A 144,179-nucleotide genomic window follows, 5' to 3' on the forward strand; every position below is an offset into this window, starting at 1 on the left:
ATTTGGGTACCTGGACAGGGCTCATTCCGATAAACGCGCTGTCATTTAGTGCACTTTGCACAGTTTTGCCTCCATTTCCCATGGTTATCCAATCCCTGGATTATTGTGAAATAAGCATTAAGTACCTCGAGACAGAGGGAATAATGTGCACAGTTGAGGCCTCCAGAAACACCAGGATGAATTATCTTGGAATGCTGTGGAAAATTGTATGCTCGACATACATTGGTTCGATTTCACATTCTCTGCCTTGTGCAATGCTTGTTTCCAGGTGCATTGGTTAGACACAAGTGGATTATTGCCCGCAGTTATGCTCTGCATATATGTTGTTATAAATGCAGAATATTGCTGTCTATTAAATATATGTGGAGGCACCAGGCTAGTGGAAAAATGGTTGACAATAACGATAGCAAAACGGAGCTGGTGACATTACTAATTGCTAGAGCTGTTCATCTTAGAGAACTGCCATGGATAGATTGAATAAGCAGGTGTTTTTTTTTTTCTTATAAGTGATAAGGTACAGTGTTAACCTGGCAGAGGTGCTAGAACTGAAGAAGGGTCTTGAGGGGAGATTTTTCCACTCCAGCGCGATTTCAGGACTATGACCATCAAGCAGAATAAGTTAGGATGTCAGATTTCCTTCAGTAAATAACATTAGCAAAACATTAGGTGGTTTTAAAAGCAATCAATGATATTTTCATGGTCACCATCACTGAGGCAAGCTTTATGTTTCCGATTTATTCCTTGAATTTAAATTCCATTAACTTGGACATCTGGGTCACCATTTCAGTAACATTACCGCTACGTCACCATCCGCATCGACACCCCCCACCCCGCCCTTGGAAACTCTAAATATGCCATATTTGGTGTTACTTACGGCACTTTGCTTTGATGTGTTCAAGTTCTAGATATACAATGCAAGTTTAAATTGCAGTAAGTGTTGCATTGTTTAAGCATGTGATTATACATATCTCTGGGAGGAGCCAGATCGTAAAAGAGTGAGATTTCAATGCGTAACTCGTACTGTTCAGGGTACGGAACGAATGCCCCAGGATCTCTATGAATATATTAGCCATTCTTCTCTCAATCCGCATGAAATCAGACTGTCTTATGGCTTACATATTTGCTGACACATATTGTGTGACTTAATTTGCCAATGGACTCAACTTTTCTAGTGCTCTTTCAGCCACTGTCAATCTCATAGCACCCATATTTCTACCATATCCCAGCTCCCATCACATCTCTCTCACTCATTATCACCATGTGCTCATTGGCCTACATTGCTTTCCATTCCAGCCACGGAAGTGAATTTGCTCCTTCTGTTTCAAGTTCCTCTGTGGCGCTTTCACTATAACCTTCTACCAACCTCTAGATCTGGCCTCGGGTGCCCCTCACTTCCTTTGGCCCACCGTTTGGCGCCCTTTACAATGTGCACTCTCTCTGTACGAAACACACTCACAAAATGATAAGGTTTATGTGATGATGAAGATGGCAAAATTGTGTTCCATTTGGCACTTGTTGCATTCCATGTGTTGGAGGGAAGCCTCAGGTGGGCTGTTTGTGTCACCATTTTAATTGGCGTTGGGCTAAGCCTAAGTTAGATCTCAGGTGCTGGTTCTTTTCATGGAGAATGGGGGACCAATACAATGAGCATTGCTTTGCAATCAGTTTGTCCAATCCCTTCAAGCCACAACTGTATGTATTTCAGGTTGCCAAAGACATCCTTTCTTTCTAAAGTATTTCAGGGAATGCCAAGCAGATTGTCCTCCAAAGCTTATTGCTTGCATCAGAGAGGAATTTCCCAGATTCTCCATTGCAACTTGATCGGTTTTATGTTGGTCTCATCACAGCCCAGGGGATCTTTTTTTTTTTATGGAGCAGAGGAGTGGACATGCCATGATAAATACAGCACCGCAACAATATGACCCAGGCTGGATAGACCAGAGCATTCTCACCGCTGTAATTGTTCTTGCGATTGCAAGTGTTTCAGTTCTTGCTGATTTACCCCCATTCTGGCAAAAATCAATCTCGTAACTAACTAAAAGTTTTGGTTTCATGCGAAAGAGAGGAGAATGTACTTTTTGACAGCTCCTTCTGTGAAATGAAAGTAAATGGCAACCATGCATCGTGCGATCTTACCAATCATTTTCATTCGTAACTGTTCCTCTGTAATTATAGGAGCATGCATCAGGGTAGATTCGAAACTAATTTGGCTAGCAGACCTTTCTATTTGAATCTCAGTATGGCAAGCAGCGTCCCTGTACGTTGACGCCTTGTTTTTCTTATGTGTGACCTGCCTACATTTTTAGACACGTTTGCGATTAATTTGCATGATGATTTCATGTCAAGAGTTTCACATTTGGACGAGCAGCAACGAAATAAACTTTAGTGGAATAAAGAGAAACAGATTTGAACAAAAGTGGGATTGTGCATTTAAAAGGGACTGAAATTTATTATGATATAGAATTCATTGCACAAAATTATTTCAAAGGTATACGATGCAGGCTTGTGAGCGACCATTTCTCACTTATGAGGGAATGGATTAATCACACGCCTTTTTTCAATTAAATGGCAGAGGTCGAATGGGCTGAATGTCCTTCTTCATCGTTGCATCTTTCTCCAATACTCCAACTAATGTCATTCATTGGTAGTTTTTCCCATTAGAATTTTTAGGCACTTGCCTTTGAAGAAATATAATTAAAATATTCTGCACAGGGATAGGATGTGGCCAGTCCACGCCCTCGGACTATTTCATCATTCAGTGTGTTTATAGCTAATGCTCATGTCACTTCAACCCATCCGTCTTGGTGGCTTAACAGGATATTTAAATCCCCCCAAAAATGTAGCATTCTATATGTTGTAATTTACAATTTATCTTCCAGTCTCAACTGATTTTTAAAGGGCTGAGTTATAGAACTCAAATACCCCTTGACTGAAGATATGGCTCTTGATACCATCCCTGGGAGTCTTAAATCTAATTGTAAACTTTTCCGAGAGAAACGTATCTCTCCATAACTGCACTCTCAAATCTTCCATCAGAAAGACCCGACCTTATCTTCGGCACCGAGGTAGGACAATGTACATTTCTGTAGCCACTGCTCCCCATTACTGCCTTGGTCAATAAGAGTTGACTCGGACGATTGCGAGTTACACTTGAGCCAAGGCGTCCTGAAGCTCGCTGCCCAGGACCGAGTGTGAAGTGCTCTAAGACGGGTTTTTGCAGAGACTGATAACAATTCCGTTTACTTACCCATCTTTGTGCAGTCCGGGCCTACACCTACCAGTCAAAAAAGTGAAGGGCATTCAAATTAATTAAACATTTGGTAATATGACAGGGAACAGTCATTATATGGAGTGACTAAGTGAAATTGAAATAATGGATTCAGGTGCAATGCATTATTATTTCGTCACCTATACCCTTGTCTTTCCTCAGGATAATCAGTTTATGAATTAGAAACAAGCCATAGTCATTACCAAACCGATGGGAAGCGAAAGTAGCACATAAAATAGTCAGAATGCGTGATACTTGGGAGTAATATACTCGGTGTTAAAAAAAAATGTGAATGTTCATATAGAGATAGTTCTTTCAACATCAACCTCTGAAGGCATTTAAACTATGCATTATTAAACAAAATTTGGCGACTTGCCATCCAAGGTAATATTAGTGATAATGGCTAAATTGTTTGTTAAGTGCATAGTTTTCAATACACACCTAACTGGAAATAAAAAAAAAGTGATTAAGATTCGGAGGTGTTTAGATGGGGCTATTCAAGGGTATCAGGACTAGGCAGCTGAAGGCGCACTCCTCGATGGCACAGTGATTAGGATGAATGATGACCTCCAGAGGGCAGAAATATCACAAAGTTCTGCGGGATGCAGTAGTTTGTAGAGTTATGTAGGGATGCAGAGGTGGCGTGCTTTGAAGACCATGACTATGACAATTTCAAAAGAAAAAGAGAATTTGTTCCCGGCCTGAGTCTAGGCTTTCCAGAATAGTGGCGATGGTTCAGCCAGGCTTGCGGAAGAATTTTATGCTCCAACATCAGGACCGTTTCCCTCTTTGCAAAGAGCATTATGGAGCGTAATGACCCTGCACGCTGTTTGCAAAGTTCTCACGCCAGATTTCCGATAATACGGCAGGCAGGTGTGTCAAGAGGTCGGCAATAGGCCCGCGTTATTTATATGTCAACTTAAAAGTCAATTCAACTAATACAATCCCCATGATATTGTAGTGACACAGCCAAAAGGCAATAATAAGCCTCCAGGGCGCGTAATACAACAGGTGGGGAATCTATTTTTTTAAGTGCAAGGTGCTTTGGGCGGGATTTAGAAGGGCAGCAGAGACCATATACTCAGCTTTGCCTGTCAAAATCTTTTGACTGCAGGGGCTGCTCACTTGAGTGGACAAAGGAACCGTTAGGATATTTCATATGTGCAGCACTCCTCTCCGGTTCAGAGGGCTGTTTTGATGGAATGTTTTCCTGCCCACTACCCAGGCCTGAGAGGTGAAATGTGCCTGAGACAGACGGAGAATGTTTTCCCAGTTAGAGAAACAGCTTCCATTGGGGGGGGGGTGGGGGGAGGAGGTAGGAGGGGTAGAAGGGCACAGGGAGGAGGCGGGGGTGGAGACTCAGGATGCTGAGCTTCTTCATGAAGGGGATCGAGCAGCGGCAGACTCCAAGGGTCAGAGAGAATCCAAAAAACCTCGGCCTGGGTGCAGGCGAATGGTTGCCGCCCCAAGGGAATGCAGGGAGACTTCTAGCTATCTGCAACCGACCTTTCGAGGTCTTTGAGCCAAGTCGTCATCACTACATCAACTTTATTGACATCACTGGCCACCTCATCCAATACAACACAAGTCTGTCTGGGCGTCCTTCTCTTCCCAGCGCTGGGCTTGAGCCGGTGACGTCTATCATATATTGCATGCTGGAGGGCATTATGGGCAGCCTCACTGAATCTGGTGGCAGATTTGTTGATTCTTCAACGTCTCCCCTGTCTCGCTGTGATGGTGAAGATCATATGCATGGCATTAGGTAATAACTGTATAATTCCTCAATGTTAAAAGCAGGGAGATTTGCTGCATTAAAAAAAATAATGCCTACCACGGATGAAGTTTGACATGGTTGGCAAAGATTAATCAAAATTTAAAAGAAAAACTGAAAATGCCATGAAGCACTGAGTAGGCCTGGCGGCCTCAGTGCCGAGAAGAACACAATTAAATTTTCGATTCCATACGTCTCTTATTCAGAGCTTGAGAGGGCTAGGAATATACGGAGTGTTATATTTTGGAAGTAACAGGATTGAGCTGCTGGAGCTAGATACAAACCCAGGAGAGATTTGACAAATATATCATAAGTACAAGACACAGGGAGTGTTCAGATAGTGTTGAAGACTAAGGCAGGTCCCAGAGGTTGCTTAAGGTTCATGTAGCAGAATGTGTTAATGGCACAACAAGGGTCAGCATGCTCTCAAAACAAAATATAAGACTGAACAAGTGGGTGAAGTGGGATGGAGAAAATATCAGCATGGAGGAGAGAGTTCAATGGCAGACATTTTGTGAACTCATGAAGCCGGTGATGTGCTGCTATTCTAGTTTGCTTTTGGTAAGTGAGGCAACAGCACCACATCATCTGATCTGATCCAGTGCAGTTTTCTTCACTAAACATTGAGCTCCACAAGAACAGCAGACCAAGAAATTTGCCCTTCATTTGGCAATCTTCTCCCAAGACCCTTACAGGGCAGTTTTCAACTCGTTCTTAAATTTTGCTTTCAGGGAGCCAATACCCTGCCCTTAATACATTCTGCTGTCTGACATTCATGTCACAATTATCAACTTCCTTTGCCTTTAATAATATCACTACCGGTCCCTTTGTCTTTTATCAGTGACATCACCGTCAAATCCCTCCTGAACCCTCACCTATCCCTGCCCTTCTATTTTACTCCACCTGCTTCAACGCCTGTCTTCAATACTATAAAACCCGTTATATTTCTACTCTCTTTAAATCTGCTTCAACCCCTCCACAGATGCCACCATAATTTTCTGCTTTTATATCAGGTTTCCAGCGTCCAGAGCATTTTTGCTTCATTTTACATCAAAGTTAAATTCACTTTAGGCATGTTACAGTCTTCTGGAATTAACACTGACTTCAAGAACTTCAGGCCATGAGCTCTTTCCTCTTTGCTCACCCCTTTCTTAATTTCCTTTTTTCTATATTCATTTTTCTTTTTTATCCTCTTTTTTATTATTATTCACTTATCCATGGTTTTATCGTCTTTTTCATGCCCCTTCTATCAGATTTTCTATGCTTTTCCCGACCACTGACTCTCCCCTACGCCATCCCCAAAATGGCTATCTGTTAATTGTTCATGTTTAGTTATCTCTTTTTACAGAATGATGACCCTTGTTCTGCTTTTATCACATTCTGCTTTCTTACTTTTGCCACGAACAACAACTTTTTTAACCCTTATGACTGCCTTTAACCTGCCCCTTGTCCTTTAGTTCATGACATCATTGTCTATCTCTTCTTTGTCCCCAACTATCGCTGGCGTTCTATCCACCTTCACCTGCTCCAACCTCAGTAAACAATATAAATTGAATCATATGTTCACTTCTTTTCAGCTCTGATGAAGTGTCATGCGGACTCCAAACTTTAACGCTGTTTCTCTCTCCACAGATTTTGCTAGACCCACTGTGTTTTTCCAGTATTTTCCTTTTTTTGTGTAAGTTGACTTACCTGGCTAGACTCAACGATGCACTAATCTTCACTATGAATACTAAATACAATCGATTCATCATCTGATGGGGCACCTGCCACTGTGACATTCAAGAGGGACCTCTTAACTAGCTCGCCATTGATTTGTTGTCCGTGCCTGCAGCTTCTGAGATTGGATATCTCGCCCTCCAGCACACTTTTGGAGAGGTGACGTTGTGCAAGTCGGCTTTAGCGCTATTAGTCGCAATTAATTCTCATCAAAGTTGCAGTGACTGCACAGTTCCTTTTGCAGAACTCTCTGTCGGCCAGCGATCGCGTCATTCAGCCATTGGTGTCAGTAAGTGATGGGAGTTCGCAGATGTCAGCATAAAAGCAGTCTCCCAGATGGCGTTCGAATCCCCAAGTCAAGAGATATCAAAATCTTCAAAAAGGGTATCTCCAGCATTTGAACTAAAGTCGGGATTATGCCGGACAATTGTATCAAGGTGGAAATTGTCGGCATTTATTATAGGGCAGATGTTTGAATGGGGATTCATGTCCCAATCAATAATGGCACCAATGTTAGGAACCGCACTAGGGCCATCTGCCACTAGCTTGCTTCCAATAATGTCACCATTACCACATCCTTTAGATAATATCACCACCGTCAATACCCCTTTTTCAATTTGTCTGTGACATCTTTGGCAGTCACTTCTTGGCCCCCTCACTGGCTCCCTGTCGAGCTCCCCTATCCCAGCCACTTCTAAAAGCTTATATTTCATCTAATTTCTATAAGTCTGAGTTCTGATGAAGGGTTATACGGACTCGAAACATTAACTGTATCCCTCTCCACAAATGCAGTAAGACCTGTTGAGTTTTTCCAGGTATTTTTGCTTTCAGTACGAATAGATTGGTTCAGCTACATGAAGTTGGTTGCACAGCCTTTTTGGTTACTTGAAAAAGCTTTTGCTTTTGTTTTGTTTGCATGTCAGCCCCACGCTTCTGATCTCTGAGCACCCATGCGGAAGTGGACGTGTTGGAGAAGCAACTCTTCGTGAACTTGCTCCTGTGTCTGGTCAAGTTGGCATCCAATATACCCAGGCAGTGGGCGATAGAGGGCGTTGTCTGGCCTGACTATCTACCCATCTTCTGTAGTTACATTCACTGCCATCTGCTCCTGGAGAGGGAACACACAGTGTCTGCAAGCACTGCCGAGCCCTTCCGTGCTCCTTGGGCACCGTACGGAATGGTGTGCTTTATAGACACCCTTAATCACATTTTGGTTTAATATTTGTAAGCTTTCATTAAAAGTGTTCTTTTGTTTTTGCAGTTTCCCTTTAAGGGGCTGCCTTTTACTTCCTAACGGATTTTGTTAATTCAGTTTAATTGTTTTTTTTTTAACAAAAGAGTTACATACAGTTGGTGGTGCTTGTGTTTGTGTGTGTTTTGGGGAGCTAGACGTTGCTGGGTATGGTGGCAAGGGGTTGAGTGAAGCCATTAGCACGAGAATGTTTTTTTTATTTCCCCTGGGGCAGAAACAAATATTTAACTGGAAGGCATTTCTATGCCTCTGGTAATGGGTATTGGAAACACAGCCAGATAAGGTCAGACTGGTGAAGGGGGTCCTGAGATGCAATGCAGAAGTAGAACTCCACTCCCCTGTGATGGTACTTACATTAAGAACATGAGACCACATGAGCTATGAGAATAAGTCGACCATTCAATTCTCTGAGCCTGCTCTGCCATTCAGTGAGATCGTGGCTGGATTTTTACTTCAACACCAATTTATCACATTATTCCAGTATCCATTCATGCCTTTAATATGTTGAAATATGTCGATCCTAATATTGAAGACACTCAATGACTGAGCCTCTACAATCCACCGTGGTAAACATTTCCAAAGATTAACCGAGCACTGAGTGAAGGTATTCCACCTTATCTCAGTCCTATATGACCTTCCCCTTATTCTGAGACACAGTCCCCTGATTCAAGACCCGCACCCCAAAGCAGCCAGTGGAAACATCCTCCCTGCATCTACGCAGTGAAGCCCTGTTAGAACTTGCTATGATTCTATGGGATCAGCTCTCATTCTTCTAAATTTTAGGGAATAAAAGCTCCATCGATTTAATTTTTAATGTTGTTAACTGCAGTGTGTCTGGAATTTCACAATCAACCCAATTATTTCTTCTTTCCTGGAAGCTGAATTCAACACCCAATATTGCAATGCTTCTTTTCAGAAAGCTTTGAAGAGAAAAACAACTAAGTTATATTAAATACTTGCAATGCAGCATAAGGTTCAACAAGAAAAATTAAGATATCCATCCATTGGTGATCCCTCATCTAATTAATTCAACCTTTTCAAATTTGCTTCATTTCCTGATATAATGATTCAATCATATACCTGAGAAGGAAGCCAGTCAGCCAAATATGGTTGTTCTGGCTCTCTCAAAGAGTTATCCAAACAGGAACCATGCTCTGACTAGGCTAATTCACTTTTTACCTCTTTCCTCTGCTGCCTGTCTGTTACAAATACTGTCTGTTACAAATGAATGTTCAATTACTAGCTTTGGTTAACTTTAATCAGGCCTCTGTAATGGTGATTAGACAAATGTTTTGATTTCTTACTTACCACGATTAGTTACATGGACATTTTTTGCTAATACAAGAATACAGTTGAAACGCCATCCATACCTATGTCACTGTCATTATCTTTATTCATTTCGCTGCACCGTTCCTCTGCTTCGACTTCCCTTTTGAGTTTTCTAAATGTTCCTTCCAATAGCCCACCCAACATTTCATTTTACTTTCATTCCCCTTCAACAGCCCTGGTCATACCGTTCACAAGGTCGTGTATAGGCGCCCTTTTGAAGTGCTGCTGATTACAATAGTGAAGATGCCATTTGAGGGCAAATGGTGGCGACATGTCAACGTCGCTAGATTAGCAATTATAGAAAATCTAGCAAATGCACTAGGAGTCGGATTCAACAACGATCAAAAAGGCTTCTGATTTTAAATTCAATTAATAAAATCTGGAATTGAAAAGAACTGATTGATTTCATTAATTTGTTTTAGGGATGTAATTCTGCTGTGTTTTCCGGGTCTGGCTTAAATGTGACTACAGATGACGAGCAATATCATTGACCCCCTTATTTCACAATAAATGCTGGCCTTGCCCATGGCTCACCAACACCTCATAAAAAAGACCCTCCCTCTTTCCTCGGCGTTGGTGCCAGTGTCTCATGAACCAAAATCCCCTCTTCTCCCGCAGTTCATTGATTAGAGCTTTAATTGTTCCATCCCTTGTCCTTTGGAACAATTGGCTGTTGATGCAGGTGGAAATGCATTTATTTTTACCCTTGAGGTTGTTAATATTAATTTAGATTACAGTTATTCACTCTGCTGCCCCAGACTCTCAGTTCTGTCTGTAAGGTCCTTTACCACATGGCCTAGTAGAGCAGCAGCCTCTGGAATCCCTCACGTTGTTCTGATATGCACTTAGTCCATTATCTTTCTTCTTCTCATGCACAGAGGGAGCCTGTATTTCCCAACTGTGGTGCAAAGGGGAAAAATCGAGTCTGCACTGCCTCTAAACCCTGGGTTACACACCTGTCCGTCTCAATGTCAAACCCTGTTTGCACTGGCCATTAGAAACCAGGGCCAGCACCAAACAGGCGTCAGTTCAGTTAGCAGCTATTTTGATCTAACTGCTGAATACTATCACAGCCAATCACACCCACCCTCTGCCACCCTCCAACAGTCCGCCCCCTCCCTATGCCCCCAACCCTGCAGCTAATATCAACTTTCCTTTAAGAGGAAATTGCTGATCGCCCACCTGTTTGTAGCCACACGCCAGCGAGAATTTCTGATTCTGGCAACACCAACGCCAAGGGGCTTTTGTATAGCTCGCCACATTTTATGGCCCCGCTGACATGACAAGGCCTGACTGTGTCGCAATTGATGTCCATTACTCGCATTTAATTTCCATTGTTGCTATCAATTAAAGATATGATCCAGACACAAAGCCCTTTTTTCATCTTCCACTCAAAATCTAAAGAATCTTACCGAATCAAATTACAGGAGGACCCCACTACTAGAAATTAAAATTAATGTTTTTTTGTGACGCGGAATGATCGATTATGCCCAATTGGCGTGTCAGCATATGAAATATGAAACAAGCCCCTCCCCAACACTGCGTGTTTATATGGGTACTTGCCTTTTATTAAGTTGGCCAGCTTCTCCTCTGTTCATTTTATTAAGAGAGAAAAGAAATGTTCAGCATGGAGATATTTTCGAGGTGGTGAGCTTAGAAACATAGTTGTTGCATAAACAATTCTCAGTTGTTTTAGGACAAATGCATGTGTGCGGAGGTACGGCGATTAAGCAGGGTTATATAGCTACATGTGTTTCAGAGGATTGTACTTATTCCATTCACTAGAAAAACAAAATGTATGTGGATGTGGGGTAAAACATAGGTCTGGAAGTGCGCCTGAGAGGGAGAGAAAGCCACACCTCTTTAATGTTCAATTCCATCGCACTTGTGGAATACTTAACAGCCAATACCATTAGCATTACAAAAGTTCAATTTAATTTAATTGCAAAATTTTAGGATTGCAAACAACCAAATTGAATGTGGCAGAACATATTGTGTCTGCAAGAAAAGGTCAAAATATTCTGAGGCAAGTAAATCACCTTGTGACTGCCAAATCACAGTGCACCATTTTTGGTCACAAATCATGGATGTGAGTGGATGGTCCGCTTGACTGGATATTTACAATGGAAGCAAAACTGACAGTGCTCGACACCACCAAGGCCAAAACAACGCGCTTGACTGTCACCCCAGCACTGACTTCAAGAACTCATTGCCTCCAAATTCGACACACACTGTGTATCATTTGCACGAGGCACGGCAAACAACTCCATAACACCATGTAAGAACACTTTCCGAAGAAGGGCTCTCCAATGTCAAGAGCAACAAGGGAAACAAAGTCATTAAAGTATTATCAGGTAGAATTTCCCCTCCAAGTTATACACAAGGCTGATTTGGAAATATTTCATCGTTACTTCACTGTGGCTGGGACAATCCTGAAATTCCTCCGTAACTGAACAGTAGGTGAACCCACTCCAGAAGATCCCGGGAATCAGCAAAAGAGCCAACAGCCTCCTGGAGTGCCCGTGTTATGTTAAGCGGGTTTCAGGTCTGATCTACGAGGAGCCCAGCATGGTGCTGAAGGATTTTCTGTGGAACTTCATCAGAGATGCAGTCACCTACACCAGGCAGGCCAATAGAAAGACGATCACGGCCATTGAGGTGGTGTACGCACCGAACCGTTAGGGCCACACTCTCTATGTATTTGGTGGATGAACAAATCGACCCAGTTTTAAGAAAATACACCAGAAGACTGCAACTGTTCAAAAAGCCGGCTCCCTACTCGCTTCAAGGTGTTGATTCAGCACAGGCGCCTTGACAGCGACCCCTACATATCATAAACTAATAAAAAATATTGCAGCATCATTAATAACTCTAATAGTTATATAGAGTAATATAATAGAGCACAGAACGGGACAATGCTTTGCAATTTGTTTATGCTTGTGGGCATGCTCAGCAGGAGCTATGTCGCTTGTACTGTTATCTAATTTTGTCAGCAAAACCTTTCTATTTAGTTTTCTTTCCTCTCGTAGTTGCCTAGCTTTCATGTAAATGCATCTATGCTATTCAGCTAGTGCTGCTTCTTGTGGGAGCGAATTCCACATATTGAAATAAGCTAAAGTATTATGAAGCCTCTTAAACAGAGAACTATCTACCTAAATACATAACTACCTGCATGCCTTACTATCTAGCTTTCGACATTTCTCTCTATCTGTCTGTTTATTTGCTTGTCCATCAAATTATCTATCTATATAAATATATTTATGCATTAAATATATCTCTCATATGTTATGTCAGATGTTTCAGCTTTTATCTGACCTGCTGCCCTCAGAGCCTTCTTCAGATTCGCAATTTCTGGAGAGAGAAAAGGAACGTCTTTAGCTGTTATAAAACCCTTGAGTGAAAAACAAAAATATTTGTCCCTTTGCTTTCGTCTTCGACCTCTCACCACGCCATTGGGTGCTGCCATTAAATTTGCTATGCGCTTTAACGTGAGGTACATTTATTGAATGTGGTGGTATGGTAGAGGTCTGTGTGGTTGTGCTACACACGGTGAGTCTCTCCTTAAAAGTGTTATTTTAATATTATTGTGGAACAGCAGAACTATTGACTCTGGAATGTTACTTTCTCCTCTATTCTTCTCTAACGTCCTTTAGCTTGCTTTCTCTCTTCTAAGGTAGTGGATAGCTCTTCACCCTTTTTAAACACTGCTTCATTTCACTGTTTTTTTGTTGAAATTCATATGTCCTTTGTTTAAATCTGCCTCTTTATTGCTCTATCATTATATTGTTACTTTACACTTTGCCCAATATTAGGCACACCATGATCAAAGTTGAAATTTTAATTCCATTCATTGGTTTGTTGACGGGATATCAATTCTAGTCAATGATGTTATCATAAAGGTCCACCTCTGATTTTGACCTAAACCTTTCCTTTCAAGAATTTTAAGCCCAGGCGGAACAATTTCCCTTCATGATGTAACCCACTGAAACCTTTTATAGCAGGAGTGCAGCTCTGCAACAGTGTGAACCATCGCCAGCATAAAGTGTAGCAACTTTGCATTGTATCACCGACATGTTCCTCAAAGTGCTCAGAAATCAGAAATTCAGTGTTTCAATGTATTACCTGCATTCTTTTCACGTATAGCCTCATCTGTTTCTCGGCAGTAGAGAAGGAAAATATATTGGAGATAAATCCAATCCCCAACCATTAATGCAATAGGCTGCGATCTTAGTATTTGCAAAGCATTTCCAATCTCTTGATGACCTACGCTGTGTCCATGATTTAGACAAATGTTCACTCCTTTTGCCCTTGCATTACATTCTCCCTCGCTTGTTGAGACAGCTTAAAAAAGTATATTTTATCTGTCACGGGATGTGGGCGTCACTAGTTTGGCCATCATTTACTGCCAAATCCCTTTGAGAAGCTAGTATGTGCTGCATTCCTCAACCGCTGCTGTCCATATGCTGTTTAAAATTATCAAAGGTGTTCCAGCATTATCACCGGTGAAACTTAAGGAATGGCAAAATAGTTCTATGTCAGGAGGATGTTTGGTTTGAGGGTGGTTTTCCCAGTTGTCTACTACCATTGTCCATCTAGGTGATGGGGTCGAGTGTTTGGAATGAATTGTCAAAGGAGCCTTGATGATTTGCTGTCGTGCATCTAGTAGATGGTGCACACTGCTACCACTGTGCGTCAGTGATGGAGAGAATGAATGTTGAAAGAGATGGACGGGGTGCCAATCAAGCTGATGTGCAAACTTTTGCACATGCTGTTTCATTGAGGCATCTGAAGTGCAGGATTGTGGTTTCTGAATCCCTCCCCAGAGACCACTAATCTGGACTGTCAGAGCAATGCAATGTTATTGAAGTGCAGCACAATCAGAGGGCAGTTCTGTGGTAATTGTGCGATGCTGAAGGGTGAATAGGGAGTGAACACTACACTTTTGGAGTTGCAATATTTTCGATTAAATTTTAATTATAACCACTCAGTTGGGTGAATTTCTGAGTTCCTCAGAAATGCAGTGGCTAATTCTTAAGGGACAATTAACCTCTTAAAATCCATGATTTTCCATTATCACATTTCTTGTTGAGGGGGATTTCTTTGGGCTAATTGGATCCTGGGTCTCCGATTTTAGTCAACCAACCACGCCTTAAAGTCCATTCTTAATTAACACACTCGTATAGATAAGATCACCAACTTCGACACCTATGTCTTCTTTTGTTCTGCCGTCTGTGACATCTTTTGATGATCTGCTTCTATCACTGCTTTTGCCTACAACCACACCACCCCCCTCCACTTCTCTCCCCCCACCCAACACCCGCCCCCCCAACCACCTTTAACCAGCTTATATTTCAACCCTTCGTGGGATTCACCTAGTTCTGTCGAATGGTCATGAGGACTTGAAACATCAATTCTTTTCTTCTCCGCCAATACTGCCAGACCTGCTGAGATTTTGTTTTGGATTTCCAGCATCCGCAGTTTTTGTTTTTATCAAAGTTACTTCTTCAGCTTCAAAGCACTTTGTGATGTCCTTAATTCATGAACAATGCTTTGGAAATGCAGGTATTCCTTTAATTTTTGACTACCCGGCGCTGTTGCAGGTCATGCATTCGACATCAACTTACATTGTATGGTAGGGTCAAAATACCGAGCATCCTGTTAATTCTAAGCTGGAATAGGGATAATGGAATTTTTCCGCACCGTCTTATTTTATAATTCCTTTTTGCTCACCTTCAAACGGGACTTTAGATTCCAGTTCTAAAAACAAGAGTCATGGGGTTATTTAATCTCTGGAGGATGTTCACGTGAAACAGGCCACAGGCAGCACATTTCAATATTCCCGAAACGCAATTGAATGCTTCCATTTACCTTTCACTTTTTCTTTTAATTTTTTTTCTGTTGAGAGGTCAGAGAATATCTAATTATTGCTTTCAGTTGGACATCATGTAGAGGCTGAGTTAGGTGAAGCTGTTTGAAGAAGCATAAGCAAAAAGTATGGATAATTTTGAAACGAGAGGCCAGCAAGCTTCGGTACTTCACATGTTTGGGAGCCAAAACATTTCCGCTTGGCTTTCATTTTTCTTTTTTCCAAACCGTCTCTGAACAGCAACATCTGCCACTAACATTTTCGATTATGTAATTCACAATAACCTTGGCTAGATTGGCCACATAAATGGCATGGCCACTAAAAAGAATTTGCTCTCTCCTCACCGTCCAAGGGCCCAAACACTCCTTTCAAGTGAAGAAGCATTTCACTTGCATTTCCACTAAAGTAGCGCATTGCATTTGCTGCTCCCAATGCAGTCTCCTCTACATTGGAGAGACCAAACGTAAACTGGGAGACCACTTTGCAGAACCCTGCGGTCTGTCCACAAGAAAGTCCCAAACCTCCCTGTCGCTTGCCATTTTAACACTCCAACCTGCTCTCTTGCCAAGATGTCTGTCCTTGGCTTGCTGCATTGTTCCAGTGAGATCCAACGCAAGCTGGAGGAGCAGCACCTCATCTTCCGACTAGTCACTTTACAGGCTTCTGGACTGAATATTGAATTCAACAACTTTAGATATTGAAATCCCTCCTCCATCCCGACGCACTTTCCGTTTCTTCACCCTTCTTTTTTGTTTTTTTTCCAATAACTTATATAGCTTTTTCTTTTGCCACCCATTCCATTATTTTTGAAACTATATCTTTTATGCCCTGTTAGCCTTTCCACTGCACCCCCACTAGAGTTTCCCTTGAGTTTCCCGCCATCTTATTAATTAGCACATTCGTTTACATGATATCACCACCTTCAACACCTCTTTATTCTTCTGTCTGTGACATATTTTGATTATCTGCTCCTATGACTGCTTTCTTGTCCCTACAACCACACCCCCACCACTTCTCTCCCCTCCACCCTCCACCAACCATAAAGCAGCTTATATTTCACCCCTCTCCTAATATTCACTCAGTTCTGTTGAAGTGTCATGTGGAATCGAAATGTCAACTCTTTTCTTCTCCGCCGATGCTTCCAGACCTGTTGACTTTTTTCCAGGTAATACTGTTTTTGTGTTGAAGAGAACTTGCATTCGGGTAAATTGTAGAGAATAATTCATCTGCCTATTAATTCACTACTTCGAAAGCAGAAGTTCGATTGATTACAAAAAAAAACATTCCCGGGATGTGGGCTTCACTGGCTGGGACAACATTTATTTCCCATCCTTAGCTGCCCTTGAGAAGGTGGTAGTGAGCCCCCTTTTTCAGCCACGATGGTCTATCTGGTATAGTTACACCCACAGTGCTTTTATGGAGCGAGTACCATGGTTTTGGCACAGTGGCATGGAAGTAATGGCGATATATTTCCAAGTCAGGATGGTGAGTGATTTGGAGGGGAACTCCCAGGTGATGGTGTACCCATCTATGTGTTGCCGTTGTCCTTCTATTTGGTAGTGCTCGTGGGTTTTGAAGAAGCCTTGGTAATCCCTATAATCTTGGTGAATATTATCCACTTTCCTGGGTGTGTTTGTAGCTCCAGTAACTCATGCACTGTCAGCCAATTGGCCTAATTTCTCGGAAAAGTTCACCTACACTTGTTTATGACGTGTTTTTATTTGGGATGAACAGTGCAGATTATATAAGCGGGTGTGGTTAGAAACTGAGAGTGAAACTTCTCACCAGATGCAATTGCACACAGTGATATTAGAGTTGACAAGGTGTTACATCGGTAATGTTTGTAACTCACAATATCTGTTCTTAACTCAAAATCGTAAATATTCCACCTACCCAAGTCTTTGATCTTTTGTTGCATTGCGTCCCCATCTGGAATTAAAAGGTGAATCCAATCTGCTTGGTATCAACAAGTTAAGAATGTCGCTAAGATTTTCTTTCCTCTCGCTTGTACCTTTAAATGTTTACATTAAAGTGGCATTGACAGCAGAAGAATTTTGAAAATTGCACCGCATATGGTGAAGAGCTTACGGCCAGCTCATGTCATAGCTTAGGGAATGCTAGAGTTACTTCGCACGTGAGAAGTTTTCACAAACTGCACTGTGGTTATTTGTGCTTTCAGTGATCCTAATTGGGGAGTAAGCGTGTCCGAGTCAGGGAGTTCCCTACTTTTTTTGGGAACAAAACTATTGGACCTTTTGTAGCTGCCTGAGTGGCCAGACTGGAACCCGGGTAACGTTTCTCATGCTGTCATGTCAGCCCAGCCACCTAGCCCCCCTTCTACACCCTCTATGATCCTCTGAATTGCAATGTGGTGATCGACAGGACTTCCTTAGCCAAAAATCTCAATTCATCCTCGCATTCTGCATCAGCTGGTGCAAATGGCAGGAGCTTCAGCCATCAAACCATAGCTATCACTGAGCATGACGTGGTGATTTCGAAGGTGGGCAAGATATGTGGCCATTCAGGAAGACTTAAACACCCACAAAACCCTTGCTATGATTTATGCAGAAAGCCCGTGGAACAACAATTTGGTTGCCATGTTGTTAAATGAGTTGAAATTTCAACTTTGAATTACCAATTCAAAGGTGAATATATCTTTAACCTGTAATTCCTCCAGCAGAGAAACATGGAGGGATTGGTGACGTAGTTAGACTGAAATAGCGTGAAACAAACTGATGGAGGAACATAAGTGCAGGAACTGTCCACTCAGCCCATCCCATCGAGCCTGGTCCACTGCTCAGTATGATTATGGATGATCATGCCCTTCTATGCTTTTTTTCCAAAAAATGTCCCCATAGATAATTTTGCCATTGTATTTAGAAATCCCTGTCTCTGCTTCAAACATGCTCAACAAATCTCAGCTTCCACTGTCCTCTGGGGTAGATGATTCTAAGGCTGATGACCTTCTGAGTAAAAAAGACCTCCTCGTCTCGGTCCTATGGGCCCCCACCCCTTTATTTTGAAATTATGTCCCCTGATTTTGGCCTCCGCAACAAACGGAATTACCTTACCTGCGTCCACCTTGTCTAATCATTTAAATATTTACTAGGTTTCAAACGGATCACCTCTCATTCTTCGAAACACTAGGGAATACCGGCTCAGTTTTCCAAAGTGCCTTCATAGGAAAGACCCGCCACCAGGGGAACAAGTCTGCTGAACTCTTGTTGCACTCTCTCTGTGGCAATGACATCGTTCCCAAGGTAACACCCCCAAACTGTGCATGGGAGAGGAGGCACATAAGTTCCATACAATTGATGCAAGACTTTGCAGGTCCGTTTTTCAAAACCCCCTGCTAGGCAGGCTAATATACCATCAGCATTTCCACCTGCCTGCTGCATCTGCATGTCAGCTTTCAGTGACATATTGAAGAGGGCAACCAGGCACCTTTGCATGGCTCACTTTCTAATCTCTCACCATTTAAGCAATACTCTGCACATCTGGTCCATCTTCCCAACTTGATAGCCCCAAACCTTTTTCCACATTAAACTCCACCTGCCATGTTTCAGCCCACTCATCAAGTCTCTCCAACTTCTCTTGAAACCACTTTGCATCTTCCTCACAATAAATATTCCCATCCAACTTTGTGAATCTTGTGAACTTGGAAATGTTACATTTGTTGCCCACATCCACAACATTACTATGTATTGTGAACAGCTGTTGCTCAAGTACGGATTTTTGTGGTAACCTACTAAGCACAGCCTGCCAGCGTGAGAATAATTTGTCTATTCCTACTCTCTGTTTTAAGCCTGTTAAAGCAATTCCTCATTCGTGTCAGTGGGTTACCTTTCAGCCCATGGGCTATCTTTTCACTAATGATGCAATAGATATTATAGAGTGCCTTCTGAAAATCCAAGTCGACTTCAACCACTGACTCCACTTTTTCAATTCTGTTTGTAACATCCTCAAATGAAATACAACATTTTCGGATTTCCCATTCATAAATCCATCTTGACTGTGCCCAAGCAGATCATCATTATGTAATAGCCAATTTATCAAGTCATCTATGCCAGATTCCTGCAATGTCCCTAAACTGATGTAAGTCTAACAGGTCTGTGATTGCCAGTCTTCACCCCCCTCTCTCCTGAAATAGTGAGATGATATTTCCTGTCTTCCAATCTGCAGCAACTGTTCCAGAATCTATAATATTTTAGTAGGTGATCACCAATGAAAACATTATCATCTTAGCTGCGCTTTTCAACACTGTGGGATGTAGAATATCGGGTCCAGGTGCCTTATCAATCTTCAGTCCCATTAATTTGTCCAACAAAATTCTTACTAATACTAATTTACATTAATTAATGATTCTCCCTATTCCCTTGGATTATAATTCTGCGAGAATGATTTTATCTTCCTTAGTAAAGGCACACAAAAAGCACTCATTTGGCTAATTTGCCATTTCTGTATTTCCCATTATAAATTCTCCTCAATCTGTCTTTAATGGACCCGCCTTTGCCTTCGCCGAACTTTTCCTTTTTACATGCTTTTTCTGTCTTGCTTTAATATATTTTGCTCGTTCATATTCTGTTCCGCTTTTCTTAATCATTTTCTTCGTGTTCCCCCGCTTTATTTATAAATTGTTCCAAATCATTAGGTTTACGACCATATCTAACATATTGATAGGCCTTTTCTTCTAATCTTATGGAAGTTAACCCGGAAAAGTGTATGGTGATACATTTTGGAAGGAGTAATTTGAGAAGGAAGTATTCAATGAACAGCATGACAATAGCGAGTTCAGAGGAACAAATGGACCTTGGCGTGCGTGTCCATAGATCTCTGAAGGCAGAGGGGCATGTTAGTGGTGTGGTGAAAAAAGGCACATGGGATACTTTCCTTTATCAACCGAGCCATAGATTACTAAATTATGGAGGTCATTCTGGATCTGAATAGAACCTCAGTGAGGCCACAGCTGGAGTACTGTGTGCAGTTCTTGTTGCCAGATTATAGGAAGGGTGTGATTACACTGGAGGTGGTGCAGTGGAGATTCACCAGGATGGTGCCTGGGATGAAACATTTACGTTATGAAGGGAGGTTGGAGAGACTTGGACAGTTTTCGTTGGAGCAGAGAAGACCTAATCGAGGTTTACAGGATTATGAGGGGCATGGGCAGGGTGCATAGGGAGCAGCTGTTCTCCTTAGTTGAACAGTCATTCACAAGGGGGTTAAGTTCAAGGTGAGGGGCAGGAGGTTGAGGGGGGAATGTGAGGAAACATCTTTTTTACCCAGCGAGTGGTGAAAGTCTGGAATGCACTCCCTGGGATGATGGCGGAGGCGGGTGGCTTCATATCCTTTAAAACAAGACAGGATGAGCACTTGGCACGTCATAACATTGAATGCTAAGTGCCAAGTGCTGGTAAATGGGATTAGGTAGGTCAGGTGTTTCTCACGTGTCGCTGCAGACTCGATGGGCCAAAGGGCCACTTCTGGGCTGTGATTCTGTGATTATTGTAGAACACTTAACTTCATCTTTAGCCTCGGTTAACTGACATCACTTTTTGGATTTTTAGTACCTTGAAGGAACGCATAATGGCAGTAAACTATGTAATAACACTTTAAAGATTAACCTTTGGCCGTGTAGTGTCAAAACCTATGCGCTATTTTCCAAAGCTACTTTAGTCCATCTCGCTCTCATAGTTTCATAACTTCCTTTGTTCAGATATAAGAACTGGCTTCAGATCGAAGGACCTCACTTTGAAACATAATGCAATATTCTACCACATGATGATTTGTCATCCCTAAAGTCCCTTTGCAACAAGGTTATTCATTATCCATTTCTCGTTACATAATACTAGGTTTAAAATATTCAGTTTTCTAGTCGGCTCTTCAACTTACTGGGATGCACAGAAATAATCAGATGGTGTTATAACGTCCGATAGATGGAGACCTTTGGGACAATTTCTTCTCAAGTACGGTGGTTGTTCCGAAGCAATATTTAGTTCAATGCTGAGATTGATTGAGATTTGTTAACAAATATATTAATAAATAAGTGACAATGATTTTGTGTTAGCATCCCACATGATCTCTTGAATAGTTGAACATTTTTGGAAGATTAATGAACTAATCCTGTTTGTATGTTCTAACTTAGCGTCCCATCTGAAATACAACAACTCAGACAGAGGAGCATTCCCTCAGTGTTGTCTTTGCAAGTGTAAACCGAGAATAGGCAAACACATTTCACGAGTGAGACTTTAGCAATGTCCTCCAATTTCACTGTCCGGCCAGCTGCCCATTGAGCCACAAATTAAACCTTCAGTGGGATTAAAATCACAATATGCCAGGTGTGCAATGCATTGAATTGGCCTTTTTGCCTGTCCTCACAGTGTAAAATAGCGGCTTTTTCCAAGAAGATGTATAGCCAGGAGATATATTCTCTAAGCTTTCACGATGCCTCCTCTGCCGTTTAAATATCCCCTGGGGTTCTCTGGGCCTATTGCCAATGTGGTGCTTTGTCTTAATAATGCTGTGGAATTCATATTTGGGGAATGAGTTAACCTTTAATAGTGCTTCAATGGATTTATTCATTGGTTTATCGCTGCTCGCATCTGAATCCACGGGCCGCAATTTCTGGACGATATTGTGCAGAAATCCCTGGAACTTACACACTACACCCTGCATCACGGAATACATGTGAACTACTAATCTGATCATTGGCATTTAACTAGAGCGGAATGCAAATGGCCCGGAGACTTATTTGGAAACAGCAGCACAGTTGGCAATACGATTGCACAATGTTAAATGGTTTAGGGAGAATTCGGAGAGAGAGAGTTGGAGATGCTTCGGGAGGAAAATCCAACGTTTCGGGCCAGGACGGTTGAAAGGATTTGTGGCGAATTTTGGAGCTAATGGAATTGGAGATAGGGAAGTTGCCACAATTTGAGAAATGCAGGCATCTCAGGGGTTTGTCGAGTTCAAATAAATTCAGAAGTATGGAGAGTTAAAGCTTTAGGCTATTTGACAACTATCATCGACAAATTAAAGTGTTTTTTTACTCTAAAGTTGAACCTACTTTGCATCATCAATAAGATGTTGCACGAATTCTGTGGCGAATAACTCAACACTTGATTCTGCAAAGGCTGTCCAGCATCCACAAGGCACAGTTCGGGAGTGTGATGGAGTAGTCTCCATTCCCACAACAATCAAGAAGTTCGAAACCATCCATTGCAAAGGACCTCGCCTGAACATCTTCAATTTTCACACCCTCCACCACTGATGCACCGTGGCAGCGGTGTGTACCAGCTACAAGGTGCATTGCAGGAATTTGCCCAGTCTCCTTCCACAGTCCCTTCCAAATCAATGATATTAACCTAGGAATACGAAGGCAGCAGATGTTTGGAAACAACAACAGATGCAAGCTCCACTCCAAGCCACACATCATCCTGACTTGGAACTGTATACATATTTAGTTCATCATTCATGGGATGTGGGCGTGGCTGCCTCGCAAACAAATTGTATTGCCGATCGCTTATTGCTCTTAAGTATGTGGTGGTGAGCCACTGCCTTGAACCACTGCAGAGCATGTGCGTAACAACACGCAGAGTGCTTTTTGGGAGGGTTTTCCAGGATTTTGTCCCAGTGATAGCAAAGGAACGACCATATAGGTCCAAGCCAGTGTGGTATGTGGCTTGGAGAGGATCTTGTTGGTGGTGGCGTTCCCATGATTCAGCTGCCCTTGTCCTTCTAGGTGGTAAAGTTCGCAGTTTTTCAAGATGCATTCGATATCGCTGGTGGACTAAAGTCTTCGAACTCCCTTCCTAAAAGCACTATGGGTATGCCTACTAGACCTGACCTTCAGCCGTTCAAAAAATTGTCTCACCAACATCTTCTCAAGGGTAATTAAGATGGGAAAGAAATGCTGACCTAGCCATCGACGCCCAGGAAGAAATTGAAAGATCAAATAAGAGATTGATGAGGTCTCATTTGCAAACACCAGATTTTTCAGGTGGGTTCTCAGCTAAAGAAATAACCTCAGAATTTTCAAGCCCAGAGGTCACTAAGACCTAGATAGGAATTTTGAAGCAGAAATGCAGAGACAGGGACGGAGTTATCAAGTGGAAGTTCTAATGCATTTGTCGCCAGACACAAAACCAGTGCTGCAAAACATCTGGTTCAGCTTCATACACTTTCGTTGGCCAACGATGTTAGCAGTATTTAGTGAATAGTGATTGCGAATGTTAGCAAAGAGAGTATGCTGAATTCTGCAGCTGGGGCCCAACTCCCACATTCATGACCTCAACCTGCAGCACCGAGAAATTGGGCCGACTCACCAACTGCAAGGGGGTTTTCCGGTCACTGGCCAATGGTAATTCGGCAGACACTGCTGCCAACCAATACTTGATTTGAGGTTCGCAGAGGAAATGAGAAGTGTGAGGACAAGATGTGACAATGGTTGGTACCATTTTGACGTGCTGCCACCCATCTCCATTTAATTCTCAGGTGAGCAGTGTAATACCAGAATGGCTTGCGAGGGTGGAGGATTGCCTGACATTTAAATGTTGCATCTTTTTTGTGGGCTTGACGGTGACAGCACTGCCACAGGTACAGGCACTGCACTATTGCAAACGCCCCAAAGCATGCTAATGCACTCTGGGCCATTGGCTGCCGGATGACCACTGCCAAATTCACCAGAAACCACCAGGGAGGATCGTCAGCCACCTACCTTACACTTCGCTGATTGCACAGCAAGACCAATATGTAGGCACATACAAAAAAGATTTAGGGATACCAAGGTTGCTTTTCGGGTTCACAGGTGCTGAAAGTGTAAAGGTGGGAAATCATCCCTTTCTTCTTCTGTATCAGAATAGATTAGTCTGTTAACCAAACAACTCCTACCATTCCTGAGCACCATTGAAGCTTCTGGTAGCCGGTCTCTCTAAATGTCTGGATGCGTGTAAGGGTAAGGACATAGAGGCAAGATTAAACCATTCTGTCCCTTGGTCTGCTTCGCTATTCTGCTAGATCATGACCAATCTCCTACCTCAACGCCATTTTGCCCTGCATACCACAATGTCATCGGTATTCAAAAAAAAAACATCTACCTCTGTTCTGAATCTGCTCAATGCCTGAGCCTCCACAACCGTAGGGGGTAGATAATTCAAAAGATTGACCATCCTGTTGGAAGAAATTCATCCACAACTCCGATCTAAATGAACAAATGGTGATAGCTGCCATGGTCACCTTGCTAAGACAAGCTTCATATTCAAGATGTATTAACTAAACTCAGATTCCTGGACCTGCCACGATTGGCGTTGAACCTATGCCCCCACAAAATTCTGCCTGGGCCTTTTGGTTCCTTATCTAGGGGCATTACGAGTAAGCTAGTTAGCTGCCCCTTGACCGCACAAAGCAATTTGTTGAAGGTTCTAAACGTACAAATCATGTGAGCATTTGGCAACAGCGGGATTTGAAACTACACTTCCATGAGACTGGAGAATGGAATGAAAACTTAGATTACACGGCCACACTGCCAGATTTGCCCAAGGACAAAGGAGCAGGAGTAGGCCATTTGGCCTGTCTGGTCTGTTCCGGCATTCAAACAGATCATGGATGATCATCTATTTTCACACAATTGACCCAAACTGCCCCGCATCCCACTGCACCTTTTATTTCCAGCAAAACGTTGATTTCTGTTTTGGCCATGCTCAATGGTTGCGGTTCCACAGCCCCCAGGAGTCGAGAATTCTGAAGATTCTCTGCGCTTTTACTGAAGAGAGTCATCCTCATTTGAGACTGTGTGCTCTGTGTTCTCGAGTCATCAGCGAGGAGAATCATCTCAACTGCATTTTCCCTGCCCAGCCCTATGAGGATATTGTAAGTTTGATCTGGATTACCTTTCATTTTTAGAAACTGTAGAAAGTACTGGCATTGTTTTTTTGTCACTTGCAATGTGCAAATGCGTGGAGAATCGTGCAATGGTAAAGGAAAAAGGCGAAAACGGAGTGCTAAATTGAAGATTACTTGACATGAATCCAATGGTTGGTAAGAGACATCTGAAATGCATGCGTCTCAATACATCTTCAGCCTTACAAGAACACTTTAACACAAGAGGGTGCAGCAGAAATAGGCCATCATATTTAGGCGGGTCTGCCCCACCATTCAATTCTATAATAGCTGATTGTGAGACAACAAAATCCACTTTCCGCACCCACTCTACATATCCTTTGATTTCTTGAGAGACACTAACTGTTTGTCTATCACAGCCTTCGGCATAGTCTGCGTTGGAGGATGTATAAAAATTGTGATAGAGAATTCCAAGGATTCACAACATTTGTGTAAAAATAATATCTCTTCATATCAGTCCTAAAGGGCCAACCATTTATTCCAAGTGTGTGAACACGGCCACCCTGTAATGTTCTCGATCCTCCACCCAGCAGAAACAACGCCTCTTTTCCTAACCCACCAAAATCCTTTAGCATGTTGTATGTTTCAATAGTATCACCTCTCGTTCTTAAGAATGCGAAGGACTATAGGCCCAAGTTACTTTGCCTCCCAGATTATATGAAAGTGTGCGCGAAATGGGGAGTGGGCAGGAAAATGGAGTCGAAGCCCAAGATCAGTTTTGATCGTATTGAATGGGGGAGCACTTTGAAATACCACATAATCCTTTTTCTTTTGCTCTTACAGGATCATACCCTCATCCCAGGGACCACTCGAGTGAATCTTTCCTGCACCGCCTCCGAAAGAACTATATTCATCCTTAAATAATGAGACCAAAAAGTTATGGGATCCTTCAGGTGTGGCCTCCGCAAACCCTTGTAAAATTGGAATAAGGCTTCCTTATTCTTGTGCTCCAAATGCCTTTCTATGAAGTCCAGCATGCCCTTTGCCTTACTGATTGCTTGTTGGACCGGAATGCTAAATTTTAGAGTTTTCTATCCAAGCACAGCTATGTTCTTCTAAACATTACTAATTACAAGCTTCGTGGCTCCTAACAAATCCAAATTATCTACCGTTAGGACAAATCTGCATAATCTTACTCTTCCTACATTATTGCATGCCTGTTATCATCTTGCCTACTAACTTAAGCTGCTTTGATTTCTCCACAACCTCTCTGCATCCTCCTCGCTAAGTACATTTCCACATTGATAGTTAACGCAAATAAACATAGGTAAGCTACTCTCGGTCTCTTTGCCTGAGTCATCCACAGATATTATAAATAGATCATCCTCTGCACTGATCCTTGTGGCACTCCACTTGTTACGGCATTCTAACTTAATAATGTCCCATTTATGCTTATCCTTTGTATCCTGCCCATTAACGAGTCCCGTTACCATGCTAATATAGTACCCCTAATTCCATGAACGCTTAGCCAGTGTGTGAGCCTTTTCCCTAGCATCTTATTGAATGCAATTTAAAAATCCAGAAATAACATACTGACTGATACCACTTAATGTACTTTACTACTTACATCCTCAGAAAAAAAAACTTATTTTCAAAACAATTCCCCTAATTTAAAACCATGTTGAGTTTTCCTGATCACGGTATGATTTTATAATAGCATTTTTAAGACTTCTTTATTAATACATTCCGAAGCTTTCCTAAAACCTTCCATTCTAACTGGCCTGCAGTTCCCCGTTTTCCTACAGCCTCCTCTTTGAATAGCAATAATACATTTGATAGCTTAGAGACTGCTGGTATCATTGCAGAATCTAGGAATTGTGGAACGTCTCTGAAACTATCTGTTTTGAAACACTAGAATGTAGGCTCTAAATCCCTTGGGATTATCCAGATTTTAATCTTCTGCAATACTTTTTCCCCCTCTGATTATATTATATCCTTAATTTCCTCTGTTGTCATTATACGGAAGTTAGCCTACGTTTCTGGTGTACAACATTTGTCTTCAACCACAAAGACAGAGCAGAATTATTCAATCTCCCTGTCATTTCTAAATTTCCCATAATAATTTCTCCTGTTCTTATTTCTCAGGACCCAAGGTTTTCTTTAAATATTTTGTTCTTTTTTAAATTCCCCTAGAAGTTTTTACAATTTGATTTTATATCCCAACCTAAATTGCTCACGTATTCTATTCAGTTCAAAACAAAAAAAAACTGCGGAAGTTGTAAATCCAAAACAAAAACAGAATTACCTGGAAAAACACAGCAGGTCACCCCTTTCTTGGACTCACTCAAGTTCTGTCGAAGGGTCATGAGGACTCGAAATGTCAACTTTTTTCTTCTCCGCCGATGCTGCCAGACCTGCTTAGTTTTTCCAGGTAATTCGGTTTTTGTTTTCTATTTAGTTCACTTGTTTCTAACTTTTCTTTTTTTTTCCCTGTTCTCGAAAGCAGTAACCTTGCACCTTCTACTATGACATGTATAGGTGAAAACTTCTTCCTTGACCTTTGGCTAATGCTAAATCTCTTAGTAAACCAGAAAGTGCCTTCTGTCTTGAGGTTTCAGTTTTCGGTGGAATGTATATTTGTTGATAATTTTCATTTGGCTCTTTAAATGTTTCAACACTGTATTTTACTGCCAAAGTTTTATTCTATTGACCCAATCAACATTAGAAAGTTCTCATGTCAGAGCTTTGTAATTTAATTTCCTTAAATTAAAGGTTATTTGTAATATGAGCATGCCGCTTTCATTTTTCATGGAATCACAGAACCTTTACAGTGCAGCAGGAGACCTTTCGGTCCCATCAACACTGCAATATCTTAGCGGGCACTATCTAGTTCCATTCCCTTGCCTCATCCTCGTACCCTTGCTCATTGTCTATATCAGAGAATAATGCTGAAACGTTTTGAATACCTCAATTGAACCTTCCTCCACCAGACACTCAGAAGTTTGGTCCTAGAATCCAATGACCCACTGGCTGAGAAAAAGAAAATCCTCATATCACTTTCACTCATTTTCGCAATCATTTCCAATCTGTGCCCTCCATCTTCTCAGTCTTCAGCCTGTCCATGCCCCTCAGGATCTTGAACTTATCTATCAAGCCTCCTCTCATCCTTCTTTTCTTCAAATAATACAGTTCCAATCTCTCAATCCAGCCTTATAGCCACAGTTCTTTATCACTTGATTCATTCTTGAATGCCTCGTCTCCAATGTCTTCATATCATTCCTCAATTAAAGCGCCCAGAGCTGGACGTAGCAGTCCCATACTAACATGGGATTCCATGGTTTTGTGATCACTATGTCGAACCAGATCGTTTGTGATGAAATTTCCAATTAACACTACTACGTTACTCAATATTAGATATAAAAAAAAACGTTTCCTGTAGTTGTTTCCATGAGGTACTGCGGTAGGAAACTGTTAGATAAGAATTATACAAATTGATTGTGTTGACAAGCCTTGCCAAATTAATTACTCCACCCTTTAGAAACATTAAATTCAACCACAATGTGCACTAACACTTGGTTATTAGTTTTGATACTGTCTTGCTTAATGACCTGGCCAGCAGTACATCGTCTGCTTGAGGACCAGTGAACTACCAGCTCGCCAGATGTTCTGACTCTTGCTGTTCTGTATTTCTCCCCATTCTGATTCTACTTCATGATCACCTGAGCCAAGATCCTTCCTCACTAATGTCCTTATTCCAGCATTTACTCTGAGGGCGATATAGCCATTCATTCTGTCTTTCGGAAAACAATGTGCACTATGGAATATTTGGTTCCCAATCTGGTCACCGTATAACCGTGCCTCTGAAGTGGTGATTACTATGCATAACCGTTTATCTCTATTTGCGCCAAAAGGTTCATCTACGTTATTCTGGGTGCTTCCTCCATTCAGTTAAACAAACCTTTAATTTATTTTATTTTCCCGCTTACATTTACCTCAACGAAAATTTCGAAGAATAAAATATTTTGCAGCTTTCACACACTGATGACCTCAGGAAGTGTTTTACAGTCAGTTCGTTGTGTTTTTTTCAATCACTTATATAATCTATTACAGACGAGGCATATTGCTATTGCCTATAAAATGCTAAATGTTTCCCTAAGCCGAAGCACCAAAAGACTCATTGTTATATCTAATACTTTGGAAGACTTTCTCCAACCGGCAGCGTGAAAAATGGAAATAATTCAGGCTCAAGGAATTTCCAAAAAAAAAATACCCTTCTCCATGTTTTTCAGTTTCGCTTCTGTGGATGAGAATAGAATTCCATGTGAAGGTCTACAGAATAACTTCCCAAATCTTCTACAAGCATATTCCTCTGTTCCACTCTCCCCTTGTACTTATCTACATTTTATTTCAAGGCATTTACACTGGTCAACTTAAATACTCAATATGGAAATGAGATTCACATTCACAACACAAGGTGGGTGATGGGGAGTATTTTTATTTCCCTATTGAAGATCATGCTAAATTTTGATTCTTTTCTCTCGTAATTTTAGAATATTAAAATAGTTCTTCATTGCAAGGCCTCCTATTCAGCAATATGTCAATATTTTATTTCCAAGAGGATTGGGCCCATTCCTATCAACCCATCTTGCATTCGTCTCAAGTCCGTTCAACAACACAGAATTCACAATTGCATTTTAAAGGGGAAGATGTTGCATGATACTTTGGAGAAGCACAACAAATAGGAAGCCATATTTTAAGTTCTGTGACATCGTGATGAAGTTATCATAAATGAATGTTAGGCCTTGTGTACAAGCAACGTGAATACACCCACTCCCCCGCCCCCTCGTCCCTTTTCTTTCCTTCCTATGACTAGAGATAATTTTTCACCCTCTTATCTGTTGTGGAAAACAATGGAGCAGTCTATAACCTAACAGTGAACTCTTACCTAATTCTTTTAATGCGCTTTGACACTCGCTCAATTCTGGAATGCAGATAAGAATTTGTCAGCTTGAAACTTTAACATCATGCCTTTTTTCTGGATATTAAGCAAATTGTACAAAATGTTGATTCAATTAATAACTGCTTAATTCTTCATGGGGAAACAAAATATGTTTTTGTCACCCACTTCACTCATAGAATGCTCTGAATTATAACGCACATGCAGCCATCATCAGTTCAGTTCCTATATTTACATAAACATCCAAGATGTATCTACCAATTGACCCAGCATCTTGAAAGGTCACCGATGGAAACGACCACAACTTGCATTTAATAATCACTATAGAGACATTTCAGTTGCCCAGCTTATGTCATGAATTGAGCTCCTTAAAATAGCTTTTCATCTAACTCTCTCCGCATATCCTCCATGTCCATTCTTACTCATGCCATTAGTGGTGGTCACCTTTAATTTATTTATCCTGTTTTCTTCCACTATTCCCTTTGGTGATGAATTCTACGTTTTTCCATTACTACGCTGGACGTTTTTCCTGCATTTCCTATTGGCTTCATTATTGCCTAAAAATTATTACCAACCCATATTTCTAATTTTCAATTCTTGTTTCATTCATTTGAATCTCGTTAGCAAATTTGCCAGTTCATCCATATATTTTACACAATATTCAATATAAACATGTGTTTGTGTGTATGTGTGCGCGTGTGTGAGATAGATAGATAGAGAGAGAGAGAGAGCCTTAGCAGTTTCGTGAGTGTAATCCAGACATGAGTGAACTCTGTTCTTAGCAGGTTAAGGAGCTCTGAAAATTTTATAGGAGTATAATAGCATGTGTAATAGAAAAAAATAATCTTTTCCACAATTCATGAATACCTATTTAATGGACTTCCCCCATGCAAACCATCAGCCAATTGTTTATCCATTTGACAGCAATTGCTTTGAATCAGTAAAATTTTGTCTCTCTAGGGCCCAATGCATGGACTTTTCATCGGATGTTGTACAGCTCAGATGCTACAATTTTTCGGAGCATTTGGCCTGTTTAATTCTCAAACACAATGTTTTGCACACTTCCTCTAAAACTCCTTACCTTTTTGATTTTTTTTTCAGTAATGGATTACCCATTTATAAATGATCAGCGAATTAACCTCGTTACAATGGGTTTCGTGCTGAGTGGCAGGGCAAAAGGAATCTATAGATTTGCCTATCATCCTCTCGTCAAGGAATTTAGATAATGGCTAAAGCAATTGAATATCAGATGCAGGGATGCAACGGGCAAGAAAATGAACCTCTCGTTTTCAACTTCATAGTCACGAAATTACATTGTAGAGGGACTTACACCCATTTTTATATCCCAACGATTTATAAATATTGGGAGCAGACCACACTTTACAAACTTGTGCCCACATACAGATGCACCATCGATATCCTGAATATAAACTTCATCAAATTGCAAGCCACTTTCAGCATTTTGGAGAATTGATCTTCATCGTAATTTTATGGAATACCCTATGGATTCTAGGGGTTCCCGTCAATTCCCTGTAACCTGCTAGTTGGCCAATGTTGGCTTCTAGTTAGGCAACCCCTCAATATTAAAATTCGTGTTGGTCACTTCAAATTTCTCATGACCTCGTCACTTCCTCTGTGAAGCCATAACTCTACCTCCTTGCAATGAATTCCTTGACTGATTGATGGTTTCTTATGCGCCTCTCCATCTTCCTCTCCCTCTCACACTCTCATCGGTGGCTATGCGTTCCAATGCCAACATCCTACAGTCTGGAACTTACATCCTTCACATCTACGGCTCCTTTCTCAGATAAAAGGCGTTTTTTGTGAAAACATTTGACCATATCTATAATTTCTGTTTCTGAGTGTCGGTGTGAAATTGTGTTTGGTAATAATCTTCTAAAACACATTGTGCCCTATTTTTGTTTATGCCACCTGCGCCAAATGCAGGCATGGCAAAATTATTGCGCAAATTTGCTAACATTCAGTTCAAGGTTCACATGTCATTAACTTGTAAAACGTTTCTTTTTTTTTAATATTCCCAGCAAATATCATAGAAAACTGACGAAAACCAGAACATAACAAAGCTCGGAAGAAGGCCAGTCAGCCAATCGTGTTTTTGATGGATATTTGAAAGAAACATCGAATGTCCATCACTTCCATGATATTCCCGATATCCATGCAAGAATCAAATCATCAGTCCATGCCCTTTGAAAACTTCAATTATATTTCCTTCCAACAGCGTTTTAGGATGTGCATCCCAGGTCGTAACAGCGGAAACAAATAGTTTTCCTCACCCTCTGGCTCCTTCCCCAAATTTATGCTCTCTTTTTGCAGATGAATCAGCAAAGTGCAAAATCTTTTCAGCCTTTACTGTGTAAAATTCTGAATGAATGAAGACCACAAATTTCCAAATTGACAATTGACCGCTACTGTTCCATGTTCCTCTGCACATCATTGTATTTCAAATTGCTTTGCACTGTTGTATGTTTTTAAATTGTTCCAGGAATTTGAAAAAAAGGCAGATACCTTTCCCTTTGAGTTTCTCTTCTATTGAGGATACAATGCTCAGGTAAGTACCAAAACAGCTACTCAAACAACATTTTACTGTAATTAAAACATCGATCCTTTGTGGGAATATTTATCAGAAAATAGATCACGGCCATTAATCTTTAGAATCAGTTACTGGTAAATTATATATTTTAATTGAATCCACTATCAAAGGAAAGGTAAAGTTTGAATCCTTTCCCTATATATTGTAACACACACATTAGGTGTAGGGGAAAATTAACTGAGCACAGTCGCCCAAACTTGGTTTAAAAGAGATATAAGAAGACCAGAACCGCGTACAATACTCTAGTTTTGGTCTAGCCAAAATATATAGAGGCCAGAATGGTGCACATTCCTCCAGGCGTGGCGCATGCAAGGCATACAGAATCCTAAACTTTACACCTTGTTGTAGGTAGGTAGGGGTTAACGATGATTTATGCCTTCTCAAAATGTGTATGGTGTCCTATGTGTGATGTAATCAAGGCGTATATATAGGAGAAATGTGGCGATCACACTCAGATTATATTATAAATGTGAGGGTGGTGCATGGTATTGTCAATGGCGCGAGAATAAACTAGAAAAAAAAATGTTAAATTAGGATGCGTATTTGAAGAAGAAACAAAATATTTTTGAAGAACACACCATTCGCTTGCAGTTTTATCTTTCCTTCTGCGTGAACAAAAAGACCGACATGGTTACATGTGGTAGAAATTTGCCCCCCTGTGGCACCACAGAGTACGTTGCTGCTGGTCTGCCTGTTACTCACTCCAACTATATTCAACGGAGCTGCATGTGAGGTAGGCGTATAGATCTTGGTCGACACATTTAGGCAACATGTTTTTGTTAATACATATAATCATTTGGTAAAGTTCACATTCACCATCAATTGCTGCAGAAGGCACAATCCAAGTTCTTAGTTTATAATGTTGAAATAATATAAATTATTCAACAACGGAGCTGCCCTAGCCATGAAACATATATAATGGAAAATTCCTACCGTAATGCCTACTCCAATGCGGGAAAAAAAAAATCTTTTAGTGCTACAACGTTTTAGTAGCCAAGTTCCTATCAATGAGGACTGGAATAAAGGGCGAGTACTAGCTACCGAGCAGATCATACTGTTTTCTTTGCACCCAGAGATTAATTGCAACTCATCAGGTATCATAGAGCCAACAGTCCTTGAATAGATTAAATTTACCCTTGATTTTGAGAAAGAATTGTTTCGGGACTGTGGGAGTGCTGGACATCAGTTTGGGTGGATTCAGTCATGAAATGCTGGGAAACGTAACAACTAATTGGGAGTGGGCAGTACCCAATGGATATTGGGCAGCAAATTGACTTTGAAGATGGGATGATGTTTTACAAGGGCTGAGGTTGTCACGTTTTGGACTTTTGGGGGGATGAATGATGGCCATAGATTTTGGGGAGAGGGGATAACAGCTGAAGAGATATAACTATTTTAAATATCCGGTAAAATGAGGCCCAAGAGGGGAAGATGGAGATTAGCATTAACAGGATAGAGGGAAAGGGATTTGGGCTTGAGGAAGAAGAGAAACTCATTGATTTGATGGGGAGAGTTGATTGATAACCTACAGGAAGATAAAGGAAGATAATGACTAGGGTACGGTAACTTTAAACGAAATAAGTTGGTGTCTCTGCCAAAGCCAGCTTTGCTTGTCATAAGTTAATTGCCCATGAAAATGGCGTAGTGACCGCCTCCTTGTCTTAAGTAATTGCAGTAGACAATATTGTGTTGATCTAGCTATGGTGTTGAGAGAAAGGGAGTTGCATCTTTTTCTTTTTTTTCTGAATCAACGGCAGTGAAGGAACACCCAGAAGTAGCTCTAAGTAAGGGTGGTGTATTCCTTGTTGGCAGTTAAATGTGCGTGCATCTCACGCGTCTCTTCCCATCTTTTTTTTCCAGGTGATAGAGGTCGCAGGATTGGAACGTGCAGTCGAAGGGGACTTGATGAGGTGCAGCGGTGCATCTTTTAACTGGTACACGCTGCTTCCACTTTACACCTCTAGTTTATCCAAAGACTGTTTAAGGATTCGTTAAGGTGTTGGATTGGATGACAATCAATAGAGTTGCGTCGCCCTGCATGCTTTCAAGCTACGGTAGTGCTTTTCGAGCTACCCTAATCGAGACAAATGGAGAATATAGCATTTGTCTGCATTGTAGATGGTAAACAACTTTGGGGAGTCAGGCGGTGAGGTACTCACTGTTGAATTCCCAAGCTCAGAGCAGATCTTGTAGTGAAAGTATTTATGTGGCTGGCGGAGCTGAGAATCTGGCCAAGGACAATGGGATGTTAATGGTGTGGAATTTGGCTACAGTAATTCCACTGAGAGTCAAGGGGAAATTTTTGAAGTAATCTTATTTTGAAAGGGGCGTTGTCTGGCACTTATGCAGCAAGATACTCAATCGCCACTTATTAGCGCAGTTGTGCTTGGATACAATTCGGCTGCTTCTGATGGCCCACAGCGCCTCATGGCTGCCCAGGGTTGCCAGGCATATTGCAAAGAGATCCCATTTAATAGGATGACAGCACGATGGAATGTATCCTCCAGGCAAATGCGGTACACGGCCACCACGAGGAGTGTACGGCTGTCAGCCCTACCGATACTGTCACGGACAGATGCATCTGCGACTTGCAGGTTGGTGAGGAAGATCTCGGGGAGATTATTCTTCCTCACTTGATTGGTTACCTCACCACCATGCACGGTCGAGCAAGCCCAGCATAGCAGCTGTGCCCTTGGGTCTCCACCACCTCGTTCAGTCGTGGTACTATCGCTCCAGTCTTGGTAATATTCACTGAAGTCCCACTCTTCTTACATCCTGTGCCAGCCTCATTTTTTTCAAATGGCGTTAAACAGGGCCGAGTAATGATGCATCATCTTATGCGTATATGTGTATGCTTTGGAGGTGGAGGGTGTTGAACAGGATAAGCTGGCCACATTTAGATATGGGATTCTGTAGAATTAAAGATCGTGCAAGCAGTCAAAGTGGTTAAATGAGGGGCACAAATTGCTTATTTGATATTTATTCTTTCAAGCGGTATAGTTGTTGCTGGCAGGGACACTTGGTTTTTTTTTTGTCTGCCCCGAATTGCCTTTTAGAAGGCAGTGGTGAGATCCCTTCTTGATCGCTGAAGCCCATGTGGTGTAGACACACCCACAGCCCTGCAAGGGGCGAAGTTCCAGGATTTTGGCCCAGCGACGGTGAACGAATATTGATGTATTCCAATTCAGCATGGCGTGTAGCTTGGAAGGGAACATTCAGGTGGTGGTGTTTCTGCACCTGCTGTTCTTGTGGTCCTCGGTGGTAGAAGTCCTGGGTATGAAAAGTGTTCCCGAAGGAGATTCGGTGAGCTTCTGCAGTCCATCTAACTTTATCTGCTAAATATGATATGCCTTTTCCCCTTTTTTCGTAGAGCTACGAATCAGATGGGCCTCAAATATTCGATTCTAATATACAGTTCCTGTATCGAATTCCAGAATTTCACAAATCTTTTGCACACAAATATTTCTTCATTCTCGCTACTTGATTTATTGGGTACCGTCTTATAAACATGACCTCATCACCCTTTCCAGATTTTATACAACAAAAAAAACAGTGGTATAACATTTAGCCATTCGAGCATTATCCACTATCTAATGAATAAGAGGCTCAGCTCTGGGCGAACGGCATACCTGTACCGCTGTGCTTAAAAAACATCTTGCAAACTTGTTTCTTGTTTATCTACTGCTTGACATGTCTACACTTTTTGGAAGAGCATTACAAATTTCTAAAACCCTTTGTCTGTGTAGGTCTTTATTGATTTTGATTGCCCACAACAAAGCCAGTAGGAAATAGATGTGGCTTCTTGCTGTGAAGTAAGGATTTTCTAACTCTAAGCTTCAGATTAAATCTATGCCCCTTAGCACAAGACTACTAACCCGCAGAGATAGTTTCAACTGATCCACTCTCCAGCGCGTCCCCTTAATATGTTGAAAAGTTCGATCAACCCCACCCCCACCCCGCCCTCCCCCCAATATTCTAAATTCTAGATAGACTACTTTTCATATTGTACTGTGGTAAGCAAATGGCCATAGTACAGGTAACAGTCCCTAAGACCTAGCCTGCGATTGCACCAAGGCTTCTATGTCCATGCCAAACTGAGTTTCCCTCAAATACTCAGCCCTCAAGGTATTGTCTAATCAGGGCTCTGTAGAACTAAAGGCTGAGTTTTATCCCTTTGTTTTCTTTTCTTTTTGCAACAACCATAAATTTTTAGCTTTCAATTAGCCTATTGGAAACAATTTCTGCATCAACCTTGGAAACATTTTTGCAAACAATATTGACGGCTGTAATTCCCATGTTACATTATTGACCACAATTCTCAGATATATTGTTAAATATGGAACAACGGAACCACAGAAATTTTCTGGCGATAGAAAACGGCCATTCAGACCATCCTGATTGCACCGGCCATGAAAGAAAAAATAAATAAACCAGCAATCCTTTCGAAAAAAATTCAAGCAACCAGTCCATAGCTTTCTCGGTTACAACACTTCTTGTTAAGATTCATAGACCTTTTAAATGAGTTGAGGTTGTCTGCCTCCACCAACCCCAGCATGCAGCGAATTTCAGAAACCCACCACCCTCTGGATGAAGAAGCTTTTCCTCATGCCCACTCTAATCTTTCCGGCAATCACTCTAAATCATTATTCCCTGGTACTTATCCTCCCCGCTAAGGGAAACAGGGTTTCCCTCTCTAATCTATTTTATAATCATAATCTTGTAAATACATCTCAATCAGGTAACTTCTCAGAGATATAAAGCGATTTTGAAGGTGATGGTGATAAACATAGCATTTCACCTACCAGGTAAATATAGAAGAAACAAATTTACCTTTTCGGCTATTTCTTATCAGACATTCAGTGATAGTGTGACGCCAATTATATAAGTCGTACACCCCAATTGTTGGGGGGATGGTATCAAATAGCATGTTCCTGCAGTTACTCACAACAGGCAAAGTGCTGACTGAATCCAGCCAGTGCGAGATCAAAAACTCAAAGCATAATGTCCAACATTATGTGCGATTCTGAACTTGGAGAACACCTGCTCAGCAATCCTGATTTTGCTAAGAATGAAAACCAATAAAATGCCTTCAGTCAGGCTTACAAAGTGACTCACCTAAGCATGCCGGAAACCACATATATCCACACACAATAGATGTTCTTTGCAGACAGAAGGAATGTGCCAACACTTTGGGCCTTTTTCAACTAAACAAATGTTTAGGGAACAGCCATTCCCTGGTTCACTTCTCGGTGCAATAACTTGAGCAATCAGAAGCGGCCATCATGATTAGAATTGGAACTAAACTGGGCATGTAACTGACCCGTGCTGCATTCTACATGGAAACGCCTCCAACAATCATTGTCCACTGTCGAAGAATGAACAGTTTCTTTTCTTAGGGGATAAATCGTTGATCCCTTGTTGCAGTTGATAATTTCAGGCGAGGTGTCCTGCTTACTGCAATACAAGAAGCTTTCAGTGCTGTCTCCTTTTTTCAGGAACACTCACGCTCGGTGCTATCAAACGACTATGACCTCATTCCTTGCCTGCCATGCAACCTAGCTTTCTCTTAATGGTATTAATCCCATCTTGAATATGTTTTTTTTCATGTGCCCTGTACAATATTTTACTATTTACTTTATGTCTGGATAATTTCATCTCCGTGTCCTTCTTTGCTTTCCTAGTTATGTTCTGTTGCACTCATAACCTCTTGGGTTTCAGGCATTTGGCCTCTCTACTGGTATCCAAAAAATACTTGTGTCTCGTTTTCCTTACCATCATGTTTTCTTTTGGTCTTTAACCAACCATTTCCTTTCATTATTGCTTAACTTTTTTCTCTTGTTGAATTCTTAAACATCCAGTTCCAGGGAACGTTAAGCAATGGTGACACACGAGTGTTGAATTCATGGCGACTACGAACTGGATGTAGCCCCATCCACAGGTCCCTGAGCACTTTTTTTGAAGAAGCGTGGGGAATGTCTTCCTGGTGTGCTGGGCCAGTATTTGCGCCCGAAAATACAGACAATAGATTGTCTGCTTAATTTCACGTATTCGATTGTGGGGCCGTTCTCTATGTTTCCTCTCATAGATCAGAGTCAACAGGTCAATAACTAAGGTTCGTTGGCTTTAAGATGGTTCGGAAAAAATGAAGGCCTTGTGGCATGGTAGCAATGTCCCTCCACTATCCTAGGGAAACTGGCTTGAAGTCCCACACCGCTTGTTGATGACCACTTATGTTGCCTCGAAACGTGGAAAAGCTGGTTGATTAACCACCTGTAAGTCCTCACAATGTGACTAATGGCAGAAGAGTTTCCTGGAGAGATATTCTGCAAACCGTAACGACAACAAATGCAAGGCTTTGCCAAGAATGATCATAAGGCAATCCTGAAAAGTCCATGATTGCCATTGCTGTCTTAGAGTACTGCAATTGGAGGAGCAGTCCTCTACATTTTTTTGGAGGTGCTTGGTTGAGAAACATTTTCTACATGCATATCCGTTCTTTATTTGAATTGAGCCCTTCCCTAACACTTCCAATTAATACATCTACTTTCGAAATCGCTGAATGGACACATTCCTTATTAACTTCCATTAATCATTTTCAGTGTTAAATACAGTTTAATGAAGAAACAATCAATTACTCACCTAAATCTTGCAATTTCTTTTTCAGTGCTTCCATTTCTGAAAGAAGCAACACACATTATGTTTGAGCCTATATAGAGGAACATAATAAATAGGCCCTGTAGATGGTTCCTTCCAGCTTCAACATTGAATCTGATCATGTGGGAACTTCATAAATGAATTCCTCTTCCCTGTCCTTTCTGCACATCCCTAAAGTCCTTACATTCCGCCCCACAATCTGTCAACATCAGTCTTACAACACTAAACTATTGAGTATTTTCAACACCCTGCAAAAGATAATTCCATATGCACAATCATCTTAGAAAGAAGACGTCTGCTCAACTCTATTTTGTATGACTGGGCACTTATCCGAGCACATTGTCCTTGTTCTAGACTTTACAATCAGGGGAAACAAACTCCCTGCAGCTAGCGTCTCAAATTCTCAAAGGATTCTATATGTTAGTAAACCTTGGAGTATAGAATATTTAGAGCAGTTTCGGGAGCTCTATTCGACCTGGAGCCACTATATCTGCTTCCTGCAAGTACAACTGTGTTAGTTCTCCACTTTCCACCTGTTTTCTGTAGCCTACATCATCCTCCCCAGTTGCCTGCCAAATTTCCTGCAAGGCAGATGCGAGAAAGAGATAGTACACATAGCACAAGAGGATGGACATGAGGATTCTCTTTTGAATTGAAGAAAGAATGCTCAACTGTGAGTTTTCAGAGTTGTTTAAAATTATGATCCGTGATGCTGGAATGGAAACGGAGACATTGTTTCCTCTTGTGGTAGGTGCATCATTAGAGGTTATCGATACAAGTTGGTCGCCAAGCAATTGAATACCGAATGTGGAAGAATCTTCTTTACTCAACGTGTGATGAGAATGTGGAACTCACAACAGCAGGGACTTAATGAATGGCTGGATAGCGTGATAAAACAAAAACAAGATGGAGAGTTTAATGTAGTGTTACAATGCCAAATTTGGATGATGCAAGTAGCATGGAGCTTACTGTAGAGTCGAAATTCTGGGATGGATTAGGTGGGGCTAATGGCTATTATCTGTGCAATATATGCAATTTAAGACCACCTGTCATTGACAAGTGAATGGTTGGAAGTTTTTATGTATGAACAGCGGCAAATACCAGGTTATCCTTGCTAATTTGCTGTGGATGGAATGTTGTCATGTGTAGTTGTGACGTTGGTTTGGATGTTTGTTGCAAATAATTGGTATTTGGAGTGAAGATCACAAGGACAATTAAGTGAAAGTAGATACACACACAATTTTTTCTGTTCAAACAATGGTGTTTATTTCATCAAAATAAGGAATGAAAATGCCTGCCATTGACTTACACAGAACATACATGATTACAGAGTCTTACAGAAACACAGAGGCGCACACAAAGATACACACACACCCACACTCTCTCTCTCTTTCACTATCCCTTTCTCTATGTATTTCTTTCTGAATTTGGAAGCTAATGGAATACCACCAGTCATATGATCATTCCCTCAACTCTATTCAATTGGACACTGTCTTCACTTCGTCAATGACTTCCTCATTTTCAATCACGACGATGTCTTCGTTAATCTGGATCCACAAGCTTCATTTTCCTCCCCTATTTTTCTATACATTTTGCATGCTTTTCTATTAAGTGTCCAGTTTTCAACATTTTGTCTGCTGCCTTCCACATATAGCCTCTCGAATATTTGTGCTGGAATTTAATCTTTTTCACCAGACTTTGTGCGTTTACATGCACGTATTTGATGCCGTCCTTCTGATTGTTTGTAGTTCATCCTGGTCTGTTGCTTGCTAACACGGCTCTAACTCTTTTTTTAATATTCCTCTTTTGTACTTCTATATGCTAGTACCTTCCCAATCCCTATAACTTTGGTTTGCACCCTCCAACCCCAGTCTACCCCTTTCATACCCTGCTGATGTTGCCAACGTTTTGTGTAATCAAGAGGTGAATTGCCCACTGGAGAATATCCAGACTCTACTGAAAGTACTCCCGTGATACGTACCACGTTGTAGTTTCTGTACATCTTCCTCTGTAATAAAATGAGAGGAAACCAGATAAATTAATTCTCACCAAATGTTGGAAGCATTTTAAAAACAGAAACAAAATTTGCATCTCAGGTCGATGGGCTTTCTTTTCAGAACTGAAAGTGATTAGCAATATAATTAGAGAGATTACCACAGAGGGCACACAGAAGACGCTAGGGCCTGTTACTCAAGTGAAGGGTTTTGAACATATTAAAACAAAAACAGAATTACTTAGAAAAGCTCAGCAGGTCTGACAGCATTGGCGGAGAAGAAAAGAGTTGATGTTTCGAGTCCTCTTGACCCTTCATCAGAACATTGTTCTGTTTCATCTGACATTTCAGTATCATGGCCGCTATTTTGGGAGAAGTAGTGGCACAGTGATAATGGCATTACGCTCGCAATCCAATGGCCAACGCTAGCGAATTACATCCCACGATGGCAGTAGATGGAATTAAACTCCACATTAACCAAAATATATTTGGAATGGAAATGCAGTCTCAGTATGTGTGACCCCGGCAACGATCATCCATTGCAATGATAACAAAAAAGATCTGGTGCACAGCTGAAGTTTTGACTACAGCCAAATGCTAATTGCTGCATAAACAAATCACCAGAAGGAAATTTGCCTTACGGGCCATATTCTGCAAACGAGAAGGAGGTATTTTGATCTCAGCAGCAATGAGTATAGTAATACATATTTGATTTGAAGAAAATAAAAATAAACGTTTTATTTACAACAGCAAAGGAAAACATATGCACACAAGGTTAGAGTTACAGTGTAACTTAATCTTGCAAAACATCCAAAAAGGATTACTTGGTCAGACTCATAGGTAAACAGCTTTCAGGCAACTCTTCCTTTCAGATGATTCCCTATAAAAATCCAGTAATATTATATAAGAAAAGCTGCTGCAACTTTAATAAAGGCACACCACGTGATCTTTAACTCTTTCACTTTGCCGTGGACATCCAATGTTTCAAAACAAAGCTACTCTTTGCAGCCCAAGACTTAGAACCAACGAAACATAGCAAAGTTAAGGCACAAAAGGAGTCCATTTGGCCGACAATGTCTTTGCCAACCCAAGGACACCCAGGTGCCCGTTCTAATCCCAACTTCCTGTACCCGGCCCATAGCCCTGCAGCTTAAAGCACTTCTCTGGCTTTACTGGATGGCTGATTAAAACCTGCATCTTCTCCTAGCTCAGAGCTACAGCCAATAGCTAGATCTGCCAGCCAGCCTCAGCTCCCCACGCTACCTATAATATGGCTCCCCCTTTCGCCTTCAACGCAATTTTCCCCATGCCTCTTTGAGACTCAAAACCTTATAAATATCAAATCCTTCATGTCTCTATTTTGTCTTGCCCTCCGGTCAATAAAATCTAATCTCCCATCTTCTATTTGCCAAAGGAACTCCTGAAAGATGCGAACATGTTTCTTTTTTCCTCTGATACAGCTTTGATACTAAAGCAAACTGTCAGCTTATCTAAAAACGTAAATGTTTGATCAAACCTATTCAATTGTACAACAACACAAACACCTTCATCCTTTGAATGTTTTAGTCTACTCTCTCTCCCAGTACCTGTCTGCCAGTAACATTTGCCCAGCTTAACTAAATCATTTATGCATCCCCACTCCACCCCGCCCAGCCCCAGCCCACCGCCATCCCCCACCCACACACAATATTCCTCATAAAATATTAAAAGAGATAATATCCATTCTGAAACGGTCCTTCAGGCAATTAAATCTGCCATCGTAACACTAACTGGGCCACATGTGACTCCAGGAACATTGCAATATGTTTGAAACTTAATTTCGCCCAGAAATGGACCAGCAAGCCTCTCAGTGCGAGGGATGAGGGATGGCCAACAAATGCTAGCCTTGCCAGCAACACCCATATTCCATGAATTAATATTGAAACAAATTACTGATACTGGTTTCTATTGCATGGATTATTTGAAAGTAAATTCCAAAGTCGCTGTTCTGGGGTTTGATCACATGTTTCCTAGCTATTACTCAAGGATTTGGATTACTGATCAAATAACATAACCAGTCTGCTACATTATAGATTAGGTGTGTGTGACACGTGGAACCCTCCCCTCTATTGATAATCTAATGCTTCAATTTTATTTCCTCTTTCTGTCTGATGTACTTATCCTGCTTTAGTTTAAACACATCTTTGTTATTCGTATTTTTTTTTTACCCAGTAAAGTACCAAATCTTTAGCATTCTCTGTGAAAAAAGATCAAGTCACCCTGAATTCCTACGTGGCATTTGATTCAAATTTACTCGGACTCGATCCCTTTTTATCAATATGAGCACGCCCTCTTCCAAATTAGAAGTCCTATTTTACATTATTCAATGGTCCTGTCCATTACTGATCTAAAATTTCAACAGACTGTTCTGTCTTCCTCCAATGTGCACCAGCAGGCACTTAGTCCTCATGGCCCAGTGCACTCTCCAGGAACCTATTCATCAATCCCTAAGTTCCACTTGTATCAAGGATATCCTGGTCAAAGAAATTATCCGGAAAACATTTAAGATATTTTGAGGTTTCCTTTCCTTTGCACTAACAACATAATAATTGATATTTGGCTAATTAGCGTGCCCTTGATGTCTATATTCTGTAGTTCTTGCACATTTAATGTCTGTTCCCGGCGGTTGTTCGCCTGTATCTCCTGCTGATTGTGTGGAAGTCTTTAGAATAATGCCAGTAGCGTGGCCACATTACTTCTCGCACCAAATTTGTTGTATCTTGACCATCAAATACCTCTGCTCCTTCAATTCGAAAGATCATGTGCGTTAAACCTTTTACACTGAAGTCAGTATGGCTCATTTTTCATTGTCCTTATATTCTCGATTTCTCGTTCCCCACACATTTTCCCGGTGAAATATTTTTTTCTACCAACTATGCCAAGTTCCTCAAGAATATGAATACTCCAATCAGATTTCCTCTCCAAATTTTCTTTTCCAAGACGAATATCAGCCCCTGATCTATGCTATGCACGTGAAGGAAGGCCGAAATCATTTGGAATCACTCTCATAAAATTTGTGCACTCTCACGGAAGCCTTGGAAACAACACTGCCTTTGACGCTGCACAGATATTATATAAATATTCATAGCTTCCTTGTTTTTGTGTGACATGCTTCTACTTATAAAGAGCAGAATCCACGTTTGTCTTCAAAACACATTTCCAACCTAACCTGCCAACGGTACTCGAACCTTACAAGAAGCGGAATAATTGAATAAGTGAGCATATTGACCCTTGTGTATAATTAAGCATTAAGATCCAATTTAATAACCTGCAGTAATATTTGCCCCGGGATAAGTAGGTGCTTGTCTCAATGCCTTCATGTCATGACCCAGCTGTAATGGAATATGAATTGAATCATTTCAAATCTTAAAACCTTCCCTTCTACCATATAACTCAACATAGTTCCTCTTATTGGAAGCACATGAACATATGGCACAAACAGGACGCTCGCTCACCCTTGCCAATCGTAATGCTAATGCTCCACACGAGACACATCCCCACTCATTCCATTTCATCCTTTCATCGCATCCTTCCAATTCATTCTGCCACATGTGCCTTTCCATCTTATACCTAAAGAGGCGTGAACAACAAATATTCCACGTGGAAATTTCTTCCATATTCCCACCATAATCTTGTAAAAACGTTACCTTTTTGATCATATTTTCATCATTTAACACAATATCTTCATATGTGGTGAGGTGGGATAATTGTTTTAAAGTGCTCACAGGAAGCACCTGGGATTTAACGGGCTGCGATCTAATTATAAAACGGTTTAGCTAAATTGTGGAAAAGGGCGAGGTGCAACCCAGAGTTCAGTAATTAATTGGGCGACAGCCAACTTCGATGTAGTGAGATGGCATCCGGCTCAGGTTTGTTGGAATCAATGATTGAGAGGGAAAGCCGCAAAGGAACAATGGCCTGCCTTTAGAAAAAAGAATATGCTCCACGTACAGAGCAGATGCGTTATTACAAACGGCAAAATTAGTTAGGTTAAATAACAGTAACCGTTCCCTGGATGACGAATAAGATAAGGAAGAAGGTGAATTAGACCATGTGTATTCATGGCAGAGCACACAGTCACAGAATTGGAGCGGTGTGGAAGGGGGCTATTCGGCCCACTGCATCTGCAGATGATCTCTGAGTATTTTTACTAGGTGCCAATCCCCCGCCTTTTCCCCTGCACGTTGTTCCTACTTAAATAATCATCAAGTGCCCTCTTGAATGCCTTCGTTGAAAATGCCTCCACCACCCTTCCAGGCAGTGCATTTCAAGCCCTAACTATTCGCTGTATGAAAACATGCTTGCTCAAATGTCGGCTTGATGATGCAAGTGAGGAGTCAAACGAATATCGAATGTTCACAGGGAAAGTAAATCAAAAAGATAAAGGACCAGCTAAGTTACTCTACGAAAATAAAAAGACAAACAACTGAAGAGGGAATGCAAATGTCTCTAACTAGTAAGAGATGACAATAGAGGAATAGGGTCCAATTTGGACCACATAAATTGATTTATGTATGGAGTAAGTGGGCATGAATGACTTACAGAATTACTACTTTGAATCTTTATTTACAAATTAAGAACATTGTGTCAATTTCGGAGCGAAAGAAAAGGTAATCAAATGGTCTAAGCTTTGAAAAAGCAAAGCCATCGGGAAGGCTGGCTTTAGTTCATTTTGATAAGTCAGCATGAGCTGCTCAGATGCATGTGAGAATAGTCGGGGGAATGGAAGGGAAATTATGTAGATATGGGCATGAACTCCCAATCCTGCTTTGATTGTTTGTTATTGTTGGAGCACAAGGGAGAATTTTAAATGTTACACCCCTCTCCAAGAAAAGGCGTTAGAATAAACCCAGCAAATGCAGGTCAGTAATCTAACCTCGATAGTCACAAAATTTAAGCGAACATAGTTCGAGATAAAATTGAGACTCATTTTCATAAATATGTATTCATTAAGTGAAACCGGAACATATCTGTTAAATCTAAATTGGGGTTCAAAAATCTCGTTGCTCCGTTCTGTGAGGTAAAAGAGAGGGTTGACGAAGCTAATGCAGTTAATATGATGTGCATGGGCTTCGACAAAGGCATTTTACAAAGCACTGCAAACAAGAATTATCAGTACACTTTAGACACATGGAAATTAAAAACAAACGAAGAAAGTAACAGCATTCACATGGTTATGTCACAGGAAACAGGGTAATCTGAGCGGTGACCATTGCAGGGTGGAGGAACGAACATATTGCGGGTCACAGTGAACTGGTACTAAGACCCCCTCATTAACTTCATGCATATTAATGACATAGGTTCTGGTGTGCCGGGAGCAAATTCAAAATTTGCCAATTGGCCAAAGCTTGGAAATATTGTGAACTGTGAGGAGTGTATTGAAAGGCTTGGGCAGGACATGGAAACAAGGTTTAAATGGCTGTAAAAGTCGAAGCTGGCACTTAATGTAGAGACAGATGAGGCAATGCCTTTTGATATGAGCAACAAGCAAATTAAATATAAATGAAATGATGGAATTGGAAGGTGCAGGCTTGGAGGAAACGGGGTCTATATGCACTAACCGGTGAAGGTTGCAGGGCAGGTTGAGAAAGTGGTTGAATAAATTGTGCAGAAAAAAATTTGCTTTATAAATAGAGGCTTGGTGTACACAATCATCAACGTTATTGAGATTCTTTACATAGATCGGGTTCAGCCTCAACTGGAGTTATGAGTACAATTCTGGCACTGCTCTTTTGGAGGATTGTACTGGCATTGGTCTGGTTGCAGAAAACATTTGCCAGAACGGTAATGGGTATGAGAAAATTCAGTTAGTTGGATGCATTGGCCAAGCTGCTGTTGGTCTCCTTAGAGAAATGGAACTAGAGCGAATATTTGAGAGGATTTTTCAAAAGTGGAATGTTTCTGAGAAAATTCAGAGGGACAAAAGATTCGCAAAGGGGCCCTTATCAAGATTTTAAAGTCTGTAAATATGTTTGTGCCAGTTCTAATCCTAGTTTTAAATTAATAATTGGATAATGTTCTCAAAGGATCACTGGAAAATGAAATGGTGGAGCGAGATTAGGTAAAATGTTGTTGCAAAGGGCGGGCATGGACATGGCAGATCGGATGTGCCTTTCTCTTTCCATGATTCAATGACTCGAACTTGATTGCTGCCAATTTCAATATTCCTCCTGTTTTTCTTTTTTTCCTTATTTTTTGTTGGAGGAGGGGTGCGGGGGGGGGGGGGGTGGCGGTGGGGTTGGGGGTATGGGGTGGGTGTGGGGTGGTAGGGGTAAATGGGGTCTAATGGTTTCAAATATATCCTTAATTCTTTAAAAAGGACGGAAATATGTAAATAATAGTGAAACAGATTGAAAGAGATGGAAGTTCTCATGGAGTAACAACGGAAATATATCATTTTCATAGTGCCTTTCACGAACCCAAGGCATTCCAATACACTTCACAGATGTTTTATAGCTTTCTGAGTGTAGTAATACAGGAACTTCAGTGGAAGCCTAATCTAATGAATACCAATGTGATAATGTTCACTGTTGTACTTTAGTGACTGCGATAATGAAAATCTGGAGAAGGCCATTCAGACCTACTTTAAAATAGTGAAGTGGCAACTTTATATTCACCTGAAGCACCAAAGGGTCTTAACTTACTCCACCTCTACAGCTTGTGTTAGTCCTGGAAAGAAGAGCTTAGATATCTAGCCTCTGGAGCGTTTGATAAATGGGAGACTTTCAGACTCAAAGCAAAAAAGCTAACAATGAGTCTCAGCTAAAATAAAAAGGAAAAAAAAAGACCTTCAAAATGGGATATGCTAAACTGACAGATTTATTTTGCAAAATATGGAAGATTAAGCACACTCTTAACTTTTCTTTCATTGTCTTTCATTAGCTCTAAATCAAAGAAGAAGAGTTATTGCACCAAGGCCTATTATAGATATATATAAACTATGTCGCAGTGGCAACTGTTTTGCAGTCTTTTATTTTCATCAGAGTTAGGAGCCTTCCTAAGATATTGCCATCTGATTATGTTGGTTCCAACACTTCGGAACTGGAGACAGATTCGATTCATAAAATACATTCAAGATTTTGAATTTATAGGTCTAGTATTCTGCAAAGTTCTGGGTTATTTCGTATCCTCTGGATACCTCATCATCATGCAGTCGAATAACTTATTAAGATTTAAAGCAGCATACACCAGCTAAAATAGAACGCAATTTTGAAATAAAACCATACCGATTGCACAGGCATGGGTGAGGAAAAGACAAAGATTGATTGGGTTATTACGCCAATAGTTTTACAGTAAATAATCAGTGGGAAACATTAAATAAAAAAAAACTGATCTATATTTTCAGCAAAGATGTATGCAATTGACTAAAAATATAGTCAGTAAGAAAATTATTTATTTGGCTTTTTGAGGAGGTAAAGGATAGTGTTAAATTAACAAAGACAGACTGCAATGTTGCAAAGACTAAAGGCAAGTCCGAGGATCGGGTTGTTTTAGAAATAAGCTGAGAGGAAAAACTTGGATAAAAAGTGAAAAATAGATGAGCATTTCAAGATAAGGCGAGAATTTAAAGTACACGTTGGTACTAGAAACAGAGGTAGAAGAAATTCCTCTGGGTACCGAAGGAATTGCAGAGTTGTGGTACAATGGAATTAACAGATTATATTAAATTAATTACACGCATAGCATTACACGTATTATGAAACCAAAATATGGCACTATCGCAGAAGGATATGTAAGTCAGATGAACATAGGAAAACATGAGCAGGAGTAGGCCTTTCGGCTAGTCGAGCCTGGTTCACCTTTCATTTGGATCATGGTTGATCATCTACCTCAATTAAATATTCCTGTGCTATTCCCATGTCCCTTAACGAGATTAGTGCCAAGAAATCTGTCGATCTCTGTTCTGAACAAGCTTAATTATTGTGATTCTGCAGACCTGTTCGGTGGAGCATTTTAAAAGTTCATGACCAACTGAGTGAATAAATTCCTCCTCATCAAGTTAAATGGCCAAACCCCTATTCTGACACTCTGTTCTCCGGTTGTAAGCTTACTAGCAATCAGAAACAGCCTGCCTACATCTACCCTACTACGCCTGATAAGAATTTTCTAAGTTTCAATGAGATCAATTGTCATTCTTTGACATTCTACTCAATCTCTGCTCATAAGGCAACCACACCATTCCAGGGATTCGTCTGGTGAACCTCTGTTTTATTCCCTCTATAGCAAGTACGTCCTTCCTAATATAAGTACAATAAACCTCTGCATAACACTGCTGGTGCGGTGTCATGAAGGCTGTATAGAATTTTAACAAGAACAGCTTAGGCAAGGAGGCAGGTTTTGAGGAGCGCTGAAAGGGGCAGTGTGAGGTGGAGAGGATTAGATGTGCTCCAGATTTTTTGGTCGATGTATCTGAAGGCACGTCAGCTGTCATATTTTGATACAATATGCTGAGCACAAGATGCCAGAGGAGGGAAGATAACTCAGACTATGGGTGAGATTACAGAAATAGTGGATGCAAAACCCTGGATGGATTTAGAAACAAGGATTAAGATTGTAAAATCCATACGTTCCTTAATTGGGTGCCAATATAGCACAGTAGGCATGGACAAAAGGAGGCTTGCTGCAATTCACGAGACAACCAGCAGAGTTCTTGTGATCTCATGTTTTTAAGGGTGAAAGGGGGAATCAGATGCAAATGTTTTGGAGTAGTTGAATCTGGAGGAAACTGAGGCAAAAATGAAGGTTTCATTAGCAGATGAACTGAGACAAAAGCTTCCTACGGCCATACTGCAGAGATGGAAACAGAAGGGAATAACATGAGGTCAGAATCCAATGTCTGAAAAAGAAAAGTGTGCATTTCTTTTTGTCTGTCTTCAAATTAAATACATAATTGATATCTCTGAAAAGAGGGAGTCTCAATATAAATAATACTAGCGAACAAAAGGTATTGAATGCACTTAAAGGACTAAAGCTGACCTGCTGGCTGACAACCTAGAGTTTCACTTACTGGTCTAGATGGTGGATAAATTGGTCAGAAGTTTTCAAAGTTCCCCAGATTAGAGAATAGTCCCAGTATATTCGAACATAAATAAAGTAAGCCCGGTATTCGGCAAAGAGGTGGGGCTGATGTGGTAGAGGAAATAAATATTCAGCTCAATTAGACTCACAACAAGCACCGGGAAATTCTGGCGTTAGTTAGGAAGTCGTAAAATTTCGCTTAAGAGCATAGTTTGATGCAAGGAACATTGTGTTTGAGGGATATATCAGGACCTTAAAAATACAATTAGTAGAAAGTTATTTTAGTGTCAGAGGGAACAGCGATGGACCAATCCGTTTACAATCTATACTATTAACTTCCACTTAGAGACTAATATATCTTATTGACTTCAAATTAGAAACCAATCTATACTATTGAATTCCGCTTAGAAACAAAGAGCATTTCATTTAAATTTGCGAACCATTGAAAACTAGCATGGAATGTAACGGTAAGGAGAATACAAAAAGACTGCAAATGAATATATGCAGGCGAATTAAATGGGAAACAACGTAACAGATGCAGTACAAAGTAGCAAAATGTGACATAGCCAATTTTGATAACACAAATAGAAAAGTTGAAGCGTCCTGAAAGTTGGAGATGAAAATGCTCAGAGAAACTTGGATCAACTCCAACAAGGGTAACAGAAAAAGAAATTTCAGGTTCATCAGCAAATTAAACTGGAAAACGCCATGCTGGTCTTGATTTAAAGGATATCACCATATAATCAAAAGAAAGTCTTGATACATTTGGACTGAGCTTTGGTGAGCCCACTTCTGCAGTACTATGAGCGGTTTTTGGTCTTCATGTTGAAGGTCACAATTAGTTTTGTTCCAGGGGTGAAAGTGTTGACCATTGAAGAAACGTTAAGCAAATTTGACATATACTCCATGAATTTCAGATGGATTAGAACTAATCACATTGAAAATTATAGGCCTGATAGGCCTGCATTTAATTCCTATCAATAATTGCGTCTGAGAATCTCGTGGTGAGCCGCATTCTCAAAAAAAAACTGCAGTCCATGTCACGCAAGCACACCCAAAGTGTTGCTGGAAAGGGAATTCCATGATCTTGACCCAGTGAAATTGAAGGAACACCAATATCACTCAAAGTCAGGGTGGCATGTGCTTTGGGGAGCAACTGGCTGGCAGTCGTGTGTCCATGTATCTGCTACCCTTGTCCTTCTAAGTGGTAGAGTTCAGGGCTTTGGAATGTGCTGCTGAAGAAGTCTTGCTGAATTGATGCAGTGCATCATATGTGTGGGAATCAATACTGTCATACTGCATCGGTGGTGCAGGAAGTGAATGTTTAAGGTGTTGTTTGTCGTACTAGTCAAGCAGACCACTTTGCCCTGGGATTAATCAGCATTTCTGAGTGTTCTTGGAGCTGCCCTGATGCAGGCAAGTGGAGAACATTCTTTAAAACTCTTGACAGGTGCCTTGGCGATGGTGAGCTGGCTTTGGGAGTCAGGAGGTTGGTTGTTCGCTGCAGTTCCCTATCTCTGACTTGCCCTAGTAGGCACCTTATTTTTATGGCTGATCGAGTTCTTCTTCTGGTCAATGCTAACATTCAGGCTGTTGATATTTCGGGATTCATCGTTGGCAAGCCATTGAATGTCAAGGTGATTAAATCCAATTCTGTCTTGTAGATTTTTCTTCTGGCATGTGTGTGGTAGCATTGTTGTTTGCACCTTTTCAGTCCATGGACAAGGGCTCCTTCAGGATCTTATAACTTGCGAATGGGACTGAACATTGTGCAGTCATTATTGGACAATCCCACTTCCGGCTGAGGTGGACATATTGCTTCAATACATGATACCCCACATTTTGCGATGCTGCCAGTAGCCGAATGTCTACGCTGGGAATTTATACAATGTGAAATATTGCTAAGCATAGTTAGAGAAGGAAAAGTTGCCCAACAATGTTCACGACTGGGAATGCCACGGAAGGGAAGTCTAATACATAATTGCAACTGGCAAGAAGAGCTGGAATTAGGAAAATCAAAAAGAGAGGTAAACCCAATCTTTTCTCCACACGGCAATGCTCAAAATTATTGCCACTGGCTTTCTCCATGGTTATGTTTGGTTTTGGTGCATTATTGCAGTGGTTTGCCATTTGCTTACGCAGTATAACTGAGCAGGAAACCTCCTTTCTCTTATAGCCTGTCATCAAGAGTAATGGAGGGATTTATAGCCTGCTAAACAGCCTCATTGGCCACGCCATGGACGCATATTGTGTGGGCATCAAATCCTGAAGTAAGTCTTGAACCTCCAGCTTTTTGATGAGGGACAAAAAGACCTCCATGCATTTTCTATAGATTGATTTTAAAAAACCTGATAACTGGAATCGAAAACCTGATTATAAAGTTATTTTTTAATAAGGAGAAGCAGAATTAACTAAAATAATCATGAAAAAAGACAGATTGTCACAATGAATACATTCTCTCTTTTTACCTTTTCCTTCTTTGATTAGCTTTTGCTCTAAAATGGACATGAATGATATTTTAGATCATAACAACAGAACATCTACATAAGCAATCGGTTACATTAATAAGCATTTTACAGGAGTGTTTAACAATGGCAATTCAAGAAGGAACCACATATTAAGACAGATCGGCAAAGTCTTGGACAAAGGGGTATGTTTTAAGCAACGTCTTCAACGACGAATGAAACTTAGTCATTCAGAAAGTTTTTTTGGATGTAATGTCACAGCTTAGGTCTGAGATAACTTCGCCCATGTTTCCCAAGGGTCTGGCAATTAAAATCTATCCATGTCAAGAGGCCCAAATTGGCGGACGGCCAATCATTAAGAATTGTGCAGCTGAAAGAGATTAGGGGAATAGGATGAGGACAGGCCATTTCGGCACTTTGGTGAGCATTTTAAAATGGAATATTTGCTTGAACCGGGAGCAAATGTCAGTTAACGATCACCGGGAGTGATCATTAAATCGAACTTGGTTCAATTTCACCTGAGAGGGTGATGCAGGCAGGTGCGTTTGAAATATTGATAAGGGAATTGGAATGCTATCTTGAAGAAAGAGTGTGAAAGATTGGGAGGATAAGGCAGGCAAGTAGGGTTAGGTGGAATGCACTTTTCGAGAGCCAGTGCGGATACGACGGGCCGAATGGCCTCCTTATACACAGTAAAATTACTGAGGTGCTGTGAATCAGTTAGGATCCGAGTCTTCGAGTTTTAGGGAACCTTCATTGTATGGAAGGTAGAATGTAGGAGACCAGGCTAGAGTCTGAAGAGTCAATTCTAAGGTTGACAAAAACAAGAAGTAATGTGCCTGCAGCAGTTGAGCTGATGCAGTGGCCAGGTTCCGCGATGCTGGCATGGCAATTTCAAGATATTGGGACATGAGAAATCCATCTAGCAGCTTCCAGACTGATGCGCAGCTCAGTTCTTCAATTATACGATGGTTGATTTTGGTCGTAACTTTATTTACCTGCCTTAGCAGAAGAAGACATAACTCGCTTAACCTAACAGCAATCTGTCAGTCTCAGCTTTGAAGCTCTGTATTTAACTTTCAGCCGTCGCAACTTGCGGGGAGACCCTGCCTCATTTTCATGATAGCTAGTGGAGGAAACTTATCCAAACATATTAAAGGTTTACATTTCAATTAATGTTATGACGTTTTTCTGGACACTAAACCAGAGGAAACAGTTCCTCTGTACATCTCTACCTATGAACTAATCAAATTGGAAAACACATGTGGGTCACTGGGAAAAATAAAACTTTAATAATTAAGGAAATATAAGGTTTGACTGTTTAATGTCACCTCATAGCTCAACCGGTTTAGCTTCTGCTCTTTTTTGTTTGTTTCATTGATGGTTAATTTTGCTTAAACTTTACTGTTATTTCAGTATTGATGCCTGTAAGCTTAATGGCGTGTAAATGCACCGTGATCTGAAAACTTAACGGACCGGAATCAATTCAGGCACACGATATTGAGTTGTGTTAATTTAATTCGAGTTTAATATAGAGGGGACTTATACCAGATAATGGATTCTAAAGGAGCGGCTTTGCAACAGTGCCTAATTTCACCCGTACTGCTTTAGGGATCAAGCAGTTGATAAATCTCTGCAATAAATCACAGAATCACAGAAACTCACAATACATAAGAGGATATTCGGCTGAACGGGTCTGCACCGACATGTGTCAAACAACTGATCTGCCTACTTAATCTCATTTGCCAGCACTTGGCCTAGAGCTTTGAATGTTATGACGTGCCAAGTGCTCATCAAGGCGCTTTCTAAAGGATGTAAGGCGGCACGCCACCAGCACCTTCCCAGGCAGTGCTTTCCAGACTGTCAAAATCCTCTGGGTAAACAAGTTTTACCTCACATCTCCCCTGAACCTCCTGCCCCTTATCTTAAACTTATATCCTCGCTTGACTGACCCTTTAACAACTAAGGGGAACAGCTGCGCCCTTTCCATGCCCATCATAATCTTGTACACCTCAATATGGTTGCCGCTGCATACAATGAAATTCAAAATGCAAAGGAATAAGTAGCATGGATTTTCATTTTTTTTGTGCTCACCACAGTCTTGAAGCTTCTTCCTTAGCTTCTCCAGTTCTTGGGGAAAGAGTGAGAGAACAGGAAAGAGGTGTTAATTTAATATGACGGTACATAGAAAAATTATTGCTCGGTGATTCCAACTGGATACAGATAGATAAAACCTCATCACTAGCACAAACGGGGTGATACAGAGTAGTTCAGGGGTTACATTTTCTGCCCGGTTTTTTGTTCAATGGAATTAAATATGAAGCAATGAGCACAAAAGCCGCTCAACACAACACAACATGTTCCCCCCCACCACCACACTGATTGAGACAGCTGTTTGAAAACGTTGTGGAATCAATTCGTTTGTACCTCAAATTATTTGTCTGAAAGCATCTGACAAATACTCTATTGCCAGCTAGTCCTGATCCTGCTACCATCTCTCTTTTGGTGGTGCTTTCCAGAGATGAGAAGAACCTGAATAAGCAACAAGCTGTCATCCAAATTTTGCTAATTACCTTAAATAAGTGTATTGTGGTTGTCGACTTATTTTCAATTGCATAGTTTCTCTCTATGCGATTTTTCATGACTTATTCTAATTTTCAAAATATTTTGTAAACTGGTCCTCAAAAAATGCTCCAAGGAAAATAAGCTCAGCTACTCTGAAGTTTCCAGGCAACTGGTTCCATTCTGTTAAATCTCATTTTCTTGCTGCCCAAATCCATGGAATCCTTATGAAAGTGTGGCACTCATAAATCGAGAGATTTTTCCATGATTTTGATTTATGAAGATTTAGGACAACTTCCTTGTTGTTGAGTTCCTTGTCTCTATTCATAATCTCCATACACATGAGAAAGTGATGCACTAGAATGTTCAGGTAATTTGATGGGCGAACCGACATTGGCGCTAATATTAAGAGATACTGATAAAAGCCCCAGCAATCATTTTACTGGGGGTAAAACAAGATACACGTAAGGAGTAAACTGGAGGATCAAATTAACTGCTCCACATGAAATGCAATTGTAAAGCATTGAGCGAAAGTGGAATATATTTGGAACAAATATTCTCTGATGTAAAGGATAATATCATTACCTTTGTCCTGCTTGGCCATTTCTTGTTCTAAGAATATTGATGGATTAATGCATCACATTCACAATTGTATGAACAGCAGGGACATATTCACGCACTTCAGGGAATGTAATGTTACATTGTTCTCTTCGAATGATTTGATAATATCTCAAGTTATCTGGATCATCACAATTAGAACTAACTGGGAGAACGATTAAATTTAAAGTCATGACGAAGCTTGTTCAAACCACATTTGGACCACGAGGCACAACGCTGGACTTCACATGCCTTCGTTAGACAAAGCACATTTACACAGTTCCTCCTTCGATTTTCCAAAAGAATAATAGGCAGAATAATTTTGAGGGATTGGATAAGGTGAAAGCAATACCCACTAAGTTAGTACCAGAACTGCGAAGCTATATCTATTAGGAAAGGACATCTTTCTCAATATGCTCGAGACTGAGGGGTGATGAAACGAAAGTGCCTAAACTTGTGAAGCAGGCACGCAATATTGACGCAAAAACTTATTTTCACATGCGTGGAGTTCACAATTAATCAATATAAAAAATAACAATGTTGTTAATAAATCTAACAAAGCTTTCAGTGTAAACATTCTTTACTGAGAGACCGGTAAGTCATTGGAGCTTCCTACCTGAAGGATATTTGAGGAAAATAACAGAGTTCCATGTGGATAGCTGATGCATGAAGGGAAAAGGAACAGAAGGATAGTCTAATAAACTGATAAGGGAATGTTGGGAAAGCATCGTGTGGAACATGGAGATATATCTGATTTATTTGGACCGAATGGCCTGTTTCTGTGTGGTGTAAAAGCAATTATAAGCAGTCAAATTGCAAACCATTGCAAGTAATATGCGCCCAAACGGATCCAGTGTGCTCTGATATTTTGAAAATGTGCTGAAAAGCACAATGGTGCACATTGAATCCCAAACAGTAATCACCGATTTCTCAGATTCTTCCAAGCAAGGCCTCGTAAACAGTCGCAGTCACTTTTGTCACACGTTAAATTACACCTCTGACAGCCGGTTCTATTGGTGTTATCGAGATTAATAGTGAGGAGTGACTGCTGGCAAACAAAACAACTGTCCACGGTATTTCTGCTTCTTTCAATCTCTCCCCATTCAAATCTAGATCAGTTAATATTACACTAACATTCGTAAAATCGGCTTGCACAATGAGGGAATCAACAGAAACAATGTTTAGATTGCTTCTGCAGCATAATGACGTAGGATTAAATGAGGATGCATATGTGGAAAATAGAGACACAAAACATCTGGTAAGCCATCTCGAGAGGAACAATTAAGGCTCACCTTGATCATCAATGTTTTCTTTCAGTTTCTGAATGTCTTCAGGGAAGGAATAAATAAAAAATCAGTTGACGTGGGTGGTAAGCAGAAGGGGCGTGGGACAGAAGTAAAAAAAAATGACTGTTACATAAATGGGATGGTCTGGAACTTTAACCTACGTATTGTGGGAATCGTAGTGTAGGTATCATTTGTTCAATGTCGGTTGCAACACGCCATATTGAAAAAGGTTTTGAAACTTAATCGAATTGCAATAGGCGAGATTAAATTGACCACCTGCAATGGCGTAGTTCTAATATTGAGTTCCATTAATTAACTGGGACTAAACATTTGATGGGGTGAGAGGTGAAATCAAGAGATTTATAACAGGAACAAGATGCCTATTAAAAATGGGTTTTGAAATCCGTCTTTTGCAACAGAATGGAAATAGTGCCTGTCATACCCTTTTCCCTTGCATCGAAAACTTTTGAATTCAGTGTTGTGGTGACACGCCTCATTCTGAACAAATTAACCACTGGTTGAGGCGAAGCTCCCAATGTTCGTCCTGAGGGCGTGCTGCATCATCAGAGGGACACTAATGATGGGGCTGGCTCTTTGGATCAGTGGTAAAATCAATATCCCATCTCCCATCTCACTGAGGAGATCAACTGGGCACTAAATCGAAGCAGATGTCACCATCCTACTTTGACCCAGGCCAACATTTGACCCTTGTCGAATATATTTTTTCTAACCAAGAATCGTCTTAGACTCGAAACATTAAGTTGCTTCTTTTTCCATAGATGTTATAATACTTGTTTAGTTCTTCCAGCATTCCGTGTTTTGATTTCACATTTCCAGCAACTGCAGAACTTTGCTTTAATTAGATAATTGGATGCGACCCATTTTACCTTTCCCTCCTTTTGCTAAGTGGGAGATGAAGGCATACTTGTGATGTCATTGCAGGAGTAAACCAATGACACAGATTAATTGCCTTGAGGTCACAGCTTCAATTAAGGCATTGTTTCCATTAAAAAAAAACACAATTGAAAGCTAGACTCAGCGCAGTGTGAATAGTTTCTCATTGACTTTCATGAATCTGTTTGGTTCAGCCTACTTGACGCAGCTTCATCTGCCCATGACAACATAGGTATACATAACTACCATGCAGTCACGTATTGTTTACAGCACAGGAGGCTATTGAGGGCGACCTGTCTGTGCTGCTTCTCAGAAGGAGCATTTTACTTAGTACCAGTTTCACACATTCTCCAAGAAGCCCTGCATATTCTTCCATTGAAATAATAAACCAACTGTCTCCTAAATTACTGAATTGAACCTGCTTCCAGCAGAGTCCCAGACAATGCATTACAAACCCCAACCATTACTGCATTAACAAGCTTTTACTCATGTCTCGATTGCTTGATTTTGCCAATTACCTTAAACCTGTGCCATCATGTTCCCGATCCTTCCACTACATTGAACAGTTTTTTACCCTTCTACACCATCATGCCATCATAATTTTATACCTTCATCTGCCCTCTTTGCAATCTTCGATTTTCCAATGAAAACGATTCAAATCTCTCCAATGTACCTGAGCAACTGAAGTTCCTCATCCCTAGAACCATCTTTGTGACACTTTTCTGCACTCCCTTTGAAAACTTCACCTCTTTCCTCAATTGTGACAGGAATTGGACACAATACTCCATTTGGGTCCGAACTTGCGTTCTACACAATTTAACATAACTTGCTATCTTGATTAATCTATGGCCTTATTAAAAAAATGTAGGGTCGCAATGTGCTTTATTGCTCACAACCATCCCTGCCACCATCAATGACATGGGCAGACATAGAACCAGGTCCGTCTGCTCCTGTTCACGTTTTAGAATTGTACACTTTATATTACTGCAGAAAAATCAAGACATGACATGAGTTTCACGAATGGAGTGAGCGCTAGGCGTGCAGGCTCTCCATGTGGACTCGAAACGTTAACTGTGCTCCCTTCCACAGATGCTGGCGGACCTGCTGAGTTTTTCCAGGTATTTTTGTTCTTGCTTTCGATTTCCACCATCCACAGCTTTTTTTGCTTTTATCTTAATTTGTTTCCTGTCTGCCAGCTAATTTAGTGTCCATATTCTATCAATGTTTATTCCATGCCTTATAAATTTGTTTACAAGCCTGTTTTCGATATTCTATCATATGTCATGTGGAAGTCACTGCACACCAGATCAAAACTATTAACATTATCAAACCTGTCAGTTCCCTCATTAAATAACTCAAGAATGTTAGTTAAAGCGAATATCCTTCAGAAATCGACTTTGGTGTTCCATAATTAACGCACATTCACCCAATTGACAACTGATTTTGTACTGAATTATCGTTTCAAAACGTTTTCCTACTATCGAGTTTCAACTGTTTGGCATGACAGATAATTGGTACGCTTATCCTTACACACTTCTTTGAAAATTTCTTGAGAAGACAATAACCAATAATAACATGGAGCATATACTCCATCGTGTTGTGTAGTATAAGTGCAGAACTAAGTCTAAAATATAGAGATGCTGCTGGACAACACAACACTGGGCATCTCTGAGACACTCTATGCCAGCTGCGGCAACGTTAGTTTCAACCACAAACTTTAACCTCATGACCGGTCATATCCCTCAATCCAGCATTGCCATAAAACCAAGGGTCAAACTCTGGTGCAATCAAGAGGGCACGACAGCTTGCTGCAGCGGCAGCAGGTTTAAGAAAAATAGGTATCAACGTGGCAAATCCACAATACAGGAACATTTTCATGCCAAACAGCGGAAGCGGGGTGCAATAGACAAAGTTAAGTGATTCCACAAACAACAGAACAAATCCAAACCACAATCAATCATGAGTGTCAGCGTATAATAAGTGACTAATCAAAGGAAAACATTTGGCATTGCCTACGTGGAGTTCAGCACTGCATGGGAGAAATAACACCACAAAAGCCAGTTAATAAAACTGAGAGTCACAGAATATATTTATCTGTACAAACTCGCTTTTTTAATGGTTTGAGGGTAAGAAACAACGAGTCGTGGTAGTTGTTTTTCTTTCAGATTTCAGAATGGCAGGCAGTAACTTTCCATAAGGTGAGGCTGATGTCAATCAACTACAACAAGACTGATCACCTTATTGATAGGCTAGCGAAATGGGCTGCAACATGGAAAATGGGATTTAATACAGAAAATTGAGATGCGTTTTGGGCAGGAGTGTAGGGAGAAGCAGCAATATCTAAATGGAGCAGTTCTTAAAAGCGAACAAGGTACGAGGTATCTAATGGGATTCATGCACATAGATCTGTGAATACGGTGCGGGGCAGTGAGCGAATAATTGTGAAAGCACAGGGCATGTTGAGCTTCAGAAATATAAGTTGGGATCACAAAAGCATGGCAGATATATGAAACACCTATATTGCTCTTGTTCAAACATGATTAAAACATTGCATAAGAATTTTCATCACCATAATTTATGGAGGACCTCACTTTTTTGACAAAGTGCAGAATAATGCATCAGAACGATGTGGCATTAACCTAAGAAGGCCGGTTGGAGGAGCTGGGGTTGTTATCCCTGGAGCAGAGTAAATTGAATGGTGATTAGATAGCGATGTACAAGAATTTGACAGGTTTACATAAAGTAGACAAAGTAAACCTGAGCCCTTGGGTGATGATGGAAGGACTTGGGGACTCATCTAAGATTTTTCATGTGATACAGGGGGGATGCAAGGCAGAATCCTTGTAAAATAATAATGATAATTCCAGGGACCTCGCTCTTTATTAGGTTGGTGGAACGGAGCGCATGAACAACTTCAAAAAGGCAGTCGGGTGAAAACTCATCAGAAGGGATCTCGCACGCGATGGGAATAGGGAGGGAGAAATTGACTGGTTGTGTTGCTATAATCTAGAGTTCCGCGATTGGCTCAACCCCCCAGGTAGCCTACTTCTCTGAATTATTGATTCCATTACTCTACACGAGGTCACATATAAGAATGGTTGATCGAAGAGCAGAGTTTATAAAAAGAAAAAAAAAATCGTTGATCACTTTGAAACATATTCACCAGCTTACCTTTGTTTTTCGTACTCATGCTTTCCTCTGTAATGGACAAGTATTTATAAAAATATATATTGTGAAGAATGAAGGAACACAATCACTGACACTTGGAAGGAGCAATACAAAGAGCGATTAGAGTTATTATGTGAGATTTATTAGAAACGTGGAATTTACACCAGACGAACAGACCATTCGCTCTAACTGTTTGATGCTGTTATTTATGAAAGAGAAGAGCCATCAATCAACTGAATACATATTATCCTATTTGTAAGGTTTTCTATCTGTTCTTCTCTCATGCATATATCAAACTTCCTCTTAAATGCACCTGCAATCTGCGATGGAATATTAATTTCCACTAAGATTACAAATATTAGCACTTTACTGATAATGATAATTATGATAATGATGACGACGATGATGATGATGATAATGATGGTTGTCTGTCTAGTTCTCGAAGACGATAAATGTGCAAACTCACCAACCATAAAAACGGATATGACAATGTAGCCCCAGCCTGGCCTCACAGTGAGCTTGGGGATTTGGAAGTCATATGTTGTGACGTGGACAGATGCTGCTCTACGACATTGTTCCCAGCATCATTAAGACATTAACGTCGATCTTCTTCAAAATTTTCAGATGCTCTGCAGGTCAACGGTCTCCAACGAGTTGCTACTGATGCTGGTTTTGCAGCTCATTTTGCTTTATGCCACAACAATTCAGATTTTCCTTAACTATGTCTTTATAGCACTTGTACAGCTGACCATGGTCTATTTTGCCAGACGCTGTCTCGGAATGCGATTGACGTCCATTATAAATGCGAGCCCTACCCAACGAAGTTAGGCTCTCAGCAGCTTTGCATCAATAATTATTGTCTAATTTAACACTATTAGTGAAATACATATGATATACTACATCAAAATATCCAATTAGTCAAGCACGAATTTCAGTTTAGCAAGTTCAAGGCGGTTCAAAATAATTTATTAGTGAATATTGGTTAGTATTGATTAATCTGATATTAATGTTGGATAATTTATTGTAACAGTATTTGTAGTAATACTGAACTACTGACTTCCATATTCTCACCAGTATTTGGCTAGATGATATTCTACACAATTTCCCATTACATGTGTAATATCCATCTTATATCGATGACCCCAGGTTTTAGTCTCCACGAGACCAGGAGCAAATATCTATAAGTCTCTCTTTTCAGGTAATTCATAATTCTAAAAACCTTCATCAACTCACCTGTCAGGAACCGGATTTCCACAGAAAAGAATATCAGGCTGTACTGGCATTCTTAATATTTGTAAGATTTTACTTCTGGTTCTATCCTTGAAATGTTTGCTCTACTGGCATTAAAAAAAAAGACTTTAAGGCGTCAGGTGGCTGTGATAGTGAAGTATAAATGCAAGGCTTATATTTTAATTCCATTTTTATTTATAACTTTCTCAGTATGTATGTGTTATTTTTAAATTATGTTGCATGGAACTTTGCATTGATCATTCGATTGCATTTCTGGTCCTACAACATCCATGCCTCATGCTCCTACCATTATTCACCTGCCCTTCTCTTGCCTCTCTACATTAAACTCCCCATCTTTGACTAGCCAATCAGAAAGCTACATGACTCTTTGTTTACTGATTGCATGATTTTAGGTTGCTTGTCAAACGGCCGTTTTTATTTCTGATAAATAATAAACCGATGTGTGCAATTAAAGTGCAAGCGTTTCCTTGGCCTTCTTTGAAATTTTGAATATCCCACATAATTGGACTAGAAGGGTTTATGGATTAGGAGGGAGAGTCTTGGCTATCAATGTTTAATTTGGAACAGAGGAGGCTAAGCGAGGCCTAAGTAAAGTACATAAAATTATTTAATATCCAAGTAAAGTGGATACAGCGGGTCTATTCACCATATTTTATCCATCCACAACCACGGGGTGTAAATTTAGGTTAAGAAATATTAGGGGAAATTCTCCCACTTAAAGGTTGTTGGGGAATTTGAAGCCAATGTCTGAAGGAATGGCAGAGTTCAAACACACATCCAACATTTTAAAGAATTCCTCGCTTGCCCACTTGAAGTGTTGGAAATCATAAGTCTTTATTCCTAGAACTGGAAAGTTTGATTAGGCCTTAAGGCTCCTTCCCAGCCGCAGAGATCATAATCGGTTAAATGCCCTTCTTCCACGCTCATAGTGCTAATGAGTCCGTAAGATTTGGAATCCGTGATTGTGTGCATTATTTTGGGGAGTCTAACTTAGGGCAATCACGTAGTATTAGCCGTTCACAGTGGGGCTTCAAATGTGGTGAAATTCGACCCAATTTGTTGGCCGGCCTTTCACATCGTAAGACTTATTTCAGCCAAAATTGCTATCTTAACCCAAAACACAAGTACTTTTCACATGTGCCGTTGTGCTTACTGAACTGTAGTGTAGAGCCCGACTGTGAATGTCATATTCAACTCTCTCACGGGTCACCAGCCACCGTGCAACAAACACACAAACACACCATTCCAATCATTTAATGTCCTTATGATTTTTCAATCTTCCAATTTGTACTGTAGATATCCTGAACAATCATGGCTGCAATATCGTTGGTCGAGCCTTCAAGTCCCAGCTTTAGAATGTCTTCCCTAAAATTCTCCACTATTGCTCTGCTTCTTTCAGATGTTCAATAAGAACATCTCGATGTTTGATAGAGATTTAGACAATATTTCCTAATTGCTCCATCTGAGATGTGCAGTCACAGTTTTGTTGCAGTGAATTATTAGTGGAGATTTTCCTTAGACAAAAATACTCCATATTAAGTCAAATTTATTCATTGCCAGTTATCACATCACATCCTGCCTAACTTTCAGGTCGAGTGCAGGCAAAGGACTTTATCATTGACGGATATTACGGCAGTCAATCAAATAACAACATTTTTATGCATCTGCGCAATACAAAGGTCTACCATAAAGAGACCAGAGTCGCTCGGAGTCATCCACTGATTTTTGACTGAATATTTGTAACCTTTGCAGTTCTTTTCCTTAAAACATTCGATGTCCTGGAAAAATATACAATTACAAATGATACCCAAACCCTCCCAGTAGCCTAGCAGAAACACATTTCCTAGAGGAAGATGCACATGTCATGGCCGACAGATGAATGTGATAGTTGCCTGGCTTTGAATAACGACAATGATCCAAATATTCCTGCACTCACCACAGTCCAGGTTATTCTTTCGTAGTTTCTCTAATTCTGTTAGGGAAATGAGAAAGGTTTGTTTGACGGTTGGCTTGACAAGGTTTTGAATGGTCCACTCAAAAATCATCTATGAAATATAGTAATTAAATTGAACAGGTTCAAAGGTGGATACAGTTTCTCTTAACTCACCTCCTTGTGTGAGAAGGAACCAACATATATCGGCCAGGGGCATCAGGAAAACCTTTTTGTTGGGAAAGAATGAGCAACAACCATGGCGTAAGAGATAGCATGACTTGTGTGCGGGTGTGTTGTACATTAAGTGAGGGATACTGTTTATATGGTAACTTTTGGTGAAAGAGTTAATGATAGACATAGTGGAAGAGATATTGTAATCAATTGTTCAATGAGGCAGTTACTGTCCCCGGATTTTCTTCTGATTCTTCTTTCATTGGGTTTGGGTGTCGGTGGCTAGGCCAGCATTTATTACCCTTCCCTAATTGCCCTTGAAAAGGCAGTGGTGTGTCGTCTTCTTGAACCGCTGCAGTCCATCTGATGTAAGTACACACATAGTGTTGTTAGGGAGGGAATCCTGGATTTTGGTCTAGTGACGGTGAATAATCCACAACATATTTCCGAGTCAGGATGTTGTATGGCTTGGAGAGAAACCTGCAGGTGGTGGTGTTTCCATGCAACTATAACGCTTGTCCTGCTAGGTTGTAGGGGTTGAGAGATTGGAAGATTTTGCAGTGATACTCAACAAGAGCTTTCCATTTTTTGAGATAAACTTTTCGTTAAGCAGGTTTGTGTTCAGCAGCTTTAGTCCAGGTATGTTCAAATCAATTACTGCTGCACTTATTTCAACCTCAGTATATCCTTCCTGATGTTTGCTTCCCTGAAATGAACCAAATGGTATAAAATGTTTGAAACCAGAGATATGCATACCTGTGAAATGAGCTTGCAACTCTGCACAATCCATGCCCCTTGGTGAAAATGCTAATCTTTCATCAGCATTATAAAATATTTTTCCACGTGTTTATTCTACATAGCTACGGTTGACCATTGCAAGAAACACAAAATGTAAACACACATCAAGTAGCTGGTTAAAGTAGTGATGACCAGCCAAGGGACTAGGTCAACGAGGAAACTGAATCAGAGCAATAAATTGCATCTTATAATAATGGATCATACTATAAGGCTAAAGGAAAACGGCTATTTATATCCGTATTTTCAAATAACCTGCAAATAAATGTTGACTTGTAGCTGGGTGGAGTTTCAAATGGCTTAGCAATAATCTGGAAATATAGATTGAAATCCCACTGTGGTAGTTCTTGAAACTTTCAATTACATTCATATACCTGGAATAAGAAGCTAAACTTAATCATGGTGACCTTTAGGCGAGGAAATATATCTTACTTACCGGGTCTGGCCAAAATGAGACCCCCAGTACTGTGTTTGTTTTTTTTTTTAACTCAAGTGCTACTAAGGATGGAAACCTAATGCTGCACTTTCCTGCGACACCCGAAAACCAGGAAAGAAAAAAACAAAGAACAAATACAGAAATATAAACGCTGAAATTTGTATGCAATACAAATTATTATCCATTATCCATTATTATAAGAACCAATTTATTGCTCTGATTCAGTTTTGTCGTTCACCTACTTGATGTGTGTTTACATTTTATGTTTCTTGCAATGGTCAACCATTGTTATGTAGAATAAAATATGTAATATAAAATAACTCGCCTTTGTCTTTCTTTGCTAAGGCAAGGTCTAACAGGAACAAAGCATATTCATCATGTTAATAATATTTGAAGCAAGTATGTTCAGCTTCATGTACAAAAAAATACCTCACTACCTGATTACCACGACAAGTAGATTTTTTATTTGAGGAACTAGAAAATATTAGTCTGTTATACTTATATCTAATAACTAATTTCTTCAGCCACAGCTATGTTCGGATATTATTGCCGATTATATGCACTACACAATCAGAGGGATGTCGATGACAAGCTACCTATGCAGAGCAACTAGAATGATGGTGGTAATGAGAAATTAATTTACTTGGAATACAGGGCAAGTTGGTATTTATCCATGCAGAACACCTTTAAAGGATCTATAATAGGACTGTTAAATCAAGAAATTTTGGGATGCTAAATACGGAGAAATTTTTCTTTCTACAGAACTGTCAGTAACCAATGCAGGCAGTTTCAAGGTATCTGAGTGGAACAAAAGCTAAGATTAGGAGATGCCATAAGCACAGTGAATTTATTATGACCTTGAATAGACTTTCTGAAAGGGTAGTGGAAGCAAATGCAACAGGAACTTTCAAAAGGGAGTTAAATAATTACTTGAAATTGAGAAAAATGCAGGGTAAAGGGGGAATAATTTCAAGAAGATAGTGAAGATATGGGATCATTCTATTTTGAACATTTGCTTATTCTATCATAATTATATGAGCTTATCATGCAAGAGTTGATATTAGTGGAAAAAAATACAGTTCTTGTAATTTGGCACTGCAAGAATATCTTGATAATCACATTTCCCAATGTGCTGCTCCCAAGCTTATTCATCTCACTCTGTGCTCATACCGTTTCTTTTCTTCTCCATGGCATGTTTTTAACCAGCTCTACCTCTCAGCCTCATGTCTCAAATGTTCATGTTATTCTGCTCCAACTCTTTTTCTGCTATAAACACCGACTCCGATCAAGTTTTGTTCCTTTAAAGTCATTACCATTTCCTTAGCTGATGTACCATGACATTTTTTTTTCTCCAGCACTCTCTAACCTATCCCTGACTTTCTGTTTTTGTTCCACCTGTCTCTCCCCATTTTTTCAAAAGAATTAGACCATTCACATTTCTACTTCTGCAGCTCCAAAGAGTCATATTTGACTAGAAACTTCAACCGCGTTTCCCTCTCCACAGGTGCTGTCAGGCCGGTTGAGTTTTCCCAGTACTTCCTGTTTTTATTCCGACAAACATTCCATTTAGTATAACATTCCAGCTTGGCTTCACTCTCCACCTATATATGTTTCACCTGACTTCCTTCTCTAGTTTATTCCTGACTGCCTTATGATAGCTCCACTATCTCTACTACGTTATTTCTTCCACAATTATGGAAGTAGATTCTATACTACTAGCCGATCAAACTGTTTCATAATATGCAAAACTTCTATTACGTCTCCTCTGTTGGACAATAGGATCTCAGCCCATTCATTGTTTTCTCCCGGCTCTAGATTCAGCATGTTCAATGATGTTCTGAACTTTAGACACTCATGTATTATTTTCTATTATTTGTGGGCCAGAAAGGTGAACAGTACTCCAATTGTGGACCTGCCAAGTTGTAAGGAAGGCAAAATTCTGTGCAGCCCACAAGTATAGTTTTTTTTATCGTTCATTGGATTTGAGCATTGCTGACATTTAGAGTCTCCATAGTTACCTCGATAGGATGGTACAGAGCTGCTTTGTTCAACAGCAGCAGTGCACGTGCTGGAGGTACAGTAGGATTGCTATTAGGGAGTGTGTTCCAGGATCTTAGCTTAGTGGTAGTGACAAAATGGTAATAACAGCACAAGTCATGTTGTTGTGGGACATGAATGAAATCACAAAGACAGCGATGTTACACATGGCCGTTGCCCTGGCTCTTCTAGCTAGTAGAGGTGGCAGAATTGGAAGGGCCTGCTGTAGGAGCCTAGACGAGATGTTGAATTGCATCTTCTAGGTAGTTCAGATTGCTACCATTATACCTCTATGGTGGACCTGCTGAGTACTTCCAGCACTTTCTGTTATTATTCAGGATGATGCCGATTTTGATTTTCCTTGACCTACAATCTTCCAGGCTGCTGGAGAGAATCCATTATTCCAACATACTCCATACATGAACATTGTCGATGGTGAACTGGCTTTGAGAAGTCAGGACGTGAAGTACCTTGGAAAATTATCCGGCATCTGACCTTATACCCTAATACAGCCAGATTATTTATAAGGCTTGTCTAGGTAAGTTTCTTATCACTGGTAATTCGTAGCATATTCATGTTGCGGAGTCAACGATAGTAATGCCATTAAATATCAAGAGGAGATTCTTAGCATCTATTTTCTTGGAGATGGCCATTCTCTGGCGTTTTTGTGGTGTGCATGTTCTTGAGAATCATTAGAGCAGAACTAAATGATTTCCCTTTCTCGCTGTGTGAACGTTTGTTTACTTGTGAGGTGCAAATTTGCCACCATCACCGAACATTTTCACTCCTGAGGTTATGTTGGGTGGCTGAATATATCTGCAACTCGGACATTATCTACAAAATCCCCTGCAACTCTGTGCTAGGTGTAGCATTATTGGTATAAAAAAAAACATAACAGTCTTGTTTCTAACTCGGCATGACTTCAACCAGTGAAAAGATTGAGCACTACCTGCCCAGCATCGCCTGCTATCGCCCTCTCCTCCGATTTGCATTATATTCAATTTTGCTCATTAATTCTCTAAGTATGTTTAATGTAATTCATATGCTTGTTAATTTCACTCATCCATTAGTGATCTTTGCAGCATTGCTTGCATTTTAAACAAAACTACGAGTTTTAAGAATTTTTGAAGCTGGATGTTAACAACAATAACAAACAAATATAAGCAATGCATTCAGATACCTTTAGTTTTAAGACTGTCCCTTAAGTCTTGGCATTCTGGGGGATTAAACCATTTAGTGGGCATTAGGTTTTGTAGGATAAAATGAACTGATGGCTAGTGCAAGCGATTAACTGCACAGTGCATCTTAAAAATGGAATTGCACCATAAATTGTTCTGTAGATATGCCAATAGGTTTTAAATTTAACGTTTCCGACTTGTTTTTGTTGCTTCTGCCAGGAAAAGTCCATTATACACATAGACTGATATGACGATTGGTCGATGTAATGCTCTGGTGCTGCTTTAAACCCACGTCTTTGGCCAAGTTTAGGCATCTATTGATACACTTTGTATATGCTTATACTGATAACACAGTTGCCAAGTGTTTTATTTCGTGGTGCTCCATTAAAGGCACAAGTCAATGCAAGTTTATTTTAATTAAACATAGTAAAATATTACAATTACACTCAGCATCTCTCTAATCCGGATACATTTTGTGGCATCCCTATTACCGGCAGAACTGTAAGGAATCTATAAAACTCATGATCAGTAATCCAGAATCAATGCATCCAATAATGGACATTTTTCATTATTTTGGTGTCCGTAAATCGGGGATCAACTAGAAGTACAGTGATTAGGGGTAATAGGAATTACGATCCCGAAAGGTTACTAGAAATCAGACACCAAACTCAGTCAGGTACGTGGTAGATGCACCAATGACATGGACTGGAATTTGGAACCACATAAAGAAAGGTTCTTCTCCTCTGAAGGTCAGAATAAAATAGACCTCCAAAGGCAATGAATGGTTTGTGTTATTGTTATGACAACATGCTTTACTATTGAGATTCAGGATGCCACATTTATAATAAAAGAAACAATTGTTCGCAATTTTCCTGAAACAGAAACTTAATCAACGGGAGACTCTCGGGAGGTGCATTTGAATCGAATAATTTTGGTTGAAAGATAGTGATTGTCTTGTGTTTTCAATAATTTCTATTCCACCATAACCGTAAAGAGGTTGATAACATTTATATGTGTGTTTCTATATCATTTTGTGTTTATGTGTGTGTGTGTATCCATTTCTCTCTACCACTTTGTGTGTGCGTGTGTCAATGTTTCCCTGTGTGTGCGTGTGTGAGTCAGGGAGAAAGAGAGAGAGAGTGAGAGAAATGGAGAGAGAGTGAGAGAGAGAATATGTGTGTGAATATATGTTTGCATTTAGATAATTCTGCTGCATATGGCTTTACTTGGCATTTGTCTACCGTATGTTTTTAAATAGAAATTGTCCATTGATTGAAAAGAATGAAAATACATTGATACATTCGCACAAACTTCCAATGGGAAGCTGAACACACGTTGAAGTTGTTTATGTACAAGCAGCAAACTCAATGTCAGTGCCACACATACAATTTGTTGTAGCAATCCAGTGCCAACACTGAAGACGGTAATATTGATCAGAAATAGACACTTCTTCACGACAAATAGAATTATGAAGGTTATCCAGCACTGCGAGGCCGTTAGGCACACCGAGAGCATGCAGCTGTTTAGACATAACTCAAGTATCCTCGCATCTTTCCACATGTGGCATCGTAACTCTCTGTTAACCACTCACACCCATCTCTAATTATCTGGCCATTTCATGCATCAATGCCGCTTGCTTCGACCGCCCCTGTTGTAGCCTGTGCTAAATTCTCATCACTCTTTGAGAAAATAAGAATCCTCAAAATCCCTTATTGAATTTATTGGTTACTATCACATATCAATGGCCTCTAAAATACACCTATCGCAAGAGGAAGAATTGTCTCCGTTTTCACTCTAACAACGCTGACCATAATTATAAAAGCCTCTATTCGTTCCCTCTCAGCATTCTCTTTTAAGGCGAGAGGGAACAGATCTGTTTATCCTTTCCTCACGTGCAATCGCAGGCACTCCTGGTATGATCCTTGAAAATCATCAATGCACCCTACCACATGCCCGTATTTTCTTTAATAATGCATCGACGAAATGCATAGGATACTCTATGTGTGGCCTAACCAAGATTCAATGTCAGCTCAGCAGAATATCTCTACTTTTCAATCTTCTCCTTTTGGAAAGAAAGTGCAGTGATTTGCTTGTTGCTATGGCGCTGCTAGCCAGCGATGCAAGCTGATGTGATTGGTGCTTTTTCACTTCGGGATGCTCAAATCTTCTACCTGAGTTGGACTTGTACATTCTAATAATTGACCTCCACATTTCATTAGAAACTTGACTTAATCTGTGATGTCCTTTGTTGATCATTTGGTTTCATATCTATTTCGAATAAGCTTTTAGAGTGACTAAACATGGGAAATGTTTGCAGACTCTTGCAGAGTTTTAAACTTAATTAAATGAGCAAAAACGGATTGTCAATGTCCCCAAGGCATTTACGAGCAAGAGCCATGTTGGATTCGAAACTTGAACACTGTTGATATCTGTACAGATGCCGCCAAGCCTGCTGATGTTTCCCAGTATTTTTATTGTGGCAGTTTTTTGACTTTTTTGGGGAGATTATCTTGACAGTCGAAGAAACTCCTGTTCACCTTGCATCAATTGGAAAAGATAATTAAAGGATTCAAAAAGTTGCACATAAAGAGAGGCTGTTCTCGGTATCTGATTTTGCAAGGACTATGGGCCACAGTTGTGCCGTGTGAATAAGAGGGGCAGAAGGGAATAATCGGAGGTTTTATTTTTAAACTGAGGTCTCTGTTGACTTCAGCTCGAGCTCTACTGCTGTGGTGGAAGCAGAGGCGATCAATTATTTCAAAAGTGAATTGGATGGAAACTTCAGTGAAACACACTTGGAGAGATATGAAAATTGAATGGTCCAGGAGGAATGTCCAGATTGCGATGCAAAGAACCAGCCTGCACTTGATAGCCCCAAAAGTCTTTTTGTATGCCTTAACTACACTTTCACGCTTTAAAGCTCATTTGTCAGTTATTTGCATGGAATGTAATTTTAATATTAATCTCCTGTAATTTGTTACCGTCCTTCTCTGTATCTCAAACTTCCCATTCCTCCCCCCCCCACAAGCCCTCCCAAATTCTGTGCCATGTGCGCATTTAGAAATTCTTTCAATTTCAAAATTCAAATCATGAATGTTATTTTTGAACATTAATTGTCCCCTCGCTAATCCATATCGAAAACCAATACGTGCTTTTTGCCACCCTGAATAACTACCGTTTGAATCCACTCTCTGTTTTCTGTATTGAAGCCAACGAACAATCCATTCCGGCATTCGGTTCTTTACTCCATATACTGTGCCTTTATTTATCAGCCGATTATGCAGCAGATTCTGAAAACTGTAGTGAGGAGAACTGTTTCTGCACCAAGATTCTTTAGATGGATTAAAAAGCCTGAAAAATCTCTGAAACGACACCAAAACAGACGGTTTTTGGTAGAGAATGTGGAAGAAAATGCTATTACCGATAGGCAAATGCGTATAAGGGCTTCATAGCAAGTTAGAATCATAGAGCGGAAAAGGCACAGAAAGACGCCACTTGGCACATAGTGTCTGTGCTCGCCAAATAATAGAGCCATGTAGCCCCTAATCCCACTTCCCAGAATTTGGTCAGTGGCCCTGCAGTTTAAAGCAATTCAGGTACATTTCCATAAATCTTTCTCATGAGTTAAGGGTTTCCGGCTCCACAAGCATTTCAAGCAGTGAGTCATTGATTAATTAATTATTCGATTCCATATGCCTCCTTAAACACATTGTCCACCTTCCTTGCTACCTTGAAGGATCTGTTCACACCAAATCCCTCACTGGTCAATGAGAAAGTCAACTAGGTACTTTTAAAACAAAGGTAATAGGCTCTTTGATAAAGGTCGATGTTCGAATAACCACTGTCCGCTGTCATTGACTCTTAACGTGCTTGGGACATAGAGGAGTGAAATTTGAAACAGCCAAGTAAGCAGAATATATGGAATCATCACTCCCACCACAATCTTTCTGATATTTGATGTGAGTTACAATCCACGAAGGAAAAAGAGATTGCTTATTGGGCACCATGTACAAAGAAAGCTCAAAGCTATTCTGCAGGCTTTACGCCTTTGCAATTATGAAATTTCAACTCCTCTGTACTTGACTGAAATGAATAAGGCGTAATTGCAATTTCAAACACAGCACCTGCATAAATAAACTCTCATCGTCTTTTGGATTAGCTACTACTGACTCTAACAGGGGGAGTGTCCTTTCGTATCAACAGAAGAGTGTTTTTCAAGGTTAATGAATCATAAAGAAAAAACATAAAAGTTCTGGTCCAAATGCAATCACTTTGGATAAAATTATTAATATTTCAATTTCATATTCAAGTTTTATTTAAGATAATAGACTTTATGCAGGTACTTACCAGTGTCCTTATGGCTCAATTTTCGATCTGATTGAAACATATGCAAAATGGGATGAGTATATGGACAGTAAGATTATTAACAGTGAAAGTGTAGACATTTGCAATGTTTGTGGCTGGCATATAATTCTGGTCAATGTTTAAAGGGTGGCTGGTAAATATCCAGCAACTTACAAAGGAAAACAAGAGACAACAGTAAACAGAAAGATGGAATCCAGGAAGGAAAGTAAATAACTGAAGAATGTAAGAATGGAAAAAAAAAAAGAAATGAAAAAAAGGCCAAGAAAGACAAGCTTCAATTTTGTAATGCCATATTCGCCTACAATATGTCCAATGTGATTTACCGATAAGTATGTGCTTCTGAAGCCTTGAAACCGACAGCACACTCGAAAAGTGAGACTCAACAAGCAGGAGAAGGCCAACTGAAAGAATAAGGCGTCCAGTACATTATTTTCTGGAAGGATCTTATGTAAATGGAGATACCTTCACTGAGTTGGCTTCACGCGCAAAAATGGACCTCTCTGGCGTATTTTCTACTCACCTGTGTGGGAAATGTGTGCGCCTTATGAATTCTAGACTCACCCTAACGAAGAATTAGCGTGCCTGTGTCATCGGCACGTATGATCCTAAACATGAGGCAAAAAATTAGAAAGAAAACAAGGATTGTTCAACAACCTTGAGCAGTCATTAGCCCGCATCTCAGCAGGCAACAATCTGATCATCGTCGGATATTTCAATGCCAGTGTCTGGAAGTTCACAAATGTCTGGAAGGTTTTGACAGGCAACAAGCGAGTAGGAAAGCAAGCCCCAATGGAGAGCTCCTGGAAAATAGCCTGGGACACGATCTTGCCATAGTCAACACTCTGCTACCAGTAATACGAGCAGAATGTCCGCATGGCAGGACCCATAGTCCAAAGATTACATATCAACTTTCACAGAGATGTCCATATCACATCTGCAATGTCAGATACTGACAACTACTCAACCAATCGCTGCAATATCCAGTCTGCTACCCCAGTCTGCATGCACCCCCAAACCACCACCCCGCCACCCAAACAGTGTAGCAAAAAAAGCAATACCATATGAAATTAAACATCGAAGGCTTCAAAGGTCCCAACAAGGTTGCCCTTCTCCGTCAGCGCATAACTTTCAACCTGTCAACATGCAGCCAAAGGGAGCTACAAGGGTGCCCGTTCTGCTTGCACAAACTACTGTTGACCTTATAAAACATCTGTGAAGATACCCTATCGACCAGGAAACGTCATGACTGGCTTGGCAAACGTGGCAGTGAGATACAGGATGTAATCTAGCATATGCTCCAACGTTTCATTGACAGGAAACTTGAGTACAACATAAGAGATATGCAACAGGATTACATGTGGTTGATGGCAGCGTTAAAGCATAAAGGAAGCGACATGGTGAACAATGGTGATTATGAACGGTATGGGAGATCCACCAGCCCACGGACACCAACAAATTCCTTGTTTTCTCCATCGTTGTCAAGCGGGTCTATGACATGGGCACTCAGGAGTGCACCCTGCTAAAAGTCATGTTTAGAGGTAAGTTCATCAAGGATAGGGAGAAAATCAGTGGTCACTGAAGAAAGCATTTGAAAGGACTCCTGAACAGATAGTCAGCCTTTGATTTGAGTGCACTCAACTCCATTCCTCAGTAACCCATCGGACTCTGTCTTGGAGTGAGATTGAAAAAGCGATTCAACAGTTGAAAAATAACTAATTTCCTGATGCAGATGTGAACACTGCTGAAGTTGTGAAATATGGTGGTGCCAAGGCTGCGCAATGTCATAGCCCTCACTTGGGAACAGGGACGCAAGTCGGGAGATCTCGAGGACACGGTGATCATGATTATATTCCTGTAAACAGAAAAGAGGTGAACGACCATATTTCTGTTTCTAGTGATATTATTTGAGGGGAAAAGTTATTGTTCAGTTTAAGATGCCGAATGCCATTGCTTCGCTTAGAAAGAGTGCAGTTAATCATTTTGTGTCCATCTCAGAGGACAGACTGGGACGTGGAAAATCTACCATGCAGCGCTGCTGAAATAATGGGTGCGAGCCAGTTTGCCCAGGATGCATGCTCATGTCTCTGGAGAGGGTTAAGCACAAGAGATTTTATCTCAGCGTCGAAAATAACACAATTAGCGCCAAAACAAGCAGAAAAAGGCTTTGTTAATTGACTGATGAAAATATACAGATATAAGTTTAGAATGACATAAATGAACCATGTTAACTGTGCATCCATTTGGTCTTTCTCTGTCGGAGCAATACTGTTGCTTTATTCTTAAGCAACAGGAAGTGAAACAATGCTTACAGCTCATGTGTTGCTCTGTGCAAGGTGGCCACGTAAATTATGGCATTTAAATTAATCAAGGAAACAGATTTTCAGGTTTACAAACGATCATTGCTCAATAACTTTCACCCACCTAGATCATTAATGTTCTCTTTCAGCTTCTCGATAGCTGGAATTGAGGAAAAGGGAAACGTTCAAATATTATCTGAAGTGCATCTGGAACAGTTAATAATTGTTCAATTGGGAGTAACGCAATAATGGTTCATAGTACTCGATGGGTCTGAACGAATACGATTGAACACACCCAGATGCATGGAGTGCTACTTGTAGAACTTAATATCCAGTCCATGGGGATCAGCAACATGCCCTCAGTAAAAAACGCTGTGCTCAGCAGATGGTTCCATTGAGACACCGTTTAAAGCTTGATAAAAAAAAACAAAAGTAACTAAGGCATTTCTGCTGTAATATATCAATCTGTAAAAACTATTCTTGGCTCATACTGAAAGACGAACAATATCATACCTCCTGCTTGATGTTAAGCTTTGTTGAGTTCACTTGGTTTGAACGTTATTGCGCTTTTTCTTCCAGACTAATGTGAACCCACTTGTGCTTCAAATGGCACGGGATAATCCAAGACTGTTTAAATCAACAACTTGCGTCGACATTGCACCACTTAGCGTTGTCACCCATATAAAGACGGTCTTTCACTGGGCCATTTAGTCCCTCGATCTCCTCATATAGTTTACATAATACGTCGACAGATAATTCTCCAGAGAAGTGCCAGGGGAGATTTTGCAACGTTATAGGGGCTATCTTAAAGTAACCTGATTGTTGCCTGCCCTGCAGAGAACCTCATGTCGAAATTAACAACAAAATATGTATGTCGCATAATGCTACTTGGTTAACCATGCCTAAAATAAAATTGCATGCTATATCGAAGTGATAGAGCAGGTGCACTGAATACGGTAGAATCTATTTCATTGTTGTCCGGTTTCGCCTGCGTGGGGATAAACTCCAGGTTGCCTAGTTGGAGCAGAAATTCATTTTACATCTGATTTCAAAAAAATGACCCTCTGCTCACCCAAATCTCATTTGCACATTTGCTTATTGTCTCTTAATTGAGCTTAAACTATTATTCCTTTGCTCTAATACCTACATTACACGAGCTCAAGCAACACCTCAATTTATCATTTCTTAACATTGTTTTGAAAACTCGCCATTGTATCACATTCCTGTCATGCATTCCAACTTCTCGAAGATATTGGTGCGACTCTAACGTTGGTGTCCTCAGCAACTGTAATCACTCCACCAAACAGCAGCTTTCAATGCTAAGGCCCAAAGTGTTTGATATCGCTCCTAAAGACACATTGCCTTTCTATCACTCATTCTTCCTTGTAGATGTTCTTAGAAACGTACCTGTTTGATCTTGTCTGTGGCCGCCTCTCTTAATATCTGTTTGTGCAGCTTGGTATATCTGCTCTTTTTTTAATCTTCAAACTCGTATATGTCCCTTGGGAAACTTAATTTAATTAAAGATGCTGAATGAATAATGTTGGAATTGTTGGTGTATCTGATGCAGAGAGAGCCCAACAGTTGCATTTCCTAAGGCATAATTCTGCTCCTGTGATAGTGATAGCAGCGACGTCTGTAAATGGTCACATGTTAGTACAGAACTGGAGTATTGATGAAAAAAGTGAAATTTAAAGGTTTTACTTTTTCACTCATCTGGGCAGTTCTCCAGGATACCCATATAAGAGGAAACAATAGTTTATCTGTTTGTGGAAAAAAGTGTAATTGATTGGCAAGTGGAATCTGATTGGTAAAAAAATTGCCATGGAAAAGGCTCTAGTGATGGAGACTGACAGTTAACTGCCAAACACAGCTTGAAGTACACACCAGGCAGCTTAGCACTGATTGGTCAAGGCATGGCCCTCAAGAATGAGTCAGCGAATGGCTGCAACTTATTTCGTTTGGCTGAACTTGCTGCAATGTCTGTACATGTTCCTTCTGTCTGCAAAGTATAAGGCCTGTGTGTATTAATATATGTATTTCCCAGTACACACAACAGCGCCCAGCTGATATACTGAAATTGCTGGTCAGTGTAATTCTTTGTACAATGAGGATTACTTAACATATGCTGCCAAACCGTGGAATCACATCTAATGTTGGACACTGTGCTTTGTGATTTGACAGGGTGGTTTAGGTTGCGCAATGTCTGTACAATTCCCATTGTGAAAAGTGGCTGTGACATGCTGCGTTTTATGGTCTGCCAGGCTTTGGGGCACATGGACTACATACTTAGAATCACACTGGCACTAAAACTCATGTTTCACATTACCCATTTGTTTCATAGCAGAATGTCTTTTTGAATTGATGACAGCGTCCTGTTGGTGACGAATCCCATTCGTGTTGCTACTTCATTGTAGAGGCGTGAATCAGGTATCTACACCTATTGCTAAAACTATTTGAGAAAACTTGCCCTTCCAGGGTAATCTGAGTTGAGGACGGCACAATTCATGGCCGAAAGTGACGCCCTTAGGCCAGTTCATTAGTTTGCATGATATACAGCGCTGTATTATAACATCAAGTTGCATTGTGAACAAAAAGGTGGATGTGATCCATTAGTGCCACTATATGGCTTCACCTGATTACCTCACTATAAAAAGTACCCGTTAGAAACTGTCTGCACAATAACCTCACTTAAGAATTAGCGGCTTAGCAACGCAACTAACGATGCCACTAAACAGGTAACCAGCCTCTCTGGCCATGCCCTCAAAGAAAACGAGGAGGTTGTTCTAGTACACGGTTTCTATTTTCATGACCTTCATTGTGAATCAAACGGCAAAATTTATTTCCTGAGAAGATGCCGCCAGAAACCTGTGTCCTCTGAAGACGTTGAACCCTGGAAAGCGAGCCGAGCTGATCTAGGACGTGTATTTTGCAGGATTTCCGAATTACCTGCCTGACTTTCACATTCAACGTGAATGTCTTACAACCTTAAGACCATCCCGGATATATACATTAGTAAACCAGAAAACATGACAGGGATAGTCAACGTGACTATATTAACAACATTCACGTCATTCATAATGCTGGGTCCAAATTTCTATCCATTGCACACACTGCTCATCCTGACCGGACAGCCTTGCACGAAAGCAAGCTAAACTAAAGCTTACTGTTTCGATTCCCCAAGACCCTTCAAAAAGACTCCAAAAGTCAACTGTGCTCTTCTCCACCGATGCTGCCAGACCTGATGAGTTTTTCCAGATATTTCTGTTTCTGTTTTTGTTTTGGAATTTCAGCATCCACAGCTGTTTACTTTTATCTAATGTTTGCTCTACTTGTCTTAAGAGAGATAAGGCATCAGGTCATATATGTGACAGGATTCATCCTCACAGTTCGCTGCATTTGCATATGTTTAGGCTGCATAAGGCAAACAAAAGTGAAGCACCTTATCTCACCTATGACTTTTTCTGTGCAACATGAATTGCCAAAATGGTAGGGTGAATTGTTACAACCTATTTTTGACCAATTTTTCCACATGCAGGGTGAAGGATTCATTCAAACTTGAGAAGGCTATACAGGACTTATATATGCATTTCAGTGCTTTGTCCCTGTGCTCATTTTTCCATTTTTAGCCGATTGCCCAATATTCCAACCATGGAAGCCACATATATTTCTGCTCCGGCTTCATAATGGCTTTCCACCATTTTGTGAATCAATATTCATTGGGCATATCGAAACGACAAATTGCCTTGTTGATATCAGTTTTAATGGCACCATGTATGCAAATATAGGTGAAGTAGCCATGGAATCCCCTCTAGGTCCTGCTCTCGCAAATATTTTGCTGTCTTTCGTAGGAAACTTGTCTTAGGTGGATTTCCTGTCTCTAGCATATTTCCGATATGTGGTTGATACATTTGCTATATTAAAGTCTGCATGTAATCATTATCTTGCATTTCTTAATGGGCTTCATCGGGTGCTCAAATTCAGCATTGAAATTCCTTTAAGTTTTAGGCGAAACATGAGCCAATTGCTCCCTAGTTGATACTGAAATAGAAACCATCAGTGCCATCTTGCAGGATAATGGCTAAACTGATGAGATCATTTCCCATTGATATCACACAAGTTCATGAACGTGCCCCAGCCGTCACTATCGACTATGAAAAGTGCACAGGCGACCTCAGATAACCCTGGAAAGGCAAGTTATCTCAAATAGTTGAGCAACAGTTGCAGCTAGCTGATTCGTGTTGTTACCATGCACTGGAAACACGTGTGGCATTCGCCATTAACAGAGTGCTGCGGCCAAATAAAACAGACGTTTTGCCTATCACACACCAAAAAAACTAATGTGGTACACGAATTGCAGTGCCAGTGTGATGATAGGTATATAGGCCATACACCCCAAAGATTGGCGCATCGTACCAAACACCATGTGATAGCCATTGTTCGCCAAGTCCAAGATACAGATGATACAAAAGCAGCTCATGCTGGCAATAGACAAGTACAGTATCCAACATTAGATGTGTATCGAGAATTGGACAACACTTGTGAAACAATCCTCGGTGTTCTAAAAATTAGGCTTACAACCGATTTAATATTGTCAGTCTGGCTCACACTGCGGGTACTGGAAACTACATATATCAGTACACAGGGCGCTGTTCCAAACAGGCAGAAAGAACATGTGCACAGGCTGAACTTGTTACAGCTGAGCGAAATAAGTTAAAGCAGGCTCAGTCTTCTGAGCACTGACTCGGCCACTCAGGTTCAAGCTGCCTGGTCTAACTTTCAAGCACTGCTTGAAAGTTAACTTCAGTAATTATCACTGGTGCATTGTGCGTGGCGCCACCTCTACTAACCAGAGGCAACTTCCCAACCAATCAGCACTCTCTTCACCTTAAGTATAACTTGCTGTTTTCCCCTTATGTTGGTGTTCTTGCGAGTGTTCTAATGAGTGCATGTTGAAGAGATGAGAAACATAAGAAAGAGGAAGAGGATTAGGCCATTTGGCACCTCGAGCCTCTCTGCCATTCAATAAGATTATGGCTGGTCTGATTGTGTTTCGAAATTCACATTCACATCTATCCCCGATAATTTTTGATCTCCTTGCCAAACAAGAAACTAACTGCCTCTTCCTTGAAAAGAAATATTACATTACCCCGTCTTCACTGCTTTCTGAGGCAGAGAGTTCCAAAGTCGCACAACCCTCTGACAGAGAAAACAAAATCGCCTTTTCTCTGTTCTAAAAAGGGGAGCCTTAAGTTTAAATCAGTTCCCCCTATTTTTGGACTTCTCCACAAGGGGGAACATTCTTTCCACGCCCACCGTTTCAAGTTTGTTCGGGTCCTGCATGTTTCAATATAAAATCACTCCGTGCTCTTCTACATTACAGTGGAAACAAGCCACGTCTGTGCAACCTTCCCTTATATGGCAGCCCGCTCATTCCTGGCATCAATCTAGACAGCTTCCTATGAGCCATCTGCAATGCATTTACTCTCATTTTTAAATAATGATACCAAAACTGCACACGGTATTTGTGATGGGGTATCTGCAATGCCCTGTATAACTGTCGCATAACATTCTTAGTTCAAGCTCGTAAGAAAATCTTTCATTCCATTAGCCTTACTCATTACTTGCTGTAGCTGCATGCTTACTTTTTTGTGTGGTATGCGCTAGAACACCTAGATCTCTCTGCACCTCAAAATTACGCAGCTGTTCTCTAGATACGTAAAGCTCATCTCTTTGTTCTTCCTTTCAAATTTAAAAGCTTCACTTATTGCCACATTAAACGCCGTTTGCCAGATCTTTGCCCACTCACTCAACCGATCTATCTCGGCCTGCAACCTCCTCATATCCTCTTCACAACATAACTCCCTGCCTGTCTTTGGGTTATCTGCAAATTTATCGACCATTCCTTCGCTCCCCTCATCTAAATCATTGATGTAAATTGAAAAAAAAAAGGCTCTGGCACAGACCCCTGCAGGTCTCCACTCGTCACCTCCTGCCAATCCAAAAAAAAAAAAACATTTTTACATGCTCCCTGTTTTCATCCAGCCAGCCAATTTTCTATCCACTCTAACATGTTACCACTACTGCACGGGCTGACATTTTCTCAATAACCTTTGATGTGGCACCTTATCAAATGCCTTCTGGAAATCCAAGTACAGTATGTATATAGGTTCCCTTTTATCCACAGTGCACTTTACTGTTTTTAAATCGCTAATAATTTGGTTAAACAATTCTTTCCTTTAACAAAACGACGTTGATAATTCCCATTACTTTGAGAATTTCTAAGTGGCCGGCAGTCTCCTCCTTAATGTTCGTTTCCACCAAATTCTCCACGACCGACGTCAAGCTCATTGCCCAATAGTTTCCTGTTTTATGCCACCTTCCCTTTTTTAAATTAGAGCGGTTTTTATTTGCTACGTTCCAGCCTGGTGGAACTGTTGCACAATCAAGCGAATTTTGAAAAGTTATTATTAGCTGCCACTCATTAGCCAATACAACGTACTCATTTTGAATATTCTGAACTGCACCTTCTATGTCTGCCGCGACATCTCGTTTGATTTATCACCTAGCCAATAGTATCCCAGTCCACTTCAGCTAATTCAACTTCCATGCCCACATAGTTGCGCATATCTAAGTTTAAGATATTAGTCTTTTACCCACTCTTCTCCCTTTCAAACCGAATGCAAAATTCAGTCATATTGTGGTGATTGCTACCTAAGAGTATCTTTGCTCTGAGGTCATTAGTTAATTTTGTCATATTACACGGCACCAAGTCTAATGTCTTTTGCTTCCTGTTTGGTTCCAGACCATGCTGCCCTGAGACACGATCTCGGAAACATTCTGAGGACTCCTCATCCAGGCTAATGCTGGCAATCCGATTTTTCTCGTTTATAATTAGATTATAATCAGGCACGATTATTGTCGTCTCTTTACCACAAGCACAGAATATTTCCCATTGAATAGCTGTCCGACACTGTGGCTACTGGTAGCGCTCCTATAGATCATTCTAACTAGTGACTTGTTTCCCATATTATTCCTCATCTCCACCCAAACTAATTTTACATCCTCACCTCCTCAACCAAGGTCAGATCGAAATATTGCACAAATTAACTCTTTGATTTACAGTCCTAACTCTCCACATTTAGCTAGCTTCCTATGCTTCTTCGATGTTATGTACCCCTCAATATACAGAGTACAATTCTTGTCGGTCTGCAGCCACATATCCATATTTGCTATCAAATCATATGAGTTTACTTCAATATGAACCATCAATTCAATTACTTTGTTATGAGTGCTATGCATATTCAGATACACGCCTACAGGTTAGTCTTTTTTGTTACATCTGCATTCTCTAGTCCAGACTGTTGATGCATTGTTAGATGTTTTCTGTCTGTCCCTCCCTGCCATTTGCTGTCCCTCATTTTTCATATTACTATTTTGTTCCCCTGTCTTGACTCTACTCCTTGGATTCCTATCTCTACCCAAGTTTGATCCCTCACCCCGCCTGTTTAGTTTAAAGCCCTCCCTAAATTAGTAAATGCTGGTTTAACATATCTATTTTTTTTCAATAATACTGAACAATATATTTGCTGGTGTTGTGTCAATTCGTTTTCCCACTCTCATGTGAATCCCAGGAATACAGCAATCTGCATAAATTTGTTTTTAAAAGATTCAGAGGTAATGGAGAACGGTAGAAAAAGACAGAATTCAGATCTGAGAGGTTTCTCTCTATAAGGAAAGACTGAAAAAGTTGTGACTGCATTTTTCGCGAAACAGAACATGACCTGAAAGAGGTCTATAATGCTTGAACTGTTTTGACAAAAAATAAGAAAAAATGTGAATGAATCAAATAAAGACGTTAAGTCAAACTTCTGTGTCCATAGTGTGTTGAGATAGTGGAGCACACCAACACAAGGCATAGATGACCCAAATTTCAAGGGGCATGCTGGAATAGCGATAATCCCTCTGTGCAAATATACCAGAGAACCAAGCTAATTATCTGCAAACAGGGATCCAAATGTTACCACTCCTGCTTGTGGAATTTACATTCAAATAATTTATGGATGAGAAATTGAAAACCAGTCGTAATAATTGTGACCATGGCATCTGCCATCAATTGGAAGAACAACAAGCAAAATAATAAAAAAAAAATGTTTCATGAAAGCACGTTCAGGAGGGCAATCTCCCTTCATGACCAAGTCCAACTTGCATTTGTCTCCGGACTCAGGACAACATGGTAAACTTTCATCTATCCTCTGAACCTGTCTAATAACCTCCTCCCACAACTCATGAAAGAATATTAAAACTTAAACACCGTTGCTGCTTTCAAGGGGAAGCTAAATAAACAAATTTGAAACGAATAGGCCAATACGCTGATAGGATGAGATAAAGTGGTTTCGGAGGAACCTCTTGATCAGCACAAATGCCAGCATTGGCCAAATGGTTCGTTTGGCCTGACCTCGAGCTGTACACGTTATTTTCTATGGACAATGCCTCCATGATTGGAGACAATTGTGCCCCAGTTTATAGAGCAGGAGGTGAATATACTAAATGCTGCCCCATCCCTGGAAGAAAGAAATGGTTTCTTTTTCGGGATTGGTTTTGGAGCAAATTCTGATAAACACCAGCCACCTGCAAACACTGAAGATTTCACCCTAAAAGTTAAATTTGCAGTGTACAACAGTTTTTTCTTCAGAACCAAATTCCAATAGTACGTAGATTGGTTAGAATAATAAGACATATAGAAACAAACATTGGAAATTAAAATGAACAATAACTCCTGTGTTACCTTTTTGTGTGTTGGCCAGCTTTAGTACTAAAAATAAGATGATTAGTGGGTCAATAATAAAACACTGTTAATAAAACAGTTTTGTAAATGTTTATCTACCTGCCCCCATTTCAGTTGCACTACGTGATATTGGAAAAAAGCGTATATAATGTGTTAATTTATAGGCCAGCAATTTTCATTGATTGGCGTTCCAGGTTTTGAGTGAGTGAATGGTCGCCTCTTCTTTCAATGTTCCTCATGGAATGGTTGAAGGAACGATGGGGATAAATGATTGTGATTATCACGAAAGTACTTAGCAGTGGGTTAACTGGATATCATTCCAAAGAACAACTTCAGTGTGAGAGGCCCTATGAAGTCATTTTTTCTTTAAGGATCTATGATTTCCAAGTAAGTCAATCAAATCTGTGCTATTGCAAATCATCGTTCTTCATGATGGAAGAAATATTAAGTAACATTATGTAGCATCATAATTCCTGATCATTCGTTTTGTTTGTTTTAAGGCCCTCGGTCAACCCTATGCTTAATTGCATAGCTTTTATTGTCTTTAAAAACAATTATATTAACATGAGAAACAGAAGTTTGGTCCTTAATCGAGCAAAGGGAAGATCGTACACAGAAATATAGCCAAAACGAGAAGAGCTAGGAAGAAATTTACATTGTCTGAATCTAAGTACCATGTGCACACGTTAGTCAATAAATAACATACAAAGTGAGGATATGTTTATTAATGTAACGCTTGATGAAAACGTAGAATTCGCTGAGAACAAGCGGTAGTGAAACTCAGTAAGAGACATGAGGTCAAGGCGGAATTAGACCAACACCTGAGGGAGAAATTACTTGATGGGTTTAGATGACGCTGTTGATAGACCTTGATGAGGTTCTATGGCAGGAGGCTCCAGTGGACCATAAAATCCCAATTAGATAATTTCTGTCAAATTGCATGATCCTGGACTATTAATTTAGATTCATTTTCTGGAGAAAATGAAGAGTTGCCCCTGGTGATTGGTAAGGAGAAATCCGTTCAATATTTTTCTACTTACCACAATCTTCAAGATCACTTTTCAGTTTATCCAGTTCTGTAGAAGAGAGGTGAGATATCGTAATGAACAGATGGATTCGATCATGGAAGGAGGTTGGGTACAGTGGGGTTCTGTGTTGCAGAACCGATCACTGAAGCCACTGCCACCATTTGAGTGAGGAGGGTGACAAACCCGAGTGGATCGGTCATCATATATAGATTTGGATAATAGTTCAAATTGCAGAAGGTGAAGCTCGAATGTTTGCACCAGCAAAAAATGGATGGAGGACTTTCATTCAATCAGGAACGGGTAGTTGGTGGCATTCCAATTGGTTTGATGCCCTTACCTTTTAAAGTGGTAGACGTCTCGAGTTTGGAAAGTGTTGTCGAAAGATGTTTGATGAATTGCTGCAATATAACCCTGGAGGTTACACACGTTGAAGGCACTTGGAGGGAAGGATTATGTGTTTAAGTTGGATAGGGAGCTAAAGATCAGAAATTCTGCTTCGTCTTGGGTGTTTCTTATTCATTAGCATGATGGATGCATTGCTGGCTGGACCAGCATTTATTGTCCATCCTTAATTTTCCTGCAGAAGGTGGTAATGAGCTGTATTCATGAACAGATTCAGGCCCTGTGGTGCAGCAACACCCACAGTGCTCTGAACGAGGCAGTTCCAACATTTTCACCAATTGGCAGTGATTGAACAGTGATATATATCCAATTCAGGATGGTGAGCGGCTTGGAATGCAATTTACAGGTGGTGGTGTTCCTTGTATCTTCTGTCATTCTCTTTCTAGACGGTTGTCAGGTTATGCCTAAGGAACCTTGGTGAGTTTTGCTGTGTATCTTGTAGGTGGTACACACTCCTGCCACAAAGCATCTGTGATGGAGGGAGTGAATGCTTTTGGAAGCGGCACCAATCAAGCGTGCTAATTTGTCCTGGATGTTGTGAAGCTTGTTGAGTGTTTTTGGATCTGTAGTCAGACAGGCAAATGACTCGTACCTTTTAGATGGTGGAAATGCTTTGGGGTGTTATGAGTTGAGTTACTCGCAACATGATTCCTAGCCCCTGACCTGCACTTGTATTCACATTGTTTATATAGCTAGTCCAGTTCACTTTCTATTCAACGTTAACCACCAAGTTGTTGATAGTTGGGGATTCAGTGATGATAATACTATTGAACTTCAAGGGACGATGGTTATATTGTCTACTGTTGGAGATCTTCATTGCCGACACTTGTGCCACGCAAAAGTTACTTGTCACTTGTCAGCACAAGACTGGAGATTGCCTGGTCGTTCTGCATTTGTTCATGGTCTCCTTCAGTAGCTGAGAAGTCATGACTGGTGATCAACATTGTGCAATATTCAGAGAACATCCACACTTCTGAAGTTATGATGGAAAGTAGCTCATTGATGAAGCAGCTAATGATGGGTGGGCATAGGACACTAACACGAGAAACCCCTTAATCAATGTCCTGGAACTGAGATGATTGACCTCCAAAAACGACAATAATCTTCCTTGGTGCTTGGCAGGACTCCAACGGGCGGATATTTTCCCCCTGATTCTTATTGACTTTAGTTTTGCTCGAAATCCATGATGCCACACTCGTTCAAATACTGCCATGTCATCAAGGGCAGTCACTCTCACCTCACCTCTGGTGATAGCTTCCCTTGCCCATTTGTGAACCAAGACTATTTGAGGTCATAAACCTAGTGAACGAGGTGGAACTCAAACTGAGCATCAGTGAGTAGTTTACTGCTGAGCAATTGACACTTGATATCTCTGTTGATGACCACTTCCATCACTTTACTGATGATTGAGACTAGACTGTTGGAGCGGTAATTGGCCTGATTAGAATTGTCCTAGTTTTTGAGTAAGGCACAATTTGGGAAAACGGCCATTTCCTTTATTGCCAGGTACAAGCCTGTGTTGTAGGTGTACTGGAACTGCAAGTCAAGATCTGGAGCACAGGTCTTGATAAAGTTATCGACAGAATATTGTTAGGCCCATAGTCCCAAGCCGTTACTTGATATCATGCAGAGTGAATTAAATTGGCTGCAGGCTGATGAGGGGGACCACTGGAGTTGACCTAGGTGGATCATCCACTCAGCATCTGACTGAACATTGCTGTGAATGATTCAGCCTTATCTTTTGCACCAATTATGTACTCCTCGATCATTAAGAATGAATATATTTGTGGAACCTTTTCCTCCACTGTGTTGTTTACTTGTCCACCACCATTCACGACTGGAAGTGGAAGGAGTGTAGAGCTTAGATCTGATCCGTTGGTTGGAGAATCTCTGATCTCTTTCCATCACTTGCTGCTCATGTTGCTTAGCACTCAAGTAGCTCTGAGTTGTCGCTTCACCAAGCTGATGCCTCGTAGGTGCTATGCCTGCTGCTGCTGCTGGTTGGCTTCCTTAACTCTTGGTTGACCATGTTTAATCCCCCGGCATGGTGGTAATAGTACTTTGGGGGATACGTCAGGTTATGCGGTTACCCATTGTGGCTGAGTGTAATTCTGTTGCTGCTGATGGCCCAGAGCGCCTATTTCTAGCTCAGTATTGAATTGCTCAATATGTTCGAAATATGCTCCATTTAGCACGGTGGACCTTCCATAGAACAAAAAACAAGGGTTTACACAACGTGAAGAATGTTCTTCATCTCTACCAGAACTTTGCGGTTGTCCTTCATGCTGCATGGACAGATGGACAGGAGCAATTGTGGCAGACAGGTTGGTGAGGACGAAGTCTACTATGTTTTCCCTAGTGTTGGTTCCCTCACCATCTGCCGCAGACCCAGTTTAGCAGCCACGTCCTTTAGTGCTACTGAGCTTGTGGACAGTGGGGTAGAGGCAGTTTTTGTTAGTCAGAAGGTTTCCCATGTTCGACCTGATGTGATGAGCCTTTTTGAGAGTTGGAGGGATGTGGGAAGGAAGGGGCGCAGTCAGAGTTGAGCACTGTCAGGCAACTCCCTCTCGAGTGTATACCAGGGTGCAGCTAACTCAACTGGTGGAGCAGTAATGGTGACTGATTCGTGGCTCGGACAAAGTCAGGCTTGCAAATTTTGCTTGTATATTGCAAGTAACATGCGTGTTCCATAGGTTCAGCCACTGGGCATTTCCAGGCTATTGCCTACGTAACCTGTAAGCCTCCAGAGTCGAGAAAGTCAGGTTCATTTGCAGTTTTGCAGCAGTTCCATGAAACGGAGTAACTTGCTAGGCACATTACTGAGGATCTGGAGTTACACGTAGGCCAGCCCAGGTGAGGACCACAGATTCTGAAGGTTAGCTTATTCCATTCTCTCTTGTAAGAAATGTCCATTGGCTGACCCTGTGGAAAATGAATGTGACTTGCAACTTGGCAACCAAAGTCGGATGTGTTTACATTCCTTCCTGAATGTGGCAAGGATATATTCAGTATCTGAGCAGTCGCTCATAAAAGGGAAAAATCTTTAATAATTAGTCAAAATCCCTTCTTCTGAACACATGCTGGAGGGTATATTGTGAATGAAGCAGCTGAAAATGCTTGGGCCGAGGACACTACCTTGAAGAACTCCTTTGTGATTTCTTGCATGAAATGATTGGTTACAATAACCACAAGCAGGTAAGAATGTAACCAATGGATTTTGCTGACTGTGCATGAATAAAAGTCCATTCCAGCTGAAACCCCTAAATAAAGTTCTTCAGGCTTAGTATGGAGCTACTGATCTGCTTGTAAATATTAAATATAACACGTGTTAAGTTTAGAGCATAGGGTCAGAAAAATACAATACATGTTTTGGTAATTGATGAAAGAACTTAGATGAAACATCTTCACTGAACGGCTTGTGGGTCTCTGCAGTTAAGTGGGAAACTGCAAAAGCAACTGGATGTTGTAATGAGAAAGAGAATCAGCCACGGTATTATTGAATGGTGGAATTGGAGGTCAGGGCAATATGGCCTATTCTTACTTTGTATTATATCATTCGGCATGCTCAACTCATCCAGTCATGCAATACTAGCTATTGTGTGTCTGGACCCCATTTCACTGATACAGCATCTCTGCAGCCTTGCTACCAAATTGTATCAGTTGTGCATGTTTTAAAAAAAGGCATGTGCCTGTCCACTTTGTAAGTATTTCCAGGCCGTCCTGCATTCTTTTCACTTCATTTGCTAATATATTTATGCCTGTATAGGTGAAATGTCTAAGTTTTGGCCTCATGTTTATGAAACAGTTTTTTTAACATCTCACTCATTCTCTATTTTTGTTGTGACATGAAACCATTCAGACATATTTACCTTTCTGCTTGACCTTTAACTTTTCTTCTATGAGCAACATAATTGCAGTAATTAGTAAGTAACATAATGAAGAATACCAATAACAGCTCAATTGGGGGAAAAACACCAGCGAAGGGCACATATCAGAGAAAAGTTCATCTTGGGTGCAATGATACAGTGGTGATAGATCTTCAGTTCCTAAACATAATTCCAATGAAATATTTGATCTTTCTAACTACATTTGAAAAGGATATTAGGCTGTGTGTTAAACGCATGGCTTCTAAGTTAATTTACCCATTAATATAAATTACATATTTTTTGGTGAGGGCTACTTCATGAATTAACATGGGTTCAAATCTCGGTTACGAAACTCTAGAAACAGTTTTTGAGTGTAACCTGCTCGAAGGGATGGCGTGATCCTGCAATATCTCAGTTGGCAGTTTGCTCGTCTCGCTATCAGAGACTGGGCTGAAGTCCCACTCCGGAGCTTTGAAATAAAGTGCAAGTTGAAACGCAGTCTTGCACTGCTGAAATTACATGCACACTGTTAAATATTAAACTACAAGTCATTTCGCTGGTGGACATACAACAATATATCCATTATATTCGAATAGGTATCCCATGTTTCCAAGCCAACATGTCCAATAATCAAACAGTGAAAAGAAATATTCATCTCTGCATTATCGCATTCAGGTAGCACCAAGCTGTGCACAAATTGGTGAAATAGAGCTTTGCTAGATCCTGCAGCAGTGAAACGCGCAATTTAAACATCAATCTTTCTTCAACATATCACAGCCAAAAATTATCAATCACCAAAAACTTCAACAACGTTTTAACACCTGTACATGATTTGATATGCTTCTCTAGAAAACAAACACTTGGATTCATTTTGTGCTATGAAATTTGATACAACAAACTTACCACGTTTCTAAACCAGGGAATAGGATTCCAAGTTTACCAGAGTAAGAGGCCTTTCAGACCAATGGGATACTGACAAAAATGAACTTTCCTGAGACTGGTTGATAAATATTGGCATTAGGAAGAGGAGAGTAACTCGTGCATTTTTATGAATTGACAGCCGGAGATCTTATATATTCACCCTGAGAGGGAAGACGGACTCTCCACTAAGGCAAAAATTCCCGGGGGCTCAGAACGAGGATTGCCTGCCTTGATGATAGAGCTCAGAGCGCCAAAGTGGCACTTAAAAGCACAAATTCTCCTCGCAGAGATATTGAGTGGAAAAAATATGGAATGGATGACAGGGTAACTTTAACATGCATTGAACTCAAAGCAGTGCAAATCGATAACCAGCCTTTCAACTGTGTAGGAGATAGAGCTGCTGTGGAGGAACTGGGTAATATAAACGTGAGATCAATGAATGTGATAATTAATTTGGTAGTAAAGTAAATTAAGAAAAAGCAAATAGCTCACCGCAATCCGAGATATTGTCTTTCATTTTCTTCATCTCTACGAGCAAATGTGAGAATCATGTTGTGAGAAATACCAAACAGTGATAAATCACTGGTTCGACTTGCACCAACATATCATGTATGCTTTTGGGTATCACCCTTCAAGAATTATTCTTAGATATTGCCAAAAGGAGCCTTAATTGAATAGCAACAGGAATGAGAAGCTTTGGTGACATGGATTCCAAGAAAAGTTATGTTCTTTTTCTTCTTTGGAGGGACAAGATTCTGGGAGGTTGAGTTGGCATATCCAAGGTAACGAGCAGTAATTGAGAATACAGGTTTAACATAATTGGGAGAAAATGGGAGAGGAGGGTTGAGAAGATTTTTTCTTAAAAGCTGAATGGTTACAGAATGGAATTACATGAAAGTTACATTTTGTAGGCTGCACAACTAGACGCTACTGTACCCGACCAGGCCGGATTAACATGCGCTCGATACGTGAAACTCCCCCCTTCCCTGCTCTTCCCACTCTATCGGTATAACCTTTGAATCATTGGCCCTTAAATACTTATGAATGTTCCCCTAAAACCGTTATGTGCAATTCGCCTCAACTAACAACTTTACTGTTGTCTTTCACAGTTTCACGAATCTTTCGGTAAAGACCGATGTTTTGATTTCAGTATTTCTTTCTTGGTGGTTATATTGCGCTGTTGGCTCTAACTTAAAACTTCCCAAGAGAAAACTCTTTTCCTTGGCTATTCAGTCGGTGCCACCTCTTAATTCTAAGTAAGTCTGTTATAGTGCCTCAGAGAGAGAATCAAAAAAATGCCTATCCTTCTTGATAGTGATATGCTCTAATCTGTGATATCATGCATGCATAATGCAGGACTCTGCATAGAATGCTAATTGTGGTTGAATCAAGGGTTTAACCAAATGTGTTTTGACTGCTATACTTGTCAATTCCATGTTTCTAATCATTATGTCTCGTGCTTGCTTTGCATTTCTATTGGTCTTAACAACAGTTCTCGGGGTTACAAGGAGCTTTAGCCTCACACCCCTCTGCCTCATGTAGCTTTACATTTCAAGGGATATATGACTTATTCATTTGTATAATCAAAATATAATACCCTAGGCTTGTCTATGCTGAAATTGCTCTGACATATATATGGTCAATTCGTATCCATCACAACCAATTTAATCACATCCAGCAATTTAATAATTGGGTTTTGGTTTCCAATGTTTACACTATTTAGATAAATTAAATGCCCTCTTTTCTAAACAATAAATTCCTGGAGAACTGAAATTCCCCATCATTATTATTGTATGCATTTTACTGATTTTCTTGGTTGGTCAGCATATTTCTTGCTCTATCCACTTTCCAATCTTTCCGCTTCCTACTCCGCTGACTAAACACTCCAGCAATGGAGTCATGCTGTATATGCTACAGTAGTATAAGGCAAATTGGATTCATGGCGAGATTATTGTGTGCCTTCTTTGAGCTGAAGAGGTTATGCAGGAAGATATTCAACTGGACATTGGATGACCCATAACTGAACTCTTATTGAATTGTCTCTCATCGTAGCCCTTATCATCCTTGCCTACCAAATGTTTAGCCATCATATTATGAGATATTGAACGTAATGATAGTAAAATGGGGAAAGAGTTTCCGATAAATTAATAATAATATTGAAAGTCGCCGTTCCATAGCGCTACACGGGTGGTAGCATATCTGACACCAGTTCTGCTCCTCCTCAGATATTCAATTTACTTAGCATCAACAAAACTGAATGTCAACTGGGAAGTTTCACTGCCTATAGATTTCAAACCTCAATATGTCCCATAAACAGAGTGCAATTCATTCACTTACCTGCATTTTTCTCAGTTAGTTTTTGTTCTGTGAGCAACATAAATGAAAACATTTTTTTTGTGTTTACATGTGTGATAAGAGAACAGAAAAAATATAAGTTGGTAACTATCAGGAAAGGGATAATTTGATGGAATTCTTCCCTGTTATACAACAGAGAAGGATAAAAATTGCCCTGAAAAAGAACTTTAACACTCTAAAGGTTTAAGCTATCATACACGATTGTTTGATTGTTGGATGGCTAAAATTAAGGCTATAAATATAGGTCAGACACTCAATAACTCAATAAAGGATTCTGCAGAAAGTACATTATCTAAGCAGTGATGAAATGTCTAAATCTGCCTAATGGATTGATTGAAGTCCATCTTCCTCCCTGAAGTTAAATGCATAAACAGGGTATAGACATCTAATCTCTTCCATTGGATTGGTCCAGGGTAATGCTTGAAAAAGAACTTCAGTGGTTTGCTGTTGTTTTCTGCAGGACGGCTGACCAGGAAACTCTTTCTGCCTGCCATCCGGCATATTCGAATGATTAAAGGCTGATAACCCACCTGCTTTGCAACGTAATGAGGGCACTTTGCGTGGCTATCATCGCACTGAATGGAGCCTGAACCTCATGCTTTTTTCTGCAGCGGGGAGACGCAAACACTGCACCACAAGACGTCGGGAAGTGAGAGCAACATGTGAATTTTAGATAATTTCTCTTAGGAAAGAAATGTAGAAATTATTTTTTTTCCCCCATTGGCTTTCCCGTCGTATAACTGTATGGTCAACAAACAATAAAAGGTTTCATCGCCAATTAAGTTTCTTGAAGTGCAGTCACTCTTGTAGTTTGGGAAGAGTGACAGCCAACATTCCCACCGAAAAGCTCAACAAACATGAATGTCTTATTGACCAACAAATCTGCTTTCATCTTTTGGCTAAGGGGTATACTGAGCCGAGGCACCAGGGCGAACACCACTTTGCATACTCTAAATAACTGAGTGAAAAGTATATTATCCATTCTAGAGGGCGGCAATGATTTAGTGTAACTTCATAGAGTGCATCATTCCCTATCTCCTTCCAACTCAGAATTTCTGCAAGGCATTCGGTCACCAGGTTTGCAGTGTGACTGCAAACCACGACTTTCTATCTCAGGGCCTATAATGTTAATAATGGCTATAAACTGAGGGCGAAGTTATTGGATAAATATTTGAGCTGCGAGCCATATACTTTTATGGGTTTAAATGGAGGTGCAAGGGGCATAAATGCACCAGGTGGGCTTAAATCGTCCTTTTTGGTGCTGCAACCTATTTGTAATTCCAGCTATTTCAGGAATAACATAACCAAGGGGAACGTTCTAATCAGATTATCAGAATGCTGCATGAGCTTTATCTGTGCACATATCATTTCTGGTCATTGTGAGTGAAATTTTAGCCGTTCAATTGGGATTTATTTTATGATTCATTCATGGGATGTGGACTTCGTAGGCTAACCCAGCATGTATTGTCCATCCACAATTGCCCTTGACAAGATGGTGGTGAGCTGCCTTCTTGCTCTGCTGCAGTTTGAATGGCGCAGGTTGGCCCCAACTTGATGTTAGGAAGGGAATTCCAAACCTTTGACCCAGCGACAGTGAAGGAAGAGCAAAATATTTCCAAGCCAGGATGGTGAATAATTTTCAGGGGAACTTCCAAGTGGTGATGTAGCCAACTATCTGCTGCCATTTTCCTTCTAGATGGTATTGACTGTGGCTTCGGCAGGTTATGTCGAATTGCCTTTGGTCAATTGCTGCTGGAATTTTGTAAATGGAGCACACCGTGCATCGGTGGTGGAGGGAGTGCATGTTTGTGGATGCGGTGCCAATCTAGCAGGTTGAATTGTCCGGGCTGGTGTAAAGCTTATTGTGTGTTGTGGGAGTTGCACTCATCCAGGCAAATGGAGAGTATTCTTTCATTCTCCTGATTGTGCCTTATAGATGATGGACAGCCTTTTGGGGAATTGGGATGTGAATTGCTTGCCGCAGGATATGTAGCCTCTGACCTACCATTGTAGCCACAGTATTTACAAGACTAGTTCAGTTCAGTTTCTGGGAAATGGTAACCTCCAGGCTGCTGATTGCGAGTGATGTAGTGACGGTAATGGCACAGGACATCGAGCGGCGATGGTTGGATCCTGTTTTGTTGCAGATGGCCATTGTCTGACAATTTTGTGGAGTTAATGATAATTGTCAATCCAAGCCACGTCTTGCAGAATTTTGACATGGACTGCTGAAGTATCTGAGCAGTGATGAACATTTTGCAATCATCAGCGAACATCCCCAATTCGGATATTATGAGGGCTATTGACGAAGCAGCAAGCATGGTTTGGCCGAGGACACTACCCTGGGAAACTCCTGTATTTTTGTCCTGTTTTGAGGATGAACTGCAACGACCACAACTACATTTCTTGCTGCTAGGCATGACTCCACGCAGTGGAGAATTTTCCCCCTTATTCCTACTGACTCCAGTTTTGGTCGGGGTCCTTGATACCACAATCAGTCAAGCGGCCTTTATGTGAAAGGCAGCCACTTTCGCCTGACTTTGGGAGTTCAGCTCTTTTGTCCATTTTTGAATTAAGACTGTAATGCGGTCAGCAGCTGATTGGCCCTGGTGGAATGCAAACTGATCATCAGTGAGCATGTTGTTGCTCAGCAAGTGCTGGCTGCCTGTGAGCACTGTTGATGACCCCTTCCATTACTTTACTGATGATCGCACATAGACCAGTGGAGCGGTAATTAGGTAGGTTGGATTTGTCCTGCTTTGCTTCTGATAGATCATTCTGCCTTCAGAGAGGACGAGAGGTGAAAAGTCAATCAGCATACATCAGGTAATATTGCAGCTTTAACTGTCTGTGGCATGTTCACTTAGGAAATCTAAGCTTAAATAACGTTTCCATATATCTTGATATAGCTATCTTAAATGTTGAGTTTTCTGTGTTGGAAATTTGTCATGGATTGTAGTAACAGATGTTATCTAAGCGACAGCAGTGTTATGCTGTGCCGTTGATCCACTTGCGCTGAAGGAAATTAAATTGAATATCATACAAAGAGGAAAGGAATTTGACCCTGGAGTGGTTGTTTTGCGGTATTTTCTAATATTGCCGTCTATCCTCGGCATTTTATGTTCTTTAATCAGCTGGATGATAAGTAAATACATCTGCTCTTTAAACACATTACACCATTATCCAACAACATCCTACGACCACTTTGCGCGAAATATGTTCCTTCAGCATGAATATCGATGTAGCAATGGGATCATTGATCGTGGGGAGTCCCAAATCCAATCGCATCCACTCACCACAATCCAGAATCACCACTTTTAGTTTCTCTGTTTCTGTGAACAAAAGAAACATGAAGAATGAAAATCACCAAATAATCTGCTCAGTTTTGCTGAATATGCAGCCAAAATTTGCATGAAGATATGATTGGCAGGGAATCATTACCGGTACGAAGGAAACAATCATTCTGCAAACCGCTGGTCCTATCGTCAGCTCTCATTGATTTCAATGCAAGTGAATAACGCTTGCGTTTTGTGGCAGCGCCCATGTCCAGTGCCAACCTCACAATGAATTAGAGTCGCAAAAATAGCATAAACTGTCGCATTTACCTTCATTTTTCATGGTCAGTTCTCGTTCTATTAAGGCCATGAAAATAATGACTACTTTCAGAACCAAAAAGAAAACCAACCTGCATTTCATTTGTATTTTGAAATCAGAATTATGAAGCAAATTCAATGGTTTTCAATAAAAAAAGGTGTTACAGTGGCTCAGTAAGGAGACATCGGGGTATACGATAAATATTGAGAATTCAGTTAAGATTCAGAGGCGGAAAGGCAGAGAATTGTAGGCAGGTGATTCTAGATCGTATATCCCAGTGGCCTAATGGCATGGAGACTAACAGTGGAGAAATCAGGTTCGATAGTGCCAAAGTTGTCTGAATTAGAACAACACAAAGTTACTTGAGAGTTGTTGATTGGAGGAATACACAGTGCTCGTGGTTAAGAACATGGAGGGATTTCAAAATAAGGATGAGCATTTTAAAATGCTTACATTACTTAGGAGGTATCCCATGTAGGTCAGCGAACAAAGAAGTGATGGATGACAAGAGATTGTGCCAGTTAGGATGTGAGCAGCAGAGCCTTGGACGGCTTCGGGGTTACAATCGGTTTCAGCAGCTAATGCTTTTAGGCAGCGGTAAGGTGTCTGTCGACGTGGATGTGTCTTGACATGGACAATAGTTGATAAAGGTTTGTCCGATTTTATGGCAGTCGGATAAATGTTTTTTTTAAAAAAAATACTCGTTCTCAGGATGAGGTTAACCCGCGCTAGGCCAGGATTTATTGCCCATCCCTTCATTGCCCTTGAGATGGATTACATGATTATTGAATGTACATCACACACTATATGCAATTGTGATGGATTCAGTGAATTATGTAGAGCTTTCCATATTTAGACGAGTGCAGCGGTGACTTTCGTGACGCTAAAAACAGTTTACATATTGCCATGCCTTTTATTTAAAGACTGTGCACCGACCTTAGAGAAACATATACATTGTACTGAAACATTATTACAGAAAACTAAACAAAAAAAAAATCCCCAATTTGACACTTTCCTCCAGGTAAAGTATGAATGAGGAAACAGAAAATGAGATAATCATCACTTGTCAAATTTAATATTTTCCATTCTACTAACCATGTTGTTGACAGATCTCCCTCGTTTTCTCCAATTCTGTCACATGAAAGAAACCACAAGCATACATCACAGCGATCAGAGGAACATGAATGGTCCGTAATGCTCCCTGAGCATTTCCAGCATTCAGCTGTACCTTCCTGGATCCAACTGCGTTTCCTGATTCTGTCATATTAATAAATCTATCTCACACAAAAAATCCATCAATAGCCCTTCAATGACATCACCTGAACATTCTCATTCCACAAAATAATTCAAGGATTCCTGCACTCTTTCACTGAAGAAACGTTATCCCAAGGAAAACTGATGTCAGTTCTAGGTACTAAAGTCTAAGGAGGATGTCAAAGACCTGGGCATAGTACAATGAAAGTTCAGTTTAATTGTACCATCGCAGAGAATCTTTAGTTATGTGACCACGTTGGAGAAATACGGATTATGGTCCTTTGAACAGGATAGGTTCAAAAGGAGAAACAATGTTATTTTTAATAATGAAAGGTTTTTATTTGCTTAATAAAAAAAGTCCAATGCCATAATAGTAGGCACGACGAGGAAATATGTTTACTAATTAAGTCAAAAGAACCGATTTGTTATGAAGGCACTTATTTTGTGAAGCAGCGAGGTGATGTGATCTGGATTTCACTTAAACAAAGTATGGGAAAAGAAGATTTATCAGCTCATTGAAAATCCTGAGGGGAAAGTAATTCCTTTGTGGGAATAGAATGGAATTGCGGCCAATTGGAAATCTTTACCAAAGGACACACATAGGGACAATGGAATTAATGGCCTCATTGCATACCTTTCCATTCGACAGTTCGACAATTTTTACAAACTATTGTTTTTATTTCCAGATCTTCGTTATATCGCCCTTCAAATTCAAAACTCTACCCTTAATGTTAATGTCACTGGACGTGAATTCCAGCGACTCATAAGTATGCTCTAGGGAACCAAGTTCGATTCCCACCATGGTAAAATGTGCACTTTGAGTTCAATTAATACATTGAATAAAAAAAAATCTGAAGATTACTACTTAACCATAGCCGATTTCTACGAAAAAAAACTGTGATTCACTAATGTCCTTCAGGGAAGGAAATCCGACGCCCTTACCTGGTTTGACCTACACGTGACTCCATGACCACAACAACGTAGTTGACTCCTAAATGCCCCAGAAAGACGGCAATTAGGGATGAGCAATAAGTGCTGGCATAACCAGCAACGCCCACTTCTCATGACCGAATGTAAAAAAAAAATCTCCCCTTGTTTGGAATTCCTGAACAAGAAGAGTCATCAGGGGACAGAGGGAAGCCATTCTTATGATCAAGTGCACCTCGAGTTTCTGCCGATAAATCCAGTCAGCTAATTCTTCAAAAAATCTCTGCACCCCACACGTTTATTTCACCCAATTGCCCGTCAATTTCCATTTCTAAGCCATTGATCTTCTCCAATTAGATCACGTGCATATGCAGTAAGCACCAGTTCATTAAAACTCGCTCTGAAAAAAAAATGTCCTTCCTCACTGCCTCTGAGTCTCTTTATCAAAACCGTTATCCGACGACAGCAATACAATCAGCTAATTGGAACAGTTAGTCTGATCTCTTCAACGCTTCAATAACTTTCCACACCCCAGTCAAATCTCCGCTTAATCTGTTTCCCTGCGAGCACAACCTCTTCACACTCTCCAAACCGATATTGCAGCTAATACCACGCATCACTCGAGCCATGAGGTAAATCTCCACTCTATCCTTACCAGAACCCGTGAATCCATCGTGAATGCTACTGACCAGAACTGGAATCAATGCTCTAGTTGGTGCAGAATCAGAGCTGTTTCGAGGTTTCACATAAATTCCATGACAAAATTACTCACTTTCTCTATTTATGAACGTCACGATCTTACTTGGTTTCAGAAATCCTCTCTTAAAATGTCCTGCCACATTCAAGGTTACATAAACATCAGCACCCTGTCCTTAATAAATAAATATATTAACTTTTGAAAAAAGGCTGAGTAAAATTCAACATTCACTGCATCTACTCATTTAACTTCCTGCTGCTTCATTTACTATTTAATCAAAAAATATTTAGTGAGATCAGGTTTCAAGCTGTAATTTTGGGGGATTATCCTGGTAAACATTGAATAATGTTTAAATTGAAGAACTATATAATATGACCGGACAAATGCATTACATAAAGATGTTTTCATCCTATTTCATATACTGAAAAATGTAAATTGAAATGAGGGGCACCGCCTATGGGTGTAAATGTGCGGCGTGTGTATATAATGCAGGTGAGTTAAAGACGCATATTGCTAAGTGGAAATCTGATACTGTGTATAAGGGAGGGACGTGTCAAGGAAGAACAGAGATAGGCATCAAATATTCCCGGATACAGTGTGTTCAGGAACGATAGGGAAGTTAGAACTTAGAAGACGAGCTATAACTGTAAAGTAGTCAAAATAGGAGATCATAATTATCTGCATATTTACTGGATATGCAGAGAGTTAAGAGAGGAAGATGAAACAAAATAAACTGTGTTTATAGCAGATGTCAAGATGGCATTAAAGTCTAGAACGTGTCTTATTATATGAGGTCAGGTGGGAATTGAAAACCATGAAAATAAGCAAAGGTTGAGGGTGAAAACCGAGCGACAATCAACATAAACGGGATACAAAAACGTTTTCCATCGAAATGCACATCTTAAGATGCCCTGAATGTCGGAGCGCATTCGACTAGAGTGCAAACAAGATTCTATGCAGCGAGGCAGAGTACTTCACTGAGGTTCGAAAGAAGTATATTGCTTTTGATAATAGCAAGGAAGAAAATGCTGCAATGTTTTTTGTAAAATATCAAGGAGAAAATGCTTAAAAATGGAGGGAGGATTGATTGAATACGATATGGGTTAATAATTGAAAATCCTGGGCACTAGAATGGCTGGCTCTACTAAAGGTTGACAAGTTATCGGACTGGGATCAAATGCATCAGAAAAAATGAAGGGAGGTAAGAGCGGGCATTTTGGTGATACTGTAAATAATCGCCAACATTTACTATAAACCGAGGGCTGGAGATTTGCAAATGTTCAACCATTGTTTAAAACAAAGCGTGGAAAGGTAGGACAGCAACTACAGGCAGCCAGCTTCTCGTGCTGTTGGGGAAGATGTGAGCAATGGTAATTCTGGACAAGGTGACTACTTTTGGAAAAATACAGAATAATTAACGAATGATAGCACGCATATTGAGGAGCAAATCATGGTTAACTAATTTTATTGCCCTTTGTAGACGAGATAAGAAAGAGAGACTTGATGGCGACATTGGCGTTGACGTCATGTACTCAGATTTCCAAAACTTGTTTGGTAAAGTTGCCGGTAACAGGCTTTTCAGCACAATTAAATGGCCTGCAATAAAAGGGAGAGTGTCCGCACAGATAGGTGCTGGGTGAGTGACAGAAAACAGAAAGTCGCGATCTACATTTTTTTTTCAGATAAGTGGAAGATTTTCAGAGCAGCTGCTAAGTGTATTAAGGCGACACGTTGCCTTTATCTGGGTTAATCACCTGTTGTGCAAAATGAAATCACATGCAAAAAATAAAGATGCCAGGAAAACTTGGAACCATTGTGAACTGCGATGAAGATTTGTACAGTTTCCAATGGGTCATAATGTAGCAATATCTGTGGATTCGTCATTGATGAAATTCAGTGTAGAGCAGTGTGGTGTGATGTGAGCGAGGAGAAACAAAATCAAATAAAGGGTAGAAGTCACAAACTTTACAGGAGCATTGGGCCCTGGATTTACATGTGCAGACGCCCTAAGTATGCATAATGCCTTGACATAATAAGGCATAACATAATCTCGCATTAATATTGAGGTATAGGTCGTAAAAGCAAGGAAGACCCCACGAAAATTAATAGAACACCAGTTTGACCTCAGTTGAGTTAATTTCCGGTCACTACATTGTAGACGTTATGGAGGATGTTGGGGAGCATAACAAGATTCAATTGAATGGTTGCATGTAAGAGGGATCTATTTAGCGGATAAAATAGTTAAACATGAGCTTTCCTCCTTTGCGAAGAAAAGGTTGACAACATATTTAATAGAGTTCTACCTGAAGAGCTTGAACCATGTAGACGGGAAACACCATTCCCTTTTGTGGAAAGATGGAGAACAATGGGCACAAATTTATGTTGCAGTGGAAATGAACAAAAAAAAAATTAATTATTTTTTTTTTCCAGGAAGTGAATGCTCAGGATCTGGAATGCAATGTATGACAATGTGATGGAGGCAGGTTCAAAGGTGGCCTTCAAAATGAATGACATTTTGATCTGAGGGAGACGTCATCAGAGTAAGGGAGGAAAAGCAGTGGGGTGGGGCCAAGTGAGTTTCTCTTTCAAATATCCGGCACTGACACAATGGACTGGAAGGGCTATTTTTTTGCTGTTGCCATTCTATGATCCTATGGGATTTGTTACACACAACATGGCTTTTCCAACTCCATGCTTGTTCTCCTTACCTAACTCCAACCTCTGCAATTGGGTGTTCATTTGCTGAGAATTTTGTTTCTAAGACCTTACTCAAAACCTAGGTTAAATACCACAGCCTGTGGTCTATAGGATTACTCTCGAACACATCCTTCTACAGTCTTTCAATCCACAATCCTATTGCTCCTCTCCAGTTTACTGGCAACATTGGAAGATATGGAATAGCTTCCACTGTTTTCACCTCGCTTTCCTTTTCAACCTGCATGGCAAGCCATCGAGAGTGGATGATGTACTTACTCTGCATATCATCAGGCATTAGAGCACAATTTGCCTATCTATTAAAGCTCTATACATTAACTTTACCACATCGACTTAAAGCAATATTTTGTCAACATTCTTATTCTTCATATGACCCTATATAAAATAGGGTCAAAGACTTGCCATGCCGTTCTAAGCATGTGCCTTCCTCTTTGCCTCACACCAGCTGTTACAACCTGCTGCTATTTACAGACTAATACATTTTTGTATGGTTTTCTTCTGTTTTAAATTTCATTATAGTCTCACATTCTTACTTTCACAGCTTTTATTTCTTCCTCACTTCGTGTCTGAAAGTAACTTATTTGGCAGTTTTTATTTCTTTAAGAACAAATTTGACATGTATTAAACTTTAAAAATTCTTCCCATCATAATCTCTATGTCATTATGAAACTAATCTGTAACTGATGGATCTCCTCCATACAGAGCACTGAATTTTCATTACAGTTTTTCCTGTCAGGCTTTACTTCCATTTTTCTTACGATGCTGCATCGTATATCATCCATTGAAGTTAGCCAGCTTCCAATCTGTAAATTCTATTATGCCAGTCATATAACCGATATGCCACAAAATCAGTCAGAGCTGATTGCCCTGATGTCATTCAGAAAAGGTACGATATAATAAAATCTACCCAATGGCAAGAAATGTGTCTGCACACTTACCAGCCTCCTTATCCTTTAAATCCTTTCCTAATGGAGCCAGAACGGGGGAATAAGCAATATAAATGTCAGGAAACGTGAAGGGGTGCAACCATGTAACAATCTCCGTTGCTTTTGACGGACCCAGAACCTATGGCCAGCGAAGTTGCAGGTGCTAGTTTCTGTGTTATCAGCTCCAACAATAAGCAAAGAGATAACTGACAGTAAGACTACTTTTTCTTAGTTTCATTTCGTTAAAGGATTTGTGGAAATTATTTTGTACTGTGAACACCCTTGCACTCATTTGAAATACAGCTTCGAGATCTTTTCCATAGACGCTAAAAAGTTAACCCAAGATCCTGTTTCTTGTTTCTCCCAAATGACAGCACTCTCCTAGAGTGCAGCAGTGCTTCATTTCGTCAATCAATTTTACGCCCATGTTATGGTTCCAGTGTTGTATGTAGTATTTGAAACCTTGACGTTTTGATTCAGGGGTGATAGTGCTGCCAACTTAATCAAGGCTGAGAGTATAGTACAGAACAACACGTTACTGAGCACACAAAGCCTTTCAAACTGTTTTACAAATTTTACAAACTGGAACATCAACCTGACATAATTTTATGGTGTTTGACGGTTGAATCTTTCATAAGTTGCAACTTGGAAAATTTGCAATTGTGGTAACTTGGTGGCTGAAATAAATTGTAATCTTTGCACACGCATTAAATCTGATGTATTTTGAAAGCCGCCAATTATGTTGGTTCTTCAGCCCTGGTGTTCGCAATTTGTCTGGGGCTCAGACTTTCTGCTTCATGCTCAGCATTAGTAGAACAATTGTAACATGTTCATTTTGTAATAGGGATTCTATGGGATCATGCTTCTCCCCAGGGACTTGAGGAGCCATATATACGACCCACAATACCGGAGTACTCGAGATTTAGGCAATGTTTCCTAACTGCTCCATCTGAGAGGTGTGGTCACACTTTTGTTGCTTTGAGTCATTTGTGGAGACTTTCGTTAGATGAAAGAAATCCAAGTTAAGTTAAATTATTTTTCTTGCCAGTTATCGCATCACATGCTGCCCAATATTCAGGTCCATTGTAGCCACTGGAATTTAGTATTGACGGAAATTACTGCAGTCAATCAAATAACAACATTTTTATGCATCTGCCCAATACAAACGTCTACAATAATGAGATCAGAGTCGCTCAGATTTTTCCATTGATTTTTCACTGAATATTTGTAACCTATCCAGTTCTGTTTCTTACACCATTCGATGTCATGGAATTATACACAATTGCAACTGATATCCAAACTATCCTAGTAGCCTAGCAGAAACATATCTCCTAGAGGAAGATAAACATGTCACTGCCGACAAATGAATGTGCTAGTTGCATGCCTATGAATAACGACAATGATCCCAATATTCTTGCACTCACCACAGTCCAAGTTACTCTTTCGTAGTTTCTCTAATTCTGTTAGGAACATGGGAAAGGTTTGTTTGATGGTTGCCTTAACAACGTTTTGAAAAGACCACTCAAAAATCATCTTTGAAATATCGGAATTAAGATGGACAGTTTCAAAGATGTATACGGTTTCTCTTAACTCACTACCTTGTGAGAGAAGGAACCTACATATATCGGCCAGGAGCCTCAGTAAAACAGTTTGTGGGAAAGAATGAGCAACAACCATGGCGTTAGTGATAGCATAACTTGTGTAAGGGTGTGATGTATATTAAGTGAGAGGTACTGTTTATTTGGTAATTATTGGTGAAAGAGTAAATGCTAGACATAGTGAAAGAGATACTGTAGTCAATTGTTCAATGAGGCAGTTACGGTCCATGTCTTTTCTTTTTATTCTTCTTTCATTGGCTTTGGGTATCGCTGGCTAGGCCAGCATTTATGACCCTTCCCTGATTGCCCTTAAAAAGGCAGTGGTGTGCCGCCTTCTTGAACCGCTGCAGTCCATTTTTTGTAGCTATATACATAGTGTTGTTAGGGAAGAAATCCACGGTTTTGGTCTAGTGATGGTGAATAAACAGCTACATATTTCCAAGTCAGGAAATTGTGTGGCTTGGAGGGAATGCTGCAGGTGGTGGTGTTTCAATGCAACTACAGCCCTTGTCCTGCTAGGTTGTAGGGGTCGAGTGATTGGAAGATGCTGTAGTGCAACTCACTAAGAGCTTTCGTTTTTTTGAGAAAAACTTATTGTTAGGCTGGTTTGTGTTCAGCACCTGCAGTCCAGTTATATTCTAAAGAATAACTGCTGCACTTATTTCAAGCTCAGTATATCCTTCCTGATGTTTGTTTCCCTGAAGTGAAACGGATGTTCTAAAAGGTGTGAACCCAGAGATTTGCACACCTGTGAAATGAAGCTTACAGCTTTTCGCAATCGACCCCCTTGGTGAAAAGTCTAATCTTTCATCAGCATTATAAAATATTTTTCCACTTGTTTATTCTACGAAACTACAGTCGACCATTGCAACAAACACAAACAATAGGCAAACGTCAAGTAAGTGCTTAAAGTAGCCATGACCACGCAAGGGACTATGTGAACTAGGAAACGGAATTAGAGCTATAAATTGCTTCTTATAATAACGTATCAAATGATAATGCTGAAGGAACACTGCTGTTTATAACCCCATTTTCTGTTAACCTGCAAGAAAACTTTGATCTTGTAGCTGGGTGGAGTTTCAACTGGCTTAGTAATACACTGAGAACGTTGATTGAAATCCAACTGTGGTAGTTCTTGCAACTTTAAATTACATTCATAAACCTGGAATATGAATCTATACTTAGTCATTGTCTCGATGATATTGGTAACTGTCATGGATGCCCTTTAGGGGAGGAAATATATCTTACTTACTTGGGTCTGGCCAAAATGAGACTCCTAGTACTGTGATTGTTTTTTTTTAACCCAAGTGCCACTAAGGATGGAAACCAAATGCTGGACTTTCCTGCAACGCACAAAACCCAGGAAAGAAAAACAATGAAACAAATACATAAGTTTAAACGTTGAACATTTTATGAAATACATAGAATAATATAAAATTACTCGCCTTTGTCTTTCTTTGCTAATGCTTGGTCTAAAAGGAACAAAGCATATTCATCGTGTTAATAATATTTGAAGCAAGTGTGTTCAGATTTGTGCACAAAAAAACATACCTCACTACTTGATTATCACGCCAACTCGATTTTTTTTTTATTTCAGGAACTACAAAATATTAGTCTGTTATGCTCATATCTAATAACTCATTTATTCGGCCTCAGCTATCTTCAGATATTATTTCCGATTGTACCCACTACACATTCAGAGGGATGCTGATGAGGAGCTAAATATGCAGAGGGTAGGTAATAGAATGATGGCAGTAATGAGAAATTAATTTATTTTGGATACTTGGCAACTTGGTATTTATCCCTGCAGAGCAAGTTTAATGCATCAATAACAGGATTGTAAATCAGCAAATTCTGGGATATTAAATACGGAGAAATGTTTCTCTCTGCAGAACTATCAGTAACCAATGGAGGCAGCTTAAAGGTATCTGAGAGGAACGAGAGCTAAGATTAGGGAATGCCATAAGCACAGTGATTAATTATGATCTAGAATAGACTGTCTGAAAGGGTGGTGAAGGAAATTTAACAGGAACATTCAAAAGGGAGGGAAAAAACTACTTGCATTTGAGAGAAATGCAGGGTAAAGGGCAAATATTTTCAATAAGACTGTGCAGATATGGGATCATTTTGTTTTGAACATTCTATTATTCTATCATAATGATATTAGCTTATCATTCGAGAGTTAATATCAGTGGAAATGTTAACAGTTCTCGTAATTCAGCACAGCAAGAGTATCTTGATAATTACATTTCCCACTGCACTCCTCCCAAGCTAATTCATCTCAGTCGGCGGTCATACCCATTCTTTTCTACTCTATGGCATGTTTTTAAGCAGCTTTGCCTCTCAGCCTCATGTCTCAAATGCTCATGTTATTCTGCTCCAGCTCTTTTTCTGCAATAAACACCGACTCTGATCAAGCTTTGTTCCTTTAAAATCATTACCATTGCCTTAAATGATCTTCCATGATATTTTTGTCATTTTTTCTGGCGCGTTCTCTAACCTATCCCTGACTTTCTGTTTTGTTCCACCTGTCTCTACCCACTTTTTTAAAAAAAATAATTCGACCATTCACATTTCTACTTCTGCAGCTCCAAAGAGTCATATTTGACTCAAAATTTTTACCGTGTTTCTCTCTCCACAGGTGCTGTCAGGCCGGTTGACATTTCCCAGTACTTCCTGTTTTCATTCCCAGAAACACTGCATTTAGTAGAACATTCCAACTTGGCATCACTCGCCACGTAAATATGTTTAGCCTGACTTCTTTCTTTAGTTTATTCGTGACTACCCTAAGATACCTCTGCCATTTTGCTAGTTTATTTCTTCCACAATTTTGGAAGTATGTTCTATACAACTAGCCAATCAAACTGTTTCATAATGTACACAACTTTTATCATGTCTCCTCTGTTGGACAATAGTACCTCAGCCCATTAATGGCTAACTCCCTGCGCTAGAATCATCCTGTTCAATGATTGTCTGAACTTTAGACACCCATGCATTATTTCCTATTATTTGTGCGCCAGAAAGTTAAACAGTGCTCCAAGTGTAGACCTGCCAAATTGTACGGAGGACACATTTCTGTGCAGCGCACCAATTGTGGTCTCTTTTTTTATTTTTCTTTGGATTTGAGCGTTGCTGGCATTTAGAGTCTCCATAATTACCTCGAGAAGATGGCGCATAACTGCTTTGTTCAACCGCTGCAGTGCACGTGATGCAGGTACAGTCAGATTGCTATTAGGGAGTGAGTTCCAGGAACTTAAGTTAGTGGTAGTGACAAAATGGCGAAAACGGCACTAGTCATGTTGTTGTGGGCCATGAATGAAATCCTAAAGACAGTGATGTTACACATGGCTGCTGCCCTGGCTCTTCTTGCTAGTAAAGGTGGCGGAATTGGAATGACCTGCTGTAGGAGCCTAGACGAGATGTTGAATTGCATCTTGTAGGTAGTTCACATTACTACCACAATACCTCTACAGTGGCCCTGCTGAACACTTCCAGCACTTTCTGTTATTATTCAGGATGATGCCGATTTTGATTGTCCTTGACCTACAATCTTCCAGGCTGCTGGAGAGAATCCATTATTCCAACATACTCCTTACATGAAAATTATCGATGGTGAACTGGCTTTGATAAGTCAGGATGTGAATTACCTGAGGAAAATTACCTGCATCTGACTTTTTTTTAATATAGCCACAGTACTTATAAGGCTTGTCTCGTTAAGTTGCTTATCACTGCTAAGTCCTGGTATGTTCATGACGGGGATTCAACGACGTTTATTCGATTAAATATCAAGAGGAGATTCTTAGCATCCATTTTCTTGGAGATGGCTACTTTTTGGCGTTTTTGTGGTGTGCGTGTTCCTTGAGAATCATTAACGCAGAACTAAATGATGTCTGCTTCTCACTGTGAGAATGTTTGAGCCTTTGTGAGGTGTGAATTGGCCACCATCACCGAACATTTTCATTCCTGAGGTTATGTTGTGTGGCTTAATATATCTACAACTCAGATATTACCGCTGAAAACCCCTGAAACTCTGTACTAGGTGTAACATGATTGGCCTCAGAAACAAACATAACAATCTTGCTTCTCACTCGGCCCGACTCCAACCAGTGAAAAGATTCGGCACCACCATCTGCCAACGCCCTCTCCTCCAATTCGTATTATCTTCAATTTTGCTCAATAAGTCTCTAAGTACTTTTAATGTAATTTATACACTTGTTAATTTCACTCATCCACAATTGAACTTTACTGCGCTGCTTGCATTTTAACCAAAACTACGAGTTTTAAGAATTTTCGAAGCTGCATATTAACGACAATAAGAGACAATTATAACAATGCATTCATATACCTTTAGCTTCAAGGCTGTCCCTTATGTCTTGGCATTCTGAGGGATTAAAACGTTTAGTGGGCAATATGTTTTGTAGGATCAAATGTGTTGTTGGTTAGTGCAAGTGATTAACTGCACAGTACATCTTAAAAAATGGAATTGCACCATAAATTGTTATGTTGATATGCAAATAGGTTTTAAATTTAACATTTTCCGACATGATTTTGTTGCTTCTGCCTGGACAAGTCCATTATACACATACACTGATATGATGATTGGTCGATACAATACTGTGTTGCTGCTTTAAACCCACATGTTTGGCCAAGTTTGGGCATCAATTGGGCATGAATATGTTTATACTGATAACGCAGTTGTCATGCACTTTATTTCATGGTGCTCCATTAAAGGCACAAGTTAAAGCAAGTTTATTTTAATGAAACAGCGTAAAACATTACAATTTCATTCAGTGTCACTCTAATCCAGAAACATTTTGTGGCATCGCTTTTACCAGCAGAACTGTAAGGAAACTATAAAACTCATGATGAGTAATCCAGAATCAATGTATCCATTCATGGGCAATTTTCAGTACTTTGGTGCCTGTAAATTGGGGATCAACTAGAAGTACAGTTGTTAGCGGTAATATGAATTACAGTCCCGAATGGATACTAGAAATCAGACAGCAAACTCAGGCAGATACGTGATGGAAGCACCAATGACTTGGACTGAAATTTGGAACCACATAAAGAAAGGGACTTCTCTTCTGAAGTTCAGAATAATGTCGACCTCCATTGGCAATGAATGCTATGGGTTATTGTTATGACAACATGCTTTACAATTGAAATTAGGGATGCCACATTTAAAATAAAAAAAAACAAATTGTTCGCAATTATTCTGGAAAAAAATCATAATCAACGTGAGAGTCTCGAGATGTGCATTTGAATGAAATGATTTTGGTTGCAAGATAGTGATTGTTTTGTGATTTCGATAATTTCTATTCCACCATAACCGTAAAAAGGGTGAGTAAATCTATATGTGTGTTTCTCTATCATTTCGTGTTTGTGTGTGTGTCTGTGTCCGTTTCTCTCTATCACTTTGGGTGCATGTTTGTGTCAATATTTCTGTGTGTGCGTGTGTGTGTCAATGTTTGTGTGTGTGTGCGTGTGAGGGAGCGGGAGAAAGAGAGAGAGAGTGAGAGAAATGGAGAGAGAGAGAGAAAGAGTGTATGTCTGTTTGCATTTGCATTTAGATAATTCTGCTGTATATGGCTTTACCCGATATTTGTCTACCGTACTTTTTTTTTGAAATAGAACTGGTCCCGTGAGTTGAAAATAATATATTTACGTTGATAAATTCGCACACACGTCCAATGGGAAGCTAAACAGATGTTATGGTTGTATACGTACAAACAGCAAACTCAACCACAGCGCCAGCCATCCAAATAGATGTAGCATTCCAGTCCCAACATTGAAGACAGGATTATTGATCATAAATAGACACTTAATCGCGAAACATAGAATTACATAGGATATCGGGCACTGATAGAGGCTATTAGGCCCACCGAGAGCATGCAGCTTGTTTAGACTTAACTCAAGTCTCCTCGCATCTTTCCACATCTGGCATCATAACTCTCTGTTACCCTCTCCCAACCATGTCTCATTGGCTGCCCATTTCATGCATCAATGCAGCTCGCTTCGACCACCACTGTTATAGCCTGTGCTACATTCTCAACACTCTTTGAGAAAAGAAGATTGCTCGAAACCCCTTTTTGGATTTATTGGTTAGTATCTCATACCAATGGCCTTTCAAATGCACCAATCACAAGAGGAAGAATTGTCTCCATATTCACTCTATCAACACTGACCATAATTATAAAAGCCTCTATCCGTTACCTCTCAGAATACTCTTTCAAGACCTGAGGGAACAGATCGGTTTATCCGTTCCTCACATGCAAACCCAGGCACTCCTGGTATGATCCTTGTAAATCTTCAATGCACGCTACCCAGTGCCCGTACTTTATCTAATAATGCATCGACAAAATGCACATAATAATCTATGTATTGCCTTACCAAGGATCAATGTTTGCTCAGCAAAATATCCCTACTTTTCAATGTTCTCCTTTTGGAAAGAAAGTGAAGTCAGTTGCTTCTTGATATGGCGTTGCTAGCCTGTGATGCAACCTGAAGTGATTGGTGCATTTTCATTCCCATATTCCTCGCTGTTCTACCACAGTTGAACTTGTAATTTCTAATAATTGACTCCACATTTGAGTAAAAACTTGACTTAATCTGTGATGGACATCGTTGATCATTTGGTTTCACATCTATTTCCAATAAGCTTTTAGAGGTAATAAACATGGAAAAGGTTTGCAGGCTCTTGCAGTGTTTTAAACTTAATTAAATGAGCCAAAATGGATTGTAAATGTCTCCAATGCATTTACGAGCAAGAGCCATGTTGGATTCAAAACTTGAACTCTGTTGATATCTGTACAGATGCCGCCAAGCCTACTGATGTTTTTCAGCATTTTTATTGTGGCAGTTTTTTTACTTTTTTGAGGGGGAATTTCTTGAAGGTCGTAGAAACTCCCGTTTACCTTGCATCAATTGGAAAATATAATTAAAAGATTCAAAAAGTTGGACAGAAAGAGAGGCTGTACCCAGTGTGTCTCATAACGGAAAGACCATGGGCGACAGGTGTGCCATTTGAATAAGAGGGGCAGAGGGAATGAAAGGAAGTTTTATTTTTACACTGAGATCTCTGTTGACTTCAGCTCGAGCTCTACTGATGTGGTGGAAGCACAGGCGATCAAGTATTTCAAAAGTGAATTTGATGGAAACTTCAGTGAAATTCACTTGGAGAGATATGAAAATGGAATGGTACAGGTGGGCTGTCCAGATTGCGAGGCAGAGAACCAGCCTACACTTGATAACCCGAATAGTCTTTATGTATGCCATAATGATGCTTTCATGTTGTGAAGCTCATTTGTCAGTTATTTGCACGGAATGTAATTTTAATAATAACCTCCTGTAAATTGTTGCCGATCTTCACAGTAACGCAAACATCCCGTCCCTCCCCCCCCACCACACCGCCAAATCCTGTGCCATCTGTGCATTTAGAAATCTTTGGAGGTCAATATTCAAATCATGAATGTGATTTGTGAACATTAATAGTGCCTTTGCTAATCCATATGGAAAACCAATTTGCGCGTTTTGCCACCCTGAATAATTAACATTTGAATCCACTCTCTGTTTTCTATATTGAAGCCAACTAACAATCCATTCTGGCATTCGGCCCTTTATTCCAAATACTTTGCCTTCATTTATTAGCCAATTATGTGGCAGATTCTGGAAACTGTAGTAAGGAGAACTGTTTTTTATACCGTGATTCTTTAGATGGAGTAACAAGCCTGAAAAGTCTCCGAAACTACACCAAAACAGAGGATTTCTGGTAGAGAATGGCAAAGAAAATGATGTTACCGATAGTCAAATGAAAGTAATGGCTTCATAGCAAGTTAGAATCATTGAACAGAAACGGCACAGAAAGATGCCACTTGGCCCATGGTGTCTCTGCTGGCCAAATAATAGAGCCACGTAGCCCCTAATCCCACTTCCCAGTATTTGGTCGGTGACCCTGCAGTTTAAAGCAGTTCGGGTAAATATCCAGAATTCTTTTAAATGAGTTGAGGGTTTCCGTCTCCACAAGCTTTTCAAGCACTGAGTTATTTTCTAATAAATTAATCGATTCCATATGCCTCCTTAAACACATTGTCCACCTGCCTTGCTACGTTGAAGGATCTGTTCACCCCAAATCCCTCACTGGTCAACTAGAAAGTTAATTAGATACTTTTAAAAGAAAGGTAATAGGTGCTTCGATAAAGGTCGATGTTCAAATAACCACGGTCCACTGTCCTTGACTCTTAATGTACTTGGGACATGGAGCGGTGAAATTTGACACAGCTGAGTAAGCAGAATATATAGAACCATCATTCCCACCACAATCTTTCCCATATATGACGTGATTTACAGTCCACAAAGGAAATAGCAATCACTTATTGGGCACCATTTATAAATCTCAATGCAATTCTGTAGGCTATACACCCTTGTCATTATGAAACTTTTTCTCTTCTGTACTTGACTGAAGTGAATAAGGCATAATTGCAATTTCAAAGACAGAGCACCTGCACAAATAAACTGTTATCTTCTTTTGCATTTGCTGCGACAGACTCTAACAGGCGAAGTGTCAGTTTGTTTCAACAGAACAGTGCTTTGCAAGGTAAATGAATCATAAAGAAGAAACTTAAAACTTCTGGACCAAGTGCAAGCACTTTGGATGGAATTTTTCACATTTCAATTACATATTCATGTTTTATTTAAGATAATGAACCTTATGCACGTAATTACCAGTCTCCTTATGGATCAATTTTTGATCTAATTGAAACATATGCAAAATAGGATTAGTACATGAACATTAAGATTACTCACAGTTACCCTGTATACATGTGCATGTTTTTTGGCTAGCAGGTAATTTTGGTCAATGTTTAGAGATTGTCTGGTAATTGCTAAGCAACTTGCAAAATAAAATATGAGAAGAGAAGGCAGAAAGTTGGAATCCAGGAAGGAAAGAAAGTAACTGAAGATTGCCAGAATGGCTAAAAAAATATGAAAAAAAGCCAAGATAGAGAGGCCTCAATTTTTGAAAAGCCTTATACGCCTGCAATACGTCCAGCGTGATTTACTGATAATTATGTGCTTCTGAAGTCTTTAAACGGACATTGAAATCTAAAAGTGATACTCAGCTGGCAGGAGAAGGCCGACTGAAGGAATAAGGCAGCGAGTACCTTATTTTCTGGAAAGATCTTCTGTAAATGGAGATGCCTTCACTAAGTTGGATTCACAAGCGAAAATGGACATCTTTGTCTACTACCACTCAGCTATTTACTACGCACCTGTGTGGGATATGTGTGCGCCTTATGAATTCTAGACTCATTCTAACGAAGAATTAGTGTGCCTGTTTCTATGAACATATACTTGAGGCAACAGATTAGAAAGAAAACAAGGATTGTTGAAAAACCTTTAGTAGTTAGTAGCCTACATCTCAGCAGGTGACAATCTGATCATCCTCAGATATTTCAATGGATGTTCACGAATGTCTGGAATGGTGTGATAGGCAAGAAGCGAGTGGGAAAGCAAACCCCAATGGAGCACTTCTGGAAAAATGCCTAGGACACAATCTTGCCATAATCAACACTCTGTGCTGCCAGTGATATGAGCAGAATGTCCTCATGGCCAGACCCATAGTCCAAACATTACTCATGAACTTTAATAGCGATGTGCACATCAAATCTGCAATGTCAGATACTGACAACTGCTGAACCAATCATTGCAATATCCAGTCTACTACCCAAGTCTGCATGCACCACCACCCCATCCCCACAAATAGTGGAGGAAAAAAGCAATACTGCAAGAAAATTAATATCGAAGGGTTCACAGGTCCCAACAAGGTTGCACTTCTCAGTCAGCGCCTTACTTTCAACCTGTCAACGTGCAGCCAAAGGGAGCTACAATTGTGCCCGTTCTGCTTGCTCAAACTACAGGTGACCATATGAAATATCTGTGAAGATACTTTATCTACCAGGAAACATCATGACTGGTTTTGCGAAAGTGTCATAGAGATACCGGATCTAATCCAGCATATGCTCAAACGTTTCATTAAAAGGGAACTTGATTACAACATAAGAGAAATGCAACAGCCCTACATGTGGTTGAAGGCAGCGGTACAACATAAAGGCCGCAACATGATGAACAATGGTGATTATGGAGATTATGGGAGATGCACCAGCCCACCGATACCAACAAAATCCTTGTTTTCACTATCGTTGTCAAGAGGGTCTAAAACATGGGCACTCAGGGGTGCACCCTGCTAAGAGCCAAGCTTAGAGGTAAGTTCATCAAGGATAGGGACAAATTCAGTGGTCACTGAAGAGAACATTTGAATGGACTCCTAAACAGATATTCAACCTCTGACTTGAGCGCCCTCAACTCCATTCCACTGTAGCCCATCGCACTCTGTCTTGGAGTGAAATTCAAAAAGCGATTGAACGGTTGAAAAACAACTAATTTCCTGATGCAGATGTGAACACTGCCGAAATTGTAAAATATGGTGGTGCCAAGGCTGCAGAATTTCATAGCCCTTATTTGGGAACAGGGATGCAAGTCGGGAGATCTCGAGGACACGGTAATCATGATTATATTAATAAAAAATGAAATGAGGTGAATGCTCATATGTACTGTTTTACTGTTATTATTTGAAGGAAAAAGCTATTGACCATTTTAGGATGCCGAACGCCATTGCTTCCCTTAGAAATAGTGCAGTGAATCATTTGAAGTCCACCTCAGAGGACAGACTGGGACATGGAAGATCTACCATGCAGCGCTGCTGAAATAATGGGTGCGAGCCAGTTCGCCTAGGATGCATGCTCATGTCTCTGGAGTGGGTTTAGGCCACCACCTTTTATCTCAGTGTCGAAAATGACACAATTAGCGCTAAAACAGGCAGACAAAGGCTACTTTAATTGACTGATGAAAATATACAGATATAAGTTTGAATGCCATAAATGAACACACATTTTGTTAACTGAGCATCCATTTGGTATTTATCCATCGGAGCAATACTGTTGCTTTATTCTTAAGCAACAGGAAGTGAAACTATTTTTACAGCTCACGTGTTGCTTTGCACAAGTTGGCTACTTGATTATGGCAAATAAAATAATCAGGGAAACAGTTTTTCAGGTTTATAATGGATCATTGCTCAATAACGTTCACCCACCTAGATCATTAATCTTCTGTTTCAGCTTCTCCATAGCTGGAATTGAGGAAAAGGGAGAGGTTGAAATATTATCTTCCCTGCACCTGGAACGATTAATAATTGTTCAAATGGGAGTAACGTAATAATGTTTCATAGTACTCGATGGGTCTGAACGAATACAATTGAACGCACCCAGATGCATGGATTGCTACTCATAGAATTTGATATCCAGTCAATGAGGATCCCCAGCATCCCTTCAGTGAAAAATGCTGTGTTCAGCAGATTGTTCCATTGAAGCAGCGCTTAAAGCTTGTGAAAAAACAAAAGTGACTAAGGCATTTCAGCTTTAATATATCAGTATGCAAAAACGAGTCTTGGCTGATACTGAAAGACGAACAGTATCATACCGCCTGCTTGATGTTAAGCTTTGTTGAGTTCACTTGGTTTGAACGGTATTGCACGTTTTGGTCCAGCCTAATGTGAACCCACTTGTGCTTCAAATGGTACTGAGGAACCCCAGGCTGCTTAAAACAATAACTTGCGCCTATATGGCGGCACTAGCGTTGTCGCCCGTATAAAGACAGGCTTTCACTGGGATGTTTAGTCCTTCGATCTCCTCATATAGTTTAAATACTATTTCGACAGATAACTCTCCTGAGAAGTGCCAAGGGAGATTTTGCAACGTTATAGGGGCTATCGTAAAACAACAGGTTGTTGCAATCCGACCTGATTGTTGCCTGCTCTGCGGAGAACCTCATGCCAGAATTAACAACAAAATATGTATGTCGCATAACGCTACTTGGTTAACTGTGCCTAAAATAAAATTGCATGCTATATCGAAGTAATAAAGCAGGTGCACTGAATATAGTAGAATCTATTTCATTGCTTTCTGGTGTCGCCTGCATGGAGGATCACCTCCAGGTTACATGGTTGGAGCAGAAATTCATCTTAAATCTGACTTCAACAAAATGACCCTCTGCTCACCCAAATCACTGTTGCACGTATGCTTATTGTCTCTAAATTGCGCTGAACCATTATTCATTTGCTCTAACACCTACATACTCAAGCTCAAGCAACACCTCAATTGATGATTTCGTAACATTGTTTGCAAACCTCGGTATGATGTCACATTCCTGTCATGCCTTCCAACTTCTCGAAGATATCGTTATGACTCTAACGTTCTTGTCTGCAGCAACTTTAATCGCTCCACCAAACAGCAGCTTTAAATGCTAAGGCCCAAAGAGCTCGCTATCGCACCTAAAGACACGCCGCCTTTCTATCACTCTTTCTTCCTTGTAGATGCTTTTTGAAACGTGCCTGTTTATCTTGTTTGTTGCCGCCTCTCTTATTATCTTTTTGTGCAGCTTGGTATATCTGATCTTTTATTCTCTTCAAGCTCATATATGTCCCTTGGGAAGCATAATTTAGTTAAAGGCACTGAATGGATAATGTTGTACTTGTTGTTGTATCTGATGCAGAGAGCCGAACAGTCGCATTTCCTAAGGCATATTTCTGGCCCGGTGATAGTAATAGCAACAATGTCCGTAATTGGTCGCATGTTAGTACAGACCTGGAGTATTGCTGAAAAAAGCGAAATGTAATAGTTTTACTTTTTTTCACTCATCTGGACACTTCTCTAGGATACCAGTATAAGAGGAAACAATAGTTTATCTGTTTGTAGAAAAAATGTAATTGCTTGGCAAGTGAATTCTGATTGGTAGAAACATTGCTATGGCGAATGCGCCAGTGATGGTGATCGACAGTCAACTGCCAAGCACTGCCTGAAGTTCACACCAGGCAGCTTAACACTGATTGGCCAAGGCATGGCCCTGACGAATGAGTCAGCGAATGGTTGTAACGTATTTTGTTTGGCTGCAGCAATGTGTCTACATGTTCCTTCTGTCTGCAAAGAATAAGGCCCATGTGTATTAATATATTTATTTCCTAGTACGCACAACAGCGCCCAGCTGACATACTGAAATTGGTGGTCAGTGTAATTCTTAGCACACTGAGGATTATTTAACAAATGCTGTCCGATCGTGGAATCACATCTAATGATGGATACTGTGCTTTGTGTTTTGACAGGGCGGGCTGGTTGGGTCCTGTCTGTACAATGCTCATTGCGAAAAGTGGCTGCGACATGCTGATTTTTATGGGCTGCTAGTCTTTGGGGCACAGGGCCTACATACCTAGAATCGCACTGGCACTGAAACTCATGTATCACATTATTCATTTGTTTCATAGGCAGAACATCTTTTTGAATTGGCGATAGCTTCCTGCTGGTGACGAATACCATTTGTGTTGCTATTTCATTGTAGAGGTTTGAATCAGGTATCTACAACTATTGCTAAAACTATTTGAGATAACTTGCCCTTCCATGGTAATCTGAGTTCGAGAGAAAACAATTCATGGCCGAAAGTGACTAAAGGTTGCTGTTTCTATTCCTCATGACCCTTCATAAGGACTCGAAACACCAACTGTTTTCTTCTCCGCGGATGCTGCCAGACCTGCTGAGTTTTTCCAGGTATTTCTGGTTCTGTCTTTGTTTTGGATTTCCAGCATCCACAGTTCTTTGCTTTTATCTAAAGGTTGCTTTACTTGTCTTAAGAGAGATAAGGCATCACGTCATATATGTGGCAGGATTCATCCTCACAGTTCGCTGCATTTGCATATTTATAGGCTACCCAAGGAACACAAAGGTGAAGCCCCTTATCTACCTATGACCTTTACTGTGCAAAATGAATTGCCAATAAAGTGGGGTGAATGGTTACAACCAGTTTTTGACAAATTTTTTCACATGCAGGTTGAAGGATTCCTTCAAGTTTGCGAAGGTCTTATGGGACTTATATATGCTTTTCAGTGCTTTGTCCCTGTGGTCATTTTTCCATTGTTAGCCAATACATCAACTTTCCATCCATGGAGGCCATGTATATTGGTGCTCCCGTTTCATAACGGTCTTCCACCATTGCGTGAATCAATGTTGATTGGGCATATCGAATCGGCAAGTTGCCCTGTTGATTTCAGTTTTAATGCACCAAATATGCAAATATAGGTGGTGTAGCCATGGAGTCCCCTCTAGGTGCAGCTCTCGCAAATATTTTGCTTTGTTTCATAGGAAACATGTCTTAGGTGGAATGACATCTAACTTCCTGCCACTCGAATCTTTCTGATATGTGGTTGGTACATTTGCTATATTAAAGTCTGCAAGTAATCAATATCTTGCATGTCTTAATGGGCTTCATCTGGCGCTCAAATTCACCTTTGAAATTGGAGCAGGCAAATTAACTCTCCTTCTTTACGTTTTAGGTGGAAAATCAGCCAAGGGCTCGCTACTTGATACTGAAATAGGGACCATCAGTGCCATCCTGCAGGATAATGGCTAACCTGATGAGATCATTTCCCCTGGATATCACACAAATTCATGAACATGCCCCGGCCGTCACTATCGACTATGAAAAGTGCACAGGCGAGCTCAGGTAAGCCTTGAAAGGCAAGTTATCTCAAAAAGTTGAGCAACAGATGTAGCTAGCTGTTTCATGCTCCTACTATGCAATAGAAACACGTTTGGCATTCGCCATTAACAGAATGCTGCGGCTAAATCAAAAAGATGTGTTGCTTATCACACAAAAAACTGATGTGGTATTCGAATTTCAGTGCCAGTGTGAGGCAATCTATATTGGCCATACACTCCAAAGATTGGCAGATTGTACAGAGCAACGTGTCATAGCCGTTGTTCGCCAAGGCCAAGGCAAAGATAATACACAAATAACCCATGCTGGCAATACTCAAAAAACAATATCCAACATTAGATGTGATTCGAGAATCGGACAACATTTGTGAAACAATCCTCAATATTCCAAGAATTAGGCTGACAGCCGATTTAAGATTGTGACTGTGGCTCACACTGTGCGTAGTGAAAATACATATATCAATACAGAGAACCCTGTTCCATACAGGCTGAAAGAAATTTTGCAAAGGCTAGGCTTGTTACAGCCAAGCAGAATAATTTAAAGCTGACTCAATCTTCTAAGCACTGACTCGACGACTCAGGATCAAGCTGCTTGGTCTAACTTTCAAGCAATGCTTGAAAGTTAACTGTCAGTAATTTTCACTGGTGCATTCTGCTTGGCGCCACCTCTACCAACCAGAGGCAACTTCCCAACCAATCAGCACTCTCTTCACTTTATGTATAATTTGCTGTTTTCCCATTATGTTGGTATACATGCGTGCAACTTGAAGACATAAGAAACATAAGAAAGCGGATGAGGAGTGGATCATTTGGCACCTCGAGCATCTCTGCCATTGAATAAGATTATGGCTGATATGTTTTTTTTGGAATTTCGAACTCCCATCTACCCCCGACAATCTTTGATCCCCTTGCCAAAAAAGAACCTATCTGCTGCTTCCTTAAAAAAAAAATGTTACCCTGAGCCCGCCGCCTTCTGAGGCAGGGAGTTCCAAAGTCGCACAACTCTCTGACAGAGAAAACAAAATCTCCTTTTCTCTGGTCTAAAAATGGGAGCCTTGAGTTTAAATCATTTCCTCCAATCCTTGTCTTGTCACAGATGGAAACATTATTTCCATGACTACCGTTTCAAGGGCGTTGTGGTGTTGTATGCTTCGATATAATATCACTCCTCGCTCTTCTACATTACAGTGGAAACAAGCCAAGTCTGTCCAACCTTCCCTTAAAGGCCACCGCTCATTCCCGGCAACAATCTAGACAGCTTCCTTTGAGCCATCTCCAATGCATTTACATCCTTCCTTAAATAATGATACCAAAACTGCACACAGTATTCGCGATGGGGTTTCTGCATGCCTTTTAGCACTGCAGCATAACATTCTTAGTTAATTCTCGCAATAAAGGATTTCATTCCATTAGCCTTATTAATCACTTGCTGTATCTGCATGCTTACTTTTATGTGACGCATGCGCTAGACACTTAGATCCCTCTGCACCTCAATATTATGCGGCCGTTCTCTATATAAGTAAAGCTCAGCTGTTTATTCTTCCTTCCAAATTTAAAAGCTTCTCCTTTTGACACATTAAACTCCGTTGGCTAGATCTTTGCCCATTCACTCAACCAATTTATCTCTGCCTGCAACCTCCTAAAGTCCTCTTCACAACTTAATTCTCTGCCTGTCTTTGAGTTATCTGCAAATTAATCGACAATTCCTTCGCTGGCCTCATCTAAATAGTTGATGTAAATTGAAAAAAAAAAATGTTAAGCATCAGGCACAGACCCTTGCGGTACTCCACACGTCACCTCCTGCCAATCTAAAAAAAAACATATTTGCATGCTTCCTGTTTTCATCCAGCATGCCAACCTTCTGTCCAATCTAATGTGTTACCCCCTACACCATGAGCTGCCATTTTTCTCAATACCCTTTGATGTGGCACCTTACTGAATGCCTTCTGGAAATCCAAGTACACCCTGTCTACACGTTCCCTCTAATCCATAGTGCACGTTACTCGTTTTAAAAACTCTAATAAATTGCTTAAACAATTCTTTCCTTGTTCAAAAGGATGTAAACACTTCCCAAATTTTTTTGATATTTGCTAAGGGCCAGCTATATCATCCTTATCTACCAACTTCTCCACGACCAACGTCAAGCTCATTGCCCGATAGTTTCCTGTTTTATGCCACCTTCCCTTTTTGAATTACAGGGGTTTTATTTGCTACTTTCCAGCCTGATGGAACCTTTGCAGAATCAAGCGAATTTTTAAAAGTTATTATTAGCCACCATTTATTATCCAACACTTTTAAGACCCTAGGATGTTGCCCATCAGGAGCCGGAGACTTGACAGCTCGATGCTCCATCCCTTTTCTCAGTGGCAGTTACCGACTGATTTCAATTTCACCATGTTCCTCTTTCCGTTTCATTTCCTGGTCTGAAGCTATTACTGGCATATTTTTTACATTCTCTGTAGTGAAAATAGAAGCTAAAAAGGTACATTGCCTCGGTCATTTCCTTATTATGTATTAGTAACTCACCACAGTCATTCTCTAGACGATCAACACTCACTTAACTTATGTTTTTCCTTTATTAAATACTTGCAGAAAATCTTGCAATCGCTTTTTACTTTTCTAAATAGCTTCCTCTAATACTGCAAGTATTTCTGCTCATTAACCTTGTAGTAATTTTCTGCCATTCTGTATATTCTGACAAATCATCTGCCCTGCCATATCTTTGCTTAGTTATATCCATTTATCCTTACATTTGATGCCTTCCTTAACATCTTTAGTTTACCAATGATGGTGGGTCCTCCCCTGAGTATTTTCATTATGTTACCAATGTACTCATTCTGAATATTATGAAATGTCCCTTATATGTCTGCCACTGCTTCTCTATTGATATGTCGCCTAGGCAATAGCATCCCAATCCACTTCAGCTAATTTAGCTTCCATGCCCACAGAGTTGCGCATATTTAAATTTAAGATACTAGACTTCGACCCAATCTATTCCCTTTCAAACTGAATGCAAAATTCAGTGATACTGTGGTCATTGCTACCTAAGAGTATCTTTGTTTTGAGGTCATTAGTTAATTTTGTCACATTGCACAGCACCAAATATAATGTAACCTGCTCCCTGTTTGGTTCGAGACCATGCTGTTCTGAGAAACGATCTCGAAAACATCCTGATAACTCCTCATCCAGGCTAATACTGCCAATCCGATTTTTCTAGTTTATAAGTAGATTAGAAAAAGACACGATTATTGTCATCTCTTAATAACAAGCACAGAATATTTCCCACTGAATAACTTGTCCGACACTGTGGCTACTGCGTGGGCACCTGTAGATCAAACTAACTAATGATTTGTTTTCCATATTATTCCTCATCTCCACCCAAACTAATTCTACATCATCAACTCCTCAACCAAAGTCACATCTAACTATTGCACAAATTACCTCTTTCATTAGCAGTGCTACACCTCCACGTTTAGCTTGCTTCCTATGCTTCTTCGATGCCATGTACCCCTCAATATTCAGAGTAAAATTTTTGTCGTTCTGCAACCACACATCCGTATTTGCTGTCAAATTATATGATTTTACTTCAATGTGGACCACCAATTCAACTACTTTTTTATGGATAATGTGTATTCACATACACAGCCTTCAGTTTAGTCTTTTAGTTACATTTCTAACATCTAGTCCAGACTGTTGATGCATTCTTAAAATTTTTCTGTCTCTCCCTCCTTGCCATTTTCTGTCCCTCGTTTCTCATATTACTACTTTGCTCCCCTGGCTTGACTCTACTACTTGGATCCTACCTCTACCCAAGTTTAATCCGTCACCCCTCTTGTTTAGTTTAACGCCCTCATTACTTTCGTAAAAACTAGTTTAACATATCTATTTTTATCAATAATACTCAACAATCTCGTTGCTGTTGTTGTGTCAATTCGTTTTCCCACACTCATCAGAATCCCAGGGATCCAGTAATCTGTTTAAATTTGTTTTTAAAAGATTCAGAGGCATTGGAGAAGAGAAGAAAGAGGCAGAATTCAGATCTGCGAGGTTTCGCTCTATAAGGAAAGACAAAAATTTAGTGACTGCATTTTTAGTGAAACAGAAGATGACCTGAAAGGGGTCTGTAATGCTTGAAATGTTTTGACAAAAAACAAGGTAGAAGCGAATGAATCAAATAAAGATGTTAAGTCAAACTTCTTTGTCCATAGTGTGGTGAGAAGGTGGATCACACGAACACAAGGCATAGATTACCCTAATTTCCAAGGACATGCTGGAGCAGTGATAATGCTTTTGTGTAAATATACCAAAGAACCAGGCTAATTCTCTAGGGACAGGGGTCCAAAGCTTACCACTCCTGCTTGTGGAATTGACATTCAAATAATTTATGGATGAGGAATTGAAAACCAGTCGCAATAATGGTGACCATGGCATCTGCCATCAATTTTAAGAATAATAAGCAAAATAAAGAAAAAATACTTCACGAATGCACTTTCATGACTCTCCCTTCTTGACCAAATTCACCTTGCATTTGTCTCTGCAGAAGGCACAATATGGTAAAATTTCATCTGTCCTCTGAACCTGTCTAGTAAGCTCCTCCCACACCTCAGGAAAGAATATTTAAACAATAAACACCGTTTCTGCTTTCAAGTGGAAGCTAAATAAAGATATTTGAAATGCCTGGGCCAAAATGCTGATAGGATGAGATGAAGTGGTTTAGGAGGAACCTCTTGATCAGCACAAACACCGGCATTCCCCAAATGGTTCATTTGCCCTGATCTCGAGTTGCACACTTTATTTTCTATGCACAATGCCTCTATGATTGGAGACAATTGTGCCCCAGTTTACAGAGCAGGAGTTGAAAATACTATCTGCTGCCCCATTCCTGGAGCAAAGAAATGGTTTATTTTTTTGGGATTTGATTTGGAGAAAATTTAAATAAACACTAGACACCTTTAAACACTGAAGATTTCACCCTATAAGTAAAATTTGCAGCGTACAGCATTTTTTAAAATTTCAACGACAATTTCCGATAGTGTGTAGATTGGTTTGAGTAATAAGACATATAGAAACAAACATGGGGAAATAAAATGAACAATAACTCATGTATTACCTTTTTGTGTGTTGGCAAACTTTAGTACTAAAAATAAGATGATGAATGGATCAATAAAAAAACACTTTTAATAAAATAGTCTTGTAAATGTTTATCTACCCGCCCCTGTTTAAGTTGTCAGAGGTGTGTATAATATGTTAATTTTTAGGCCAGCAATTTTCGTTGAATGACGTTCCAGGTTCGAGTGTATGGATTGTCGCCTCTTCTTTCTATGTTCCCCGTGGATTGTTTGAAGGATCGATGGGGATAAATGATCATGATTATCGTGAAAGTACTTAACAGTGGGTTAACTGGAGAACATTGCAATGAACAACTTCAGTGCGAGAGGCCATACAGTCTAATTTTTTACTGTAAGGATCTATCATTGCCAAGTAAGCCGATCGAATCTGTGCTATTGCAAGTCATCGTTCTTCCTAATGGAAGGAAATATTAAGTAACATTGTCTAGCATCATAATGATTGATCATTCGTTTTGTTTTTTTTAAGGCCCTTGGTCAACCTTATGCTTAATTGCATGGCTTTAATTTTCTTTTAAAACAATGATGTTAACATGAAAAACAGAAGTTTTGTCCTTAATCAATCAAAGCGAAGATAGTTCACAGAAATATAGCCAAAACAAGAAGAGCTAGGAAGAAATTAACATTGGTTGGAGAGTCCGAATCTAAGTACGATGTGCACACGTTAGTCAATAAATACCAAACAAAGTGAGGATATGTTCATTTATGTAGAGCTTGATGAAAACGTAGAATTCGCTAAGAATATGCAATAGTTAAAGACAGTAAAAGACATAAGTTCAAGACAGAATTAGACAAACACGTGAGGAAGAAATGACTTGATGGGTTTAGATGACGCTGATGATAGGCCTTGATGAGTTTCTGTGGCAGGAGGCTCGAGTGGAGCGTAAAATCCGAAATAGATAATTTCGGTCAAATTACAAATGTCCGGGACCATAAATTTAGTTTACATTTTCCGGAGAAAATGAAGAGTTGCACCTGGTGGTTGGTAAGGAGAAATGCCTTCAATATTTTTCTACTTACCACAATCTTCAAGATCACTTTTCAGTTTATCCAGTTCTGGAGAAGAGAGGTAAGACATCGTATTGTACAGATGGATTTGAGTGTGGAAGTAAGTTCGGGACAGTGGTGTACTGTGTTGCAAAATCGACCATTGAAGACAATGCTACCATTTGAGTGAGGTGGGCGACAAACCCGAGAGGATCAGTCATCATATATAGAGATAGATAATAGCGCAAATTGCAGAAGGTGAAGCTCGATTGTTTGCACCAGTAATTCCAGGGCTGTCGAAAAATGGATTGAGGACTGTTATTCAATCAGGAATGGGTAGTTGTTGGTATTCCAATTGGTTTGATGTCCTTGCCTTTTAAAGTGGTAGAAGCTTCGAGTTTAGAAAGTGTTGTTGTCGAAAGATCTTTGATGAATTGCTGCCCTGGAGGTAACGCACATTGAAGGCACCTGGAGGGATGGATTGTATGTTTAAGCTGGAGAGTGAGATAAAGATCAGAAATGCTTCTTCATCATGGGTGTTCCTTATTCATTAACAGATGGGTGCATCTGGTGGCTAGACCAGCATTTTTAGCCTATCCCTTATTTTCCAGTAGAAGGTTGTGATTAGATCCATTCGTGAACTACTTCAGGCCCTGTGGTGTAGCAACACCCACAGTGCTCTTAACGAGGGAGTTCCAACATTTTGACCAATTGACAGTGAAAGAACGGTGATATATTTCCAAGTCAGGATGGTGAGCGGCTTTTAATGCAATTTACAGATGGTGGTATTCCCTCTATCTTCTGCCATTCTCTTTTTATATCGTCGTGATCCTGGGTTTGGCAGGTTATGCCTAAAGAACCTTGGTGAATTTCTGCTGTGTATCATCTGGCTGGTACACAATCCTGGCACAGTGCCTCCGTGATGGAGGAAGTGAATGCTTTTGTGAGGGGCGCCAATCAAGCTCGCTAATTTGTCCTGATTGTTGTGAAGCTTCTTGAGTGTTTTTGGATCAGCAGTCATACAGGCAAGTGAGTAGTGCTCCATCGCACTCCTGACTCATACCTTTTAGATGGTGGAAATGCTTTGGGGAGTCAGGATGTGAGTAACTCGCGATAGGATTTCCAGCCACTTACCTGTCCTTGTAGTTATAGTGTTTATACAGCTAGTCCAGTTCAGCTTCTAGTCAATTTTAACCACCAAGTTGTTGATAGTTGGGGATTCAGTGAAGGTAATGCTATTGAATGTCAAGGGACGATGGTTAGATTCTCTACTGTTGGAGATCTTCATTGCCAACACTTGTGCCACACAAATTTTACTTGCTACTTGTCAGCACAAGCCTGGAGATTGTCTTGTCTTTCTGCATTTGGACATGGTCTCCTTCAGCATCTGAGAATTGATGACTGGTGATCAACATTGTGCTATATTCAGAGAGCTTCCCCACTTTTGAACTTATGTTGGAAGAGTGCTCATTGATGAAGCAGCTAAAGATGGTTGGACGTAGGACAATACCATGACAAAGTCCTGAATCGATATCCAGGAACTGAGATGATTGACCTCCAACAAATAAAACCATCTTGTTTGGTGCTTTGTAGGACGCCAACGAGCGGATATTTTCCCCATGATTCCTATTGACTTTAATTTTGCTAGAACTCCAAGATGCCACACTCGTTCAAATACAGCCTTGATGTCAAGGGAAATTGGTCGTTTAGCACCGTGGTCCTTCCATGAAACAAAAACGAGTGTTTACTCAACGTGAAGAATGTGCTTAATTGCGACAAGAACTGTATGGTTATCACTCATGCTGTCATGGACAGATGGACAGGTGCAACTGTGGCAGACAGTTTGGTGAGGATGACGTCAACAATGTTTCTCCCAATGTTGGTTCCCTAAAAATCTGCTGCAGACCCAATCGAGCATGCACGTCCTTTGGTGCGACTGAGCTTGCAGACAAGGGGTAGAGGCAGCTTATGTTAATGAGCAAGTTTCCCACGTTTGATGTGATAAGCCTTATTGAGGGTTGGGGGGAGGTGGGGAAGAAGGGACGCAGTCCATGTTGAGCACTCTCAGGCAATTCCCTCCCAAGAGAATACCAGGGTGCAGCGAACGCAACTGATAGAACAGTGATGGTGTCTGATTCGTGGCCTGGACAAGTTCAGGCTTCCGAATTTTGCTTGTAAGTTGCAAGTAACATGCTTGTTCCATAAGTTCAGTCACTGGGCATTTCCAGACTATTGCTGAAGTAACCTGTAAGCCCACAGAGTCGAGGGATTCAGTTTCATTTGCAGTTTTGCAGCAGTCCCATACGGCTGAGTGACTTGCTTGCCACATTACTGCGGATCTCGAGTTACACATAAGCCAGCCCAGGTGAGGTCCACAGATTTCGAAGGTTAGCTTATTTAATTCTCTCTTGTCAGAGATGTCCATTGGCTGAAACTGTGGAACATGACTGTGACTTGCAACTTGGCAGCCAAAGTCGGAAATGTTTACATTCCTTTCTGAATGTGGCAAGGATTGCTTCAGTATCTGAGCAGTCGCTCATAATAGGTAAAATCCTGTAATAATCAGTCACAATCCCTTCTCCTGAACACATGCTGGAGGGTATATTGTGGATGAAGCAGCTGAAAATGCTTGGGCCGAGGACACCACGCTGAAGATCTCCTCGGTGATGCCTTGCATGAAATGATTGGTCCAATAACCACAAGCACATTCTTTTGTGCGAGGTAAGAAAGTAACCAATGGATTTCACTGACTGTGTGTGAATAAAAGTACACTCCAGCTGAATCTCCAAATAAGCGTATTCAGGCTTAGTATGCAGCTAGTGATCAGTTTTCAAACTATTAAGGATAGTGTGTGTTAAGTTTAGTGCTTAGGGTCAGTGAAATACAATACGTGTTTTGGTAATTGATGAGAGAGCTTAGATAAAACATCTTCACTGAACGCCTTGTGGGTCTCTGCAATTAAGTGGGAAATTGCAAAAGCAGCTGGATGTTGAAATTAAGAAAGAGAGTCAATCACAGTATTATTGAATTTTGTAATTGGATCTAAGGCCTTTATGGGCCTACTCTTATTTCGTATTATTCCATTCGTTATGCTCAACTTATCCAGTAATGCAATACTAGCCATTGGGTGCCTGGACCCCATTTCACTGATATAGCATCTCTGCAGCCTTCCTATCAAATTTTATCAGTTGTGAATTTAAGAAAAAAATCTGGCATGTGCCTGTCCACTTTGAAAGTATTTCTAGGTCGACCTGCAGTCTTTTCACTTCATTTCCTAATTTCCTTACCCCTGTATAGGTGAAAAGTCTCAGTTCTGGCCTCATGTTTATGAAGCAGTTTTTTTAACATCTCACTCATTCTGTATTTTTGTTGTGATCTGAAATCATTCACACATATTTACCTTTCTGCTTGACCTTTAACTTTTCTTCTATGAACAACATAATTGCAGTAATTAGTAAGTAACATAATGAAGAATACCAATAACAGCCTAATTGTGGGAAAACAACAGCGAAGGGCACTTATCGGTGTAAAAGTTCATCTTGGTGCAATGATGCAGTCACTACAGCTCTTCGGTTCATAAACATAATCCCAACTCAATATTCGATTCTTCTAACTATATTTGAGAAGGATATCAGGCTGGGCATGAAACGGGCGCCTCCTAAGTTAATGGACATCGTGTATTCGCACCCAATATAAATTACTGCACCATGAATTTACCAATTAATATAAATTATAATATTTTTTCGGTGAGGGTTACATCATGAATTAATCTGGGCTCACTTCTCTGTTGCCAAACTCGAGAATCAGTGATTGAGTGCATCATGCTAGAAGGGATGGCGTGATCATGCAATATCTCAGTTAGCCGTTTGCTCATCTCTCACTCAGAGAGTGGGCTGAAGTGCCACTCCAAGCTTTGAAGTAAAGTGGAAGCTGAAGATGCAATCTTGCACTGCTGAAATTGCACCCACTCTGTAAAGTAGTAAACTACCTGCTGTTTCACTGCTGGACGTACAACAATATTAGGGTATATTCGAATAGGTATCCCTTGTTTCCAAGCCAAAATTTCCAATATTCGAACAGGGAACAAAATAAGGATCTTTGCATTATTGCATTCAGGTAACACCAAGCTGTGCACAAATTGGTCAAATAGAGGTTTGCTAGATCCCACAGCAGTGAAACATGCAACTTAAACGTCAATCTTTCTTCAACATGTGACAGACAAGAATTATCAGTCACCAAAAATTGCGCCAGCGGTTTGAAAACTGCACATGAATTGATATGCTCCTCTATAAAAGAAAGGCTTGGATTCATTTTGCATCTTTTGCGCTGAGGGTGTTACTAAATTTCATACAACAAACCTAGCACCTTTCTAAACCAGGGAACAGGATTTCAAGTTTACCAGAGTAAGAGGCCTCTCAGACCAATGGGATAATGACTACAAATGCAATTTCCTGACGCTGGTTGATAAATATTGGCATAAGGAAGAGGAGAGTAACCCCTGCATTTTTATGAATTGACACCAGTAGATCTTATATATTAACGCTGAAAGGGAAGATGGTCTCACCACCAAGGCAACAATTCCTGGCTGCTCAGGACGTGCATTGGCTGCCTGGATGATCGTGCTGAGAGCTCCACAGTGGCACTTGAATGCACAAACTCTCCTCGCAGAGATAAGAGTGGAAGCAATATAGAAAGGATGGCAGGGTAGCTTTCAAAAGCACAGAACTCAAAGTGGCATGAATCGATAAGCCGGCTTTCAACTGTGCAGGAGAGAGAGCTGCTGTGGTGAATCTGGGTAATATTAACCTGAGATCAATTAACATGATAATTACTTTGGTAGTAAAGGAAAATAAACTAAAACTTTATAGCTCACCACATTCCGAGACATTGCCTTTCATTTTCTCCATCTCTGTGAGCAAATGTGAGAATCAAGTTGTGAGAAATACCAGACGGTGATAAATCACTGACTCGACTTGCACTGACGATTCAAGTATGCCTTTTTGTATCACCCTTTGAGAATTCTTCGCAGATATTGCCAAAAAGGAGCCTCAATTGAATGGCACCAGGAATGAGCATCTTTGGTGACATGGATTCCAAGAAAAGTTATGTTTTCTTTTTCTCTTGGAGGGACAAGATTCTGGTAGGTTGAGTTGGCATATCCAAGGGAACGAGCATTAACTGAAAATACAGATTTAACATAATTGGGACAAAATGGGAGAGGAGTTTTGAGAAGAATTGTTCTTAAAAGCTGAATGGTTACAGAACAGAATTATATGAAATTTATATTTTGTAGGCTGCACAAATAAAGACTACTGTACCCGACCAGGCTGGACTAAGATGCGCTTGTTACACGAAGCTCCACCCCTCACTGCTCATCTCACTATATCGGTATATCCTTTGAATCATTGGCCCTTAAATATTTAAAAAGCTTCCCCTAAAACTGTGCAATTGCTATGTGCAATTGACCTCAACTAATGACTTTAGTGTTGTGTTTCATATTATCACTACTCTTTCGGTAAAGACCGATGTTCTGAATTCAGTATTTCTTTCTTAAATGGTAATATTGTGCTGTAGGCTCTATTTTAACCCTTCCCATGAGAAAACTCTTTCCCTTGGGTATTCTTTCGATGCCACCTCCTAATTCTAAATATGCCTATTATTGCACCTCACAAAGGGAACCAAAAAAATGCCTATTCTTCTTGATAGTCCTTTGCTCTAATCAGTGGTATCATGCATGCGTAATGCAGGGCACTGCGTAGTATGCTAAGTGTGGTTGAATCAAGGGTTTAACCCAATGTGTTCCGACGGCTTTACTTGTCAATTCCATTAAACTAAACATTATGTCTCGTGCTTGCATTTTTATTTGTCTTAGCAACTGTTCTCACGGTTTCAAGGAGCTTAAGCCTCAAACCCCTCTTCTCCTCTGCCTCACGTAGCTTTACATTTCAAGGGATATGTGACTTCTTTATTTGTATAATCAAAATATAATACCTTATGCTTGTCTATGCTGAAATTGCTGTGACAAATATATGGCCAACTGACATCTATCACAACCGATTTAATCTCGTACAACAACTTGATAATTGGGTTTTGTTTTCCAATGTTTACACGATTTAGATAAATTAAATGCTCATTTTTCTAAACAATACATTCCTGGGGAGCTGAAATCCCCCATAATTATTATTGTATGCATTTTACTGATTTTCTAAGTTGGTCAGCATATTTCTTGCTCTATCCTATTTCCAATCTTTCTGCCTCCTACTCTGCAGACTAAGCTCTCCAGCAATGGAGTCATTCTGTGTATGCCACAGCAGTATAAGGCAAATTGGAGTCATGGCAAGATTATTGTGTCCCGTCTTCGTGCTGAAGATGTTACGGAGGAAGATATTCAATTGGACATTATGTGACCTATAACTGAACTCTTATTGAATTGTCTCTGTTTGTCGCCCTTATCATCCTTGCCTACCAAAAGTTTAGCCATCCAATTATGAGATATTGAACATAATTATATTCAAATGAAGAAAGCGTTTCCTATAAATTAATAATAATATTGAAAGTCCATAGCGCTACAAGGGCGTTAGCACAACTGAAACCTGTTGTGCTCCTCCTCAGATATTCAATTTACTTTGTGTCAAAGAAACTGAATGGCAACTGGGAAATTTCACTGCCTATAGATTTCAATCCTCAACATGTCCCATAAACTGAGTGCCCTTGTTACCCTTGCCTACATCAGATCATTGAAAATCCTGAGGGAAAGTAATTGCTTTGTGGAATAGAATGGAATTGTGGCCAATTGGAAATCTTTACCAAAGGACACTTGCAGCGACAATGGACTTAATGGCCTCTTTGCTTATCTTTCCATTCAAGGGTTTGACAATATATACTAACTATTGATTTTTTTTTTCAAGATCTTCCTTATATCTCCCTTCAACTTCAGAACTTTAGCCTTAATGTTATTGTCACTGGACGTGAATTCCAGAGACCCGTAACAAAGCTCTGGGGACCCAAGTTCGATTCCCACCATGGTAGATGGTGCAATTTGAGTTCAATTAAAACATTGAACAAAAAATCTGAAGATTACTACTAAACCATTGCCGATTGCCAAGAAAAAAAATGTGACTCACTAATGTTCTTCAGGGAAGGAAATCCGACGCCCTTACCTCGTCTGACCTACACGTGAATCCAGGACCACAGATTACTCCTAAATGCCCCAGAACAACGACAATTAGAGATGAGCAATACTTACTCGAACAGCCAGCAATGCCGGCATCTCATGACCGAAAGTCAAACAAAAATGTCCCCTTGTTTGGAATTCCAGAACAATAAAAGTCATCAGGGGACAGACGGAGGCCTATCTTACCAACAAGTCCATTGCGAGTGTCTGCTGATAAATTCAGTCAGCTAATTCTCCAACGCTATCTCTGTACCCCACACGTTTATTTCTCCCAAGTGCCCATAAATTTCCTTTTTTAAGCTGGCGATCTTCTGCAATTAGATCACGTGCATATGCAGTGAACAACAGTTCATTAAAACTCGCACTGAAAAGAAATGTCCTGCCTCACTGCCTCTGAGTCTCTTTATCAAAACCATTAACCGACGACTGCAGTACTATCCGCTAATTGGAATAGTTATTCTTAGCTCTTCAACACTTCAATAACCTTGCACACCACAGTCATATCTCCCTTTAATCTGTTTTGCTGCGAGCACAACATGTTCACAATCTCCAATCCGATATTGCAGCAAATATCCTTCATCGCTCGTGCAATGCTGCTAAATCTCCACTCTATCCTTATTTGAACACTTTAATCCATCCTGAATGCTGCTGACCAGAACTGGGGGCAATGCTGTAGTTGTGGCACAGTAATTGCTTTTTCGAGCTTTCTCATAATTTCCATGAAAAATACACTCACTTTCTCTATTTATGATGGTGACTATCTTACTTGGTTTCCGAACTCCACTCATAAAATGCCCTGCCGCCATCAAGTTTAGCTAAACATCAGCCCCCTGTCCTCAATAAATACATATATTAACTTCTGAAAAAGGCTGAGTAAAGTTCAACATTCACTGCATCTCCTCGTTTAACTTCCCGCTGCTTCATTGACAATGTAGTCAAAAAATATTTAGTGAGATCAGGTTTCAAGCAGTAATTTGGGGGGTTATCCAGGTGAATATTCAATCGCATTTAAATTGAACAACTATATAATAAGACTCGACAAGTGCATTACATAAAGATGTTTTCTTCCTTTATCATATACTAGAAAATGTAAATTAAAATGAGGGGCACCGCCTATGGGTGTAAATCTTTGAAGTGTGTAAAAAATGTTGTTGAGTTAAAGACTCACATTGCTAAATGGAAATCTGATATTGTGTACAACGGAGGCACGGTTCAAGGAAGGACAGAGATAGGCATCAAATATTCCCAGATACAGGGTATTCAGGAAAGCTAGGGAAGCGAGAACATACAGGACGAGCCATAACAGTGAAGTAGTCAAAATGGGAGATCATATTTAGCTGAATATTTACTGGATATGTAGAGAATTAAAAGAGTAAAATGAAACAAAATAAACTGTGCTTATAGCAAATGTCACGATGGCATTAAAGTCTATAATGTGGCTTATTATATGAAGTCCAGTGGGAATTGGAAACCATGAAAATAAGCAGAAGTTGAGGGTGAAAACCGAGCGACAATCAGCATAAAATGGATCCAAAATTTCCGTTTTCCGTTGAAATGCACATATTAAGATGCCCTGAACGTCGGCGTGCATTCGAGTAGAGTGCAAGCAAGATTCTATGCAGCAAGGCAGAGCGCTTGACTGAGGCTCGAAAGAACTATATTGCTTTTGATAATAGCAAGGGAGAAAATGTTGCAATGTTTTTGTAAATTATAATGGAGAAAATGCTTCAAAATAGAAAGCAGGACTGGTTGAAAATGAGATGGGTTAAGTATTGAAAAGCTGGGGCATTTGAATAGCTGGCTCTACTAAAGGTTGACAAGTGATCGGACTGGGATCAAATGCATCAGACAAAACAAATGTAGGTAAGCGCGGGCATTTTGGTGATACTAGGAATAATCGCCTACAATTGTTATAAACCGAGTACTGGGGAATTGCAAATGTTCAACCATTGTTCAAAACAATGTGTTGAAAGTTAGGACAGCAACTATGGGCAACCAGCTTTTCACGCTGTTGGGGAAGATGTGAGCAATGATAATTCTGGACAAGGTGACGACTTTCGAAAAAATACAGAAGAATTAATGAAAGGCAGCATGCATGTTGAGGAGCAAGCATGGTTAACTAAATTTATTGACCTTTGTAGACGAGATAAGAAAGAGAGGCTTGATGGCGACAGTGACGTTGATGCCATGTACCCTGGTTTCAAAAATTTGTTTGGTAAAGTAGTTAACAGGCTTTTCAGCACAATTGAATGGCCAGCAATAAAAGGGACACAGTCGGCACAGAGAGGTGCTGGGTGAGTGACAGGATACAGAAAGTTGCGAACAAAGATTTTTTCTTCAAGTAAGGGGAAGGTATCCAGAGGAGCTGCTAAGTATATTCACGCCACCGGTTGCCTTTATCTGGGTTGTGCAAAAAGAACATCGTACAAAAAAAATAAAGATGACACGAAACTTGGAAGCATTGTGAACTGCGATGAAAAGTTGTGCAGTTTTCAATGGGACATAAGGTAGCAATATACATGGATTCCTCGTTGATGAAATTCAGTGCAGAGCAGTGTGGTGTGATGTGAACCAGGAGAAACAAAACCAAATAAAGGGTAGAAGTCACAAAGCTGTACAGGAGCATTGGGCCCTGGGTTTACATGTGCACAAGCCCTATGTATGCAGAATGACTTGACTTAATAGGGCATAACATAATCTGGGCTTTAATATTGTGGCATAGATCGTAAAAGCAAGGAAGTTCCCGCGAAAATTTATAGAACACCGGTTTGACCTCAATTGAGTCAATTTCCAGTCACCACATTTTAGACATTATTGGGGGTGTGGGCGAGCATAACAAGATTTAATTGAATGGTTGAATGTAAGAGGGACCTATTTAGCGGATAAAATAGATAATCGTGAGCTGTCCTCCTTTGTGATGAAAAGGTTGACAACATATTTAATAGAGTTCTGCCTGAGGAACTTGGACAATGCAGACAGGGAAACACCATTCCCTCTTGTGGAAAGATGGAGAACAACGGGCTAAAATTTATGGTGCATTGGAAATGAACCAAATGCAAAATGAGTTTTTTTTTGGGAAGCAAGTGCTCAGGGTTTGGAATACATTGTCTGACAATGTGATGGAGGCAGATTCAAAGGTGTCCTTCAAAATTAATTAAATTTTGATCTGAGGAATACGTCTTCAGAGGTATGGGAGGAGCAGCAATGAAGTGGGGCCAAGTGAGTTTCTCTTGCAAATATCTGGCACTGAAACTATGGACTGGAAGGGCTCTATTTTTGCTGTAGCCATTCTATGATCCTCTGAGATTTGTCATACAAAACCCGGCTTTTCCAAATCCGTGCTTGTTCTCCTCACCTAACTCAAAATTCTAAAATTGCGCACAGAGATAAAAACAAAAAAACTGCGGATGCTGGAAATCCAAAACAAAAACAGAATTACCTGGAAAAACTCAGCAGGTCTGGCAGCATCGGCGGAGAAGAAAAAAGTTGACGTTTCGAGACCTCATGACCCTTCAACAGAACTAGAAACTGTTGAAGGGTCATGAGGACTCGAAACGTCAACTCTTTTCTTCTCCGCCGAAGCTGCCAAACCTGCTGAGTTTTTCCAGGTAATTCTGTTTTTCTTCTACAATTGCGTGTTTATTTGTTCAGAATTGTATTTCTAAGACCTTACTCAAAACCTATGTTAAATTCCTCAGTTTGCGGTCTATAGGATTACTCTCAAACACATTCTTCTACAGTCTTTGCATCTGCAAACCTGTTGCAGCTCTCCAGTTTATTGGCAACATTGACGAAATGCAATAGCTTCCGCTCTTTTCACCTCGCTTTCCATTAGCAATCTGCAAAGCAAGCCATCGAGAGTGGACGATGGACTTACTCTAGATATCATCAGACATTAGAGCACACCTTGCCTATCAATTAACTCTCTATACATTAACTTTACCACATCGAATTAAAGCAATAATTTGTCAACATTCCTATCCTTCCTATGACCCTCTACAAAATGCCTATTAAATACCTTAGCCTTTCCATGCACTTCAAAGCATGTGTCACCCACTTTGCCTCACACCAGCAGTTACAACCAGCTTACTATCTACTGACCAATACTTTTTTGTGGGGTTTTCTTCCCTTTTAAATTTCATGATAATGTCACATTCTTACTTTTACAGCTTTTATTTCTTCCTCACTTCGTCTCTGAAATTACCTTATTTGGCAATTTTTATTTGTTTAAGAGCGAATTTGACATGTATTAAATTTTAAAAGTTACTTCCATCATAATCTCTATGTATTTATAAAGCTAATCTATAACTGAATGATCTCCTTCTTAGAGATCACTGACTTTTCATTACAGTTTTTCCTGTCAGGCTTTAATTCCATTTTTCTTACAATGCTGCATCGTCTATCATCCATTGAACTTAACTATCTCCCAACCTGTAAATTCTATTATTCCAGTCATATAAGTGATACACCACCAGATCAGGCAAAGCTAATTGCCCTGATGTCATTCAGAAAATGTACGCTATAATAACACCTACCCAATGGAAAGAAACGTATGCTCACACTTACCAGCTTCTTTATCCTTTAAAGCCTTTCCTAATGGAACAAGAACGGGAGAATAAGCAAAATAAATGTCAGGAAATATGGTAGGGTGCAACTATGTAACTATTTCCGTTCCTTTAGTCGGACCCAGAACCTATGGCCAGCCAAGTTAAAGGTGCAAGTTTCTGTGCTGACAGCTCCAACAATAAGCAAAGAGATAACTGACAGTTACACTGATTTATCTTAATTTATTTAAGTTCAATTATTTCAGGAAATTATTTGGTACTGCAAAGAACCCTTGCACTTAGTTGAAATACAACCTCGAGACCTTTTCCATATACGCTAAGAAGTTAACTCAAAATCCTGTTTCTTGTTTCACCCAAATGATAGCACTCTCATAGAAAGCAGCAGTACTTCATATCGTCAATAAAATTTCAGCCCATTTCATGGTTCCAGGGTTATAAGTAGGATTTGAAGCTAAGACGTTTTGATTCAGGTGTGATAGTGCTGCCAACTTTAGCAAGGCTGAGAGTATAATACAGAACAACGCATGTTATTGAGCACACAAAGCCTTTCAACCTGTTGTACGAATATTACAAACTGGAACATGAACCTGACACAATTTTATGGTGTTGGATGGTTCAATCTTTAATAATGTCAATTTGGGAAATTTGCAATTGTGATAAATTGGTGGCTGAAATAAATTGTAATCGTTCCACAGGTATAAAGTCTGATGTGTTTTCAAAGCAGCCAATTATCTTGGTTCTTCAGCCCTGGTGTTCAGATTTTTTCTGGTGCTCAGACTTTCTGCTTCATGCTCAGCATGAGTAGAACACTTGAAAATGCTGATTTTGTAACAAGGATTCTATGGGATCATGCTTCTCCCCAGGGACTTGAGGAGCCGTATATAGTCCCCGTGCTTCGAGGGAACCATACTGCTGACTGACCCGACCTTAAACCAATGGCAAGACAAATTGACTTAAAGCCCCATAATGCTCTCGCAAAGAGAGAGAGTGTGGAAATGTCAACGGGGATCCTCTGTCCCTCAACCAGCATCTTTGCAACAGAAATGAGCTGTTCATTGTGAAACTTCCTTTGGGGGAGCTTGTGTGAAATTTATTTGTTACTTGCTTATCATCAACCATGGCTGCAGCTACAAAAGAGCCTCACTGGCTGTCCAGAACAGTGAGCTGACCCGAGGTCCCGACCGGGGCTGCATAAATTGAATTATTTTTTGCTACTTGAATTGCTGCCACCAAATATAATGGGTGCGTATAATGAGCGGTGAGTTTCTTAACACCTATTTCGTCTATCCATCACGAATCTTATTACCATTGCATTTTGCCTCATTCTATAATCCCTTATCCATAAATCAGATTTGTCCTTCACAATTTTACAAACCTTTTTTAACCCTCCTTTCTCCCTTCCGCATTTTCTCTGCTGCTGTCCTTACTTATAAAATGGTTAATCTCTGACCTCTGCTAGTCTTGACCAAACAAAGCATTTCTTTCACTCCCTCCGACCCAGGAAAAAAAAACATAATCTGCCAAGTGTTTGCCAGAATTGTCTGCTTTCCTTGAGATTTCCAACATGAACATTGTGCTGCAGTTCTATAGTCAGTAAGTATGTCCTCCTTATGGCTCAATGTAGATGTTACATTTACCATTAGCTGGAGGAGGGGTGGCGAGGAGTGGTTGGTGCTGGTCGGAGGTAGAAAAGTAAAGGTGGGCTGATGCATGGGGCCTGACAGGAAGAAAAAAACATGAATACCTAATATTGCACTCACCTGCATCTGACATTTGACCTTTCAATGTTTCTATTTCTGGGGAGGAAAGACATTGGAAACAAATTACTGTGGAGCGAAATGATGTTATCTGAGGCCACATAATCCCATAATATATTCAATTTTATCGCGCTGAGTGAGTAGCAGCAGCGCATAATAATAAACATAAATCACATATTAGAACTTGCGATGAAAACCTTGACTGAACAATCTTCTTTGTGGGAGCGAGATAACGCGGGAATTAGGGAGAGAATTAAGGAGCTGATAATCCAGTGGACTGAAGGCACAGCAGCCAATCTTGGAACGGTTAAAGTTGGCGACAATTAAATCGCAGCACAAGAGATCCCGAACAAGTGTGTTGGAGTGTTCAAGAGGATTCAGGCATGGGAACCGATCAATGTAAATGCATAGATTGTTGCTGAAGGGTGCATGTTTTCTCACCCAGGCTATGTGTGTTATTGTGTTTTTGAGATGTTTAGATCGGCTACACACATCTCTAAATACACCAGTTGCCAAAATCGTTGGAGGCAAGTATAGATGTTAGACTGTAAATGCAGTGCAAACTTGTCAAGTAGCATTTTCCATACATTTTAATACAGCAAGTTTCCTTTTTGCTAACACACGTTTGGGTTAACTTCCTTGTATGTTTCTGATTTTTAAGAGAATCAGAGAAAAATGATTCCCACTAATATTCCATGCTTTATGTTCAGACTGTTTATCGATTCCAATATATTGCAAGAGGGAGGGAGCTGGGGAGGGCATGTCTACTTATAATTGTTCAACCATTCTCAGTGTTTGACGAGCTTGATGGATCAACTGGCCATTTTCGTCATATCTATCCTCATATATCGGTAAGTGCAAATTTTGTTGGTCTGAGGCTATCTCAAACAACAATAAATAACTCCAAATGGCTGTCCATGTGAACAGAGATTGAAGAGATCCAGAATGTAACTCACTCACAATTCATTTTACATACAAAGTGTTTCAATAGAGACAATACCAAGCACAATTTCTAGCATACAGATTCGGAGCAGGATGGGATCATACTTGGGGCTGCGAAGCCATTCATTGCCATCAAGCCTAAACTCCTTTTCTCAATCTGCTCCCCATACCCCTTAGTCCTTCAGTGATCAGAATTCAGCCCATCCCATTTAACTGTAATCAATATTTGGACTCCAGCAAATCTTGAAGAAATAAAACTCCACAGATTCACAACCCTGTGACTGAAGGCACATATCCTCATCACAGCATTAAGTGATTGGCCAGACAGCACAGGCACAATTTTGTGAGATTTCCATGATATTAGAATGCTCTCATCCCAGAAGCCAATGTAGATAATCTTATTTTATTCAACGCATTCTCCCTATATATGAAGATGAATACTGCATACAGAATTCTAGGTGTGGTCACACATATGTCATGCAAATTGTAGAACGATTTCTTATAGATAGTCACAGATGGACATTAAAATCCCAGCAAATGAAAGCCTGATTTATACCAAACGTGAACAGTGCAAAGACAGAAAGAAATGTCCACAACATTTCCATGACACTTGATGGTGCCGAAATTCAATTGTGAAGTATCATGGCAAGGGATTAAAAATTAATGAACTTATTGCAAAATATCTGCGGTGACCTGATACAGTATTAAATATTTCGTGGCAAAGTTCATTTACTGCAACTTCACAACGTCTGACGGGCACAGATGAAGACAAAAATTGACATAAATACCAAAAGGTCATTCAAGTATCAACAACAGCTTGAATTGCACTTTCTCTAGGTGTCAGTTCGGACCCCCTATCAGATTCTTCTGCAACAAGGGAACCCACAGAAGACCATAAAATCGTTTTAAGCTTTGACATGGCGGAGTCCACCACTAAAATATTCGTCCTTATAAAGTTGTGACATGCTGTTGCCAATACCTTTCGATTTCTCCTTGAGATTCGTCTCTATTAATAAATGAGAATGGCATATCAGTAAAAAAAGATACCAATAATAATTTATCTGTCATGAATAACATTATGCTACTGCAAGTAACACATTTACTGAAAGCTCAAATATTTGTTCAAGGATGATTATTACATAATAATAGCCGCAACGTAATAGAGATAGTGAAGATAGAAAAAACATAATTGATCATCTCCTCTATATGAATATTATTCAAATTGATTATAATTCAAGCTGGAAACTAAACATTCAGAAATTGATTTCATCTTTTGAAGATTGCAATGTTTTTTGTTCTTTCCAATAAGTGAATATAAACATCAACAACAACAATATCAACAACACCCATTTTTTAAAAATCAATTTTCAAAATTCATTTTTATTTATTAAATAAATTATTTTTGTTTTTATTCATTTTGATTTTCATTCATCTATTCATTGTTATATCGCCCTTTTTAATCCTCCATTTTATCATTTTTTCGATCTCTTTCCCACCCCCTTTCAGCGCGGCACCCCCACCACGCCACCCCTACAAGAGATGCCTGTTAGTTGTTCATGTTGTTCTTTTCAGAGTGTTTACTCTTGAACTGTCATTATGAAATTCTGCTTTCTTGTTTTAATGCCACAATCAGCACCTGTTTTATTCTATAACACTACCATTATATTTGAGTTTTATTTATGACGTCATTGTCAATCTCTCCTTTTCTCCCTCCTGTAGCTGGTCTTCTATCCAACTCCACAGCCTTTAAACAGAAAACATTTCATCACATTTCTACTGCCCCGAGGAAGAGTCATATTGTCTCGAAATGTCAACTCTATTCCTCTCTCCACAGATGCTGTCACCTCTGGTGAATTTATCCAGCATTTTCTGTTCCTTGGCTGTAACGCATTTGGGGGAGTTTGACACTCTAAAATTGGTGGCATAATTGCACTTATCTTGTTGAATTCGCTGGTTCGTGACCTGTTTCAGGATGTGATATGTAGGATATTCTGCGTGGCGATTTAGCCAGAGGCATAAGGCCATTGATGTTTGACAGCATGAAACCACGGTCCTAAACATTTATTTTCATACGTCGGAGGTGAAGCAGGGAAATAACATCACCTCTCCCTCAGAGTGCAACGCCCATGACAATCTGAATCTACTGTTTCCTAGCAGCAGAGGACAACAGCCGCACAGGACAACATCTGATAACCACTTCTTATCTGGCATTTCTGAAAGAAATGGCAACTCACGGATTGGCCTTTTCCTCCAGGGGAAAAAAAAAGCACCATATGAAGCTAACCAGACCCTAGTGGTTTATCTCACGTAGATGTGTGCATCATGAGGATGACTAACGGCAATAATATTATAGTTAATTATTAATTCGGGCATGGCACCCACTACACAGGTTCCTACATTATCGACTCCTATTTGAACTAGACATCACAACTATTATACAATAGATGATACGGAAGTAATAACATTGCAATGAGAAGATTATAGCAATGTAGACATTTTGTGGACATTGACAAAAGGGCTATTCACGTTGAATGGGCAAATGGAAAACCAGAAAATTCAGAGAATTTGCAGGCACCTGTTTGGCACTGTAGATGCTTCACACAATTTTACCATGCAGGCAATTGGAATATCAAATTGTGCTTCAGAATTAATTTTATAATAATGATCTGCAAAGTTTCAGAATTATTACTGAGACAAACTGATTCCTTGTTTTTTTAACCACACATGGACTAATCTTCACGTTTTCCCAACGCAACCAATAACATACTTACCTTGGAGGGTTTGTAATGAAGGTTTATCGGAATGATTCATGGGATAAATGAATATTCCTATGTATTTCTGTAGACAGTGTCTATGTTCCTGTATTTTAGAAGCATTAGGGCTAAACTCAATGAGCAATGTATAATTCTTAATTGGATGTGAAAGGAAAATGTTGTTATGATAATTTTTCGGGCCACGGGGTCTAAAAGTAGATCCCTCAATCTCTGAATAAGGGCCGGCAGGTATATAACTGAGATAAGGTGGATGTTGTTGAGGACATGAGGAGAATTCCTCAGAAAACTGTGTACCTTTGGAATTCTTGACCCAGATGACAGTGGGTGCTATTCCGTTGATCATATCACGATACAGCATAGGAATATTTGAATGTACAAATTAGAGCAGGAGAAGGCTACTTTGCCGTTCCAGCCTGCTCCATCATTTATTACGATCATGGATGATCTGATTGTGATGTCAGCTCCACTTTGCTGCCAACTCCCAATAACCTTTCACCCCCTTGTAATCAAGATTATATCTAGCAATGTATTGGAAATATTCAAGGACTCTGCTTCCGCTGCCTTTTGAGGAGCTGAGTTCCAAATACTCACGACTATCTGGGAAAACAAAAACATTCTTCTCTGTCTGAATTGAGCGACCTTATAATTTAAATCAACTGTCTTAGTTCTTGTCTCTCCCAGAAGAGGAAACATAGTCTGCACATCTGCTAGGTCATGACTGCTCAGGATCAAAACAGCTAAGATCAAGCCGCCTCTGCTATATCCTAAGATGCATGAACAATTTCCTATGCTTTTTTCTCCTTGTGTGCATCTTATGCGAAAAACCTAGCTATGCTTTTCATTTCTATTGCCCCTTGTTGAAAGCGAGATGCACATTGGAAACAATGTTTGGCCGAATGCCTTCCTCCCAAAATCTCAAAAAAAAATCCAACTGAATAGCTTTACTATCATCATTTGCAGTTCCTTGCTTTAGATTTTAACAAAGAAGAAAAAAAAAACACGTATTTTTGTGTGTGTGTTGACACTTTCAGCACAGTTATCTTCAACCAGTAACAATGACATGTAAACCAAATATCTTGTTCTTACCACATTGATCAAAAGATCCTTTCAAGTTTTCTATTTCTAAAAAGTGGGTATTCAATAATGTTAACTTGGCGGAGGTACTTGCTGTGAAACCCATTAAAAAACGTATTTTTTTCTATGAAAACCTAAGTTATGCATTTTTGATTGTGAGAGTTGTCCTGACCTTGCCCCGCCTACAGGTCGTGTTTACCAGCTCCAACCACAATCTGGATGAAAGAAAAAGCTTGCAATATCTTATTATCAATCTGCTAAGTATCTATACTGAACTAGCGATGCAATTGGTATTCATGCCACTGGAAACACGTCCAACCTCTCCACGTTGTTACATGGAGGTCTTGTGGCGCATATTTTAGTGAACCT

The sequence above is a fragment of the Carcharodon carcharias genome, chromosome 29 (assembly GCF_017639515.1).
Source record: "Carcharodon carcharias isolate sCarCar2 chromosome 29, sCarCar2.pri, whole genome shotgun sequence".
NCBI classification, from domain to species: Eukaryota; Metazoa; Chordata; class Chondrichthyes; order Lamniformes; family Lamnidae; genus Carcharodon; species Carcharodon carcharias.